At 42.9% G+C, this 144,179-nt stretch overlaps 1 protein-coding gene across 1 annotated transcript; it reads right to left on the reverse strand.

The window, feature by feature from the left end:
- Positions 1 to 11,722: 11,722 nt before the first annotated feature.
- On the reverse strand, positions 11,723 to 113,739 carry BCAR1 (BCAR1 scaffold protein, Cas family member). Its single transcript, XM_069965917.1, has 7 exons — positions 113,128 to 113,739; positions 63,195 to 63,920; positions 28,680 to 28,838; positions 27,265 to 27,387; positions 22,222 to 23,442; positions 14,649 to 14,738; positions 11,723 to 14,031 (listed from the first exon to the last, which is right to left on the reverse strand). Exons 1-7 carry the CDS (start codon positions 113,137 to 113,139, stop codon positions 13,522 to 13,524), a joined length of 2,841 nt encoding a protein of 946 aa, XP_069822018.1. The 5' UTR covers positions 113,140 to 113,739; the 3' UTR covers positions 11,723 to 13,521.
- Between the last annotated feature and the right edge of the window lie 30,440 nt (positions 113,740 to 144,179).

Genomic DNA, 144,179 nt, shown 5'->3' on the forward strand with positions numbered 1-144,179 from the left:
TGCCGCCTGAGGCAAACCTCAGGCCGCCGCCCCCCTCACTGACACTCGACACTGACACGCCCCCTGCAGGACCGCAAAATCTGCCGCCTGAGGCGGAATACTCATTCCGCCTCATGGCAGAAGCGGGCCTGATTGTTGTCTTCTATTACCGTAACTGTACCGTAACTGCCGATATCGGCCAATAATCGCTTCAAGTAATAGGGCCTTTAGTAAGAGGAGAACCCATGGATCACCCAGGGGGAAGAGATATCTCTTGGTACTGAGCCTTCAGCGCATAACAGACCTCATTTGCATTTGTGAATACCAGCAAAAATCATGGGAAGCGGCTGACCGAATAAAAAAAAAAAAGATCAGCTCATTTAGTGCAGCGGTGATGATAAGGTTGTTTGTAAACCTTATTACTGCCATTAAGGTGGTACATTAGCTTTAATATGTTGGGCATGAACTAATGTTTTAAAACTCTTAACCGATGGTGTTTTTTTTAAATAATTATTTTACTGTGTTCATTGTGTTAGATAAATAATAAAATAATTGTACTGTTCAGGTCATTACGGATGAGGCGATACCTAATATGTGTGTTTAATTATGTAGTTAGTTTATGTAGAAAAAGGAAATATAAAGGGACAATTTATTGCTTATTTTTGAAAGTATGGGGGATTTTTTATTATTATATTTTACATTATATACATCATGAGATGACTACTATAATAACCTACACTAGTGCAGTGTATTGAGCCTGTCAGGATTTTGCTGGATCAGGCACTGTACCAGGCCATGCTACAGATGCAGTAGGGTACTCAGGCATTCATAGCAAGACTGGGGGCCTTAACAAGGCTGCCATGGAGAACTATCAGCAACAGAGATTGTGTCACCCTGAAGCTGATGGATAACTACAGCACGCACCATACATGTAGGATTAATCTACTGCATAGCAAACCTGCACTGCCTTATTCTAGCCATGCTGTGAGAAGGCAATGGGCTAGAATACTGTAAGCACCCCTAATGTTCACACTACGTAAAACTACGGCTGCAGTTCTCGCCGCAGAACTACGGCCGTAGTTTTGCGCTGTGGAACATAGCTTATCTTCAATGGGATCCTGGCCGGAGCGTACACACATCGTATACGCTCCGGCCGGGATCCGTGCGGCCCCGCAAATAACTGACAGGACTTCAGTGAATTCCGGCCGCAGAAGGACCTGTCAGTTCACACAGTGAAGCGAGCGGCTTCGGCCGCTTGCTTCACTGTGGGCTATGGGAAGCTCTGATGCGGGTGCGCGCTGATGCGCCCGCATCAGAGCTCCGCAGCCGGAAAGATCATCCGGACGGTACTTAAGTACCGGCCGAGATGATCCGGCCAGAGACCGGCCGTTCCGTGACCCAGACGGGGTCATGGAACGGCCGGTCTCTTACGTAGTGTGAACATAGCCTTAAAAGGCATATCGGCTGTCATTAAGAGGCTAAACTGTCTGTCTGGGCTTTGTTGTTGTGATACTGAAATTTTCCTCGGGGACTATTGTGTATCATAATACCTTAATAAGGGTGCGTTCACACGTACAGGATCTGCAGCAGATTTGAAGTTGCAGATTCAAAGCAATCTGGGCCATCAAATCTGCTGCGGATCTGCGGCAGATCCTGTATGTGTGAACGCACCCTTAAATTGTATTCCGATGTTCATCATGGCCTATGCCATGTTACATGATGCAAATCCTATTGGTATATCAGTGTCATAGCCCCCAAGGATAAATGGAGGTGAACTGGGTGCAGATTCCACAATGAATGTCATGAAAGTAGATGTCTGGTCTTCTAACTTTCCTGAAGAGTAAAGCATCTTGCTGAAAGGTTAGTGTGTGCAGCATTAAACCAGGTAAGACCAGTTGTATGGGTGCAGCTCTAGTAATCTTGATAAACCATTGTTGTGGCCATGACTGTGCAAGCGTTATCATATTCTCCTCTCACATGACACTATATATTGTGCTACATTTAAGTTCAAAGTCCTCCATATGGATGCACAAGGAAGATATCTAAATGAAAGAACATATGCTGTTACAACAACCCACACCTAACACATGTTTCCACAATTATGGACCACTTTTAATAGCAAATTTGCTATCGCTAAGATATTGTTTGTGCACCTGAATATTACATATGGGAGCTTCTCGGGTTTGTTGTAAATTAGTTCAATTCATGGAGGGCACCCAATGGTTTAGGGAGGGTGCCTATTGATGGCACAGTGTTTTGTTACTGCACCCTGGAATGCTTCATACTCTTTATTACATGAGGAGAATGGCTGCCATTCCATGAGGCTAGTCCCAAACAACTAAAGTCCTATTACACGCGGTGACTGTGGGGAGCAAACGAGCGTGCAATAGAGGCGGCAGCGACCGCGTGAAAGCCGGGGGGAAGGGGGTACCTTAGAGAGGTGAGGGGGGGCTGCCCAGGTGATCGCTTGATTGTCCGGGCAGCCCATAGCAGATAGCAGTTGTCTGCTACCGCCGCTCCTATTCCACGACGGTAGCAGATTGTTGCTTTATGAGTCGTTTGTCTTTCTGTTTCAATGATTTTTACTGAAAGAGTTTTTTAGAGGGTTTATAATAGACAAAGTAGGAAATAGTACAATATAGTGAGATGTGTGTCTCAAAACATGTCCAAGTAGCATCATCATAGAAATAACGAAAAGGAGACAATTTGTGTAAAACTGTTTCGTAGCTGGAAAAATAACACAAGAAGGACAAGGTATGCTGAACAAGTAGCATGCAAAGATATATCAGTACAACAGTGTACAAACCACAAGATGAAAAAAAATATAACGAGTCACCCTAAGTCGCTTGTAGGGGGGTGTCAGATTACTGCGAAGAATGCCAGATGTTGTTCACTTCGCAGTTGCTGACTAAAGATAGGAGGGCACTGAGTCCAGTTCAAGCTGAAAGGTGGAATGAAGTAAGGAAGAAGACGATGAATAGGGTCCGCTGAGACAAATCCTTTATGGGCGAAAACCAAACGCCGTGAATGATAAAATTAACACACTAAAGCTCCGTTCCGAGAAGATACGTTAGTGTCCACATCTTGGCGCGAGGGTTGAGGTGTATTCCAAGATTGCAGAAGAAGGGTGTCTGCTTCCACATTGGAGACAGTGACATGTCCCGAGCTATGCATAATAACAAGTCCGGCCGCTCGTCCCCATTTGTATTGAATACCTTTGGCTCTTAAAGAGGAAGTAATAGGAGCGAACTCCCTGCGAATGTTCAATGTAGTCGCTGAGAGATCCGAAAAAACTGCGAGACTTGCATAAGTGGGAGAAGATATGGTGCGGCGTCTTGCGGCTGTCATGAAAGCTTTTTTGACGTGTAAGTTGCGGATGCGCAGGAGAACATCCCTGGGAGTGTCGGGCTGGATGTGTATAGGCTTAGGAAGACAGCGTGCCCAGTCAATAGTAATATCCTCTACTCGGAGGTCCGGAGTCACCTCTGTGATAAAGTTGCGGAGGAACACAGGAAGGTCATGAATGGGGATCGACTCCGGAATACCCCGAACTTTAACATTATGGGCACGCGATCTATCATCCACAGCTGCCAAATTGGCACGTAGGCGACCCACCTCTGATTCTAGGTGCCTATGGGAGTCGAGAAGGATATTGTGTTCATGAATAACTGAGTACATGGAGTCCTCCAAGCGCTGCACTCTATTTGCTATCAAGCCCACAGTCTCTTTAATAGTAGATATTGCATTATCCAGATCTGCCTTGATGGTGTCTTGAAGATTCAGTACCATCTCCTTAATCGGAAGCATAACTGGAGGAAAATCAGTGAGGCTAACATCACCGATGGAGATACCTGTAGAATAGATGAAGGTACAGGATCAGTGTCCATGCAAGTCTGGGTAGCCGTAGATACAAAGTTGCTGTTCGAGGAGTTGATAGCAACAGGAGGAGATGACACAGGACGAGATATCATAGTCGGGTCCTCAGAGAATAAGTCCGGGAGGCACGGGTCGGACAGCGAATAATGTGACAGGCGCTCTGCAGAAGGAGAGGAAGGGGGAACCAGGGAGGAAGATGCAGATGTGGAGAGTTGCTTCCGATCTTCCTTGGTGGTTGACCGAAGCTGATATGAGTTCGTACCTGCAGACCTATGCTTTCGATTCCTTCTTTTTTGAGCTTTAGTGGGGGTCTGATCCCTTTCAAGATTCTTTTGTTGCTGCAAAGCCTTGTCGGGTGTCAAAGGGGTCTGCCATGCCTCCTCCACACTTGCCAAGAGAGAACGCAGGAAGTAATCCGAGATGGAATCGGCGCCATCTTGTCGGGCCCTGGCCGTAGGCTGTGTTAGCTGTATTTTGCTTTTTACAGCTGCCGATGCCCGTCTGGAAGTTGTAGCCATCTCGGTCCGAGTACTAAGGCTTCCAGGTGTATCCCCAGTAGTAAGAAGAAAAGCGGTGGAGCAGATAAATGCTATGAAGTCGCTAAGTAGACAGGAGCTCAGCGGGCATGCGACTGCTTCCTTCAGCGGCAAACCACACCCCGTCGTTTGTTTTTCAACATGTTGAAAGACAAACTACAACGATCAGCCGACATTGTTCATATCGGCTGATCTTTGTGTTCTATTACTCAGGACGATTATTGGCCGTCAGTCTAGCACACAAACACACACATATATATATATATATATATATATATAATATTTCATAGACTTTAAGGGTAGCTACTTGCAATAGGTGGCACTAGAGGGACAGCTTTTGCTATAGAACACTTAAGTGTTTTTTTTTTTAAATAACACAGAGTCTTATATTATTTTTTTTCTCCAAAAACAAAAGAACTACGTCTTTTTTTGGGGTAGGGCTTATTTTTGGAGAAACAGGGTATGTGTGTACGATCAATATGCAACCTAAGGCCATGTTCACACAACGTAATTTCTGCGGTAATCATGGCCGTTTTTGCAATGGCCGTGATTAGTACAGAACTTATGTTGTGCTGCAGGCTGAGGGAATCCCGGGCGGAGCGTATACATGTAGTATACACTCTAGCCAGGAACCCTAGTGGCGCTGCGAGAAACTGTCAGTTTTCTGCAGACGGTATTCATTGAAAACCCTGTCAGTTCACATAATGGAGAGTGGGGCTCCTGCGCCTCAAGCTCCATAGTGTGCAGTGGGGAGCTCTGATGCGAGTGCGCACGCATGTGCCTGCATCAGAACTCAGCAGCGCTAAAGATCATCCAGCCGGTACTGCAGTACCAGCCAGGATGATCTTTTCTACGTGTGAACATAACTTAATGCTGCATTCTCTGCTCTAGGCAGTCAAGTAAAAGACTGTGGGAAAGTGGGAAAGTGGATCCACAATACATCTTGGTTGATTTTCTGAAATTCGCGACACAATACAACACCTTGTACACAGGGCCGTTTTAATACATTGGTGGGCCCAGTGCACAGCCCTCAAGAGTGGCCTCCCCCCCCCCCCCCAACCCAGGGTTATCAGAATCGGAGCTCCACACACAGTATAATGCCCTGAATGCCCCCACACTGTATTAGGAGCCCCAATACATACAGTAGTTACCTTATAACCTTATAAAGATATCACCAATGATACCATTACATAATACCGCCACACCATGACCACTATCACTACAGACCCTATAACAGTTACATTCATTTACTCACAGGGGGCGTCTTCTCTGATCAGAGTCTTTCACCTTTTCTTTCACTCCTTCCAGCCGGGGCCACCTTTAAGTCTTCCCCCGGCTGTGAATCTTCTCTTCAGAATCTGCCAGAGAAACATTTTAGGCTCCAACACATACAGTAGTAAGGTCCCCTGTACCCCTATACAGTAGTCACCCTCCTCTGTGCCCCTATATAGTAGTTACACCCCTCTGTGCCCCTATATAGTAGTTACACCCCTCTGTGCTCCTATATAGTAGTTACACCCCTCTGTGCTCCTATATAATAGTTACACCCCTCTGTACCTCTATATAGTAGTTACCCCCCTCTGTGCCCCTATTTAGTAGTTACACCCCTCTGTGCTCCCACTTAATAATTAGGTATGCTCTGTGCCCCAATATAGTAGTAAGGTCCCTATATAGTATAGGCCCCTCTGTGCAGCCCTAATGTTAGTATAGACCCGTGTGCTGCCCCCAGTAGTATAGAAAGCTGTGTGCTGCCCCCAGTAGTATATAGAGCTGTGTGCTACCCCAGTAGTATATAGACCCCATTGTACTGCCCCCAGTAGTATATAGACCACTAGGTGCTGCCCCCAGTAGTATATAGACCCCTTGTGTGCTGCACCTAGTACTATAGACCACTAGGTGCTGCTCCCACTAGTATATAGTCCCCCTGTGCATCCCACAGTAGTATGTATCCCCTGTGCTCCCCCAAGTAGTATATAGTCCCCCTGTGCACCCCCACAGTAGTATATCCCCTGTGCTCCCCCAAGTAGTATATAGTCCCCCTGTGCACCCCACAGTAGTATTAATATCCCCTGTGCGCCCCTATATAGCCCCCTGTGTGCTCCCTGACTTATATATACCCCCCTGTGCACCCCTCTTTTATATAAACCCTCTGTGCACCCCTGTTATATATATCTCCTGTGTGGCCCCAGTTATATATATACCCCCTGTGTCCCCCCCCAGTTATATATATACCACCTGTGTGCCCCCAGTTATATATATATCCCCTGTGTGCCCCCAGTTATATATATATCCCGTGTGCCCCCAGTTATATATATATATATATATATATATACCCCCTGTGTGCCATCCAAGTTATATATACCCCCCTGTGTGCTCCCCAAGTTATATATACCCCCTTTATATAATCCCCCTGTGCACCCCCGTTATATATATACACCCCCTGTGTGCCCCCAGTTATATATATATATATATATATACACCCCCTATGTACCCCCAGTTATATATATACCCCCTGTGTGCCCCCAGATATATATATACCCCTTGTGTGCCCCCAGATATACATATACCCCCTGTGTGCCCCCAGATATACATATACCCCCTGTGTGCCGCCAGATATATATATACCCCCTGTGCACCCCATCTCCCCCCCCCAGTAGTATATAGGCCCCCCCTGTGTGCTGCCCCCTGTTATATAGCCCCCCCTTTGTGCTCCCCCTCCCATATAGCAAGTAACAAAAAAAACAAACACTTTATACTCACCTGGGTCCGCGCGTTCCTCTTCACCTCACCTCACTCTTATGGCCGCAGGCAGTGCTTTACCTGCGGTCACAAGAGGCCGCTCTCCCCTCTCGCGGTGTCGGCGCTGAGTGACGTCACTCAGCGCCGATACCACTTCGGGAAAGCGGCCTCTTGTGACCGCAGGTAAAGCACTGCCTGCGGTCACAAGGATGACTGACAGGGAGGGAGCCAATGGTTCCCGACCTGTCAGTGCCGCTGCTGCCGCCTGTACCTATGAGCGCTCGTTTGAGCGCTCATAGCTACAGTACAGAGCGCCGCAGGGGGGGCCCTGCAGGGGGCGCCATGGATGGGTAACCTTACCCATCCCGATGGCGCCCTCCTGGCAGGCTGGTGGCCGGAGCCCTGTGCGACCGCAATGGTCACACAGAGCAAAGGCCGGCCTGCTCAGGGTGGGCCCCTTTAACCAGTGGGCCCGGTGCACGTGCACCATGTGCCCTCTGGTTAAAGCGGCCCTGCTTGTACAGTATGTTGAACCACTACGCTTTGTATTTGTACTTATGCCTTATTGATTTACACTGATTTGACCACTTTTTATTCTTTTTTTCATATATATATACATACAACGATTTGTGTAATGAGTTCATTGATCACTTTGTATCTTATCACATATATACTGTGTGTTTTCACTATGTTGTATCACCTGCTAGAGAAAGGCTACAATAGAGCCGAAAGGTCACGCACCGGTGTGCATTAAACCCACTATTTTTCTTCAGTAGTGCTGTCTCCTTGGTTTTTCATTTTGGTTTCAAACAAACTATTGTCTCTTTAGTAATCAGTGAGACATCTCTAATACAGACATGACAGTAGAAACAATCCTGCTGCTGCAACTTGTTATTCAGTGTTGTCAAGCACACAGCAGCAGAAGGCATGCTACTGGCAGACAGGAGAAGCAGCCAAGCACTTACCTCCCCCAACCCCCCAGCCTCTATCTTGCAGGCCTGCAGAACATTGCACCCAAGCACTTAAAAGATCTTCTCCCAGACAGAAAGGACAACCCCAGTAGCAGCATCTCCCATGAGCCTCCTCTTCACAGTCATCCATCTTCCTGCAGTTGGCCAGTGTGCTCCACAGGAAGCAGGTTACTTCTTCTTCAATGTACAGTACTACATTATCTACACAGTATTGTATACCCTCTTGTGGACAAACTGTGGAACTGCAGGCATTTATTACTGATAGGGCAGAAATGCCACTTATCAGGACATGTGGCATGGGGACACTGAACAAAATTTGGGACTGTCCAGAATCCAGAACTGTTAGGAGTTATGAGTTCAGTAAGGGTCCAGAGACTGAGGGGACCACAGCTAGAGCTGAGCCAGAGGAGAGAAATTGACATTCAGCTGTATCCTCACACATATCTTCCTTATATCTGCCCGTTCCCCTTTACTAACACCAAACACATATGCATATGCCGTGGCGCATGGTGCTCTGGCGCTGTGGGCTCCGGTGTTTTCACTGGGGCACTTGTCACGGCATTACCCACCACGGACCCCCCCCCCCTCCCAAATTAACAATTAGTAGTTAAGAAATTTAGGAAACCCACTGTATAAACAGATACGTACATACATTTAGTTAGTTAGTTCAGATATTTCTATAGATATATATAGTCTCTATAGTCTCAGGGTATGTTCACACTATGGAATACGCTCAAAAATTTAAAGTGTAGGCTGTCTGGCGGACTCTGCTTGAGGTTCTATCTGTCCCATTGACTCAATGATATTCTCAGACTCAATCTGTCGTCCCAAAAGAATTCAGCTTGAGAATATCATTGAATCAATGGGACCAAGGGGAACTTCAAGCTGAGTCTGCTGCACTGTCTCCGCATGAAATGTCCAAATGTATTCCATAGTGTGAACATACACTCATACTTATATTTATTCTTGTTTACATTTTTTTATTTGAAAAATAGGGAAAAGTAATTTTTTAATTTTTTTTTTACAGCGGATTCATTTTTTTTACATCTTTTTACAGTACACTGCACTAATAATGTAAGTAAGTGTATCCTAATTCTTATGGTATTATTACAGTGTGCGGCTTTAACTATGGCATCTAGGGATTTTCTATTGGTTCCCCAGCAATGTGAATATGTGTACAGGCGTGCTGTGGGGGCCCTAATAACACAACAAAATGCCAGTCACTGATGACAAATAGCAGCGATCAACCCTGGGTATAGACTGGGCTCAGCTACTGACATCCGTCCATACTACAGGGATACAGGGCACATGTGCTGTACATACAGGGCAGATTAGATACACACACACACACACTAACCTCCTGTGTGTGTCTCCTCTCTAGCAGATGTCACATCCCAGGCCAGCAGTAAAGGGGTCAGGAGATGAGGCTGTATGGGAGGGGATAGGGCACACACAGTTTCCAGTCATACCTGCTGTGTTGGCTCTGCTGTGGTGCTGGGCCTGCCTCCCCCTTCTCTCTGCTCCGACACAGACAGACAGCAGCTAGGAGACAGCCGCCCCCAGTTACAAGGTTGTCGGTCATGGAACTATGGAGAGGGGGGCCTGAGGAGGAGGCAGAGGGGCCTGAGGAGGCAGGGGTGCCTGGTGATGTGCCTGCAGTAAAAGTGAAACTATGGGATTGTGCCGCCCCCTAGTGGAGCAAAGAATCTGCCGCCTGAGGCAGAAAGCTCACTCAGCCTCATGGCAGAAGCGGCCCTGATTGTACATGGAGTTGTGTCTGGGTAATCTACTACAATATAAATACTGTATGCTCTTTATACCTATTCATATTACATCTGAGGAAGTCTCCATATGGGAAGGAACACATGAGGCTCAGTGCACTCCGACATTGACTTTTCTTAGTTACCAGATTTTGGTGATGAATTCCTTATTTATTGTATTTGCTCCTGCCTTTTTTGCACCTGTTCCACATTTTTGGATATTTTTTCAGCATATTCTAAACTTGCACTTGTATTGCAGCTCTGTTAGTACACAATAGGCAGCTAGTGTCTTATCTTGCTCACCTCTAATATTACCTATACTGTAGGTCCTGCATATTATATGTCATGATTTGTCCCAGGACAACTTTTTATTGTAAACGCCCCCCTTTAAAAGTTGTGGTTTTAATCTGGTATTGCAAGATGTACTGTTTATCTGTATTTGCCCAATAAAGTATATGGATTTTGTCAGTAGTTTAGTGTGCCGGTCATTTGTATTTGACATCTCTCTTTATATGATATATAGCTCCCTAACATGTCAATGACTGAGCCCCCTTGTTACTCAGGACAGTGTATGGTCCATGCATTTTTGTTTGACATTAGAACAGCCCCCAACAAGTGACCCCATCTTGAAAACTACCCTATGGGTATAACAAGAGTTTTTAATTCCAAAGTTGAGTCATTGAATTTTTCAGCATTGGGCCATGAAACTACATTTATTTCCAATGTTATGTCAGTGGTGGCAAACTGCTACACCTGCTGTGTACAGGCAGATGTTTTCCCCTGCCACTATGACCATGTGGATGTGTCCATCTAGGTCCATGGTAGCCATGATTGTGGATTGGTCCTGCTGTGACCAGTAGAGATGAGTGCACCTTTTCGGCTACAGGGAAAGTAGGTACCTACAGTAGTTCAACCATTTGTAGGAGTCTCCTGCTTGGTTGGCTTGCCCAGCCTTGGTGTTAACCTGCTCTGCCATACTAAACCTATTGGTGCAGTATGTGAAATCTTCTAGTTGCAGAACATTGTCTGTGTTATTCCTTGGTAAGAGTTGTCATCTATCATTTGATATCTCATCCCTCATGCCCCTTTTATCAAGTGAAAACAATAGTCAGAAAAAAAATAAACCACATTTATAGGCAATGACATTGGCAGATTATTAATGAAAATGTATTTTTTTTTTTCAAAACACAGACAAATGTGTTTTATACAGGCAGATGGCATTTCAAGCTCCCAAAAATTCATGGACTGACACTGAGATTCAATGTGACATAAGACTTCAGTTCCGAATAAAATAAGTGGGATTCTTTTTTTCTCCAGCAAATTCATTAAAACCACACCAATATGTTCTATCCTGACAATATTTTCTTTACATTATATCCGTTTCTCACATACAATATTGCCCTACAAAGAGAAAATCTATAGCATTCACACATCAAAATACACCGATTTCTCCCAAATATAACGACACAAAAATTACATCCTAAGAGAATCAATGTAATGATTGGGCGCCTGGATTAGAGCTTCATTGGATAAATTATCACCTCCTGAAAACGGATTAAGGCATAGTGTCAGGCCGATGTAGGTAATTTACAATGTGATAGCCTATGGGGTAGCATCTAATTATTTACCAATTTATTTTCCACTGAGCGACAGGGCTGACAGCATGTTTGGGATTACGGTCTGGGGGCTTGGTAGACAGACTTGGCGTACATGGATTTTGTAGCATTTTGCATGTGTAGAGGGTTTTGGGTTATGATTTTTTATAGGATTGGCCAAAACTCCCACTCCATGCTGCTTAAAAGATAACCTAAAAAAAATAAAAGTCATATCTGGTTCTGGTAAGAGTCACACATGATCAATTGATCAATGATATCTAATGGGCTGTGTCTGGTTTTGCCATTCAAATAATTTTACTTGAATTAGAATGAGTTGCCATACCAGATACTGTCCATGCACAAGACACATTGTTTTTGGAATGAAATGCAAATTAAAATTTTGGATAATCCCTTGAAATATTTAAACAATTGATTTTCTACAAAGAACTTCTCATTTCTTGGAGTTTTATAAATGACTTGGAATTAACTAAAAAAAGATTTTTTTAGTAAACGTATAGCACAGCTGAATGTTTGTTTAGATAACATTAAAGGGGTATTCCAGCACTTAAAACTTTTGATATTTTGTTGTCCTTGAATAAAACATAATGAACATCTTATTCTTACCTTTCCAGGCTCCCCTGGGTGTCTTCCTGTGACGTCTCTGGGTCCCCCACAGATCACAGCTATCACCACTCCAAATATTAACTCATCTCACCTGCTCAGCCAATCACTGACTGAGACAGGACAGTGCAATGGCCAGTGATTAGCTATGAAAGCTGTCACTGGTGGGACAAGTTAGTCTGGGAAGTGGCGATGGCATCGGTCCAGGGGGACCGGAAGACACCGCAGGAGGACACCAGGGGAGCAAGGAAAGCTAAATATAAGATGTCTATAAAAGCGCAGCACAATATCTAAAGTTTTTAAGTGCCAGGGTACCCCTTCAAGGGCCTATTTACATAGGCCAATCATTAGGCAAATAAGCGTTCCTAGGAATGTTCATTGCCCAACCATTCCCCATTTTTACCCAACCAGGATTGGATTAAAAAAAAAAAGCTAAACTAAAACTGGATCAACATAAAAGACAGCTAAACAACCTCTCTTATCTTCATTCTATATTTTGTGTAAAAAATTTAATTTATGGTTTACAAATGGTAACAATCTTATTTGATCACAGCTTTAAAGAGGGTTTCCAATTGGATCCACATTGCAGGATAAAAGACCAAACGTCTGCTTTTTCCAGCCTTACAAACTATGTTACTATGTTTTTTTCCCCAGAAAATCTAATTGATAACCCAGGCTGATAGGGGAATAACATATCTTGATCACACTGTGTGGCTTCTCAAACCTGTCAAGATTACTTATAACCATAAAAATTAGCTATTTGTTGAGACCGATCATACAGGAGGCCCATAGCAAAGATTAAAATGGTGCTCAATCCAGGAGCCCCATAGCTGCCTCTATAGTATGTTGGGCTTTGGTTGGAAAACTTCTTTAAAAATAGTATAGCCATTTTCATCATCAGAACTAGCAAAAAGTCTGGATCTTCTGGTTACAGTAATTATTGTATTCTCTTATAATTTACGCTCCAGTCATAACTGCTATATGTATTGAAGAACTAACGGCCCGATAATTGTGAGGAACCAATGGGTGCCTCTGGTATTACACATGCTTCCTGAAGCAGTGGAGGCCTTCCAGTGGATAAGCCTTTGTGGTATTGCAGCGTAATACAGAATTCATAATAAGATGCATTACTCGGAATATTTCTGACAATGAGGGACATGGAATGGATTGGACAAGTAATTCCATCTGATATTCAAGAATGGGTCTGAAATATTTACAAGTTTAGCTAAGAGCTAATTGTAGTTCAACATTCCTCCGGAAATGTAGCATAGGCTGTAGTGTAGTTTCATGAAGAAAACTGGATCATAGTTCATTTTTCCTTATATGAGGTGGCATCAAAGTCTCTACAGAGGATTGGTAGCTGGCTCACTGAGCCAACAGCTCCTCACACTGTCTCTTTGTCACGCATGGACTAAGTCTGTAGACAATAAAGTTAGCCGTGCCTTCAGATGGCGACCAGCTGCCCAAGGACCATCCTGAACTGCTGAGTGCTGTTGCTGAGGTCTTTGACTCTATCCACCATATCTTTAGCTGCTGAGGGAGATGGGTACTGAAGTGCTGCTGTTTTGGTAGAAAGAACTATCTCCTTGAGTTTGTCGCACATAAGGTTGCTGTAGTGGGTGACTTTGTTTCGGATTTCCTGAGCTTTGGCTTGGCGTGACAAGGTGTCCCCAATAAATACCAGCTTGTGGGCACTGAGGATAACAAACTTGCTGTGGGCCACAAAAATTTTGGGAGGTTGGTTGCTACTGATGGAGCTATAGAAGGCATCAATGGCATTGGTTAAAGTAGTGACGTTGGCCTCACACTGTTCTTGGTAGAAGAGAAGCAGCTGCCGGTCCGAGTTGCTCAGGGTGCTGCGGACTTGGCTGTAGTGTTGAGGAGGCGTCCAGTTTGACAGATCGTTCTCTATAGGCCGTGCGACTTCTTCTTCCAGACGCTCAAACTGCTTCAACTGAAGAACAAAGAAAAAAAGAGATGAGAAAACATTCTCACTTGTAACCACATCTATATTCTGTTACTTCTACCATTAAAAAAATATGCATTACTTCTTAGATAGCACAGAAGCTATCATAAATAAATCAAGCCATTAGTTAGAAAAAAAGCTAATAGCTAAAGTGAAGGTCTGAAAACTGCTTCATGGGGGCATGACAACATGGCTTTATAATTGTCCCAAGTGGTTTGACATTGGGTAGAGCTTCACTTGGCCCCACAAAAATGTTATCACAGGTGCCAACAATTGCAATGGCAGTGAGTGGCCTAGTAAAGGCCCCCAATCCTTTCCATAGCTGTATGCCTAACGTAAAATAGCACCAATAAAAAAAACTACAACTTACCCCACAAAAAACAAGCAATCATATGCAACACATATATGATATTTTTTCATTAAACATGTTTTTATTTTGCAAAATACAGAAAAAAACTATACAATTTTACAAACACATGGTAAAAAGGAAAAAAGAAGAAGAAGAAAAGAACACTATGGCAGAATTTTACTCCCTCCCCATCCCAATGTACACTGGCAATGTACAACCTGACCATGGTGTGAACATCCATGTGGACATCCATTACCTGCTGCTGCTCTAGATGACCCTTCCCTTGTCTTATAATGTTTCCTTTTTCAAGCAGTTCCTTTTGTGTTTTTTCAAATTCTTCTTTACCCTGTACATAGACACAAATGAAATAATGTGACATTTACGTTAATGTAATTTACCATATAACTATCTATTATTAAACAGTAAACCTGTAATGCATTGTCTTGCCTACATGGAGAGAGAAAGGAGCGCTTCACCTCACACCTATGGCTGACTTTAATGCCTCTCGGCTACGTTTAAAAACCAACACCAGGATATTGGTATATAATTTGATCAGACCATATTGCCCCATGTACCACGTGCAGGTCCCCCGGCCCACATGAGTCCCTACACTAACTCAACACCGTGTCGGTCAGCGACTGCCAACCTCGCAAAGCGAGCGCAAGCAGGGAAGGCAGGCCATGGAATGGCCGTGCAACCCCACTTTCACAGTACCAAACCCCAAGGGCGCCCCCCCCAAACCCCGGCAGAGAAAGCGGCCACCAAGCAACACAAGTGTGAACAAGAGGTTTGGTCCTGTGACAGTGGGGTTGCAGGGCCATTCCATGGCCTCCCTTCCCTGCCTGCACTCACTTTGCGGGGTTGGCGGTTGCTGACCGACACAGTGTTGATTTAATGAAGGGACTCATGTGGGCCAGGGGACCTGCATGTGGTACATGAGGCAATATGGTTTGATCAAATTATATACCAACAAGTTGGTTTTTAAATGTAGCCGAGAAGCATTAGTGTCATCCTTAGGTGTGAGGTGCAGCATCTCCTTTCTCTCTTTGTCCGCATTGTCTTGCATAATACAAGCCAGGGTCTTCTCGCAGAATGCACAGAAAGCACTTGGCCTTCTCACAGAAAAATTAAGAGATGCTCTTATATTCTCTAGCACTAAAGTGTTGTTTTCTATTATAACAAGATCTGGGAAGCATTGCACCTCTAGTCATCTAGAGCTTAATTCCAATTGCCCCCTTAAAGTGTGCCTTTCAAGTAATGAGATACTTATTTACAAGAAAACACAATTTTGTCTTACAGGGATCTAACCTAAGCAATTCATTGCATTTGTAATTTCCTTCTGAAGCTCTTAAGCCGTCTAGTGTTTCCCATTAATTACCCTCAGCTATGGAAGTTATTTGTTTCCTTTTCTTAGCAATCTTTAATTACACACTTGAACTCCAGCAGGAAATAAAGGACTGCAGTGCTGCAAAATACCACTAGGTGGCACTGTTGGACAGTAAACTGCTCTCCTTGTTTAGCACTGAACCTCTTGATCTAAAATCACTAAAACACATGAATATAACAAACTTTGTAATATATTGTACACTGTATCTTGTCACTTCTTCATCTAGCTTCCTGTCTACTGCTAAAAGGGTGTTTTCAAAGAGGAGATGGATTATCAGATCACTGAGGGATCAGATTACATGTACCCCTTGTAACTGATTCCTCAGTAAGCTGACTATCTCATCTCTCAAGGCTGATTTACCAGTGAATTAAGAGAAGATGATCAGTGCTAAGCATGGAGAGAGGAAGAAGTGACATGTGATGCCAGACTAATAAGGGAGTATGTCAGCTGCAGTTTTTAGGTAAATACAATTACACTGTAAACATTATGTAACTTTTTCTTTATTAGTTCCTCATAACAAAATATTTGCTTGCTGACAGTGAATGGGAACATTCTTGGTTACAAAATCAGAGAACCCCTTGAATAAAAAGTTGAAGAGTCCCTTCAGATGCAAAATAACAGCTCAATCCATCACTAACGCCACTTATAGAAATATTATCAGGCCTAGGGCTGTGACTTGTAAAATGATAAGGAAACTGTAATTGCACTTATTTTTCTAGCAGTTTAATCTTTAGGGTCCTTTGAAACGGAATCCATGAGAACAGGAGATGAAGGGAGCCGCCATGAGTACAGATCTGTTCACTCTACTGTTCTCTTTTTACTTTACATACGCATTGTCCTTCTTTCAGACTGAGAAGCTTATTTGAACATATGGATTAAGTCAGGTGAATAGCAGATGCATTTTTCATGGTATTAGGTAGGTGCAAAAACAAAGGCATTAAAACTTCACATGGTAACAGTACGTCACTGTAGGTAAAATGATAGTCACCCAACAACTAAGTCTATCATCTAGCATATGGAAGCTGCAATAATCTCATGACATGCAGCAGGTGGTTGCTGCTAAGCCTGCAAAATAACATGTAATACTGTAAAACTATCTGAACTAGACTGTTCACATTTCTATGTCTCCATCCCAAAGGTTTCCTTTAAACTCAATCAAGACATGAGTGGCTAAAAGCTTACATGTTGCATGGTTTTGTTACATGAAAGTGAATCTAGCGTCATAATTACATACTGTCACTGTAGTATGTGCTATTGTGTTTCTCCAAAAATAAGACAGGGTCTTATACAATTTTTTTCTCTGAAAAACATAAAGAAAAATCCCACATAATGCTGGATTCCTTTCTTTTCACCTTTTTTTTTTAGAGTAAACCCAGCAAAATCAAGCTAAGGCTTATTTTCAGGGTAGGGATTATTTCTTGAGAAAGAGGGTATCAGCAACATGATCTGGACATCCTTATTTAAATCTGATCTTCATATGTTTTGGTGCCCTGGGGGTGGTCCTTATCCCCGATGCATTACTAGAGCCACCTGCTGCACATGCCCCGTAATAAATATTGATGACAGGTTCCAGCCTTTTCAAATCTGAAATTTGGAAAGACCAGGACCTACGTCAGCAGAATCTGTCATGAATATTTTTACCAGGCATGAGCAACGGGTGGCTGTAGTGATGCATAGCTTTGGGTTCTAATTTGTATACTCCCTATACCTTATTATTCCTGAGATAAATCAGTTTTGCTTTTTAACTGACTACTTAAATTTTCAATGAACAGTCAGATGGTGGGAACTTTATTGCATAATAGGGCTAGAATGCTAGGCTGTGTGTAGCAGCTTCATATTCAAACCCTCTTATAAATGATTCATGCCCCCTTAGCCTACTAATCACATCCCTTAGCCTAACTGTGCACAGTGGCCTCTGCACAGGTCACAGAACATGCCTAGAACAATAGTAAATAAATATTTCTATTCTTTCCATATTTTTCTACAGTCCAAATGGCTACTGTAAACCACATTAAAGGGGTACTCCGACAACAATTTTTTCCTTCCAAAGCAACTGGTGCAAAAAGTTATATAGATTTGTAATTTACTTCTATTAAAAAATCTAAGGTCTCAGGTACTTATCAGCTGCTATTTGCCAGACAGACATTGACACAGTGCTCTCTGCTGCCCCATCTGTCTGTGACAAGAACTGTCCAGGGTAGAAGGGATTTAATATGGGGATTTGCTACTACTCTGTCAGACTGGAAAGAAAACCCCAGCTTCTGCAGGACATACAGCAGCTGATAAGTACTGGAAGACTTAAGATTTTTAAATAAAAGTAGATGACAAACCTATATACAGTAACTTTCTGAAACCAGTTGATCTGAAAGAAATTGTTTTTTGTACCCCTTTAACTGCAGTTCAGGAAAGGCTGTCCCCATAATCATTTACAATGGAACTAAAAAAAAACAAACGAAAAACTATATAGTTTTAAATGGTAAAAATAACAATGGTGATACCACACTAAATAAATGCTTTTATCCTTAAAAATAGGCAATTTTTTATGCCAGAAAACTGCAAGCCTTGATAAATTCTCCACATTGGCTTTTTCAGTTTTGTTGTGGTAGCTATTCTGGCAAATAAGTACTAGATATACGCTGTCACCTTTAAATTAACTTCTGTTAACTGACGGTAAACAAGGCAACACTTACGGCCCGTCATCGAGCGCTTCTGCTTCCATAGGTGTCCCCATATCAGTCGGTCTAAAAGGACCCTCACACTACCAGGTACTGAGAAGGAGATTCAAGGGTGACAACCAATATGGCAGCACTCCCTTTTGTCACTTATGCAAATACGTCCAACACAACAAAACTGCAAAATCTGTTGCGCTATATTATATATGGTATGGATTATAAAAAATCTTTATAAAAAGTTAGTAAACTTGTGAGGAGCTAGGCTGTGCCTCCACAGTACAATAACACCCACAGACTTATGTAACTACTGTGTCTAGCAGTGTTGGGAGAGCTCAGTACAAGGATGGCCTAGAGTTTTCCCAGCCTTTCTATTTCCCCTCTTGTATCTCTGTGTCTCAGCTTGTGTGTAATGAGATTATATCTCCTTTTTACCACTTATGTCATTCCCTTTACACTGCAGACATTTGTAGAGTCATATCACATATCAAAGGCAGGGAGCAGTACAAGCAGCTCACTGTGACCAAGTGCGCTCAATGATACAGTTGTTCCCAGGCAGTGACATTTTAGTTCATGGATGTACAACGTAAACTTCAGATGTGGTGGAATGAAAGGGAAGGGGGGCAGCTGCTCTATTGTCATGGCTGGGAGAAATACACCCAGTCTGTTCAGGAAGGAGCTTTATCGGACATAAGTAGGCTGAGGTCACTCCCATGTTAGAGAGAACTCTCATCCTGTCACTTTTGTTTCAACTTGTCTCGAATTTCCTGAATCTTTTATATAAACCTAAATAAGAAGTATTATAAAACGATTATCGGCCTTACTTGCCCGATTACCAATAATCGTATCGTGTAATAGCGCGTGTTGAAAGGCAACAATCACCCGACATACACAATAGTCTTTCAACATGCTGAAAGAGCATGATTTGTGCTAAGGATCATTTGGGCAGCCTCTCCTGCTGCTCCCCACTCACTACCTGTGCCATTACATGCACTGACAATGAGTGGGGAACAAGGGAGAAGCAAGTGATGACCTGACAGGTCGGTGCTCGCTTCCCCCGGATTACTGTGCAGTGTAATACCGTCTTTACTCAAAGAAAGTGTTTACTTCGGTAAATATATTTTACGTTTATTATATTCTTCCTGGAAAAAATCTGACATTGTTCACACATGGAGCTGGACATCCATGTTTGTAAAAGTTATTTTCAGGCCTAACATTCTGTGCTGATTTATTTCTTAAAGGTTACCTATCATTTTTACAAATTCATTCGGTCGGGGTATCCAGGTACAGAGACACCCAACAATCGCTAAAAAAAGAGCAGAAGTGCTCAGCTGAGCAATTAATTCATTTCTGCTCAGCTCCACTCAAAAAGCCAAGCACCTCTGCCCCTTCACCTTAGCAATGGTGAGGGTCTCAGCACAAAGATTACCCTGATCAAAACTTCTGACGTGTTTCTATGACAAGTCAACAGTTTGTAAAAATGATAATAAAAATCCTTAAACATAGGATCCCTCCCTATATATGTACAGGGAAGGGAAAGATCTGTCAATGAAGTTGTATATAAATCCTACTCTGAAATGGCGCAGCTGTTCATAGTGCATCATAGATCACTGTCTTAACTCTGGCCAAATTAAAAAAAAAAAAAAAAAGGTCGGGCAGGGAGTGGTGGCAACATATACCAGCCCCGATGCCCCCACAGCAGCATTGCTCTCAGCCACCCACCAGTCTCTTGTAGCTCCCAGTCCTGTGACGCCACAACCCGCCAGTAAGTGACTGGCTGAGCAGGCAGTTCCTGCCAGATTGGGACGACACAGAGGCTAGAAGAAAACTGGAGACCAGAGACTGACAGTGAGCAATGGCACTGCGCTGTGGGATTTCTGTTTCATGCTGCCTGTGATTTGGGCAGCATGAAACTAGTGAGATGTTCCATTTAAAAACACACTACTGTTTTGTCTTTTTCATGCATTTAAAATGCTTATTCAGCAGTTGACTGGAGGTACATGTCCCCTTTAAGTCATGTTTTGGAACAGCTGTGCACACCTTGTTCAATATGGAGATATTATTCAGTGTTTTCCAGGGACAGACCTTTACCAGCAAAATGTAAATATCATTAAATAAACACCCTCCTTGCCAGCTAAACAGGATACACTGATTCTAGCAGACGCAGCATTTCAAGAACATGTCTGGAGTTCTCGCCAGATGGCACGAAAGCCTCCGCTCCTTTATTGATGTGCCGGAGTTTGCAGAACGATTGAAATAATTAAAGTCTAGATTAATTAAACTTTACTGCCAGGGTAGAGAGAACGTCTCATAGCATTGCTGGAGAAGGATGCCTAGATTTTCTCATATTTTCGTGCACTCATCATCTTTACAGTGTTGGTTCACCTTCGCCTGAACCTGCACTAATATATTAGGGGACTGCATAAATAGCAACTCTCAAACATGGTCCAAGACGATTAAATTCTTTTATTTAAAAAATCTATTCATAGGCTTGTATCGGGATGCTTGAAAATCTTACAGCCTGGCTTAATGCTGCTATTGCATATGGTAGATAGTAGATGATAGAAATGAATCATGTTGTTATCTATAGGGTCCCAGTTACATTCATGGATGCCAATGTGCTATCTTAGCAATAAAGTCCAAAGCCAGCAGATGACCCTTTTATATTACTGACTGATATGTGCCTCCTATACTTCTAGATACTGGTCTTTAGCACTGGAGAGTGTGTATATAGACCAGTAATATGAATATAAATGTTAGGAAATAAAACTGGGACTCTGGTTTGATCTTGAAGACACTTTTGATACATGAGGCCAATTGTCTTGCTGCCCTTTGATCTCAGGTACAAGGGGGAACATTATACTCTATAACTATATAATTCTTGTATATTTTGTGCACTAAACAAAAGAGATTCTGCCCCTTGTTCTGCCATCCTAAGGGTATGTAATTGAAGCAGGTCACCTGAGAGGATCGGGAAAAGAATTATCAGTTTTGAGAAAGGAGGGAGGGGGGGTACACCACTGAAATGCATGGTCTGCATATTGAATGAAGACAATCCAAAAAAATTTATGTGCTAATATATTTTTTTGACTTGAAACATAACACACTGGTATTACACCATAAACCTGCACTATTGTGGTGGTGGAGGGGGGGATATATGTCTGTAATACTGTTAGGGCCTTATTACACAGGACAGTTATAAGAAGAATAGACTGATGTTGTCCTGTGTAATAGGGGTAGCGATCACCCCTTGATCAAATCTTTGTGACCTGCAGAAAGATAACTGGCCATCAGCACCACATCTCTCAGTGAAATAAGGGATGTGTGGCCAGTGGCTGATTTCAGGAAATCTCTGTAAACAACTGCAGATCACAACTGCTTGGCCCATCTTTTATAACCCTTAGGGTCTGTTCACGCTGCGTAAAGCCACGGACTCCGCTTGAAATCCCACCTGCCTAATGTGTCAGGGTGATGCACTGCACGCCTCCGCTCTCCACTGCTCTCAGCTCAAAGAACTGACATTTCTTTAAGTGGAGAGAGGCAGAGGGCATAGGCGCGCAAGGCATCTCATTGACACACTGAGGCAGGCAGAATTCCAAGCGGAGTCCGCAGTAGGGGACACGGAATGTGGATGTTGTATTGTAGCAAGTGCATACAGTCATAACTGTAGGTTCTTATAAAAAGCCACAATGTGGCTTCCAAGCTGTTTAGTGCAGAGACCTACACATGCACATACTAAACTGTATGTAAGATAAATGTTAACTGAGTCTCACCTGTAAATGGACATAGTCATAGTCCTCCATCCAACCGCTCTCGTTGTTTTCATACTGGCCTTCAGGAGATTCTTCTGCTATAAATTTCGGTGGAGATGGCAAAGGCCTTGACTGTATGCTAACCTTTTCTGTATGCCCACTTTGTCCAGTAGACAAATTATTGTTATTATTGGCCAAGTGATTGCTGTTTTCTTGTCCAGACTGAGACTCTCCCATTGAAGTTTGTTGCTTGGTCCTTTTAAATAGCAGAGAGGCATTTCCATGTAGAAATGATGCCAACTGTTTAGTGTCATCTGGTATTCCCCTTGAATACATAACAAAGCGGTCAAGATCATCTGAAGATCCTGGTTTATTGTTTACTACAACACTCAAGGACCAGTTACAGCTGTCCAATGCCTGACTATGCTTCAGCAGTTGTTGGTAAACATCTTCCATCTTCTGGAGTTGTTTGCTTAACTTGGCATGAAGAGTCCGGTCAGATGCTTGTGCGGAATTTACGACCGCTCCTCTAGCAAATTCCAACAATTCCTTAACTGTAGCTTTCACTCCTTCTACTGCAGCCTGGATGCTCTGCACATTGACTTCCATCTGTTCTTGACTTCTCCAAGTGCTGCTTATGAAGGACATAAGGTAGGAGATTGAGCTATTTACGCCATGTTGTAATTTTACCAAAAGCTCCATTGCTGCTTCCAAGTCCAAATTCAGCTCTTTCCCTGGTGTCTTTGGTGACATGACTGCTGACTCTTTTACTGGGATGACATCAAGTGAAGAGGTTGAAATGTTGCTTCTGGTGCTACCAGTGCTTGAAGCAGACAACCTCTTGAAGTTGCCTGACAGTTCATCCACTGCTTTGACTTCTCGGTCTACCTGAGGAGGAACATCATATATGTAATCTGCCTCGGTCTCCAGTGATGCTTTTCCGCTATGGAACTCTCTTGGAACGTCATAAACATCATTGAAATTCTGTCCAGCAGTCTTTCTCAAGCTGGGAGGGACATCATATATTTCTTGGGAGAAATTTGGATCATTGCCCTTAACAGCAGCAGGAGGAATATCATAAATATCTTCAGGAATGTACGGCTCTGGATCATGCATGTGACTGGGAAGCTGAGGTGGAATCTGCATTTTCTGATTTGAAAACGCAGGAGGGAAATCGTAGGTCTCGTCTCTTTGTGGAGCATCTGGCACATCTTTGCTTACCGAGGGCGGTATGTCATAAATCTGCAAATACAAAGGGACAGTGTCACGATAGCTTAAGCTAATGGTTCAGTTTCCAATAATCGCTATGTAGGCAGGACACTGGGCTTTTGTTTTTAACCTTAGTAGAGTTATCCCATCCTCAGGATAGGTCATGAACATTAGAATGATGGGGATCCAACTCATGAACTTATGGCAGGCCCCCTCTTTATTTACATATGCTTGTACTAGCTCACACTGTACCTGTACACAGTGGCATAGCTACCATAGAGGCAGGGTAGGCAGTTGCTATGGGGCCCCTGCAGGAGGGGGCCCTGGGGAGAAGGTAAGAGTGTGTGTCCTTCTGCTTATGTACTGCAGTGTGTAAGTGTTTACTTACATGCTGCAACACAAAAAAGGGTTATCAAGCAGAAGACAGAGATCTCTGCCTTACTGCTCTGATAACCCCTGACCTCTGCTCTCCAGCTGCTGCAATCAAGTAGGAAAGGAAAATGTGCAAAAAGGAAAGGAAACTTTGGGTCACTTACACACTGCAGTACATAGGGGTTAAGCAGAAGGTAATCTGCAGTGCTTTGTGTTGTGCGTAGGGGAGGGTGGCCCCTTAAAATTTCTTGCTAAGGGGCCCCGTGAATCCTAGCTACACCCCTGCCTGTACACACTGGGTTCTTCTACTAGCATACACAGTTGTCTTCTATTCAAATGTATTTTGCTGTAGAGATGTACTGTATGTCATTTACAGTAAACAGGAAGTTCTCTTTCCTAAGACAAATGGCAACTAACATCCCATCTCCTTATGTTTACTGGGTGATGAATGTGATTGATATCAATACCTCAAATGATGAGATGGTAGATAAAATTATTTTGTCTCACTTACTATTATTTCCAATATTGGGTGTCTGATTACAGTGAAGTCAGTGGGATGAGGTACAGTGGTGCCTTGGATTACGAGCATAATTCGTTCTGGGACCGTGCTTGTAATCCAAATTCACTCTTAAACCAAAGCGAATTTTCCCATAAGAAATCACTGATATGCAGACAATATGTTCCACACCACAAAAATAATGATTTATTATTCTGAATAAAATGTAAAACAGATGAAACAAACATTCAGAAACAGCAGAATATGTGATATTATAAGTTACTGTACAGTAATGGAGAGGATGGGAAACACAAGGGCTGACAGAGACTGCAGGGAGCATGAAGGAATGAGCAGGACAGATGTGGGCACATACATGCAGCGCTCTCTGTCCAGGGAGAGAGGGGTTACAGCTATGAAGAGATTACCTCCACAGTCCTGTCCCCTGATGCAAGCCCCAGCCTGAAGTAGATCTGCTATGATTTGGAAGGTAAAGGAGACTTCCTGGGTCAGAGTACAGTGCTGTAGACCCAGCTATGCAGACCATGCCCCTCCACAACTCCCCCTCCCACCCAGTACAGGGAGCTCTTAAACCAAAGCAATGCTCTTAAACCAAGTCACAATTTTGAAAAACTGTGAGCTCTTAAACCAAGTTACTCTTAAACCAAGTTACCACTGTATTGAAACATGTATGCAATAATTGGAAACTTTATATGAATATAGCATTTTATCTGTTAATGCCTTTCAAAAGAGGACAACTAGAAGTATGAGTCTAAAAGTGACCATACACCCTCAATAACTGTGAGAGCTATTCCTTCCACCTTCATCCCCTATGGACTATGAATGTTAATTTTGGCCAGGCTTGCATGAGTTCTCAATGGGGAAAGAAGAATAAGCTGCTGCTAAACCCCTCTGGGATGCCTTATCTCCCTTGAATACAGAAGTTGGCAAAAGCCACCAGGTTTGTGTGCCAATTTTCCCGCAAATATCCTACTCCTATATTCCCAATATAGTTGTCTGGCCCTCCTGAAATGCATGGGTTCTGCTACCTTTGCTCTAATGTGTATAGGCACCTCCTCTTATTCTACAGGATACCTGTATAGATAGATAAATGCGATGTGCCCGTACATACAAGCAGGAGATTCACATGTTCCAGACAATACGTCTGTGAGGTCCAGTGTTTGGTAGCAATGAATAATTACAGTACATTTACTTAATGAAATCAGTAAGCAGATGACACCACTTGTAGACTGACGCACTGAAGTGATTAACCTACGCAACATCATCCTATGAATATAAAGCACTGCCAGTTATACGTAAATCAACTCACACAAGCTCCTTACCAGCAGAGCTTCATCTTCCTAGGCCCGAAGCCTGAACACACAGCAATAAAGCATTATAATTATAATGGGTTGGAGGCAAAATCTCGATAAGATTTATGATGGGAGAATTCCTCTAAATAAGCAGCCTGACTGGCATTATGGCAGATCTGAAGGAAGAGAGAAGCAGGGCCAACTAAATCATGTCTCTCTGGTTACACAAAGGTTTCAGATGAGCGACCTGTACAGTCTCGTGGCTTGCACTGTCCTGCTGAAGAGGGCACAACAGATGGGCTGGCATCATTATAATATTCACTATAAACCAAAGCACCTTTATACATGGTGTGACCTGTGTTCAGGGTTTTACTAGCCCCTACTATACCATTTGCAAAAATAGTTACAAAGTTGGAATGAGTAATGGATAGAGATGAGCAAACCGGGTTCGGGTTCGAGTCGATCCGAACCCGAACGTTTCGTATTTGATTAGCTGGGGCTGCTGAAGTTGGATAAAGCTCTAAGGTTGTCTGGAAAACATGGATTCAGCCAATGACTATATCCATGTTTTCCACATAGCCTTAGGGCTTTATCTAACTTCAGCAGCCACCGCTAATCAAATGCAGAAAGATCGGGTTCGGATCGACTCAAGCATGCTCGAGGTTCGCTCATCTCTAGTAATGGAGTATTGGCTCCCGAAATGGCATCAGGATGGCTAGGACGCATCTTGCCATACTCTGTGGTTGTTATTATATTCACTGTGCGGATGAAACGTGATCAATAAAGAAGCAAACTGCAGTGAGCAATGTTTTTCATTCTGTCTAGCCTTGGTATATTTATTAGATAGGCATTATAGTATACCCTCATACCTGGAGCTGGGATGGGGTAAATGTATGTTGGTATAAATGAGTACTTTAGGATGGCTCTCTATGGCAGGGTTACTCTATGGCAGGCTCTCTGTGGCAGGGTGTATGGTGGTGAGGGCTCAGTATAGCATTGGTATTTAGACAGCTGTATAGAAATATGTAAGGTGCATTTTTGGGGGGCTCTAATCTATATTATGATTATAGCATGGCATTCCATAGTAAATTTGTTTGTACACTTAATGACAGAATAGCATATGGGGGGAAGTGGGTATCACACTGGGCATTATCCAGTGTAGGGCAGCAGCCACATTCCCAGATATTTATAGCATTACTATCATTTCACAAAAGTTCTTTTACAGATTAGTGGGCATCTGAACACATGCTGAGCTATCAAAACGTTTCTTTTGTGAATTAGTAGTAACACTGTAAAGGGGTTATCCTAGAATCTCATGTTTTCCCCCAAAGAACGTGGCCTAATAGGCTACATAAAGCTACCCAAAAATGCCTCAATACCTGCACTGGCTGCTTTCCTCCTATTCTTCCTGGCTCCCAGTCCTGTGTATGCCCCATGGACTCCCAAGCTTAGGGGATGCAAGGGTCCCCATCAGTAACACATTAAATTATTCTAGATGTTTTCCATAAAACTAAGCATCAGTCTACAAACTGGACAGCACATAGTACTGAGAATACTGGAGAGGTTATCAAGTGAATGAGGTAAATGAATTAACCTAAAGAATTCTATTAGAAATAATAATGCTTATTAAACAACAAAGTCAAAATCCTGAGTCCCTGTGAGGGGGAGATTTGTTACCATTAAATGAGACTGCAAATGGTCCGGTAGGTTTTTTTCCACGGAGGGAGGGATGTCATATATCTCTTGGGTTTGCTCTCTGCTGACAGGACCTTTCACTGCCATTGGTGGAATGTCGTACACCTGTGCAAGACCAAAATTAACGTTAACTTAATACAGTAAAAATTTGATATTAACGTGTCCCTGTACTCTCACTGATGGTGGGGCAGAGCTCCGTTCCATAGATGGCGGCTGATGAAGGGGCATGTGACAATACTCTATCACCCTGCCTCCTCCAATGCGTCTGTGATTGTTTCCCAAGCGCAAAGTACTGGTATGGAGGAGGCAGAGTACTGTGTAAGCCACATGCCCTTCCATGAGCCGCAACACGAAACCCCTTTAACTAAGCGCCTCTCTCCTTAAATCGTTGCGATCTCAATATTGCTGCAAGAGATGGGCTCCATAGACATACAAAGGTGCCGTCTCCTGCAGTGAGATGAAAAAGGCAGCTATCCAGGAAGTGAAGAGCTTAGTCAAAAACTTCTCTCTGCTATAACGATGACCCGAACTGATCAAAACTATTTACATGTCTACAACACATGTCAAAAGTTGTTTTTTTTTTTAAGTGACAGTGTGCAATTCAACTTCAACTCGGACCAAGGGACCGAGAGTAAATCTTGCTTTTTCTAAGGGCCCTATTCCACGGGCCGAGCAGGGCCCGATCAACGATGTAAACGAGCGCCGATCAGCTAGATCGCCGCTCGTTTACTGCGTCTATTCCACGGCCCGATGATCATTGAGCGAGGGCTGCAGGGACATCGTTACCCATGTCCTTGCAGCCCTTGCAGCATACATTACCTGTCAGGTCACTCAGCCAATCACAGGCCGCGGCGGTCCCAGCCTGTGATCGGCTGAGTGCTCTGTCAGCTGACAGGCCATTCTGAAGCTAGAGCGCGTGGGACCCGGGGAGGAAGACAGAGCGGAGGAGAAGCCCTGCAGGTAATGCATGCTGCGCTTCTCAGATCGTCGGTTGCCCGCCACGCACGGCTATTCCATAGTGATGCGCGGTGGGGGAATGATGTTTTTAGGTCTGGCCCTAAATGAACGATCAACCAATGACACGATCGGCTGATCGTTCTCTCTATTCCACCGAGCAATAATCGGCCGAATCTGGCCGAATGGGGCTGAATCTGGCCGAATGGGGCCAATTCGCCCGATTATCGTTCCTGTGGAATAGAGCCCTAAATTACCCATGGGAATGGCTCCATGGTTGGTCAAAGGCAGAAAACCTGTAGTTGTGGCTTATCAATGAAACTACAACTATGACTAAATAGCATGTAATGCAGATGTAATTCTATATGTCTACTGAACATTCACAAGCTATCTGATCCCATCACAGCATTAAAAACTTCACGGTTCAGCATAATGTTACAAACCTCTGGGCTGTAGCTGTTCACTAAACACCTGGTGGGAACATCATAGATCTCCTGTGGTCCAGCAGGAAGGAGATGGCGAGGAATGTCGTACTCATCCTGTTGTTCTGGCTTGGGTGAATCATACACATAGACTTGACCTTTTCGGGTAGGGAGAACAACCTGTGCAAAAAAAAAAAAAAAAATTATATAAACTGATAAGTCTCACTATTTCTTTTACTGATAATACGTAGATGAACTATTCACACTATTCACTCAGACAAGAATTCGGGTATGATAAAAGCATCCATACAGCTTTAGCTACATGATATATTTTAACAGGCTATCTAATCACGCACTTCCCCACCCAGATATAGTGCAGCCAGAGGGTTTTCACCTAATAGATTCTTTCAGAGGAAATTACATGCACAATCTTTAAGCAGAATTCCTATGACAATCTGAGAATGTGAAGTTATATCTGGCAGCCAAGCTTATTCTTAATAAGGAATTTACTGACTTGTATGTGTAATATCACACAGCTACCACTGGATGGAGACATATTACAAGACAGAATGCAAATCCCAGCTACATCTAGTCATTTGTTAAAATGTTAAATGGCTGCTCTATGCAGAGGTATATAAATCAGTCTTGCATTTCATTCTCTACTAGGATTTTGCAAAGTTTTCTGCAGCACATATAGCTCAGTCACATTAATGTTTATTCCTTAAAGTGGACCCGTCACTTTTCATATTGCATGGGAAATGGCTTCTGGATGTATTGGAAAATGTTCTGCTATAATGTATAGGGGTAAATCAGATTATTCTAAGCCTAAAACAAAAGATGCAGGACATACTGGAATAACAATTTATATGCTTTGCTGCACTGAAGGTAGATTAAATACAACTACATGGTAATACCTGAAAAAGATAGTGTTTAATGCAATTTTTAGTAAAGGAGGCCATATACTTCAATAACTGTTGGCTCAATAGAGAGCTCTACACCTAAGATAGTCAAATGGTCATGAGGAGGGTTTAGCCAACTTTGCTTATATGTATATGGACACCCTAAATCAAAGCCCCTCAAAGCATATACTAAAACCTGTCTGACCAAGACCTGTCTGACCAAGTTACACAATAGATACAATAAAACAACAATGCTCATGTATGTAACAGATAAACAACACTGTTCTGTTCTGCCAGCTAAACATCAGAGAAAGAGCAGAACCTGTCAGTGTCTGCAGAGAGAGAGAGAGAGAGAGAGAGAGAGAGAGAGAGAGAGAGAGAGAGAGGTGAAGGACCTGAGCACATGACACACAGGTCCTCAATGCTACAGTGTGGAGATCAGCCCAGCAGAGGGGAAGATGGAAAAGACCAAGCTGTAAGTGCTGTGTGTGTGAGCATGTGTGTCAGCAATGTGTGTGTGTCATTAGAAATGTGTGTGTCAGTCAGTATTGTGTGTGTGTGTTTGTGTCAGTCAGTAATGTGTATGTGTGTCAGTCAGTAATGTGTCTGTGTGTGTGTGTGTGTGTGTGTGTGTGTGTGTCTCTAAGTGTGCCAGTCAGTAAGTATCTGTGTCAGTAATGTGACTGTGTCAGTAAGCATCAGTTTTGCTTTTAGGGACTAGTAAACTAGAAAGTTGCTTAGGGCTGGGCCCTCACAGACTGAAATCCCAGCAGCAACCTGAGAGTACAGCATGTGAATCATTCCTGCTTTCCAGGGACTTTACTATTAACCCCGTTAATGCCCTAGAATACCAGACACCTTACCATTCTCTGGGTCACTATTTAGGCATCGCATGGAATTCTTACACAAAGAATGACAGTTTTATTGGTGCACTGAATAGCAGTATTATGTGGTATAATTTATGGCAGTGTTACTTAAAGGGATATGTCCATCTGAAGAAGTTATTCCCTGTCCATGGGATATAGGGGACAACAGGCTGATTGGCAGGAGTCCAACCAATCCTGATACTGTGGGTGAAATTGTCTCCAGAATAAACCGAGTTCTGACATTCTCTGTGGCACCTCTGAGCATTACTGGTTCATCCTATTTATTCTGGGGACAATTTTGTCCTCATTTTCAGGATTGTGTTTCCGTGGATTGGGGAATACCACATTTAATTTTTGGGCAGTATTTATATATAAACATACATGTAAAAAATACTTTTGGCTGGGTTCACACTACGTATATTTCAGTCAGTATTGTGGTACTCATATTGCAACCAAAACCAGGAGTGGATTAAAAACACAGAAAGGCTCTGTTCACACAATGTTGAAATTGAGTGGATGGCCGCCATATAACAGTAAATAACTGCCATTATTTCAATATAACAGCCGTTGTTCTAAAATAACAGCTAATATTTGCCATTAAATGGCGGCCATCCACTCAATTTCAACATTGTGTGAACAGAGCCTTTCTGTGTTTTTAATCCACTCCTGGTTTTGGTTGCAATACTGACTGAAATATACTGACTGAAATATACATATACTGACTGAAATATACGTAGTGTGAACGCAGCTTAATGTGCATCTTTTATGTGTATATATTGATATTATTACAGGAGGAAAAAAATTGTTGAGAAGGCGGCCTACTTACTTGCTGCTCAGGACCTGTTATCTATAGAAAAGACCACAGATAGGACCACAAAGATGGCAATTTAAAACCCACTCTAAGATTCCTGTCACAGGCTACTGGTATAGATTGTAAGATCCACTGGTTTGAGGCAAGATGTCTGACATGTACAGCAGAATACAAGGTTCAATAAACTACTGGGAAATGATTTATACATCTAACTTTCATGATTTCCTTTACAAGGGAAGGGGTCTGCTCAGTCTGCACCATGCAGAATTATATGTTCTTGGTTCAAAGTGAGAAATGCCTTTTATTCCAGCCATGGACTTATTACAGGAGAAAGGCCTAGTGGTCAGATTACCTTAAAAAGGCAGCAAGGCAGCCGCTAGCTCTCTAGCAATTTCAAACAAAGCATTTCCACCCTGTTATTCCAAGGGCATCATAAAATATTAATAGGGGGAGCATAAAAAGGATCATGGGGGAGGGGGATCCACTTGAAGGGCAGTTTTACGGATAACTAGGGTTTGTACGATGTTGTGATGTACACTGCCACTCTCTTGTCCTCAGTATTAGCAGAGGACTTAGGAACCCTGTGAATCGCTTTGTCAGGTGGACATTTCTATTATACAACTTGTCTTTATTAGATTACTGGAACAAAGAAAAGTGCATTGCTAAATGGCCTGTGATTCCCATCAGCCGTCCTCAGGTTACCATAGCAAACACATCTAATTACACTGAAAGCCATAGGAGCTGCTATATGCAAGGCAGTCATTCATAGCGAAGGTTACACAGGCCAGATCATATGGAAGCACATCCATGGCGTGTAGACTACGCAGAGCTATACACACAGACTCATCAAGATGTGTAGGACATATTCTGGAGCTTTAGATGAAATCACTATATGTTGATATATTGTCAAGGAAAAAAATATATAACATAGTAATAGGTAGGATTACTAGAATGAATCAGGGGTGCTGAAATAGCAGTTCCCTTATGTAGTCCTAGTATTAATATTATCATTATTATTATTATTGGAATATGGTCCTTTAGCTGGTAAAATGATAATCTGCAGGGTGCAGGAATTGTGATAATAGACACAGGCTGCTATCATTGACAGGCCTCCATAAATAGCAATCTGTGGTGTACCAATGGATTTGCAGGTAAGTGGTTGGAAATTGGAAATCCACCACTGAAAGTAAATGGGAAGGATAATGAGACGCTCCACTATAATAATAGCTGCTTTATGTATCTGGTTAATAGGGCATAAGGAAAGGGGCTGTCTTAGAAAATGTCCTTCACAAAGGTCTAATGCTTCATTTATTTTGCAGCAGCTCTGTAGGAGAGATCAGCACTAGCCTAGTGCTTCCCTCAATGATAAAATCATGAGTAAAGCTGTCCATACTTTTCAGATAGCTGCCAGTCTTCTGATTGTAAGATATACATGCATGCTTTGCTTAGCTGTGTGTGTATGTGATCTGAATAAGGAAAAAAAGCCACTGCCAGATTCCTCTGGTGGTGGCTTATCTCCAGAAGAACAAAAAGATCAGGCATGTTAAAATTCCACATGTATGACCCTTCTCTTCCCCGACATCTGTCTCAGGGACCACCATCACTGAATAGCTAGTAAGCTGACTTTCATTCAATGTGTATGGCCAGCGGGACTGGCTGTGTGCCCTGTCAGTTCAGAGTCCCGCTGTGAAGCTACATCAGCAGCTCCAGGAAGCGAGCAGAGAGTACAAGAACACCTGGACCATAGACAGGTAGTGTATGTGTGCACTATACTGTATATATTTATTCCCCCATACATAGCCTTGGAGGCCTGCTTACATGACTTTGGTTGGATTATTTCACAGGACTACCAAGATGATTCTTACAGGTAGTAATAATCAAACACTGAACACTTGAGCAACCCCTTCATTGACATTTAATTTGAAGTCATTCTGCAATAAAATTCATGCTGTATCTTGTCCAAACATGAAACATGTTACATATACATTATGTTAATAGAAGATGTCACTAGTATCAGATACATTGCAGTGTACAGCATAGCTCAAACATTCTCTCGTAGGATACTTCTGAATGATTATCCAGTGTATTAGACACCTCGATGCGCTGAGTAGGCAAGCACCGGTCTGGTAAATCGTCACTTGCTTACAGAGCCTATTACATGGCTCAATTATATGGCTCGTGTGTCAAGGGCTGCACAGACATTGTTGACAATATCCTTGCTTTATAAAGTGAATAATAAAGTAATACTTACCTGTCCACTCTCCCCTTTGTCCTGCTGCCTCCTTCACATTTACCGCAGCAGCTTCTAAATCCGCCTCTTAAATGACAGGCCACTCAGACCATCACACAGCCAGTGATTGGCTGGGAGGCCTGTCACTTCACAGACAGTTTCATAAGCATCAGCGACAGCTGTGGTGAGCATGGAAAAGGCAGCCGGACACCAGGAAGCGTGGACAGGTAAGTATACATCTTAAGGCTATGTTAACTCACTTTATAACGACAGCCGTTGCTTAGCCTATTGTTACACTGGCCGAACACCGCCAGTGTTTGTATGTTCCTTCAGCCATCAGAGCTCTGACCTTTGCAGGAACATTTAATTCCAAACTGTCCATTCCGGGTGTGTCTGGAAATAAATTAAGTACTGATGTCCATACACACCATAGATGAACAGAATGCATCTGTGTGTGCAGGTTAATAACGGCCACTGTTCATGTAGCAAGGTGCATGTAGCAATGCGCAATGGTTGTTAAAAATGTTGAAAGAGAACAATGAATTGCTTCTCGGCTGATCAATTTTATTAATTATGTAATTCATTAATTCGGCAGATAATTGCTCCGTGTAATAGGGCCCTCACTCTCCAGAACTTCTTTATGGTCTTATACTGTGAGATGGAGGTGTAAGGCCATGTCCACACTTGCAGAGTCTGTTCGGCACTGACAAATTAAGGCACACAGACTGCTGTCCTATTAAAAAAGAATGCAGCCTGACAAACCCCAATTACTTTTTTGTGTCCTTTTAGAGTCTAACAGGGTGGGAAAAGGCCTGATCTGGATTTCTCATATAAAATAAATAAAAAGATAATTGATAAAAAAGACAGGCAACTTTATTTGTCCTTTAATTTAATTTAAAATGATCAAAAAACAGGTGGCAATTTTATTGTAAATTTTAGAAATAAAATGTATATTAGTAGATCATTCAATGTTGACAGCATACTATGAAAGACATTTCCCTGGAGAGTCCTATCGTGTCCACACCCTCTCCACCCAGCATTGTGTCACATTTCATTCTGGATATGAACAAAGTGCCAGCTGTTTTATACATATACACCCCAGAATTCTTTATGGAAATTGTACTTCTGCCAAGGAGCAAGTGATGAAGCCGTGTTATGTTACTAGAGATGCAACACCTTAAAAGTACGAGTGTGTTAGTGTAGCTGACAAACTAGGTCTATGATAATACTGAAAGTCTGATGTAAAGTCTATGGCGTAAAGACATTGGGAGAGATTTATCAAACATGGTGTAAAGTGAAACTGGCTCAGTTGCCCCTAGCAACCAATCAGATTCCACCTTTCATTTTCCAAAGAGTCTGGGAGGAATGAAAGGTGGCATCTGATTGGTTGCTAGGGGCAACTGAGCCAGTTTCACTTTATACCATAAAACTCCCCCATTAGCTCTATCTGCTTATAGTCAGTATGATATTAATTATTAGGTCTAGAAGATGATATAAGAGTCATGTTTGCTTCTATGAACCTATAGGCACATATAATACATGGAGGAAAATGACATTATTTACAGGGCAGGAAGTTGTTATGTTGCACTTGGCGATGACGCTAATAAAGCAGGAAGTTCCAGAGATTAGAGACATCAATAAAACGGCATCACGGAGCTTGGCTCTGACTCTGTCATACCATGTAATTACATTTCCTGACAAGGCAAACATGTTGATACATTATAGCTACCAAATTTAATCTTATGTTTTAAAGCTAGGCACACATTACCGTTCCTGCCAGGCAAGCCCCTCCTGTTGTCCCCGAATGCCCTGTGTCACAGTCACTCATAGTATCTGACAGTACAAAGTTGCAAATCTGTATAGCAGGAAACTGATATTTTAATGTTTGTATCTGATTTACAGTGCCTTCACACATGACGGATCTGCAGCGGATTTCTCGCTGCGAATCCCCTGCGGATCCTTGCCCTGTAAAGTCTATGGGCAGACATACTCGCAGAGGGATGGACAAGCTTAGGGTTATTTAGAAAAAAGACGTCTTAGGGGCGATCTGATCACAATGTACAAATATATGAATGGACAGTACAGAGATCTTTGTAGTGGTCTTTTTACTCCTAGGTCTGTAACAATGACAAGGGGGCATCCTCTACGTCTAGAGGAAAGAAGATTTCATCATCAGCATCGACGCAGGTTCTTTACTGTACGAGCGGTAAGACTGTGGAACTCTCTGCCACATGAGGTTGTCATGGCCGATTCATTATATAAGTTCAAGGGAGGACTTGATACTTTTCTTGAACAATATAATATAACAAGTTATGGGCATTAGATTTCTGGTGATACGTTGATCCGGGGATTGTTCTGGTTGCCATTGCAGTCGGGGGGGGGGGGGAGGGGGGGGGGGGGAGTTTCTCCATGTGGTGGGGCGGTTGTCTTCTGCCCCATAGGGGTTTTTCGCCTTCCTGGATCGACACAGTAGGATTCTCCTAGGTTGAACCTGATGGACTCTTGTCTTCTTTCAACCTTGTTTACTATGTTACTATGTTACATACCGCTGCCAGTATGTTGGGAGACTGCCCAGTTAACCCCTGGCCGACCAGAGCATATACTTTACCTACTCCAGGATCCGGCTTGCTTCGAGGGTTCCCAGATGCACGTCCCGCTCAGCCAATCACTGTGCTGCGTCGGGGCAGGGACGTGCACCCGGGAACCCCTGAAGAAAGACAGATCGCAAAGCAGGTAATGTATAAGCTCCGGCCAGCCAGGGGTTAACGGGTCGGTCTCCCGACATACTGGCAGCGGGATGTCCATCCCACTGCGAGTATGTCTACCCATAGACTTTAGAGGGCAGGGATCCGCAACAGATCTGTCATGTGTAAAGGCACCCTAAAGAAATATTCACATCTCAACTATTACAGTTATACTTGTAGGGCTCCTCAAGGTAAATATTTTTATTCATTAATTTACCAAACTAGCCTCCTTCTCCTAATATGCTGTTTTTTTCCTCCCATTGTCGACAGCTCATTGTCTAGATTACCGACCAACACTCTGTTCTAAAAGCTATATTTACAGCAATTTTTTTATACAATATATACACTATGGGGGACATTTATGAAAGCCCCTGGCCATATCTCCCGCTCTCCTGATGTGCATGGGGGACTGGGGGATGTCAAGGTGGGGAGGAGACGTGGCCTCCTCCCCCCCAGGTCTTGCTGGATTCGCCTCTTATTGAATCCGGTAGGGCAGTTGGGGACAGGGCCTAATTTAAGACCATTGTACCAGTACACTGGTGTTCTTAAATGTCCCCCCATGTAAAGTTGATCATACACATACAACAGCTAATGAAAGAACACACATTCAGAAATATCTCACCAAATACACCGAACCTTCTCTCTGCAGACGTCATCTGTTCATGTCTTCCTCACCCTTCCCACACACAGGAACATTCAACACACCCAGACCAATTATTTGCTGTATTCGGCTGATACGGCAGATAATCGTCTCATGTAATAGAAAACAACGATCAGCCGACATGAACGATCTCAGCTGATCTCAGTCTGTCCTTGTCTTTCAACATGTTAAAAGACAAACGACTAAGATCGCTGCGATCTGCTGCCGTCGTGTGGCGGAACATGAGCGATGACAGCAGACCGCCGCTACCTTCTATGATCTGTATGGACGATCTAGGCATTACCCGGGCAGCCCTTCCGCAGCTCCCCCTGGACCCCCAGGCTCTTACCCACTCGTTGCCAATGCTTGTAATAGCGCCAGCAGCAAGCGGGGGACAAGGAGCAAGCGAGCACTGACAGCGCTCCTTTGCTCCTCTAAATCGTCCCGTGTAATAGGGGCTTCACTGTATTCTCTATGGAGAGGGGTAAGCTGCAGCCAGAGCTTATCTCTCTAAGAACAAAGGGGTTTTTCATTACGCCCAACCCCTATGACGATCGAAATCATCTGTCAGTGGTTGTTCAAGTGAGCTCCATACACCTTATAACGGCAGCTAAATATGCCTCGAGCAGTGAGTACAGCCAACAAAAGTATAAGGTGTATGAGGACCTTTACATTAAATTCATTGTCTTATCTACAACAACCACATGGATCAGGTAGTCCAATCCTAATGCACAGAAAACACTTTATACGGAAGGAGAGGAGAAGTGTCTTGGCAATGAGACGTTTCCTTCTCTCAAGTTCTTGTTATTAGTACAATTCCAAAGGTCAAGGGGGAAGGGATGACGAAACTTATGCACTGAACTCTGTGGGAATTATAAAATTGTCTGTGTGTGAATAGTAAACTATGGGATTTTCCACACAGGAGTATGTTGAAGGTGCACCACCTGCCAAAGTCCTAACATTTTCCTATTTACCATGGCTGGTTAATCCACCTATTAACGTCTTTATTCCCCTTAGTAAGGGAGGCCTGCCTTATGCATAGCTGCATTCCAGATAACATTTTCAATGAAGAACAAAGAAACAAGACTTTATTAACCGTGAAGAGGGGTTAAGTTGTGTGTTTTAGAACAAGCTTGTGGTTTAAGATCTGCCTGTACAAGCTGAGGCTTTAACGTTTAATGCTGTGCTGGCAATCAACGTTCCAAAAATACAGTCTCAGGGCAAAGACCCAGCGTAACTCCAGAGAGAAGCTGACTGGAAAATTCCTGATGCAAGATCCTGTATCCCAGTCCCAAATGCGGGCTGGATATGTCTGGTGAGATATTGGGTTTCTATACTTAATAATTTCTTTGTAAGATGTAAGACTTACAAAAGTTCCTGTTGAGCTGCATGTGCAGGACTGTAACTGTATGATGTGGCTAATTTCACAGCTTTAAAGGGGCTTTTCATTGTTTTGAAGGGAGGCAATGAGACAAAAAAAAAAAAAAATCACTGTACTTACCCATCTGCTTTCTGCCACTTCAGCACTGCTGCCTATCCAATCCTTGGCCTCAGTAGTCTCTTCCTGCATGGATGATGATTGCAGAGGCCAGTGAATGGCTGCAGTGTGACATGCTCAGTGTTACATTCTCAGTGGTGGCTAGTAGAGGGGTGAGTGCATTTTTTATTATTGTTATTGTAAAAAAATAATAAAAACAGACAGGTAAACCAAATTAAAGGGAACTTGTCAAATATATATATCCCTCTGTTTAGGTGTAAGAAGACATCTATCAGTCATGGTCAGTGAGGTAGGAGGAAGCCACCAGGGACCGTCCTGATGACTCATGGTCCAGGCAGCATGAAAGCATACCAACTGTCCTGGATCCAGCGGGACATTTTCAACTGGTTGGTGCTACCCTGCTGCCCTGCGATGGTCTCCATATGTCCCTCTTTTAAAGAGACATCTCGGCTCAGGGCTGGGCCACAATGGTTAAAGGGACTATCCGGCATAGGGACATTTTTTTATAATGCTTTCCTCTCAATGCTCCCCCAGTGTGTCCTGTTGTATCCTCTCTGGTGTCTGACTGCAGCCAGTGCCACTTGTTGGATAAACTCATCTGTGGAGTAATAATTCACTAGTAATAAAATGGCCCTAGCTTGAATTTTTTAAATAATTTATTCATTTTAATTTCTTATAATTTCTTATTTTTTTTTTTTTTTTATCATTTATAGAAAATTATTTTATTTGTACAATTTAGGAAGAATGTATCATCAGAAGATGATTGTACAAATCAATTTTTTTATGAGCCTATATATTTTTGAAGGTTACAGTGAAAGGTGTAAACAGAATATAGATAAAATACCAACCACAAAAGTTGATGGTCACAGCTCCCCTCCTCCCCCTCATGCCTCGAAAACTTTCTCATAGAAGTCAATAAACACTCTTTTTTCCTGTGGTCGATGAAAGGTGCTCACAGTAGCTAAGGCAATATAGCTGCCCCATCATCATGAACTGATAATATAAAAATAATTCTACACATTATTTACCTAAAACAACTATACCTAACAAATCCTATTTTTATTTTATTTCTACAAATAAGAAAAAAGTGACAATATTAATAAATGTCCATAAATACAGTTGATTCAAATGGAGGCAAGTAACTGGAGAGGTAATGGTAGCATTTATAGTAACAAAACAACAAGTGCTTACCGTAGCATTTTGTATGGTAAAACACTATATGTAGTGTATACCATTTAGCAGACACAAGGCGTCATTGTCCCTACATTGGACAGTCATTGATCCTGCATCACATTTGCAGTCCGATCTATTTACTTTGGGGCAGACAAACAATGGGGCAATGGGAGGCTACAGCAGGCATTGAAATGTGAGTGACAAAGAAAAAGGACGCTTCTACAAACAAAGAGCTAGGAAATAACTGTGACACTCACATCTGTGACCAGGACTTTACATCTGTCCACTCAAAGGTCACACAGCCCCCAGAGCTCACACTTTAATGAGTACAGTGGTATATTAAATACTATAGTAGTAGGTAGTAATCCTGCACAATGTACAATAAAGAGGCATACAGATAATAATATATATATATAATATAAATTGAAAATAAGCTGATTCTTACTATTTACACTGTTATCCACATACCAAAAATCAATATATTTCAGTTAATTCTATAAGGGAAAAAGCAGAAGGAGTCTTATATTTCATTGATATGCTTGTCTCCAATATTACATGTATGCTTGTGCAGACACCATTAAAATCCGCACAGCACCTTCCATTGACTGAGTGGTTCTCTTGGGAGAAAAGCATTACATCATCTTCTATTTATATCACCAATCCCATTCACCGGGGTAAACAAGATGAGCATGTGTGTGAGCGAAGGGGGAGGTAGGCCAGGGACACTGGGGAATGATAAGCAGGGAAGATGTAGAAATGTGAGTGTCCTCCCTCCTGACTGTCATGGAGCAGACTAGCCGGCTCATTAGTAGAAGCCAGATGAGAGATGGAACGAATCCTTACATTAGTCTGCAGCAGAGGCCGTGGAGGAGCTGATGCCTGGCATGTAGAGGGTACAGCAGCAGATACATCAGAGGGCATGAGGAATAATGGACAGTATTTACAGGGTTAACCAAAGAAGACAGCAACCAGAAGGTCTGATTCTGCATTCTGCAAGTAATAAACTCGAGCCTTGCAAATCTTTATTATGGAACGCGGAGGCAAGAGTGTGCTGTAACTAAACTAGATCGAATTAATGATATTTACTCAACAAAATGCAAATTCATTAAAACCAAATACAGAAAAACAATGATGACAACATTTTATAATGATGATAAATAGAAATAATAAAGTATCTTATCTCCATCTACAGGAAACTATCAGCATATCAGATTCAGATATGGCTGTCCGCCCGCTTCTCTAACCATGTCTCCTCATGAATACTGGGGGTGAGATGGGAGAAGGAGATGGGAGAAATGGCCACATTAAAGGTGCTGTAATTCTCAATGTAAAGTTCTTACACGTGCCGACCTTCGGCTGTCGACGGGCGCAAACAAGCAATGTTTGGTGAAATTGGTGCTCGTTTGCAGTAGCTTTCCTCGATAAATCATACAACCAGGCCGCACAAACGACCCCTGCATCATTCGTCCAGTCTTTGAAAAATACTGCTAACTTTTAGTGCTGTGCAAAAAATGTGAGGAGTGGGTGTTTTCCTGTTCAGCTGATCACTGTCACACTTGAAACGTTTGTTGCCAATAATTGACCCAGTAAAAGGGATTTAACAACCCCTATACAATGTACTGTTCATTGTTATCAACCAATTCAGGTTTAAAGGCCCTATTACACCAAGCGATTATCAGCCGTTACGGGCAATAATCGCTTGGACTAATAGCTACTGTTAAAGGGCAACAATCAGCCGACATACACGATGTCGGCTTATCCTTGTCTTTCAACATGCTGAAAAACTCCATAACATAGCTATGTCCTATGGGCTCCCTCCTGCGGCTCTCTGCCCCCCCCCCCCCCCCAATTGTTAATTATAGTTTATAAATTTTTTTTTATAAGAGGACACCAGTCTCTATCCAGCATTATTAACTGGTTCCAAAACTAGACTCAAAATACAGTCTCACAGGTGCATATTAAGGGGTAAATTACACTTTCTTCTCTAAGTGGTTAACATTGGTTCTCCATCCTATGGAGGCACATTGATACCCAAATGAAAAAATGTAAAAGGTAGTGGTATTGTAATATGGCAAGCATAAATTCCTAAAATAACATGCCAATGTAATGGGCTAATAGAGAAATCAGTTGTTATATCACAGATATAACTATAAAGCAATATTATATACATAATAAAGTTGTCCAACTAGAGTTGGAGTGAATGTCCAACTGGAGTGAAAATGACTTCTCAATTGTCATAGTAAAGGCTTTAAATGGGTTGTCTATAAAATAAACAATGAGCATTACTTACCAATCCCCTGCTGCTGTCGTTCTTCTGAGCACCAGCTCCCTGTGGAGCTCCACTTCCTGGTACCATCTGAACATACAGGAAATGCCTGCTGAGCCAATGACTGTCCATAGCACTTACCTGCCTCAGCCAGTGATTGGTCGGAACCTCAGAATAGCAACTGCAGGGGATCAATGAGGTCAACAACTTTTTAAGCCAGGCTGCCATTTTTTTTTATATATTTTTTCTATCAGACAACCACATTGAATTGAATTGTGAGATTAGTTATTGAATATTGATGGGAGTTTAGAACCCATCTTTTTCCTATGGGCTCCATGTACAAGGTTATTTCCCCCTGAAATCTAGGGCAGTTTCTTTCTTGACATGTGACATGGACTGAGCTTTTTTTTTATGAAGTGGCATTGATGTCACATGTGCACAAGCCCATTGAGAACATGTGGCACTGACCATGAATGAAATTCCAAGAATGTCACGAGCTGCGCCCATCAACTACCAAAAAATAAATCCAGTAGACTCACTTTCTCACAGCGCTAACACTTGTCTCAGGCAAAGAAAACAGTCAGGATAGACTTAAAGAACTAAATTTGAGGGAGGGAAGGAGGTGCAAAACCTTTAAATATGTTTAAGACCATGTTCATACACAGTATGAGACTGGCCGCTCAGAAAAGATCATCCCGGCCGGTACTGCAGTACCAGCCGGATGATCTTTAGGGCCGCAGAGTTCTGATGCGAGCGCATCCGTGCGTGCCTGCATCAGAACTCTCCACTGTTCACTATGGAGCTAGTGGCCAGAGCCGCTTGCTCCACAGTGTGTACCGACAGGGTTTTCTGCAGCCACTATTCAATGAATAGCAGCCGCAGAAAACTGACATGTCAGTTGTTTGCGACGTGACTAGGGATCCCGACAGGAGTGTATACCATGTGTATACACTCCGGCCGGGATTCCATAGGTGGCAACGGCATGTATATTTTCGTATTAATCACGGCTGTTGTTGAAATCAGCAACAACGGCCGTAGTTATATGAAAATATACATTGTGTAAACATAGTGTAAGGGTAAATATGGTTTAGGAGGGAAGTGTTTTTAAGAAACTGAACAGAAGAACAAGAGGACACAGTGAGAGGTTATTGTGGAAATTATACTGAAAGAGTAGTGGATGCTTGAAACAAGCTTCCAGCAGAAATGGTTGGTAAAGGATAAACCGATACCTATATCTTAGGAGGAAAATAATACAAGGGCCATCTAGATGGACCAGGTGGTCTTCGCCTGCCATCTCTTGTATGGCCAAATGGGTCTGGCACAATTACTTTTCTATTATCACTCAAGTTATTACCAGGACTTCTAACAATTACTATTGATTACCTAATGTTGACAGCCAATGACTCACTCTGAAGTATCCTCCCGGCCACCTGTTATCCATCACACGTGCTGCTAAACCACTTCTGGCCTTCAGCAAACTACTTGTTTTCTGCTTCTTTATCATCCAAACCATACCAAATTACAACTTTGAACATTAACCAAGTCTCAGCTGCCGCAGTTGTCTCTCTGTCATGAAAACCCATAATGACAAAGACACATTTTTACCGTTCGGGCGCACTGTCTGCCGCATACCACAAACAGAATCCTGCACACACTGAAAAGAACTCCGACATAAAACTATCTGAAGATTTGATATTGAGATGCTTGGACACCTTCTTACATTCTCCTCTAAGTGCATACTCAGTGGACCACTAAATAGTACCTTCACCCTATAAAGAAGAGACAGATTACATTCACCAACACAGACTAGCATCTAAAGTAAAGGCTTACTGTTGGAGTACCACACTGGTTTAAGGGCCTGTGTCTTTTATTGCAGCTACAATACCAGACATAGAATATATTTTGAAGTCACTCTGTCAGAAGACTTGACTTGGCTACCCCTCCTATAGCCCTTCCCTCCACATTTGATGGACTTTGCTTCATCCAACAAAACACAGTAATCACTGAACTCAGAGAGATCAGTGAAAAAAATCCAATGACGTACTCAATCAAGAGTCTCCACTGATGCTCCCAAAAAATTAAATATGCAAAATAAGAGTCCGTGGAGCCTCGGTTGCGAGTCTCAAAACACGGGATAGCCAGATATCTCTAGCCTGTTGCCACGGGGTGCCTCCATGATGGGGAGAGCACCACACCATCCTGATAGATAGCCCCTTAAGTCCCACTCGGTTGCGAGTATTGGAACATAAATAGGGAAACAACAGGGTGGCCCCTTTTTGTCAACATCTAACTCAAGGTGCGAGTATTGCGATCATGACAAGGGCTTGCCAAGGCAGGCATCCATCCACAGACAGCCGTTTAGGGGTATTTGAGACTCGCAACCGAGGCTCCACGGACTCTTGTTTTGCATATTTAAATTTTTGGAGACATCAGTGGAGACTCTTGATTGAGTACTTCATTGGAATTTTTTCACTGATCTCTTTGAGTTCAGTGATTGCTGTGTTTTGTTGGTTGATTTGTCATTGCCCCAACCAGCCAGAATCCTGCTCCATACTGACGAGGGGCAAATACCCTGAAACGGCTGTCTGTGGATGGATGCCTGCCTTGTCATGATCGCAATACTCGCAACCTTAAGTTAGATGTTGACAAAAAGGGGCCACCCTGTTGTTTCCCTATTTATGTTCCAATACTCGCAACCGAGTGGGACTTAAGGCGCTATCTATCAGGGTGGTGTGGTGCTCTCCCCATCATGGAGACACCCCGTGGCAACAGGCTAGATATATCTGGACTTTGCTTCATCCAGCATCTTTTCCATGTCACTAAGGTGCAGCATGGAGAGGTTTGGTTACCGCCGACAGCACAAGACACTTCAGATCTCCTAGAGGACACTTAGTGATTCATTATCATACAATGTGTGACTGCATAAAGACGCTTTTCCCAGGCCTGCTTGGATTACATAGCAAATAAGCGGATGTTTGAACTTGTCTCCCCAGCACCTATTTAGCAGTGTTAACTGTTTAAGGCAGCAGATACAGGAAGAGACTGCTAAGGTCAGTGACTGGATGCAGCATACACGCACAATGTATGGGACATTATGGCAGTACTTTCAATGGGGGACACCAGGGTGGTGGCATGTTTTTTATTATTTCATTTTATGCCAGCCTGCAATGATTTTTTTAATTAACTACTGGAAACCCCCTTTAAGTAATGTACAAATACTTTTCACTGGTAAAACAAGAGAAGCTCAAGAGGCTAATCTTCAAGGTTGTTCTTACTGAGAACAAAATGTTAAATTGGTGACGGACATCTAATTACAGGAAGGAAAGTTGTGACTGAAGCCGTTTGGCTCCAGCAAGGGCTATTGTTTTAATGCAATAACATCAGCGGTTATGACAATAACATGGCAATGCTGATTAATACTCAGAAAATGCAGCTTCTCTGCCCTCTCATTGTTGAGTCATGAGGAATCAGCACTTGTCACCTGTTTTCACTTTTTAGATGTCAAACATTCATCAGCCTTAAATATCATGAGAACAGTAAGGAGATTTTGAGCTTTGACCATAATTCAAGAGACAAAAAACTGATGTATCATTATAGTATAGGCCTTTACATAGTTTGAGATTTAGGCTAAGCTGATGCAGCTATACATGGAGAAACCTGCCTGTAAAATAAGGAGGTCCCAAGCCAGAAGTCAACTGCAACCTCTGAAATGAGGTGTATATACTGAAAAACTGTGATGGACTGTGACATCATATGATATATGACAGAAGAAGTCGTCGGAAAGAACTATAATGTTCTCTTTAATGGTCATAAATAAGGTCTAATGAGTTACTCAATTAATAAAAAAAAAATCGGATTACATTTTCAGATTTTCAGTTATATGTTTTTTCCTGTCATTTCAAAAAACTTTGTACATGTTAAAAGTTTTGATTAGTTGGGGTCTAATAATCCTTGAATATACCTAGGAGTAGTGCATGGCTGGGTGCTTCCCTGTCCAGCAGTCTGGCACATTGAAAAAGAGAGGCTCCATAGACCAGAGAGAGGAATGACAGGGACAAAAATACACAGTAAATCCTATAGATCCAATATATGTGGAGGCGAATCAATTGTGGAGAGATATTTATCTTAAACTATATTACAATTTTATAAAATTAAAAGTACATGAGTTTTATAGGAATAAATATAGACTTATAGATAGATCAACAAACAAATAATTCATTACATAAAATAAAATAAATAATAAAATTTACTAAAAATAAAGCGTCAGCGCAGGGCCCTTGCGCCTGCTGTTCTATCAATAAATATCGCAGTTTGTATATAGATACAATGCCTTTATGGCGTTTAAATTCTCTGGCCTCTTGTCCCCTGCTGATTTAAAGCCAGATAATAATAGATGCAATATCATAATATTTTGCAATGTTTCAATAGGGCTTAGTTTGTATGCCCCTTATAAAATTGTGGGTTACGCTGTGTCAACATATGAATCTCAGTTCAGTCGTACATTATATTGTGTCCCACGTATATGTCTCAGTTCCATGGATCTCACTTTGTATACATAAGGAAGTACGAGTAAATGCGATGCAGTGAGTGTTTGTAGTTATCGTAGCTGATACTGTATACAAACTGTATCGGTGGATAGACCACCTCTCACCCAATATCCAGTAATCAGTAGCCATATGAAGGATGAGTTGGTCGGGCTTTGGAGCTTGTCTCTCCGGTCTCCGCTGTTCTACCTTATCGGCATATGCAGGATACACACAGGATCGGCACTTTTTAAAAAAAGTTATCTATTCTTCACTGAGCAAAGGAGTGAGCATACTCCTGAAACGCGTCTGAAAAGATAACGGAATCGATAAATATATTTGGCACATATTCACCTTTTCTCTCAGCCTCGACCCTGCAACTGCTGGAACCATTGCCAGAGATTCAAACGAGCGCGCGCTCTACACCATGCGGAAACAGTGACAGCCTCCTGTGTATCCTGCATATGCCGATAAGGTAGAACAGCGGAGACCGGAGAGACAAGCTCCAAAGCCCGACCAACTCATCCTTCATACGGCTACTGATTACTAGATATTGGGTGAGAGGTGGTCTATCCACCGATACAGTTTGTATACAGTATCAGCTACGATAACTACAAACACTCACCACATCGCATTTACTCGTACTTCACACATAACAGATCGGCCCTTTTTCCTTATGTATACAAAGTGAGATCCATGGAACTGAGACATATACGTGGGACACAATATAATGTACGACTGAACTGAGACACATATGTGGACACAGCGTAACCCACAATTGGATAAGGGGCATACAAACTAAGCCCTATTGAAACATTGCAACAATATTATGATATTGCATCTATTATTATCTGGCTTTAAATCAGCAGGGGACAAGAGGCCAGAGAATTTAAACGCCATAAAGGCATTGTATCTATATACAAACTGCAATATTTATTGATAGAACAGCCGGCGCAAGGGCCCTGCGCTGACGCTTTATTTTTAGTAAATTTTATTATTTATTTTATTTTATGTAATGAATGATTTGTTTGTTGATCTATCTATAAGTCTATATTTATTCCTATAAAACTCATGTACTTTTAATTTTATAAAATTGTGATATAGTTTAAGATAAATATCTCTCCGCAATTGATTCGCCTCCACATATATTGGATCTATAGGATTCACTCCTAGAGAGCCTACACACGATTTTAAGTTATTATTTGCTCAAATCGGAGTTTATATAAACTGATATATCTACCAGCTATCACCCTGGCTCCCATCCAGTCTATCCTTAACTCTGCTGCCTGACTAATCCACCTCTCCCCTCGCTTTACCTCTGTCTCTCCCCTCTGCCAATCCCATCACTGGCTTCCCATTGCCCAACATATTCATTTTAAATTGTTGACCATGACATACAGTACAAGGCCATTTATAACCTATCCGCCCCGTACATCTCTGCCCTGATATCCTGCTACCGTTCCTCACGCAACCTTCGATCCTCCAATGACCTCCTTTTGTGCTCTCCCCTTGTTTGTACCTCACACAGAACCGCCTCCAAGACTTTGCCCAAGCCTCCCCCATACTCTGGAACTCACTACCCCAAAACATCTGTCCCTCATCTACCATCAAGACCTTCAAAAGTAACCTGAAAATCCATCTCTTTAAACTAAGCTATAACCTATAATATTTCTGTATCACACTTGACTGGCTGCACTTTACCTCCTGTTTCTCTCCCAGTACCTTATAGATTGTAAGCCTCGTGGGCCGTTCCTCTCTCTGATTATTGCTTAAGGCCCTATTCCACCAACAAATCTGACGACAGATTATCTGCCAAAGATTTGAAGCCAAATCCAGGAGTGGATTTGAAAAGAGGAGAAATCCAGTCTTTCCTTTATGACCTGTTCTCTGAATATAGTCTGTTCCTGGGTTTGGCTTCAAATCTTTGGCAGATAATCTGTCGTCAGATCTGTTGGTGGAATAGGGCCTAGGGTGTAAAAGACCCAGAGATCAGCTGATGAATAAGTAATCACTAGTTTGTCAGCAGATTGCTGGGATCATGCAGTTCTAAAAGTCACCAGAGGTAGCAGCACATGGTCCAGTGTAAACAGGGGATGCAAGGGAAGTGCTGCCCAATCAGTAGAGTGTAAAAGGCTCATCTGGTAGATCGGTACTTGTATCGGTAATGGGTCTGACTGTATAAAAGGACCCTAGGGTGTATAGCCACCTTGAATATTGCCAAGGAAATGCTCTCTGGAGTATTGGTATAACACAGGAGATGTCTTTGTGATGTCTTCCTAGTTATCCTGAGCCATTATGCCGTCACCTAGGTTGTATGAAGCTGTCTAATGGACACTCGGGTTACATCATAATCTATCAGATCAAATAACATTGGATTATATGTTAATTCTTCATTATCTACGAACAAATGTGTGGTGTGGAGCCAGACATATTAGCAATACCAGAGGCCACTAAATACATGGTAACAGAGATTACAACAAGAAGACGTTCCCCACCCTCTACATACCTATCAGGCATAGCAAATAACAACAACTGGAGCCACACATGATAAGGAGGAATATAGCTGTATCTGCCTTTATTAATTACACTAAATTCCATCTCATTCTTCACAATTTCATGCAATCCAGCTTCCTAGTAATTCATTACTGAGAAAATAATCTGAAGTAATGGGAGTGATCACTCCCAATGTTTTATGATGTTAGGTGTTATTGCTACTTTTGATCATTGTTTTTCAAATTCGATAACCTAAACTACAAAACTCCAGTCCGAGAGCTACGATTCCCAGTATGCCTTGGAGACTGTGTGCTGAAAGCTGTGACATCTGGAGTACCACAGGTTGCAGATCACTTTGCTGAATGTAAATGTATGCACAGAGGTAATGGTTTTATACTGAATAGTAACAGGGACCCCTTCATACTATCCTTTCTTATACATTACATTTCCTTCCAGAGGTCAAAGATTATGCTACATATTCTTACAACAGATATCTCTTTGTCCCTGAAACCAGTGCAGGTTTGATTTGCTCCCACTATCTTTATCAAGGTTACAATTTCCATGCATACCTGGAAGCAGAGATTAGGGGATTATCCAGCGCTAATGAAATAAACCCTGGTATTAGCCTGACTTCACACGGATCACATTTGTTTGCATTCTATATCATACAGACCACCATGTACAACCAGGCAATGCTGACTTCATATGACGCACTGTATAACTAATAGCATACATTTTACATGTGTGATTACTTATAGACATCACAGCAGCCAAACTATAGGTATTCAATAGATCTTAAAGTTATTTGCTCACAATGAATGTACCAGCAGTTAAATTCCTTTTTTAATTTTTTTTTTAACATTACCAGGTCGGGATCCCAGGGGAGCAGTCCATTTTTCGAAACTCTTGCCGGTCCTCTCTATGCACTAGAGGTGGGCCTGGATATCCCTCCATTAGAATGGAGCCGTGTGACAGAGTAGAACGAATATCATCACACTTGGGGCTCCGGGCCCATCTCCAGTGCATAGAGCTGGGCTGGTGCATGATACGGGAACGAGCATGTGATGTTGCAGCCAGTTGTGTGTGTATATATATATATATATATATATATATAAATTCCAAAAAAATATACATAGAGAGATGTTGCTTGCTGGAACAGATAAAAATTGGGCTATTGGGTCTTAACAAAAGAAAAATATTAAGAATAAAGGAGTAGAGTGAATATGTTCCCTTGCAATAAACCTGGCAATACATACTCGGATAATGATTTTACTAACATTCAGATTTCCCTTTCCATATGTATAAGCTTTGTATTTGTTTCTCATGCTGGGAGGCAGTGACCCTTTCATTTTCATTACAAACCTCACATGTATCATAAAATCTCCTGGGAAAAAGATTAATCTCAGTTAATTCCTGTTGGCAAATCTCTTTCTGTAGAATGGTTTAGTCTACTTCCTTGAGGCAGAAACAGATCTTGCATAACTCGTCTCATTTAAAGCTACAGATATGCATTGTCCATGGCACAAATTCTCTTTCTAGCTCCATTTTTTGAATATAGTTAAATATTTATGTGGGCGGAAATGTATTCACTTACAAATTCTACAACTCCTGGGAAAAACAAGGGCCTGAAAGCAAACCTGTCTTGTCTTGTTCATAGCATCCAATCACAGATTTGCTTTTATTTTGCCAGAGCCCATTAAGATATGAAAGATGAGCTGTGATTGGTTGTAATATATAAAACTAAAAGGGGAGATTTATCAAACATGGTGTAAAGTGAAACTGGCTCAGTTGCCCCTAGCAACCAGTCAGATTCCACTTTTCATTCCTCACAGACTCTTTGGAAAATGGAAGGTGGAATCTGATTGGTTGCTAGGGGCAACTGAGCCAGTTTCACTTTACACAATGCTTGATAAATCCCTTAAGTGTGTATTGTGTTGTGCACAGTCCATTGGATGTATGCCTAAGGGGAATTTCCTGTTTATTGTAAAACCAAACACTAAGGGTACTATTACACGGAACGATATTCGGCCGAATCGGGCCAATTCTGCCGAATATCGCTCCGTGTAATAAATGCAACGAACAGCCGATGACAACGATCATCGGCTGATCGTTGATATAGGTTAGAACCTATTTTTGTTGGGCGCCGACCGCGCACCGCTGTGTGTAATAGCGGTGCGTGGCCGGCTACTAACGATATACATTACCCATCCACGTTCCAGGGCTGCTCCTGCCGGCCGCTTCTCCCGGAGTCCCGCGCGCGCTCTAGCTTCACAGCAGCCTGTCAGCTGATAGGCCGCTCAGCCAATCACAGGCCGCAGCGGTCCCGGCCTGTGATTGGCTGAGCGGCCTATCAGCTGACAGGTCGCTGTGAAGCTAGAGCGTGCGCAGGACCCGGGGAGAAGCGGACGGCAGGAGCAGCCCTGGAACGTGGATGGGTAATGTATGCCAGTTTAGCAAGAGCTGCAAGGACATCGGTAACAATGTCCTTGCAGCTCTTGTTAAACGATTATCGGGCTGTGTAATAGGCCCAGTAAACGAGCAACGATCTATCAGATCGGCGCTCGTTTACAGGTATTATCGGGCCCTGCTCGGCCCATGTAATACCACCCTTAGGGGGACATTTATGATCTGGCATATCTGAAATGTCTTCACACACACTTGTTGTGCAAATAAATTTGTTCTCATTGGGCCCCTCTATGCCAGTCACGCCAGAGGGGCTGAGAGAGGGCAAAACAGTGGCCGCTGCCTCTGCAGAAAAATGTTAAAGAAACCTCCACCAGCTCTAAGCTGGCATAGGTATCACTACGTGTGCACACTTGTGCACAAAGGATTTATGAAGAGGCATTGCGTTCATACGTAAATCTGGTGAGCGTCTGCACTGTGCTAAAACCGCTGGACTTAATAAATGTCCCCCTAAGACTCCATGGGGGAGATTTATCAAACATGGTGTAAAGTGAAACTGTCTCAGTTGCCCCTAGCAACCAATCAGATTCCACCTTTCATTCCCCACAGACTCTTTGGAAAATGAAAGGTGGAATCTGATTGGTTGTTAGGGGCGACTGAGCCAGTTTCCCTTTACTCCATGTTTGATAAATCTCCCCCCATGTGGGTATGGTGTTTCATATTTTCCTATTGACTTCTCAGCTAATCTTTAGCTGCAGTGTTTTGAGCCTAAAATCACATGCACTAATTTTTGGTGGTTTTTTTCCCCCCAAAATGCCTTTGTAATACAGCACTCTTACATGGTCCGATCATGCAATTGATCACTCCTAGAAAGAAAAGCTTGATGCCCATGTCTGTGAAAAAGGCTTAGCAAACAGCCAACAAGCAAGCTATGTCAGCTGATTGGATCCTTTGTGTGGCCTGTAAAATAATTGTTATTGGCTGCACATTGCACAGTAAATTCAAATGCCCACTGGATTGTTTGTGTGTCCCGTCCACACGATTGATTGGGCCTTGTGATGGCTCTGTATACAAGTGCTGATCTCGCTGATCAGTGCTCATTTGTTTCTGCTAGTCATAGTGCAGCTTTTTTCCTTAAAGTGTCGTTTAGAGACATGTCAAAAGTGTTAATCGGTCTGGATAGAGTGGGGAGAGGACTGCTCAGCAGCACGTCCTCTCCCCACGCTGAGTAGGAAAAAAGAATCAGGCTCCATAGACTTGCATTATGAGCATGTCTCTTCTTTTTTTTAACTCAGAGCAGGGAGAGGGGGTGCTGCAGTCCCCGCTCTATCTCCCGCTCGATTGAGTCTGGACACTCAGATCCAGACTGATCAAAACTTTATGACATGTCAAATGCTTTGCAAAGCAGCAGTGACACTTTAAGGTAAGCACTTTTGGCCCACCAAAAATCAAAGAGTCAATAGTATGGGCTACTGTCAGTATCCTGATGTTGTATTCCGATAATCTCAGTATCAGCGAGGCAGTGTTCTGAAACTTTAGGTAATTGTATGCTCTTTTCTTGCATCTCCTAGTATCATTACACTAATATTGTGAAACAAGTAGAGCAAAGACATTAGTACTCGGTTAGTGATTATTTTATGGCACAGCCATATCGTGACTATCGGCTCTCAGTACACTATTCTAATGAACTTCACCTATCTGATACTGAAACCATGAAAGCAGGTTACGAGTCCTCAGTTTTTCCCATATGGGTGCACCTCTATTTTTTTTTACATTCATTCTAGCAACTTTTGTAACGTTTTTTTTTTTATAAAACTGTAAATAATTCCTTTCTAATCTAATTTTATGCCTTGTCTCTGTGTTCTACAAACATGTATTTCCAGTTTAAAGGATTACAAGATCCTAGTATTGTGTTCTGCATAGAAAGGGAAAGGATGATGAGGAACATAATACAGTCAGTTTCTTTATCTTTTTTTAGGGGCATCTGTGAGTTAAGACCATAGACATCCAGTAACTCTATGGGGTGCAGAGGTATATTTAGACTTAGGTCCAGGGGCGTAACTAGAAATGGTTGGGCCCCATAGCAAACTTTTAATTGCCCCCCCCCCCTCAACCGACCACTACGCCGTCAACACACCCAGCTCTACACAGGGTCTGTACTACATATAAATTACAGTGCAAATATATTTAGTGACTCACAGGGGACTTCTCTTCTGATCGGAGTTCTTCCCTTTTCATCTTCTTCTCTATCTGTCCTGGGCCATTATGAGAACTTCTCCGAGCCACGAATCCACAGAATCTGCCAGACAGACATATTAGGCTCCTCACTCTGGCACCATCCTCATCTCTATACACACTGCACATCTGTTTTGGCCCCTTTAAGCCCTCTTTCAGTGGGTAGCCCTGGCTCCTTATAGATAGTCCCTTGTTCAGTCTTCCACATAGATGGCCCTGTGTGCATCTACTAGAGTAGAGAGCCCCCCCTGTGTTTATAGTAGATGACAACCTCTGTGCATCCCCTATACCAGGGGTAGGGAACCTCGGCTCTCCAGCTGTTGCAAAACTACAACTCCCATCATGTGTAGACAGTCAAAGCTAAAGCTGTAGTTTTTAAACAGCTGGAGAGCCAAGATTCCCTATCCCTGCCCTGTAGTATATGGCCCCCTCTGTGTAGTCCCCTTATAGATGACCCCTCTGTTTAGTCCACTAAAATAAATACCCCCCTCTGCGCATGCCCTATTATATACATCCCGCAGTGTAGTTACCCTTATAGATGCCTCCTCTGTGACGTCCTCCTAATAGATTGCCCCCTGTGTTGTTCCCCTTACAAATAGCCCCCAGTGTTTTCCCTCCCCCATATATATAGCCCCAAGTGTTGTCCCTCCCCCATATATATATAGCCCCAAGTGTTGTGCCTCCCCATATATATATAGCCCCCAGTGTTGTGCCTCCCCATATATATATAGCCCCCAGTGTTGTGCCTCCCCCATATATGCAGCCCCCAGTGTTGAGCCTCCCCCATATAGCCCCCAGTGTTGTCCCTCCCCCATATATATAACCCCCAGTGCTGTGCCTCCCCCATATATATAGCCCCCAGTGCTGTGCCTCTCCCATATATATAGCCCCAGTGCTGTGCCTCCCCATATATACAGCCCCCAGTATTGTGTATCCCCCATATATATATATAGCCCGCAGTGCTGTGCCTACCCCATATATATAGCCCCCAGTGCTGTCCCCTATATATACAGCCCCCAGTGCTGTCCCTCCCCCATATATACAGCCCCCAGTGCTGTGCCTCCCCCATATATATAGCCCCCAGTGCTGTCCCTCCCCCCTATATATACAGCCCCCAGTGCTGTGCCTCTCCCATATATATATATACAACCCCCAGTGCTGTGCCTCCCCCATATATATATACAGCCCCCAGTATTGTGCATCCCCCATATATATATATATATATACAGCCCCTAGTGCTGTGCATCCCCCATATATATATACAGCCCCTAGTACTGTGCATCCCCCATATATATATATATATATATATATATATATACATATATATATATATATATATACATATATATATATATATACACACAGCCCCTAGTGCTGTGCATCCCCCATATATATATATATATATATATATATATATATATATACGATCCCCCGTCGGTTGCAGGTCTCTTCTTCTATCTTCATCTGCACCCGACAGATCAGCAGCTTCCAGGCGAAGTCCCGGGCAGCGCCACCACTGAGCTCAGTGTGCGTCGCGGTGGCTGGGACTTCCGGTACAGGGTGCGTGTCACTTCCTGTACCGGAAGTCCCAGTCGCCGCGACGCACACTGACCTCAGTGATGTCGCTGCCCGGGACTTCGCCTGGAAGCTGCTGATCTGTCGGGGGCGGGGGCAACACTCTTGTGATCGCAAGCAAATGCTGCTTGCGGTCACAAGAGTGATTGACAGGGCGGGAAGCCTATGGCTTCTCGCGCTGTCAATCAGAACACTGAACACCCGGGAGGCCCGCTCGGCCACCGGGTGTTGTAGGCAGTAAGCTCCGGGGGCCCAGGCCACGGGCCCCCCGATGCTAGGGGCCCCGTAGCAGCCGCTACGGCTGCTACGGTGGTAGTTCCGCCCCTGCTTAGGTCTCTGTATTTTCGCAATTACGGATCCAAATTATGGTCAAAATATGGTCCTATAGATCTAAATGGCCCTATTCACATGTCTGTAATTTTTCAGATCCGTTATTTAGCCATACCCTGTGCTGCAAAAAAATAAAAAAAAAATACTGGCATGGCAGCCATATAGCCTTAGGGGCATATGTATCATTCTTTTTGCACCATTATTTACCATTTTTAGCCTCCTAGTAAATCTGTCCGGGAAAGGGGGGGCAGACCTTGATCTAAGATTGGTGTACAAGAACGCCAGTCTTGATAAACGTCCCCCAAGGTGTTTGCTAAACTTGTACTATGGCATCATTGTGCTTACTGCTCATGTGTTGTAACATTTGTAATAAGGTTTATAATTCATGTACTGTGACATCACTGTGTTTATTTCCCTGTACTGTGACATCACTGTGTTTATTTTCCAGTACTGTGACATCACTGTGTTGTTACCACTGTACTGTGACATCACTGTGTTTATTTCCCTGTACTGTGACATCACTGTGTTTATTTTTCAGTACTGTGACATCATTGTGTTTATTTCACTGTATTGTGACATCACTGTGCCTACTGCCACTAAATTGCAATATTTCTGTTTAAAATTCAAATACTGTACCTTCACTGTATTTATTATTACCATATTTTAACATATTTTTAAGTTCACACCTACAAAGTAGATTAGAGAAGTGATTAGATAACAGCTCCCTAATATAAAGTTAAAGGAACAGCGCTATGAGCTATGAGGAAATCTAGGTCTTATTATTAAATGCGAAGGCATTGGGCTTCGTGATAATATATATGGCCATTTAAACAAGGGGAATGGCAGGATATTAATATTTCACTGAGCTGATTTGGTATTTCAGGCGCTCACATGTATAATTTGTAACAGCCAGTATTGTAGATGTGTGTGACAACTCATCGATACCAGGCCAAGCTCAATGTGATGGACACCTAAGAAATGGGATCTAAATGGATTTTATGGACATCAGTTAACCTTAGGTCACACAATTTATTCTTTACCATCTTGCAGCAGAATGAATCTTATGTCCAATGTAACATGACCGGTAGATGAACACTGAAGGTATTCAGCCATGCACCATTTCTATTTATGTGAAATGAGATTTTATAGAACACAGAGGCAAGTGTATGAATCTAGAAATGTCAATGTATGTATGTAAAAGGATGATATTTAACCCTACAGTAATGGCTTTTACGTACCGTATTTTATTTTGTAGTTTAAAAGGGGTTATTCCACAAATAAACCTTATCGCCTATACACAGGGTAGGTGGTAAGTATCTGATTGGTTAAGGATCTGGCTGCTGAGACATTCACTAATTACAAGAACAGGGGTCTCTTGTACACCCATGTGAATGAAGCTTCGGTTGGGCATGTGTGCTGCCACCCCATTCACTCACTAGAAAGTGAATGGAGCAGCAGTGCACAATCTCAATCACAGTTTCACTCACATATGTGGACAAGGAACTTAGTGGGGATCCCAGCAGTTAGACTCTCTGGGGGACATTTATTAAGTCTGGCGTTTTCTGCGCCGGGCTTAAAGATGTTCCCACAGTGCCGACACTACGGAGATTTATGTAGAGGCGCATTGCCTCTACATAAATCCCGTGAGCACCAGTGTGTGCACTAGGAAACCTACGCCAGCTCAGAGCTGGCGTAGGTTTTCTGATCCTCTTTCAGCGAAAAAAATGTTAAATGAAGGGGACCCAGAGTCCGCGCCCCCTGTTCACCATTAAGTCAGTGCACGGAGATATAATTACCTTAATGACTTCAGCATCTTTATAAACTCCAGGCAATTAAACTACTAATGGTGCATTTACACAGAGAGATTTATCTGACAGATTTTGGAAGCCAAACCCAGGAATAGATTGGAAAAAAAGGAGAAATCTCAGTCCTTCCATTATGACCTGTTCTCTGTTTATAGTCTGTTCCTGGCTTTGGCTTCAAAAATCTGTCAGATAAATCTCTCTGTGTAAACGCACCATAAGTGAGAAACAGAAGACTATAAAGAAGCTGTCACAAATAGTTTGACAAATGAGCCCGATCTGGTGCAAAACAAAATAATGTATAATATAGCTGTATAGTAAATGTCCTGATAGGAAATATTACATATCAGTGTACCAAACGTTAACAAAATTGGACTGTGTGTGCAAGGGGGTCACTGAAATACAATGGGTGAGTGAAGCCAGGCATGATTGGTGGTATCTACTGATTTTTGTGTGACGGGGTTTAGGTGGACATTGTAGCACTTCAGAATTACTGAAATGGGATTGCGCAATAACACAATATCTTCCATTCTGCAGTCCGCATGTTCCTGCAGTCCGCATTGGGAGGAAACCCCTGCCCCTCTATGATGCGGCTCCACTGACTCTAATGGAGCTCCCTTGTGTTGTACTTTACATTATTTGGTGATTGTTTTTTATACATTTCAGCAGAGTTTTAAGTCATTGGTTTTATAGTGGATCATGTCTTTAAATCAAGTATGAATTAATAGTTAATTCTTAAAGGAGTATGTCCATATTTCTTTGTGTATAAAACATTAACAACGTAAACATAAACTGCTTCACGTAAATGATCTCTTTACAAAAGAAAAATGCATACATATTTATGGTTACGCAAACAAAACAGTAACTGGAAGCCAAAAACGACTAAACATCATTAGAACAGTAATAATTGTCCTGTTTACAGTCTCCTCTTTGACATGGTTTCTAATGTTCACAGGGATAACCTCTTTTTAGAAAACTGAGATTGCCATAGAATAGAAGCGCAGATCTTGCCAGCCCCCCCATAGCCCATCTGTATGGGTTGCATGTAAAATGAGCAGTAATTAGAGTTAATTTGTAATTAGTGGCCTGCCAGCTGCAGCCTTCCTCCAGAAAGCTGAGAAAACACTTGTCTTACGTTGGTATATTTGACTATTTACAGCTAGTGCTAGATGGTGATTTCTGACAAGGGCTTGTGCCTTGCTTCTTTGCTTCAGTCACTTTTCAAACAATGTTAAAGGCACTACAAAAACATGACCACTTTCTTCGAGAGACATCACCACTCTTTTCTCCAGTTTAGGTGTAGGTTTTGTAACTCAGTTCCATTAAAGTAAATGGAGCTTAATTACAAACCTCACCTGAACTGGAGACAAGAGCGCTGGATAACCCCTTTAAATACACCACTGGTTTCTACTGGAATAAGACTGGCATATGACTAATACATTTAGTACATTTATATGTGGGCAAGGAATTTCTCTAATCTGTCTTACATGATGCGGCTGAGATAGAGGGGGTACCTGCTGACTGATCTGTAAGGGGTCATTCACATTTTTCGAGCATGGTCCATATATACGGACAGTGTGCTACACAGCGGTCTTTGGAATTTATGATCATGCCATAAGCTCAAAAAGCGTATAAATCTATGCTATAAAGTACGCTAAAGTTTGCTAGTGTACTGACGTGCTACAGTCACATTCCGGTAGAAATCATTGTTGGTCTTCAATAGCCGTTTACCGAATATTTATTTGCACTAGCTATCTCTTCTGTTCACCCCAACCATATGAACACTCGACTTAAGCCCATATTCCACGGGTCGTTGGAGGAGCAAACGAGCGCTGTCAGCGCTCGTTTGCTCCTCGTTCGCCGCTCGCTGCCGCCGTTATTCACCGCGGCTGCAGCGAGCGGGTGCGTGCGGGAGGGGGCGGCGGGGAGCTGCGGGGGGGCTGCCCGGGGGATCGCTAGATCGTCCGGGCAGCCCATAGGATATAGCAGCATCTGCTGCCGATGCTCCTATTCAACGGAGCGACGGCAGCAGATCGCTGCTATATCAGTCGCTTGTTTTTCAACATGTTCAAAAAAAAGCGACTGCAACGATCAGCCGACATGAACGATGTCGGCTGATCGTTGCACTCTATTCCACGGAACGATTATCGTCCGTAGCGGTCGATATCGTCCGAAAACGAACGATAATCGTTCCGTGGAATAGGGCCATTAATCAGACATTCATGTATTCTGATAGAGGAGGTAAGCCACTACCAGACACCTCTGGCAGCAGTTTATTTCAGGATAGGTGCTAAGTTTTATCCAATGTACCCAGTCCTTTGGGAGATTGCCATACACATGAGACAGTCAGTCAGTCCCACAAAAATAATGTGTATGGGGGCCTAAACTCAGTTTGCTATTGGACACATTAGGGTTCATACACAATAGATGTAATAAAATACTAACAAAGTGTATAAAAATCTCCAATCATGCACACAAAGGGATATTCCACTCAAATATAACTTTTCACATGTTCATGCCCCTGGTCTAACAACCCATACTTGTTATTGTCTATTCAGTCTCATTTACCCAGTTCTGAGCTGCTGCTTGCTCTCTGTCTTTGCCTCCTCCCCCTCCCTTCTGAGACAGCTGATAAGTCCCTGTCAGGCTTTATCTGCAACATTTTAGCTTCTTTGTAATGCTGGGAGGCTCAATCTGAGGTAAAGTTGCTGATGAACTCACTGTGATTAATCCTCCCAGCATTACAAAGAAGCTACAGTGTTGCACATAAAGCCTGGAAGGGACTTGTTTACATTAGCCGTCTCAGAAGGGAGGAGGGGGAGACAGAGAGGAAATCTCACACACAGATTTTTGTGTCTTCAGCAGAAAGGAGCAGCCAAGAACTGGGGAACGGAGACCGAATAGATAATATCAAGTATAAAATGAAGTGTTAGTCTCACCATGGGCAGCAGCATGTGAAAAATTATGTTTGAGTGGACTACCCCTTTAACGCATACACTTAGACACACATCTAAGCATATAGAAATCATTCTCCAGGCTCCAGCATTGTGTGTTTTTCTGGAAGACTGCTGTAATTACAAGCAGAGATCCTGGACATAACATGAAAACCATATAAGAGACTTAAACACATCCAAAACCAGTTTCCATGAAAACTTCTTCAAAACAACTAATTTCTATGTGCTCCTCCCACACCCTGTGCAATTATACAGTAAATTATTACCTTCAGCACTGACCAGCTGCTTCCAGTTACCTCTTATTTTCATGGTAAGAAATATTTAAAGACACAAAAAGAATGACACTTAAAAGAACAACTACATAAAGTGCTTGCCTATAAATACACATTCTTCACTGGTGCTCATCTCTCACAATGGTCATTTGGCTATCCTTCATTTGCAAGTCTACTCATTTGTCTCTTAATCATATTTTCTTTTCCACTAACTAAAGGGTGTCTCTCACTTCAGAAAGTTGCGCAGTTCCAATCGCTGAGTCCTTACGCTCAGCTAAAGTAAGCAGAATAGCACTTTGATGTGAGCAGAGTTTAAATTAAAGGACTCATCCCTTGAAGGCAAGCAACTTTTTGAAATGAGAGGCCCCCTGTAAGCCACAAAGTGATACTCCCTGGGGAAGATTTATCATAGTAAAAGTTGCCTAATGCAACCAATCACAGATCAGCAATGTAAGTTGGCCAAACCCACCAATTTCAATGGGTCTAGTCCACTATTTTAGCTGATGTTCTGCAGTGAAATGAAATAGCTCAATTGTATTTTTATACATGTATCTGATACATAAGGGATTAGTTATATAATACATTCAAGATGGCCCATTTCTGGACTGGGAATGTGATTTACTATGGACATGCATAGTGTGATTCATGTGTCCATGAAAGCATTATTAGTTACTGAGAATATTTTTGTACCTTAGCTAACAATACAGCATTTTGTTCTGTGGACAAACTGTACATCACTATCAGATGTAAGGCCTGTGTAGCTATAGGTAACAGTCTACAAGGCTTTTGTGGCTAACGGAGCCAAAATTCTCTCAGCCACCTAAGAGGACACCAGACACATGGCAAGTGGAGACCCTGTTACAGATTTTGCATCCAAGAGTAAATGTCTGTATCATACATAAATGTTCAGCTATGTCTGTGCTGTATTTCCAGTGGGGAGGGGAGTGGTAAGCCACCACCAGGCAGCTCCGGTGGCGGCTTATTACTCCAATAACAAAAGAGATGGACAGAGAAAATCCATCATGCAATACATCATCCTCTCACGGGGGAGAATAAGAAGACCACCATGCTGTCGGACAGTAGATTGTGCATTGGCCCATCTGAAAGATACCTAAGGATCTTGTCAACCTGTACAAGCCCTTTGAGACTCTACTGCAGACTGAGTATTGCCATTAGAATGGCTCCATGATAGGTGTGGGGTCTATTTACAACCTCTCCTTTTGTTAAATGTTAATACAGAAACAGACTATTAAGGATGCGCTGAGATAAAATAATAATTGGCTGGAAGATGTTTATAATGTGAAGCTTCTAAAGTGCTCAAACATCAACAAAACCTAGAAGTGTAATAATCAAAAATGAAAAATAATGTCAGAAAGCAAGAAAAACATCCCAGCAATGTTCATGGGAGAGGGTTCAGTGTGCCTACAGGTCCAGCAGTTACTTCTTAGCAGTGAGGTACTGTACATGTCACTAAAGGATTGGACTATGGAGTATACATAAGGAGGAGAAGCATTTGGCATTTGGTTAAAGAGTAGAGATGAGCATTCCGCATTTGAATACTGGTGGCTGATGAAGTTGGATACTGCCCGAGGGAGTCCTGAAAAACCTGAATACAGCCATAGGCTGGGTTCACACTACGTATATTTCAGTCAGTATTGTGGTCCTCATATTGCAACCAAAACCAGGAGTGGATTGAATACACAGAAAGGATCTGTTCACACAATGTTGAAATTGAGTGGAAGGCTGTCATTTAATCCTCTCAAAAGAAAAAAAGCATATGGCTGTCATTTAATGGCAAATATTTGCTGTTATTTTAAAAAAACGGCTGTTATATTGAAATGGCAGTTATTTACTGTTATATGGCGGCCATCCACTCAATTTCAACATTGTGTGAGCAGAGCCTTTCTGTGTTTTCAATCCACTCCTGGTTTTGGTTGCAATATGAGGACCACAATACTGACTGAAATATACGTAGTGTGAACCCAGCCTATTAGACTGCATCCAACTTCTTAAGCTATCAGTATTCACATGTCGAATGTCATGCTCATTTGTACTAAATAGCTGTTTTTGGCTTTAAAACGTTGCAGAGGACACATTGATAGGACAAAGGGTGTGTTCCTAAAGATTGGACAAAAAACAAGCCAAAGTAAACAGCAGTTTTAACCAAAACCATGTAGCTATATGTGCCTAATATGTGAGAACGCACCCATATAGTCTTACAAATAATTAGGCTGAAGAAGAAAAGAAGTACTACTAATTAATAATATTGAAAAAAGAAACTTTGAAGCCATGAAGCCTTCTTTCACAGGTTTGCTACAGTTATTAGTATTTAGATACTTTGATTTTCAGTCAGCATTTACAAATTAACTGGAGCTCTCAGCAAGGGCGAGCGCTAACATAGTTTTAGGTCCCATGTGACCTCCCAAAGTGGGCTTATATTTTTTCCCAACAAACATACATTCATCCCCTCCAGGCAGGAGATTATCAGGCTGTAGCTCGATCAAAGCTCATTTTTGGTGGATCGATAGCTAATGGATATCATTCAGTCGTGCCATGTATAACCGTCTAATCTTTAATGCTCATTAGTCTGACACAACATTTACGGGCAGATTGATCCTATTAGAGACATAGACATCGTGGCAGACTGGTATACACAGAGGAACCACTGTCTATATTTTTATATCTGTGGATCTAAAATACATAAAAAATAAACTATGAGGCTCAGGGTAAATTACTGAGAAGACAATATCAGAATTGAAGGATTACAGATCATTCATGGAATAACTTGAAAAAAAAAAAATACAAGATGACGTGTGCTGTACCTTTCCTGGTGGCTTTCTAAGTTCTCCTCCGCGCATATCCATGGATGGTGGCACTTGATAAATTTCTTGGGCTGGGGTCATTGAAGGTGGCACCTGGTAGATATCTTGTCCTGTCCCTGCAGAAGGTGGAATTTGATAAATGTCCTGAGACTGAGGTGGGCTGGTGGATCCTACGGGCACCTGGTAGAGCTCCTGTGATTGAGTCATGGATGGGGGGACCTGATATATGTCTTGACTCGTGAATTGATGAGGGGGGAGCTGGTTTTGATAGGTAGATTGCTTAGAAGGGGTTGTTTGACCAGGGTGTGTTGGCCCTTGAGGGGTCTGGTAATGTGTTTGCTGTCCTTTAGGTGTAGCTGGAACTAAGTAAACACTATCTGCACTCTGGCTCTGGTAAGATGGGTGCATTGGGGTATACTGATTTGTGGAAAGAACATTATAGACACTTTGATTGTTATAAGGCAATGGAGTTTGAGGTGGTTGCTGAGGGGCCTGTTGTTGAGGTTTTTGTGGGCTCTGGTCATTTCCTTTCTTGTCATACATTCCCACCAGGATTTTCAGCCGGTTTCCTGGGACAATTCCTTGCCTTCCATGCAGAGAACAGAGCCACCAGCCTTCTAGACCTTGAGTGTTACGTTCCAGCACCGTCATGATATCCCCTTTCCTAAAGGATAACTCATCGGGTGACTCTGCCACATTGTCATACAGAGCTTTGGCCAATACATTCTGCAAAAAAACACAGACAGAAAAACATTAATGAAAATATTTTGGGGAGAGGGAAAATTATTACATCACACACAGGTTGATCATGTCTACAAAGTAAGGCTAAGTTCACACAACGTAATGTAATTATTTACAACTGACATGTCAGTTGTGTGCGGCAACTGTTCATTGAATAGCAGCCGCACAACCCTCACAGGTCCCAGTTCCGGCAGCACTTTGCATTGTGTGCAATGGTGAATTGAAATGCGAGCGCACATGGATGCGCCCACATCCCGATTCAATAGAAAAGAAGTTTATCCGGCTAATACTGCAGTACTGGCCAGGATAAACTTCACTGACAGTTTCAGAATTTAACATTTTTGCCTAATTCCGGCCAATTCATTATGATATGGTAATACTAAATACCAGGAGCATGCAACCTATGACTGTCCAGCTGTAGTTACACCAGAACTGAGGAGCCACAGCTTCCAGTGTAAACAGAGGTTTATAGGATCGTATTGTGCTATAATAAATAGGACTCTCTAAGTTACAGTGAGCAAAGTAGCCTACAATATATTTATATTTTTTTTTAGATATAGAGAAAAACAAACACTGAAACAGTAATCAACTTTATAATAGAAAAATATATTGCTCTATGTAATGTTATAAGCTGCAGTAAGTTAAATAAGTAGAGGGCGATGTGTGCAGTATTCCCTCTCACATTAATAAATGCATCTGCAAAACAAATAATAAAGTAGCTAAGAAATGCAGAGGAGTAATGTAACATTCTAAAATATTAATAGTTTAGTTGACTCTATTCAAGGAATGTGAAGTATCTTGCAGCAGAGCCATAGAGGTCAAAGTGGTCAAGTTCAAAGCTACTAGTGCTAATCTCTCTGTATGTAGGAGAAGAAATATTCCCACCAACCATACGAGACACTAGTTAACAAACCACCACATTCCACCCAACAATTGTGGTTCTATCTTACAATGATTCTCCCACGGAAAAAAATCCACATGTTGCCAAATACAAAGAAACAAAAAGTTTCCATAGTTCCCTTTCAAACCATTTTCCAGAAATCAAATAAAAAAAATGTACCTGTAATGTTTTAGTAAGGCCTTATGTAAATTGTGTGTTAAACCGGTATTCCGGGAAAAACTATACTTAAGCATGTTGCCGGGGCTGCGGGGGACATGTAAGTAATGTATACTTACCTGTTCCGTTCCCCCACTGCTGCCTGATCCTGGGCCACTTGCTCTGCACTGCTGTCTGTGTTTTTACAACATACATTAACAACACAGCAAATAGTTGCTTAGCATAGAGTCTATGCTGAGTGGCAATTTCCAGTGGGAGTGGGACACCATCCAGTAGCAGATTATAATAGGTCCGTTTCGGGTGGTAGCCCTGGGCCCTGAGCTCCTGGGGGGCCCATGGCCACCAAAAAAGACTTATACATTTAGTGGTGTATTGTTTGCTGGCTACAGTTCTGCTATGATTTACAAAAAAAATGCTGCTTTTTTACCACAGTTTTGCAAAAATCAGGGCATCATGACACTATCTATCCTGTACTCTTAGCACTACGCTAGTGTTACCATAGTTACAGTAGGGTGGGGGGCCCAGGCCTGGTGACCTGCCCAGGGCCTATGGTAAAGTTAATCCACCCCTGACGTCATCTTATGTTGTGAAAACAAACAGTGGTGCAGATTGGGTGGCCCAGGATCAGGCAGCAGTGGAGGAACAGGACAGGTAAGTATACATTACTCACATGTCCCCTTCAGCCTCTTTTACACATCCTTTCATTTTGTCTGCATTTGCAGACCTGCAAATGTGGACAGAATAAGGATCCATTATTATTATTATTATTATTATTATTATTATTATTATTATTAATTTTTGAAGCGCCCTTGATTCATTTCTATAGCTCCATACACACACTTGTACATGCTACTGGTCCATGTTGGGGCCAAGTCCCCTATTCTGAATAAATGGGTCTGTGCTAATGCGGACAGCTACTGGAGCACAACCACAGTTCTGTCCCTATCTGTGGTGCAGGCATGGTGTGAATCAATGTGAATCAGGCCTTAAAGATATTGCTAAGAAACAGATAAATATAATTTCTTAACAATTTTTAACGAAAGAGAACAAGTCATTTGCATTGCTTGACTTATAAAATTCAATTTTATTGTATCAAATACCCTATAAGAGAATTTAGGGAGTCTCTGTTCAGTCCAACTATCAGTGGGATATAGGTGAGTTTTTCATTTTTTTTTCTTCAATAAACAGACATCCTGATTGAGACAGATATTCCATTTTACGCAGCTTTAAAAGTAGATTTATGGTCAAGCATGTGCGTAGAAATAAATGTAACATTGAAAACCCAGGCCCACATATGTTCTGGGTATAGGCCAATGTTTGATACACGGCTGAGTGCTTCTGTAAGTGCCCTCCACACGTTGCTTATGTTGTAAATACAGCTGTTGGTGAACGCACCTGTCTATTGATATGTTAACCATTAACTGTACTGAAATGTCTGCAAATGGTTAGTTTCATTACAGAGAGTATCTGCATTGCATCTGGTTTTCATCTCTATGGTGCAGTAATGGTGACTGAATAACAGGTAGTCTAAAATCCGTCTCAAATGAATATGACCAACATGTGAGAATATAAGCCAAATAATTCAGGTACATTTCCTGCCTGTTTATGTCCCTTCTGCCTGCACCCCATTTATAAGGCAACACATTGCTTATCTGAAGAAACCTGGGAGTAAAGAGAATGCTCAAGGCATGAAGAAGACTCTCTTAATTCCAGATAAACATGTTTGCTCATTGCCTAACAGACTAGAAGCTCTTCAGGGCAGGATTGACAAATGTTTGATGGAAAATTGTCCCTCCCAGCATGAGAATGCAAGCTTTGTAAAGGGTTATTAAACGCACTTATCTAAAACATTGGTTTATAGGTTCTGCAGGTAACATCTATGTGGCTGTGTCTATCTTAGCATTAACTTATCATTGAAGGTTTGTGCTGAACAGATCTGTAATCTTTGGGCCCATGTTGTACCTTCATGTGCTTTCACAGAATCATACAGGCAGCACACATTGGAGAAAAGAAGAATTTGGCATGTTAGCTTTCGACATGCCCGATTCTTTGTTTCCACAAGAGATAAGCCACTGCCAGAGGAATCCAGCAATAGCTTATTATTTTTTTCCCATACATGCACACCTAGTCAAGCAGCCATAAGGGTGAGTCAGGACAAATAGCTATCATCCAGCAAATATCTAAAGAATATGGACTATAGGATATAGTATATGGTCATTTTGTTTAAACAGAAATAATAAACGGTGGGTACCCAAACACATGGCATAGCTACCAGCCAAACAGCTTTCTCTTCCCATCCATCCATAAAACAGCCCAGCATTCATATATTTTAAATGGAGACAAGGGATAAAGCCTCTACCAGAGGACTCTTAGGGTCCTATTCCACAGGCCGAGCAGGGCCCGATCAACGATGTAAACGAGCGCCGATCTGCTAGATCAGCGCTTGTTTACTGGGCCTATTTCACGGCCCGACAATCGTTAGCGAGGGCTGCAGGGACATCAATACCGATGTCCTTACAGCCCTTGTTTCCTACATCACCTGTCCAGGCTGCAGGTCTTCTCCTTCTTTCGATCCCGCACGACAGAATCAGCTTCGGAGCGGCCTGTCTGAACTGACAGACTGCTCAGCCAATCACTGGCCGCGGTGGTCCTTGGCTGAGCGGTCTGTCAGCTCAGACAGGCCGCTCCAAAGCTGATGCTGCCGCGTGGGACCGGGAGAAGCAGAAGACCTGCAGCCTGGACAGGTAAAGTATCATGTTTGTGAAATCGGCGGTTTGAACCCTAATGAACATTAAGCCGATGACACAGTCATCGGCTGATCGTTCTCTCTATTCCACGGAGCGATAATCAGCCAATTCGGCCAATTATCGCTCCGTGGAATAGGCCCCTTATCCTGATGAGAACAAAAGGATCAGTATTTGAAATCCAATATGCCTGATCCTTTTGTTTTGGGGGACCCCCATAGACATTAGTCAATTGTCCAATGCATATGTAGGGCCTGTAGGTCTTTTCTGCTCATTAAATGTTACAGATATCAATATGGAGCCGAGTCAGGGCACAGTCACAGTAAACGTCAATTATGTGCAAAGTAAGCATTTATGGGGATTGGAATGCTTTCTTAGATACTTTTTTCATAATCTCAGCAAATTATATACTGTATCTGTCACATGCTTCACATTAGGTACATATCAAAGCATAACCTAAAGTCTATCTTATCTACATTTTCAGTCTACTGCCTTCTGTACGTGGGCCTATATGCTTTTAATAGCTGTTGATGAACATACATTTGCTATCTCACCTGTTCACCCCATACACACAAACCTCTTGAACCTTCATATGTTCTGAATGGCCAGAGGGGAGGTAAGCTGCTGACAGAAACCTCTGTTGGTGGCTTATCTCTCTAAGGGTCTAATTACACGGACATTGTAATAAAGACACTGATCAGCCAAAAGGTGTCGCTTAAAAATCATCGGTCGACAGCTACACATTGCTGCCTGAGTGGCCTCCAAAGTGACAGGCGGCTCAGCCATTGACTGTCCTGTCTCAACTAGTGATTCGCTGAGCAGCCTGTCACTTTAGAGACCGGCTCAGAAGTGCGAGTGGCGGCTGCGGGTTACGGCTATAGATTAGTATTAGTATATGCAAAAAAGAAAGGCCTGGCCGGCACCACCTCGCGTCTCCACATAGCCTGCTGGTTATGGATCACAGTAAACTTTCAACAGAGGGAAATGTCTAAAACACATAGAAAAAGAACAGCAACGGACCCTTTCTTGTCCTGATTGACACTTCCTCCGGCTGCCATATACATTTGTGTATAGGACTGACATGAGCTATTTTTCCTAGCTCCTTTAGTTATTCTGAAACTGTATAAGTTGCTAAGCTCCCTGTAATTTACAGTAAGACACGCAATACAGTAAACATTCATACAGTTTAACATTAATAAAGCACTACTACGATATAACACTACAACACTATAGTACAAATACGGATTCTATGTTGAGACTGGAAAGTCTGTTCAAATAAATAAATGACTTGATTTTAAATTGCATTCATCTGAAATTATTCAGCGGTTTCTCCCTTTCCTGCCAGAAGTCGTTTAATGTCACATGTGGATGAAGGAGCAGTTACACAATATTTACTTAGTGGCTTAATCACAGGGCAGTCAACCGTTCTCATAGCTCATGTCCAACCTCTTACTACAGCAACATCCCAGGTTTTTTTTCTTGCTAGTCCTACTTTTATCATTTGTTAAAGTGTCACTGTCATTAGAACTTTCAAAATCAACAGTAGATGTGATAAAAAGAAAGTTTGCAATTTACATTCATTATTTTATTTTTTTTAGTTATCATGGAAAACATGGCACTTCCTGTTTTCTGACTTTTTTTCTCAAAAAACAGGAAACAGTCAGAAAAAAGGAAGTCCAGGTAATCTGAGCGCTCACAGAGAGAAGGCAGTCATGTGATTGATGGACACATTGAGCCGTTTTTTTACAACTAGCGCAAGTCAGAATATCTGCCTTCAGGAAAATGGACCTGGATTTCTGGTAAGTATAGCTTTGTTTTACAGCATGTTAACAACAAAAAATAATGAATGTATTTGGCAAACTCTAATGTTGATTTAGATTTTGAAAGTTATAACGAGAGTGACACTTTAAGTGATATCAGTAAAAACAGTTAAAGGGGTTGTCCGGCGATAAAAAATTATTCACAGAATAACACACATTACAAAGTTATACAACTTTGTAATGTATGTTATGTCTGTGAATGGCCCCCTTCCCCGTGTCCCACCACCCCCCATCCGTGTACCCGGAAGTGTGGTGCGCTATACATACCTGTCACGTGCCGACCACGGTCTCCGATCCTCAGCAGTGACGTCTTCTTCGGGCGGCCAGCGGATCTTCCCGAGTGCTGGCCGCCCTCTGCAGCGTCATCCAAAGCTCAGCCGCGATTGGCTGAGCATAACTGGCGGCTGAGCGGCTGATGACGCGGAAGAAGACATCACTGCTGAGGATCGGAGACCGTGGTCGGCACGTGACAGGTATGTATAGCGCACCACACTTCCGGGTACACGGGTGGGGGTGGTGGGACACGGGGAAGGGGGCCATTCACAGACATAACATACATTACAAAGTTGTATAACTTTGTAATGTGTGTTATTCTGTGAATAATTTTTTATCGCCGGACAACCCCTTTAAGGTGCTAATACACAAAATGATTTTCGCCCAAACTTGAGCAATTACCGTCCTTTCCAGCTGATAATTGCTTGATGTAATAGCTCATGCTGAAAGATAGACAACAATCAGCCGACATGCACAATCTCAGCTGATCGCTGTCTTTTAGCATGTTGAATTAAAACGACAATGATCAATAGGAGCAGCGGGCCACAGCTATCTTCTATGGGACACCCGTACGATCTAAAGATTGTCAGGAAAGCCCCTCCCATAGCTTCCCACGATGAACGCCCCCCCTGCTCACTGTCTGTGCGTGTAAGCAAGAAACAAGGAGCAAGCCAGCAATGACCTGAGGTGGTCCTGAGGTGGTCCTTGCTCCTAAATATCGGGCTGTGTAATAAAGCCCAAAAAGAAGGAACATACAACACATGTACAAGAACAACCGGTGGCAGTCAGACACCTTAAATATTATATTTCTCTTAAAGGGGTGCAGGTATTTCAACTCAACTCTTATTCACTGGATTGGAGTTGCACTGTTCAGAGATCAATGGGTACATGTGCAATCAGAGCCTCTCATCCATATGCAGGAGCAATGTGCGGAGAGAGTCAGTACCCACTGTGTTGGGATACCACTTAGCATAGTCTCTGCAGTTAATATCCCTATCCCTAGTTATCTCTAAGATGTTCTTTTGCATTTAGAGGAAGTAACAGTGTTGAGGCTAGAATACAATTGTTAAGTAAATTTGAAATTTCCATGTGATAGGGTCCTTAAATTGAAGAGCAAACTGACTTACAGCTAAGCAATGGCGTATTTTTGAAGCGTGAAGCTACATGCGTTTTTTGCACAGGTTGTTAACAACTGATGCTTTGCTAACAACAAGCTTCACGCTTCAAAAATACGCAATTGCGTATTTTAATGCAGAACAATCGTATAAAGCCAACCTGCGTTTTGCCTGCTTATTTTTAAGACTGATTCACGCAGCAAATACGTCAAGTGGGTTTGTACCCTAAAGGTGATCTCATTAGTAGAATATAACTATGCCACATACTGTCGGAGACCAACAATCTGTTATATACTGTATAGATATATTCATGCATATGAGTTAACTAAAGGATGTGAACAAACGAACATCTGAGACCATGATGTCTACTGGTCTTGTCCTTCCTGTGTATGTTTGTGTGATGTCAGGCAGCTCCGCAGCTGGATCTCTCCAATACTCCATTTCATGAATAGCTCCCACTTCTCTGCATATTGAGCCGGCTCCTACTCTATGCGTGTTTGGAGAAGGAGACAATGGAAGCCTGAGCACTACTTCTTCCTTACACTGTAGCAAGGCCGGAACTAGGAGCATGAATGGGTAATTTATTGAATTAAACAGGCCGTTTCCTCCAAGTGAACACCACAACATTACTTTTTTTGACCAAGAACTTATTGTATGCCTTTAAAAGCATCTCGGCCTGTGAAAAGACCAATTGACTTTGTTGTAATGTGAAAACAAACAACAAGGGGATTATTTAGTATACTCTATAGTGCGCAGCGTAGCTGCTTCATGTTTGCCATATTTATATCGGCTGGAGCGTGCCAGCCTAAAGGGGTATTCCCAGAGATCTGCCAGCCGTATATATAAGGTAAGGGATAACCAGCTGATCAATGGAGTTCTGACCTCTAGAATGCTCACAATCCACAGAAAGGGGACAAAATTATCCCTGGAAATAATGTTGAGCAACAAGCTTGGTAATGTTCCTTAGCCCAAGAAAGATGAATGGAGCACTGGTCGCACAGCATTTATTCCAGGAACAATTTTTTCCTGAATTTTTGTATACTAAGGGGGTTGTACCACAATGCACATTCACCTCCTATGGTGATAAATATCTCACCACAGCTGGGACCACCACCAATCACTCGAGCAGGGTACTGAGCTCCCTCATACATGGAAACGAAAATCTATGTATGGTCTTATATTTGGGAAAATAACATTTTGCTGGTTGAGTGTTTTCTGACAGACATTACCTGTCAGATCAAATGCAGTTAATATTTTCACTTTCCAAATTGCTCCATCCTATCCTGCTATGGAATTTGACATTGACTTTGTCCCCACTGGCTGATCTGATGTAGTCATTTCACAATCCTTGGCTAATATCACACAATATGACAGGTTCATTTATATGGGTTGCTGGAGGTAAACTTCACACATAATTGCTCTGAGAATATTCCACCTATCAGCCACAGGCAATATGTTGATATGTATTGACATTGCACAAGGCAAAGGAACCGATTATTATCAGCTGTATATGCGCAATAAACACATCCTTTGGGCGAGTGCTCTAGGGGAAATCTGCCAGTATAAACAGCTAGGAAAGCTGGCACACTCAGGATGTATGGGTAGTGTTCTAAGATATGTGACAACCTTGAAATTTTGCAATAAGGCAACGTGTTCACCTCTATTTCAGCATGAATAGTCTGTGAAGACTCTTATAGCAAAATGTGGAAGAAAAATTAGTGTAGACTTCTGGCTGATTTATAATCCACATACTGAAACAATGAGCTAGGCCAGACGAGGAGCTAAAGGAGTATGTGGGGGTCCGACCACCCGGGTATACCAGTGTATCATCATAACACAGGCTTGACTAGGTACCTTTAAATGATGGTTTAGACATCTGGTGGTACATGGCCACATACAGTGTCGAACCTGTTCCATGCAGATTTCTTATAACATTATATATTTGTATACAGGTGTTTGTGTACACATTTCGTAAGCCAACATACAAGAAAAAAAATTATGCCATGTATCAAATGCCATGTAACATGGCACCCTGTTTTAAAGGTACGTGTTTTCTAATCTAAATGAACTAGCCATTTTCAACTGAAAGTAGAAACATGTTGAGACCGCAAATAAAAAAAAGAGATCTCTGCACTATTATTGTCCATGGTCTGCATTCACACCACAACTGTGCCTTCTATAGCCGGCATTCTGTCAATGGGTTGCTGATGTATATGAAGGTAGTCAGCTACTGACTATATCCGGGCTATTTTCCAAATGTATAAATGCATACCCTAAAGCTCAGCAAACCACATTTAGCGTCTGAATGGAAACACACATGCACATGGGAAGTGACCTGAATGTAGTCACTAGGTGTCTCGTCTTGGCCAATGACTGGCTAAGAGGGCAGTTCATGCTCCAACTTCCTAACTCAAAATAGGCAGAAGCAAGAGGAACGCACAGAAGTAGGTGATTATTGCTTGTTTGTTAAGTTTACTTCATGCCCAGCAACATTGCCTTTAAAGCCAATGGGGCCCTTGCCTGTCCATGCTTCTGTATGTCGGCATCCCATTTTGACAGGAGGCTGACAATTATGTGCCACAGGAGGCACGTAACCGAGCTTGAACTTCCATTATGGATCTATCACATATTCCATGCATTTACATTTTTTTCTTGGTATTCTAGTTTTGTCCCCTGCTCTAAAACGATGATTTCATCTTATTTGCACCACACAGAGTAAATAAACCCTTTGGTGGTCTTGTAAAACAATGAACCCAGAATATATGTGCATGCACAATAAAACCCAAAGGGTCTAAAGACTGATATGAGTACAGATACTGTCTCCCCCCTTTCACTATGTGCAGTTCTCCGCACCATCCACATGCTTAGATGCTGCACATTTGATATATACCTGTATGAAACTTGTCTGTGTCTTCTTTCTGCTCTAAAATGGAATAATCTTATCAGTAGAAGGATGGCTCAACTTCCATAAAGCCCCACCTAGGTGACACAGTTAACTGATAAAATGAAGCCATTTCACAGCAGAAAGACGTTGAATACAGGTATACATCAAATGTGCAGCATCTAAGCTTGTGGATGGTGCAGAGAACCGCACATAGAGCAAGGGGTGGGGGTGGGGTGATTTTAATATGCTTTAATACGCTGCCAATAAGAACTGGTTGTGAAGCAGGAAATACTTGAACTCATATGGTACCCTTACAGAACACCATATGGAACTCATATGGAAGAACAAAAAGCTCAGATAGTACCTGTAGAGAGCACAATGATAATGAAATATCTGACACTCGTGTACTCTGTATATATGTACAGTGTTCAGGTTTTTCATACTGTCATGTGCTGTCAGCACCTAGGCATGCTATGTGTACAAGTGCTGACCCATATTTCACATGGGAGGGGTCCACTTGTTACATACCCACGTTTAATATTTACAACTGAAAGCCATGCCTCAGTATGATATCCACCATAAGACCTATTGTACTTGTTAGTACTAAGAACCCAACCATCAAACTGGATTATCAATTGATTCTTAATAAATCAGGATTTTTCCTAAATACATTTCAAGTATAATGTTGTTTCATGTGGTGCCAGGACTTTATCTGACTCCAAGAGCAATGAGCCCGAGTGCACTGAGCAGCTGCAAATGTGTTCAAACATTCCAATCTCCCTGACACATATGCAGTGTATATGCTGAAGGCCGCCTGCAAACTAACAGCAGCCTAAATTATCCTTCCAAATATTTTCTGTCGGCAAGATCAATGACTAGTCAACTAGGTCTATAGCTATGCAGTAAAGAGCTTGTTGTTAAAGGGGAATCAACTGGCAGGTTGGTGCATCCTAACCTACTGATAGATCCTTAAAGGGGACATTACACAGTAACACAGGCTGATCCCTAATGTCCCCTTTAAGGACCTATTAACAGGATGCCTTAAAGGGGTTATCTGGTTAGGTAAAATACATATGGAATCATCCCCCCCCCCCATCCGGAGACTAACAATTCATTGCTCCCTTTCGAGACGGCTTATGTAAAGTGTCCCTGGCCAGCTGATTCTGCTCTCTGTAATGCAGAAAAGTTTAATCAGCAACTTGACCTCAGATTACTCCTTCGATCATTACAGAGTGCAGAACCGGATGTCCAGTGTGTTGTTTACATGATCCAACTTAGAAGGGAGAGGGAGATGGAGAAAAAAGCTCATGCACAGTTTTCTATGTCTTCAGCAGCCTCAGAGCTGGGGGAAGGAGATTAAAAGGTAATGACTAGAGATGGGTTCGGGTTCCAGTCCATCCGAACCTGATCGTTCGGCATTTGATTAGTGGGGGCTGCTGAACTTGGATAAAGCTCTAAGGTTGTCTGGAAAACATGGATCCAGCCAATGACTATATCCATGTTTTCCTCATAGCCTTAGGGCTTTATCCAACTTCAGCAGCCACCGCTAATCAAATGCCGAAAGTTCGGGTTTGGATCGACTCGAGCATGCTCGAGGTTTGCTCATCTCTAGTAATGACAAGTAACAAATTGTTAGTCTCCAGGAGGGGGGATGATTTAACATGTATTTTGCCTAACTGGATAAGCCCCTTTAACCTGCTGATAGATTCCTTAAAAATGTTTGTTATATAATAATAATAATAATAATAATAATAATAATAATAATAATAATAAAAAAATTGGTAATTTTTAATCCCCAGGAAGTTAAAGATTAAACAGTGATCTAGAAGAAAATAATTCTGCCAGACTGGCACTGAATCACACACACCAAGAGCCATGTCTTCTAGAATTTACCCATTGTTAAAGTTTGCATGAATCACTTATGAGGAATGTTTATAGACAGAGAAGCCATGCTGCTCTCATCGAGTACACAGGAAATTCTATTTGCCCTATTTAGCTTATGATCTGAAGGTTATGAGCTTTCTGTGTAGAAATTAAATTAAATAAATTGTGTTGATGATACATGGGTAATAGAAGAGGTCCATTCATTATAGCTTAGCCCTAAAGGCTGAATGGTTTCCCTGCTAACAATCCACAAATGCAATGATTGACAAAGCAACAGAAAGTTAGGGTCCTATTACACGGAGCGATTTTTAATGATTAACGACTAACGTTAATCGATCGCAAACGAGATTATCGTTAATCTGAAATCGTTCACCATATTACACAGAACGATGGTCGTTAGTTACGATCGTTACTACGAATGTTATTGCGATCGTTATTATGATCGTTTATTCCTTCCTATCCCAGCAAAATGATGAACAATGTGCAATTATGCTGAACGATTAGTGAAAAAATGTGGGACTTGAGCGAACGAATGTGGAATTACAGCAAACGATTAGCGAAGATTAACGATAACTTAAGGTTCAGATCTAAATCAACGATTAAAGACATAAGAACGATTTTTCAATTGTTGCCTGCAATTCCACAGAACGATTATCGTTTAAATTTGAACGATATAACGATTTTTCGCACGATAATCCTCCCGTGTAATAGGACCCTTAGATATGTCATTTTTGAGCTGGATATTGGCTATGTGCTATTAATTTTTCCCAGTCTGCGCTGCTTGCCTTTTAGCTCATCTACATTAAGATGGTATTAACATATCGACATTTAGAGCATTTGCACCTTTCTCGAAAACAAGAGTCCAGGCAGCTCCATCCTGTCTACACAACTCCTAACAATCCCTATTGTTACATATAAGTTACATACAGTGTATAAAACAGTCCATTCATCTATGTATGACTACCCGACTACCTCTGACTGCCTCATACAGACCAGACAGAACTGGTGACCCTTGTTCTCAAGATAGGAGTGGGTCACAGAGGTAGACTAGATACTTTAGAGGTGACAGAGATTAAGCTTTCAAAGTGATTAAATAAATGATCAGCGTATTGTCAGATGACCCCTCTAAGTTTTCTACTACATGGGGCAATTATCAGCTCAACAGATTTGCAACTAATATGCTTATAAAAAAAAATATGCTATCTAGTTATTACTATGTAATTTTGTAATAAAGCTCAAAGCCACAAAGCAATCCATCATAAACCAAGCCTATTCTGGGATTTCATACCTGTACCTGCCAAACAGCATTGTCAGTCATCGGGTGTGAGCATATAAAAGCGTACAATAAGGGAGTGCTGTAGGCGACTGATTTTGGCAATTGTCTCTTGTGGTCGGTAACAGCCCAGGGCAGCACACTTCTAGAGCCCTATAGCGCTGCCTGTGATATAGGTCTCCTCCATGACGTCTGTCCTATTGTTGAGATATATTGGAATTCCTTTAATGTGCAGTGATGATCAGTACAGGAATGTTGGGACAGCTCAAGCCTGGTCTTGTATTGTCTCCATCTGGCCCTGAGTCAGTGACATAGTGAGTCACTGTGGTTTGGGTCCTCTGCATCCTGCATGGTATAGTAACCCTTTCTTGTCTAGAATCAAAGTGCTTATTGTTTTACGTTTATTGCATAATATGGAAGTGCTCCCAATAGATTATGTCTTACCCTGAGGAAGTGTGGGAGAATCTGGCTATCTTCCCAGTTTCAGTAGCCTCTGACGTATAACAGGCCAGTCATTCCACTAAACTGGGCTCTCATGTTTTGGTGAGGAGCAACTGAAGCAGTTAAATCTGGAGATTTTCTTGTAGCCCAGTCTAGTCTGAAATATAATGCTAGCTATATGTAAGTACATTGCAATACTGACCTTGGCTTACGGCCTGTATTACAGCTCGGTCCTGCATATTAACTGGTTCTCATCAGAAACAGAAGACTGAGTTCACAGTATTTTAGTCATCTTTTAGTCAGTTGGTCCTCATTTTGGTCACCATTTAGCAGGGGTGGGTTCAAAACACAAAAACTGTATGATGATGTAGGGAAACACCTGTAGATTTGTAGTTGAACTCAAATGTTTGACTTTAATATATTACATTATATTACAGGTGGCAGCAGAGAGCACTGTGTCAGACTGGAAAGAATACACTGCTTCCTGCAGGACATACAGCAGCCGATACGTACTGGAAGGCTTGAGAGTTAAAAAATTAGAATTCATTTACAAATCTGCAAAACCATTTATGACGCCATTTGATTAAAAAAATCTCCCGACTACGCCTTTTAGAGTGTCTGATGGGCAAAATCAATCTTATCGATTACCACACTGTAAAGAAACACACTTACTATCACAAACATAAAGCATGTAAGACAGCCATAGTCCTTTAGGTAGCTGTCTTCTGAATGCTTGTTTAACCAACAGCTTTTCGTTATCACCCCCCACCTATACACATGCCCTATTATTCCACACGATTATTGGTCGTACTTGTCCGATTAACATCCGTTCCGGCCGATAATCGCTTGGTGTAATAGGGCATGTTAAAAAAAAGCATGATCAGCCAACATGTACATCGCGTTCTTTCAGCGTGTTGAAACAGCCCAATCATGTCAGCGATGGTCTGCTGTTTGTCGGTTTTCGCAATAAAAGTAGCAAAAGCAGATCACCCCAGACTTCAATGTGCCACCATCTGCGAAGCCCCTCTCCCCGCTCGCTGTCTGTACGTGTAAGAGCACAGGCAGCAAGAGGTGAACGAGGAGGAAGCGAACGCTGACCTGACAGGTCAGCGCTCACTTCCTCCTCAATATTGTGCCGTGTATTACGGCCTTTAGTGTGACCAAGCATGCATTGTGTTTTCAGCTGGGAGGGGAGAGTAAATACATCTCCCAGTGCTTCATTCTCCTTTCATCTGCCAAAAGAAAAGAGTCAGGTCACCATCATATATTTTAGATGGTCAGCTGGTCTTGACAGTACATGCACAGTAGTTGCAAGAAATGTGATTTGTCTACGGTTTTTAGCAGATTTACTTGTTCCATGTTTTATTTTTCTAATGTTCTAATGGCATTACATTAAAAGAACCTTACAGATAGTTAACGGATTAGCACTGCGTGGTATAATGTGCCTAGTCTGAAGCTTGAACGTTACATCTGAAGTGAAGGAAACTTGTCTGTTATCAACGTTAGTATGTAGTGTTCTATGACGTTACTGTAGGGTATACAGTTTTTCAAATATTGCAATAACCACTGTGCATTTGACGTAGCATGTGCAGGATCCTATCAAGACAGAGACCAGGTTATAAAACGTTATGCTTCCCCCTTGACTGGTTTTCTGGTTTGTGTACATACTCACACAGCAGCAGCAGCAGGCGCTGGCATTTCTAGCCAGAATCAGCCCAAATAAGGTTGTTATGTCTACGCTTCCCCTGCTTAAAAATCCCATTGCAAGTAAAGTGGGTCTTGCTGAGGGAGGAGGAGATGCTGAGTTACTCTGAAAATATTAGTCAGGAGAATAAACCACTCATGCTGTACACACCACTGAACCGAGACATGAATGGAAATCACCCAGCCTCATTCTCTAATGATGACTTCTCTTTTACTCAAACATTATCCCTGCAGAAACTAAAACGCAACAGGCCAGCTGGAGAATAAAGATTATGTCATCTTCCACCCCAGTCTGCACTTTTGTTGCTGACTTTAAAGCTTTAAACCTCAGGCGTCATTGCCGAGCCTGTACACTCACTTGCAGGATCATTACATTACTAAAGGTAGCCAGGGATTTAAGATCAGTTGTAGCTATTTCATGGCTATGGGGATTCAATGACTGTCTATAGACATTTCACATAATATCAAATAGGGAATACACCGGTTGGATTGTGACCTGTCAAGACCAAGAGGTCTGGCACCCATTTATCCTCTTTCTTAAGCCCCTATTAAATGGGGCGATTCAGAGGAGCAAACGAGCGCCGACCTGTCTGTGCTCACTTGCTCCTCATTCAACGCTCGCTATTACATGCATCGGCAATGAGTGGGGCTGTCCAGGTGATCGCTAGATCATCCGGGCAGCCCATAGAAGATAGCGGTGGTCTGCTGCCATTGCCCTTTTGCACGGGGCGACGACAGTATATCGCTGCTTTTGGGATCGTTGCCGTTTCAACATGTTGAAAGACAACGATCAGCCGACATTGTGCATATCAGCTGATCATTGTCTTCTAGTAAACTAAGCGATTACGTGCCCTAACGGTCGGTATTGGCGAATAATCGCCTTTTGTAATATGTTCATATTTAAGTATAGGGTAGACTTTAAGGCCCATTCGGATATATTCCTCTCATACCTTTCAGAGTAAAACAGACATTACAGTATTATAATAAAGGAGCCTGTCCCAGTTTCATGCTGTTTCCAGTATTTTGTAATATAATTCCATTGATAATCCCTTCATTCAGCCTTTCCTTACCTTGAATTGGCTGATAACAGGGAACAATAGAGTATATAACACCACATAGAAAGCTTGTATAGCTTTATGTTCTTCATGTTCAGTGTCATTTTATTGTTTTATTAAGGTAAGGATGTGTTATTACACTATAGTTTCAATGAGACAATGACGCACAATAAGGAACATAATGTGCCCTATTAAAGACACAACAGTAAAAAGTAACAGAGATGGCAGAGAACACGGTGATGTTTCAGGCGATGAGCAGGTAACATGTTATCTGTGCATGTTTGCTAAATAGTCCAAGTGGCCGTTCTCTCCAGTTCTGCTCTATTAAGCAGTGTAACTCCCCCAGCCTGGCGCACCTCCCCCATACAGTAGTCACAGATACACTCTCCTCACGTCTCTCATTGTCTTACATAGAAAAGCCTTGTATAGCCATTATATGGCAACAGCGGCGTCCTGGAATATTTAAAAGGATAGCATTGTTGGATTGTATAGAAGCAAATGTCGCACACATCAAAGTGTGTAACAAAAGATGGCTGCTATGTGGGATAACATTATTCTGCTTGTCATAATGACAAAAGGCCTCATGTATAGAAATTAGCTGTAACAAAAAGTGGCGCCGTCGCCCATAGCAACATTATTACAGTTTTGCAGCACAGGTTACAAAACAAAAGCAGTAATGTGATTGGCTGCAGAGCGAAAACACTGCTGCCGGTCATCACTAGGTTTTTATAACGTCCTTCATTCCAGTAAAAGACCCTTCTTGTTGCCTTTGACAACACTGTGGGTGGATGTATACACAACTTTTTGGTCTGTTTTTCACAATATTTTGGACCATGTTTTATGAGACATTTTAATTTAGCCAAAAATGTTGTGGCCAGATGTTTACTGTTAGTAAATAGGAATATATGAAATTCTCAAAAATTGGGGTAGCGATCAAAAGATCCGTGTCAGTTTTCTTGCATATATACTATGACTTTATGAGGCCCTTGTACCACTTTTTTAACAGTGAATGGGGACTCAAGATTAGTGACACCACTTTGACTAGAAGAGGGTCAAAAAACACCAGTTTGTCTACCAGATTCATCAGCCATGTGGGTTTTGTGTACCCCTAATGACAGATTCATCAATAGAGGGCATGTGACTAGTTGATAAGATGGACTACAAAAAGGTAGACGGTTTGAAGCATAAAACACATTATCAAGAACTAAATCTGTATGGTCTGGAGGAAAGAAGGGAAAGGGGGACATGATTGAAACCTTTAAATATGTTAAACTAAATACAAGAACAAGAAGCCACAGTCTGAGGTTAGTGGGGGGAAAGATCAGGAGCAACAAAAGAATATATTACTTAACATAGGGTTAGTAAATATACAATATAGGCTGTATTAGGGTATGTGCACACTACGGAAAAAAAAAGGAAAACCCGTTGCGGATTCCGCAGCTCACACCCGCTCGCGGACTCTGTCGGCCACGCTCATCTCCACCCATTCAATAGAATCCATTTTATGCACGGGCGGATGCTGCCCTCCGTCCAAAGAATCGTTACCTTTGGACATGTGTTATTACACTGAATGATTATCATTCTGAATGGTCATTCAGTGTAGTAGGGCCCTAAGTGAATGTAAACCTGCCTGCAATAAACATACACATTGATCCGCTATCTGGTTCCCATGCACAGTGCTGGTTTACTCTGGAGGTACATCGCTATGGGCTCTCTACATTAACAGACCGGTGCGGGAAAGCAGGTGGTGCAGTCCTTTTTTTGAACCGCCACCAGAGTCCTGCGCATGGCACAGTCTATTCCCAAGCTTCTGACAAGCATGAAACACTGGGGGCCTACATGGGAACTGGACAATAGTTCAAAAAAAGGACCATGCCTCCTTGCTTTGGCAGCGGTCTGTTAATGTAAAAAGCCAATAGCGATGTACCTAGTGGTATATTCTCTTTGAAAATGAAATCTGAAATCTCAAGAATATCTGGGTTTTTTCTAAGTTTCTGAAAAATCAAGGAATAATCAATATGGCTACCATTATAGCACGCACACTACTTTGTATCTGGAAGGTGACCATATTGCTCATCCAGCAGATATAGCTATGAAATAGCAAAGTAGAATTTGTAACAACTCCAGGGAAAATACTTTCTAAGACAGCTGAGAAATATGTGAGTATGATGAGAATCTTATCATACTGAATACGTGGGGCCGTCGTGGCTCGGAAAATTCCCTCTGCCTTATAGCGGAGGATCGTAGATTGTTAAATATTCATAGAATTTTTATTTGACAGACGCTAATTTGATTTTTTTTTTATTACTAGCGTTAATGTGACAGCCGTGTCCACTCTGATGTCTCTAGGTAGGAGCAGGAGAGATCTTGCTTTGACTTCTCTGTCAAAGATTTGTAGCAATAATTCAAGAATAATTTCAAATGGAAGAAGAATCTCTTTATTCATAAGAGGTTCAAATTATTGCAGAATACAGAAGGCTTTGTCATTCCATCTATATCAATGGCGGTAGATTGACTCGTAGATTGTCACGAATGAACATGTTCAATATCCAGCTGAGTTTTTCAATCCTCTCATCTAACAAACAAACTGCTCCGTGCTGTGACCACTGTGTGCAGAGCTCTGACTGCGTCTTTCCACAACAGGATTCTCTTCCTGTCAATTTTCCTATTTATCAGCCACCTGAACTTTGCACAGAAAGCTGGCTTAACCCTTATGCATCATCTTAAAGCTACAGTCACACATGTAATTTGCTTAGTCACCACTCTGATCTTTGATATGCTATTGCATTCACTAAAGGAACCTGTGGCATGTTCCCATTACAAATAATGTGATTCATTAACCATGGGATTCAAAGGTTTAAAGGGGTTGTCCAGCGAAAATCTTTTTCTTTCAAATCAACTGGTGTCAGAAAGTTATATGGATTTGTAATTTACTTCTATAAAAACAATCTCAAGTCTTCCAGTACTTATCAGCTGCTATATGTCATGCAGGAAATGTTGTTTTATTTTCAGTCTGACACAGTGCTCTCTGGTGACATCTCTGGTTTTCTATGAATCCCCATAGAAAACCTCTCCTGCTCTGATCAGTTCCTGTCTCGGCCAGAGATGTCAGCAGAAAGCACTGTGTCAGACTGAAACTTAAACAACATTTCCTGCATGACATACAGCAGCTGATAATTACTTGAAGACTTAAGATTTTTAAATAGAAGTAAATTATAAGTCTATATAACTTTCTGACACCAGTTGATTTGAAAAAAAAAGATTTTCGCTGGACAACCCCTTTTAAAAATGGGATACACTGGTCCATTAATCGTTTAAATCCATTAAAAGATTATGCTTGCCGTTCTCTAATATGTGTTTCTTCTGAAACTTTACAAATTTTATTGAAAATGAAATGCAACACACATCTGCACATGCATCACTAAAAAGTTAAAAACTATGGAATAAAAAAGCCATAAACCAACTCAAGGCTATGTTCCCACTACGTATAAACAACGGTTGTTATTTGGCACTATGAAGTCTATGGACAACGAACGGAAGTAAATCCCATGAACATTATTTTTGACGGCCGTAGTCAAACAAGGGCCATTGTTCAATACATTGTGTTAACTTGCATATCATTGCATTATGAAAACAAAAAATTGAAAACAACGGCTGTTCTTTTCATAAAAAGTACAGTGTTGGAACATAGCCTAAAGCTGTCATTAAAAAAAAAAAACTTTAGCGATGTCACAGAGACATGCCAAATGTTTTGATCAGTCAGGGTCTCAGAGAGTGCTTAGACCCCAGACACTCAGTAGAACAAGCCAGGAGATGTCCATACACAGCATGGTCTGTCCTGACCCTATGTTATGTGACCAGGACGGCTGCATAATGTATGCAGTGTCCCAGTACAGGAAAAGCTCTAGATATATGTATACTATTGCCTATAAGTACTGGAAAGGGTTAATGGCCACTGCAAAGAGTTCGGCTTGTATTGCGCCCCCAGTGTTCAAGTTTGGTATTCTTCATATTCTCCTATGTATATTCATTTGTATGTGTTTCCATGTCACATGGTGTGGTGATGCAACCGGCCTAGTGTCACGTGACTTCCCCGGCTGCCATAGTAACCCCAATAGCCGTCAAGCTTTTGGCTGGGGTCAGTTGGTCACTCCCCTTCTAGTTTGTGGTTCTTCCTCTACCTTCAAGAGGGAAGGACGTGTTCTCTGTTGATCCTCAAGAAAGGCTGTAACCTAGTGTGATTCTCTCCACTATCTCAGACACAGATTCCGGTCCAGTCCTGACCAGTCTCTTCCTCAAGATTCTTCCTTCTGTTTAAAACCTGGGTATATCCTCAAGTCGCTACCCTCAGTTCATCGCTAACAGCAAGTATTCTCTTCAGTATCATTCCACCCAGCATCATTCTCAGGGAACTACTACCCTCATCCTCAGTTAAGATTCCTCTCCCCAAAGTAACGCTATCACACTACGGCCTATTGCAACATCACCCATCTCCTCAGTTGTATCCAAGTCTGGTTGCATCCAGAGACTGTTGTTATTGACAACCACCGTGTTAATAAACGCACAACTCCCGTTGTTTCTCAACCCTGGCATTGGTCTAGTTATTGGTGTCTTGACTAAGGGCAATGAAGAATTGTCCTGGGGTCCCGCTTGCTCAAGTTCCCGTGGTCTAGCCCTGCACCCTCGTGCCAATACTGTGACCATAACATCTGACAGTGGCAGCCCGGGTACCGCTAACATCTATCTCCCCAGCGGATCGGTTCTTCTGATCGGTTTCTGTCTGGACACTCAGGACAGGCATGCTGCACCTAGAGCATGCTGAAAAGCTCATTCAGACGATAATCGGTCCTTGTAAAAGTGACACCCGTTTAATGGCTGATTGCATCTTTTGCACAGCGCTAAAAATTATCGCTATCGATCACACATCTCCGTATGTACACAGATGTGTGTCTGGTAGCAATGTATTTAAATGGCCGCATGAACAATACAGCAATTAAAGGTTGTGTAAAGGATCCTTAGCCTCCCAGAAGGGCAATGGTTTCCACTCAATAAAAAGCTAGACTTTTCTTCAGGACAGCTGTTGTACAGCTTATGGATTTTTAACCATGTTACCCAGTGGATGGGAAATACAGGTGTAAATCTAGGTTACAGATTACATGTGCCCAAGCTCTCTGATAACTCATTACAGAAATGCAGATCTGCCCAATAGAGTGCCTGCCCCAGGATGAGGAGCGATAACTACAGCCTATTAGGATATTTATTCTGAGCAGAGCCTGGAAGCCTATGTATACAAGCCAGGGGCAATAGCCATTTTTAGGACATGCGGCTCTGAGATCCCGATCTCTTTCCTTACACCCCCCCCCCCCCTTCCTGGAAAGCTTCCACTGGGATTAATTTAAACAATGTACAGAGGCAACGTGTCTGTGAGCATTACTCTCAGTGCCAGACTTCATGTGACTTCTTGTTTTATTTGCACAGTAAGGCAGATACAGTGTATAGCGGCATATATTATATGTGGTAAAAAATAATAATGTAACATTGAAAATGCTGTTACATTTTGAGCCTGTAGTCCGAATGTAGTTAGAATTTGGATGCATACTTATATTTATAGTCTTTGTAGTCTCACAGATCTGCCTGGAATGAGGGTGGTGCTTAGTTGGAAGCTTACCATAGATGCAGTCTGTATTATGTAGTGAGGATGGCAGGGCGGCCGCAGAAAGTTTAGAATTCATTAACACATCAAGCGCTAGTACCAAAAAGGAACAGTTCCTGCTTTTAAATAGAACAAATTAGGTTACCATGCTCCATGTCGATTAATAGCCCGGCAATAAGTACTGTGGCATTAGAGGTTTGCCATTATATCTAGATACTGTTTGCCATAGACTGAATATACTGTATGCTAAGTTGCAAAATCCATACTAAAGAAGCGTAGCAGTCATATCTGTTGTCAACGAATGTTTGTCTAGCAGACCCAATCTTAGTGTTTTGATAAATATTTTGCCTTTGCATTGCTGCTACTACAAAGCCCGTCCACTGTCATACCTATGGTACCTTCCCACTGTAATGTCTACAGAGCCTGTCCACTGCCATACCTATGGTACCTGCCCAATGTATTGTCTACAGGGCCTGTCCACTGTCATGCCTATGGTACCTGCCCACTGTATTGTCTACAGAGCCTGTCCACTGTCATGCCTATGGTACCTGCCCACTGTATTGTCTACAGAGCCTGTCCACTGCCATACCTATGGTACCTGCCCACTGTATTGTCTACAGGGCCTGTCCACTGTCATGCCTATGGTACCTGCCCACTGTATTGTTTACAGAGCCTTTCCACTGCCATACCTATGGTACCTGCCCACTGTATTGTCTACAGGGCCTGTCCACTGTCATGCCTATGGTACCTGCCCACTGTATTGTCTACAGAGCCTGTCCACTGCCATACCTATGGTACCTGCCCACTGTATTGTCTACAGAGCCTGTCCACTGCCATACCTATGGTACCTGCCCACTGTATTGTCTACAGAGCCTGTCCACTGTCATGCCTATGGTACCTGCCCACTGTATTGTCTACAGGGCCTGTCCACTGTCATGCCTATGGTACCTGCCCACTGTATTGTCTACAGAGCCTGTCCACTGCCATACCTATGGTACTTGCCCACTCTATTGTCTACAGAGCCTGTCCACTGTCATGCCTATGGTACCTGCCCACTGTAATGTCTACAGAGCCTGTCCACTGCCATACCTATGGTACCTGCCCACTGTATTGTCTACAGGGCCTGTCCACTGTCATGCCTATGGTACCTGCCCACTGTATTGTCTACAGAGCCTGTCCACTGCCATACCTATGGTACCTGCCCACTGTATTGTCTGCAGGGCCTGTCTACTGTCATGCCTATGGTACCTGCCCACTGTATTGTCTACAGGGCCTGTCCACTGCCATGCCTATTGTACCTGCCCACTGTAATGTCTACAGAGTCTGTCCACTGCCATACCTATGGTACCTGCCCACTGTATTGTCTACAGGGCCTGTCTACTGTCATGCCTATGGTACCTGCCAACTGTATTGTCTACACAGCCTGTCCACTGCCATGCCTATTGTACCTGCCCACTGTATTGTCTACAGAGCCTGTCCACTGCCATGCCTATGCCTGAAAGTCATTGTTTACTACCTCCACATCTCCCTGTGTAACAATGAGATGTGTGGCCGATAGCAATTTATATAAATGGCGCCTGCACAAATAATACAAGGATGGTGATCATGGTGATCATGCTGATCGGTGTTCATTGTTTATATATGTATAATATTTGTTCTATCCCCTGCTGCCACAGCTCCTGGGCACATGCCAGCTGCATTCCTGCTGGTGACTACTATATGTAGTAAACATCCTGGCTCAGTGCTAAGCACAGGAGCAGCACAGACAGGGTAAAAATCTCTGATGCTTCTGTAGAAAGCTAGAGAACACATGGGGAGTCCAGGACGTCACCCAAAAGTCAAGAATATCCCAAAGAATTTGGGACAGTTGAGACATATGCTTGCCACTGAGTTGTCTACAGTACCTGCCCACTACAGTACCCTCACACTGTGTTTCAATAATGTCAGTGCCTGTCAGTGGCGGATTAAATGTACTCTGGGCCCCGGGCTGTCCACCCAACCTGCCCCCCCCCCCCCCCCCCCAGTCAATTCACCCACATTATAATCTGCTACTGCGTCCCCCCCCCCCCACTGTCCCCAATAAACACTGCCTGCCTCCCCTCCCTGCTGGCCCCAATAAACATAATGTTTGGTCCCTTGCTGCTACCCCCAGTAAGCATTGCCCACCCCACCTCCACTGCCCCCAATAAACATATCGCCACCTCACCTGGTCCCCTGATGTTGCCCCCCCCCCCAAGGTCACAGCAGCACAGAGGATGTCAGGAGAGGAGGGTGCTGATCTTATAGGAGAGGACCGAGCAGCACAGAGGATGTCAGGAGAGGAGGGTGTTGATCTATAGGGGAGGTCCCAGCAGCACAGAGGATGTCAGGAGAGGAGGGTGCTAATCCTATAGGAGATAGTCCCCCTTTATAGATGGTCTCCCTCTTTCCCCCCTCTTATAGATGGTCCCCCTCTTTCCCCCCTCTTATAGATGGTCCCCCTCTTTCCCCCCTTATAGATGGTCCCCCTCTTTCCCCCCTTATAGATGGTCCCCCTCTTTCCCCCCTTATAGATGGTCCCCCTCTTTCCCTCCTTATAGATGGTCCCCCTCTTCCCCCCTTATAGATGGTCCCCCTCTTTCCCCCTCTATAGATGGTCCCCCTCTTTCCCCCTCTATAGATGGTCCCCCTCTTTCCCCCCTTATAGATGGTCCCCCTCTTCCCCCCTCTATAGATGGTCCCCCTCTTTCCCCCTCTATAGATGGTCCCCCTCTTTCCCCCCTTATAGATGGTCCCCCTCTTTCCCTCTTTATAGCTGGTCCCCCTCTTTCCCCCTCTATAGATGGTCCCCCTCTTTCCCCCTCTATAGATGGTCCCCCTCTTTCCCCCCTTATAGCTGGTCCCCCTCTTCCCTCTCCCCCCTTATAGCTGGTCCCCCTCTTCCCTCTCCCCCCTTATAGCTGGTCCCCCTCTTCCCTCTCCCCCTCTATAGATGGTCCTCCTTTCCCCCTTATAGATGGTCCCCCTCTTTCCCCCCTTATAGATGGTCCCCCTCTTTCCCCCTTTATAGATGGTCCCCCTCTTTCCCCCTTATAGATGGTCCCCCTCTTTCCCCCTTATAGATGGTCCCCCTCTTCCCCCCTTATAGATGGTCCCCCTCTTCCCCCCTTATAGATGGCCCCCCTCTCCCCCCTTATGGATGGTCCCCCTCTCCCCCCTCCCTTTATAGATGGTCCCCCTCTTTCCCCCCCTTTATAGCTGCCCCCCTTTCCCCCCCTTTATAGATGCCCCCCAGTGAGTAAATAACACAAAAATAACGAAATATAACTCACCTACCCTGCGTTCCCCTCTCCGGCTGCCTCCGTCGGATGCGCGGCTGCCGGGGGTGTCCCGTCCTCTCCCCGGCAGCGCGCGCATCACACAGCTCCTAGTGCCGCCTGGGCCCTGACTTCCGGTACGTGCGCTCCCAGTACCGGAAGACAGGGCCCCAGGCGGCACTAGGAGCTATGTGATGCGCGCGCTGCCGGGGAGAGGACGGGACACCCCCGGCAGCCGCGCATCAGCGAAACAATGCTTGCGGTCACAAGAGTGCAGTGGCGAGGGGGCCTCCCGGGCGGCATTATAATGTGGGCGGCAAGGCATGGGCCCCCCCGGAGCCTCGGGCGGCCGCCCAAACCGCCTACATTATAATCCGCCATTGGTGCCTGTACACCACTACTACTGTTCTTACTCACAATCTTCTTTGTTACAAGAACTAAGAACTATATGTCATTGGTTGTATTCCAACATGAAGGTAGACATCACCCACTGTTTCCAATCCTTGCATCTACAGGTATAATACTTTAGAGGTATATAAAAGAAGAAACACACATGCTTTTTTATTTATTTGTGTCAAATTGCCCTTAGCATACATTAAATCTATAGGGTAAAGGTTGGCTTGGCCCTTGTAGTTCTTTGCACAGGAATGAGAAGAAAGCAAGACACAGAGCGGAACAATAGCTGGCCACAAAAGCCACTGTAGAGAAACAAAGGAGGTCTCCTGTCTGTTAGCACAAGTCCTGAGACAATGGGGCATTGTCTGGAGCAGAGGAGTCCTGATTAGACTGCAGCTAACACACAAACAGCCCTGTGTGCCTCTTCTACCCAACTGCTCAGCTCAAGATATATGGGCCCAGTGCCAAGGTTCTCATCGAAGGCTCACACCACGTCACATCCCGACTCATGCTGCACATTAAGCTTTCACTTAGCTCCAAGCTTCCAGTCTTCTTCACCGACAAAATTTCTCTAGAGGCAATATCTCTCTAATCCGACTGTGTACAAGAGTTCATAAGGGTAACTGTGCCGTGTAAATGGTCTAAGAAGCTGTGTAGCACTTACCAAAGAGTTTAATAACCTTCTGCCTATAACATTAATATGAAAAATACGAAGAAGGCTTAGGGCCCATTCACATATTACTGTCTGCCACTGGTATGCATGAGAATACCATCGAAAAGATTGCTGTAGATTGCAGCCTACCTGCAGCATAGTCATATACTGCAACGGACCAAAAGTAATCTGCTTGTATGGTTGGTCTGTTTAAGACTGGTATACACTCTATTTTAGAAGGCCCTTTAATATGCAAACTCTTGTTTGTTGGCTGATTACATCTTGTACGAAGGCCTAAATCACCCTTTTTTTTTTAATATGGCACCAACATATTCTGCAGCACAATCAATCATTGATTGACATAACATATCTCTGCATGTAGACAGGGAATGTGGAGCCAACAATAATGGAAGGAAATAGCCTGAAGAATAATCCACCGATCAGTTGAATGTTGGTTAGGATGAGTACACTTCACTGTCACATTACAATTCACGCTAAAAACAGCTCAAAAACCTAGCAAAAATGTATATTTTATGTCATGCAAACAAAAGTCTAGTTATATTGGGTATATAGGTAATAGTTGCACTTGGGCCCAACGCACATAAGACACCAGTGTTACGGTACATAGGACCTCTTGTAGATTTTGCATTGAATTCTAGTAGTTTAATTGTATGTGTACTGACACTTAATTAGAATACGGTAATATAGTTATTATATCAGTTGTTTCCAGCTCTGGACTTCAGTAGAAAAGCCTCAAGGTGAAACTGGTTAAATCAAATCATGTCCTGCCTGTGCAGTGCAATCCTAACCACTCCAGACTGGTGAATGTCAGAAAGCAACGTGTGCTAATTCTGATCTGTATTCTGCTGCAGGGGCCGCACAGCTGATCTGGTTCAATACACCAAAATTAGCATAGAGCTGCAGGAGACCTTTCACTGCACAGATGACAGTGGGCTGTGAGGACGGGAGGGAAAAAAAGGCCACATGCTGACCAGAACCATTACAGGAGCTGTGTCATGTTTTCTGTGCTACTGTAGGAGGTAAATCTCAGCGGGAGGGCAATGCAAACAGCTAACACAAACAGTCACATACAACCACCAGTATTCACACTTTGTAGGTGAGCCCAGGCCTAGAGTGACATGGATAGCAGTGACCATGTACCCTAAAGAAATCAGTTTATCCACATGTGACACCTTTCCAGTTTACCCAGACATCAATCTATGATAGGGGAGTGACAACCAGCTCTTAAGTCAGAGGAACTGTAAGGGTCCATTTACTGTACACAGAAAGATTATCTGACAGATTATCTGTCAAAGATTTGAAGCCAAAGCCAGGAACAGACTATAAACAGAGATCAGGTCATAAAGGAAAACCTGAGATTTCTCCTCTTTTCAAATCCATTCCTGGCTTTGGCTTCAAATCTTTGGCAGATAATCTGTCAGATAATCTTTCTGTGTAAACGGACCCTAAGGCTATGTTCACTCAACGTATAGATACCGGCCGTTCCTTTTGGCCGCAGGGTTCTGATGTGGCACATCAGTGCCCGCATCAGAACCTCCCGCAGCACACAATGAAGCAAGCGGCCGGAGCCGCTCGCTTCACTGTGTGAACTGATAGGGTTTCCTACGGCCGCAATTCATTGAATTGCGGCCGCATTAAACTAACATGTCAGTTCTTTGCGGCCCTGTGCAGGATCCCGGCCGGAGCGTATACGATGTGTATACGCTCCGGCCGGGATCCCATAGTAACAGAGTCTTGTGCACACACGTGTAAAGTACGGCCGTTGTTTCCGATGGCAACAACGGCCGTACTCTGACGTAGTGTGAACATAGCATAAGGTTACAAGTGGAGCAGTGGATTTCAAGGCAGAAATATTTCTGAAACACCTGTATTTTAGAGACAATTTTTTAATAATTTTTGAATAAAGTGTGTTTCCTTGTCTGCTTATTTTACATGTTACATGTACTAGTCCTCTTATTCATTTCATTTAAGGCATGTGGCAAAAGTATCTCTCAATTCAACCAATGACATGCATCATATATGTAAATCTGACCTAAAGGGTCCTTTTACACACACACACAGGGCCGTATTTACCACTAGGCATCCGTGGTCCGGGGCCTAGGGCAGCACCTTGCGGGGGGGCAGCACCAGGGAGCAGGGGGACAGAAAAAACTATTTTTTTTGTTTTTATTTTTTTAGTTTCCCTCCTCCCGTTCAGACTTGCCAGTAAATCTGGTGTCTTTTCCAGGGGGGTGGGGGGTATGGTGGTATTGGTCAGGTCTGGTATCGCCAATCGGTGCGTGTAGATGGGGCGTCTTCAGGTTTAGTGACTAGGGCAGCAGCAGCTGTTAATACAGCCCTGCACACACACACAGATATCTGATATATTATCTGACAGATTTTTTAAGCCAAAGCCAGGAACAGACTATAGACAGAGAACAGGTCATAAAAGAATGACTGAGATTTCTCTGGCTTCAATAATCTGGGGGATAATCTGGACCTAAGGGTCCAGTTACACAGAAAGATTATCTGACAGATTATCTGCCAAAGATTTGAAGCCAAAGCCAGGAGTGGATTTTAAAAGAGGATACATCTCATTTACTATTATTAGTTGCAATTTTAGCTGTGCAACATTGTAATCCATTTGTCACATGGCCAAAAATCATCATGTAGCCCTATCCTTGACAGTATACAATGGGCTATAATGAGTGGGATCCAAGCTAAGAATTAGGGGATGCTTCAATCCCCCAGTACCCCCAATCACAATAAGTCATCATGTATTATCGCCAATAGTAATTAAATCAGCAGCGAAAACACATATACATGCTGTTTCATCCTATTTACCCAATAAAGTACAATTATAGATTTTGTGCAGTTCAAAATGTCAGATGCTAATGCAATTTCACACAACTCCGAAAGGCTAATAGCACCAGCGATAAGACATAATGTAACAATACAAACTACTGCAATCCAACAATACGGTAATCATTGGCTGAAGTGTCATTGCGTAGCCCATGCCTAAATGGGATAACATTTTTATGAAAATTACATATTTATTACATTGCACAGCTCTGATCCTGAAATAAACCAGTCTTTAGCTGTTGCTAAAAAGCATAGATTGTTAAAAAAAATAATTACATGCTACTGTATTTGGGTTTATTATTCTCGTTTGCTGTTATCAGAGTTTGCTAGATGAGTTAACAATACTAGGTGCCTATATACAGTAGATTTATGACAAGTGAGACCATAGACAGCAGTTTGCATAACAGAAGAGGGAATGGTGAACAGTCTGTGTGAGAGCTAAGCAGTCTATGAGAGGGGTCATGGGAAGAATATTGTGAGAAAGATGGGTGCATGAAGAGCAGTATGTGATAGATGGGGTAAAGGAAAGCATTCTGTGAGAGGTGGGACATGGAGAGCAGACGGTAAGAGATGGGACATGGAGAGCAGTCTGTGAGAGATGGGGCATGGAGAGCAGTCTGTGAGAGATGGGGCATGGAGAGCAGTCTGTGAGAGATGGGGCATGGAGAGCAGTCTGTGAGAGATGGGGCATGGAGAGCAGTCTGTGAGATTGTGACATGAAGAGCAGTCCGCGAGAGGTGGGGCATGGAAAGCAGTCTGTGAGAGGTGGGGTATGGAGAGCAGTGTGTGAGAGGTGGTGTATGGAGAGCAGTGTGTGATATTGGGACATAGAGAACAGTCTGTAAGAGAAATTGGTGCATTGGGTGAAGTTCTAAAGGCCCTATTCCACGGGCTACTGACTCACGGCAGCAGCAAGCGGGTGAGTGCGGGAGTGGCGGCGGGGAGCTGCAGGGGGGCTGCTCGGAGGATCGCTGATCGTCCGGGCAACCCATAGGTTACAGCAGCGTCTTCTGCCAACGCTCCTATTCCATAGAGCGACGGCAGCAGATCGTTGCTGTATCAGTCGTTGGTTTTCAACATGTTAAAAACCAAACGACTGCAGCAATCAGCCGACATGAACGATGTCGGCTGATCGTTGCTGTCAATTCCACGGGACGATTATCGGCAGTAACGGCCAACATCGGCCAAATACAGCCGATAATCGTTCCGTGGAATAGGGCCTGACCTAAGGTGTGACCTGTCAAATCCTTCATTGTAGCCAAAAGAAAAATACAGAATAGTAATAGTCACTGTATTCAACTGAATATATGGCCTACAGAGACTATGTGGGACTGGTATTTGTCACTATATGGTCACTGTATAGAGGTAATATTGTATTTGTATAGTGGTTATAAATATGGGTTTGTCTGAATCCTACTCTCCTCTGTTCACTATTAGTATCAGGGGCGGGCTGGGCCGGGGGGCAGGGGGGAACATGCCCCCCGGGCCGCTCTTCCCCCAGCTGTCAGGGCCGCATGGCTGCTGACAGCTGGCTGGAGTCCTCAGTGCCTCCCCTGCTTACAGCCCCGCCCTCTTCAGTCATATTTACCTGTGGCTGTGGTGGATCCGGTCTGTGCTGGAAGCGGCCGCTAAAGCCCCGCCCCCATGACGGCAAGCCCCGCCCCTTTATGGCCATTATGCTTTCTATAAGCCTATGAGGCTTATGGTAAAAAGCAAACTGCTGTAGGCAGTATCTTCCTCCGGCCACCAGAGGCCGCTCTCTCCTCCCAGCTGGTTCTCCTGTGTCTGGGCTAGAAGAGCCTGAAGACAGAGAAGATGGTGTCTGCAGGAAGCCAGGTACCTACACAGCAGGACATAGGGCAGGGGGAGGGAACCAAGGCCCTCCAGATGTTGCAGAACTACTACTCCCATCATACCTGGGCAGCCATAGGCTGTCCATGCATGATGGGAGTTTTAGTTTTGCAACAGCTGAAGAGCCAAGGTTCCCTATCCCTGACATAGAGGATACATATATACAGGAGACCTACACAGGAGGATACATATATACAGGAGACCTACACAGGAGGATACATATATACAGGAGACCTACACAGGAGGATACATATATACAGGAGGAGACATACAGAGGGGTACATAGAGGATACATATATACAGGAGACCTACACAGAAGGATACATATATACAGGAGACCTACACAGGAGGATACATATATACAGGAGAACTACACAGGAGGATACATATATACAGGAGACCTACACAGGAGGATACATATATACAGGAGACCTACACAGGAGGATACATATATACAGGAGGAGACATACAGAGGAGTATATAGAGGATACATATATACAGGAGGAGACATACAGAGGAGTATATAGAGGATACATATATACAGGAGGATACATATATACAGGAGACCTACACAGGAGGATACATATATACAGGAGACCTACACAGGAGGATACATATATACAGGAGACCTACACAGGAGGATACATATATACAGGAGACCTACACAGGAGGATACATATACACAGGAGGAGACATACAGAGGAGTATATAGAGGATACATATATACAGGAGACATACACAGCAGTACATAGAGGATACATATACACAGGAGGAGACATACAGAGGAGTATATAGAGGATACATATATACAGGAGGATACATATATACAGGAGACCTACACAGGAGGATACATATATACAGGAGACCTACACAGGAGGATACATATATACAGGAGGAGACATACAGAGGAGTATATAGAGGATACATATATACAGGAGGAGACATACTGTATATACAGGGGTACATGGAGGATACATATATACAAGAGGAGACATACAGAGGAATTAGGGCTGGGTGAGTAAACAAATTAATTCGCCCAGAAGGTTAGAATCGATTAGATTTTTTGTGAAAATCTTAAATTAAACTTTCACAAAAAATCATTGCAGGCGGAGCAGCATGGATTGTCGGGTTGGCGGCCGGGCAAGAGGTGCAGGTCAAGCGGGCAGCGCGGAGGTGAGGTGCATGGCGGGCTTATGGCGGTGCGTGGAGTGTCGGTCCGGAGGTGAGGTGCAGGGCGGTCGGGCAGTCCGCCTAACAGAGCTGCGACTGACCTGCCCGAGCTATAAATATCACGTCCTGCTCCCCTCCTGGCCACACGTGCAGGTCCCCGGTCTCTGGAGCAGGCCGCAGGGACTGTAGTGGTGATATCACCACTACAGTCCCTGCGGCCTCCTTCAAAGACTGGGGACCTGCACGTGTGGCCGGGAGGGGAACTTGTGTGCCAGGGTGAGAGGAAGAGGAGGAGGGCTATGTGCACTCCTGCCCCAATCACCCCCAGCTGCCCCAGTCCCCCTAGAGTCACCCCCAGTCTGCCTCAGTGCCCCTCAATCACCCCCAGCTGCCCCAGTCCCCCTAGAGTCACCCCCAGTCTGCCTCAGTGCCCCTCAATCACCCCCAGTCTGCCCCAGTCCCCCTCAGTCATCCCCAGTCTTTCCCATTTCCCCTCCGTCATCCCCAGTGTGCTCCAGTCCCCCTTCAGTCAACTCCAACCATCCCCAGTCCCCCTTCAGTCAACCCCAGTATGACCCATACACCCCCAGCTCTCCCAGTCACCCCCAGCTCCCCCAGTTTGCCCCATACACCCCCAGCTCCCCCAGTTTGCCCCGTACACCCCCAGCTCTCCCAGTCACCCCCAGCTGCCCCAGTTTCCCCCAGTGACCCCTCAGCTATACCCGTATTAACTACTACACCCCTCATCTTTACCTGTACTACTACAGCCCACATCTGTACCTGTACTACTAATCCCCCTCATCTGTACTACTAATACACCCCTCATTTATACCTGTACTACCATACCCCTCATCTTTACCTGTACTACTACTACTAATGCCCCTCATCTGTATTACTAATACCCCCCATATCTATACCTGTACTACCTCACCCCTCATCTTTACCTGTACTACTACACCCCTTATTCACTATACCTCCACTACTACACCCTACCTAGATGGAGGCACCAGTGGTATGGTGGTATAAGTAACTATGTGGTGAAGGAGTGGTGATAATATTTGTTACTTATATAATGGTAATAGATGATGTGGCTATGGGGTCATACAGCGCAGTTATGGGCATGGCTATGTCCCTCTTTCCCCCCAGCAAAAGTTGGGGGGTATGCATATATACAGGAGTACATAGAGAAGACATATATACAGAAGTATATAGATGATACATATATACAGGAGTACATAGAGGATACATCATATATCCTCTATGTACTCCTGTATATATGCATCCTCTATGTACTGCTGTATATATGTCTCCTCTGTACTGCTGTATATATGTCTCCTCTATGTACTGCTGTATATATGTCTCCTCTATTTACTCCTGTATATATGCATCCTCTATGTACTGCTGTGTAGGTCTCCTCCTGTGTGTGTGTATATATATATATATATATATATATATATATATATATGTATGTATGTTTATTTACACTGATCCAAATTTTCCTGCATTGCATATTCCCTCGTGAATATATATATATACACGCACACACAGGAGGAGACCTACACAGCAGTACATAGAGGATAAATATATACAGCAGTACATACAGAGGATACATATATACAGGAGGAGACATACACAGCAGTACATAGAGGATACATATATACAGGAGTAGACATACACAGCAGTACATAGAGGATACATATATACAGGAGTAGACATACACAGCAGTACATAGAGGGGACATATATACAGGAGGAGACATATACAGGAGTACATAGAGGATACATATATACAGGAGTAGACATACACAGCAGTACATAGAGGATACATATATACAGGAGTAGACATACACAGCAGTACATAGAGGGGACATATATACAGGAGGAGACATATACAGGAGTACATAGAGGATACATATAAGTATGTGTGTTTGTTGTTTTGTTTATTATTATTTTTACTAATGGGGGGTGCACACACGAGGGGGGTGTTCTAAAAAGAGGAATGCCTATACCCACAGGACCACAGAAGTGATATAAACTATTGTAAAAAAAAATACAGAAACCCCAGCTTTCCCAGCATCTTGTATTTGTAGTCAGTATAATGGAGGTCACCCAGCTTTTCCACCATCTTATACTCAGTATGATGGAGGTCACCCAGCTTTCCCAGCATCTTATAGTCAGTAGGATGGAGGTCACCCAGCTTTCCAGAATCTTATACTCAGTTTGATGAAGGTCAACCAGCTTTCCAGCATCATATACTCAGTACGATAGAGGTCACCCAGCATTCCTAGCATCTGTCTATGGGTACGTTCCGTGTCATCGCCGAGCCGCCCCATAGACTTATACAGGAAAGTGACTTCTGATCCCTTCACAGGGCACAGTAGGATATTTGGTCACAAATGACGAAGATGTTATAGGTAAGGGCCAGAGTGGTCCTTAAAGGATGGGCCGCCAGCCTGCTACTTATGGGCCAGTGCTGTGTGCTTGCCCCCCGGGCTAAAATTTGCCAGCCAGCCCCTGATTAGTATGGAGGTAATAGTTTTGTATAATTGTAGTATTTGATAACATTATATGTTATCATATGTATATAAATAAATGTATATAAATAACATATGTATTTGTAAGGGGTGGGGCTTATACTTCAAGGTTTGTGCTTCTTGTCTTTTGAGACCCTAGCAATGCCCTTAAAGTTCCAGAGACCAGCAACAAAACTCTCATCATCCCTTCTTCTGTATTGACTATGAGTGTACAATATTTCAGCATCTGGGGCCCCCTTTTAATTCTGCCTAGGATAACATGGTATCTAAAACCTGCACTTTCCAGGACTTTCATGGTAGCAGTGAGCAGAAGAGCAGCAGGGAGTGGTGAAGGGGGGTAGGGCACACACATATATAAAGCTGACATCTCATTGAGACTTGAACAAGGAAAAGGAAACACATTCTATAAAGGTCACCTTAAATAAACCACAGTATCAACCCTTTATCTGCCTGTGCTGTAGACATTCGGGTTCCTGCACTCCATATTAAACCTATGACAATAATAGTAACAAAGTCTATACTTTATTATCATTATGAATAACAATAAAGACAACAGTACAGTTTTATTACTACCTAACCATGCAGGAAGGTGCAAACTACTGAAAGAGAACATGGCACATGGCTTTGCCCTAGGAGATAATGTATATACAATTACAATATACTCTCTGCCCTATAGTAGTAGTACATTTCTGTTGTCGTTTATCGAAGTATTAGATATCATTGCTGTGATTTCACAAAACTGGCTGCTTTTTGCTTAGATTCTTATAACTGAATGATACATTTTCTAAGTGATAAAGAACATTTTGTTCTCTTAATCCGACGTGGTAGTAGTGCAGATAAGGACATCAGGGCTGAGGAAATGTTGCTTGAATTGATTCAACTAAAAAGCGGAGGTATCGGTTGTGGTTTTTATGTCTTCTGGTTAAAGTAAGTATGAAAGAAGACACACCAAGAACAGGGCCGTGTGAAAAAATGCATAGTATTATAGTCTGCTGCCGATGTTTCAAGCACAAATCCTCACGGCAAATCTGTAAAAAATCAATAGCCTCCACATTAACATTAATTCCAAAAAATCCTATTCAATGTATTATATAAATAATTATTATACTAATAGTTTCTCCTGTTATTCACACTCACAACCAAATATGAGTCTGGAAATGTTTTGTCCATTTATAAGTAACACTATTTCAAGCAAATTGTTAATTTTTGGTTGAAAAATGTGTTTCCTGTATCTGTATATGTAGGTTTTATTATAGCTGCATATATATTATAAATGTCAGCTGAGTGACATTTACATTTACTGATATTGCTAACAACAGAGATTAAAAGCCTTAGATGGTCCAAGCTGGTCTTGATAAAGAGCACCAATCTCATTGATTGACACCCAATTAATACATTTTTGCCCGTCTCAGTTATTGCACAGGCTAGGGGCTATCATTCCAGCAATCCTTTGTATGGCACTTTAATTTCATCACTGTTAGCCACATATCCCCCGATTACACAGGGCGTTGTGAGGCTGATAACCATTTTGATGCCTGCGTTAAATAGGTGATCAGCTGACAAACTTCTTATACCGAGAGCCAATTATTGAGAACAAGCTTTTTTACATTTGGCCGATAATTGGCCCATGAAAAGTGTCCTTTTGTCTGCACTAAAGATAGCTATCCACATAAGACAGAAGAAGGTTGATGGATAAGCAACCATTGAATGAGCAGTCATTTGATGAATAATCCTTTTGCCAATGTAGACATACACATATTAGTTCATGTTGGCTTACAGTATAGTGCCCTCAAGAGTAGATAGCGCACCCCCAGTAGGTACAGTGCCCCTCCCAGCAAATAAGGATGCCCTCAGTAGGTACAGAACCCCCAGGCAGATAGGGCTACCTCCCAGAAGGTCCTCTCCACCTATGCCGGGAGTAGGACACACTCAATGATTGACTCAATGACTGCCATCTTGCATGCTCTATTCTGCCTCCAACCTCCAGGAGGGAAGAGAACTGTTGATTTGTCACTGACAGAAAGTCTGAAAGTTCTCCTTCTCACCATTAAGTGAATGCAACGCCACCACTGCTATCGTGTGTTAGTGACTGTTAGTTTTGTGTCACCCAGTCAGTCAGTGGAACTGAGCAAGTGAGGCGGCAGCACGGGAGGCCTCTGTACAACTTCACACTGGTCTGACTGGTTCCCTTTTAGAATTTTCCATCCCCATATTGCTGAACATGAATGTATAATATATATGTAGATCTCTGTAATGTCTGATTTATGTCTATGTATGTACCCCCAGAATTGTAAAGTGCTGTGGAATCAGTTTGCGCTATATAAATAAAAATTATTATTATTATTATTATTATTATTATTATTATTATTATTATTATTATTATTATTATTATTATTATTATATGTCACTTTTATTATAAAAATAATTGTAAAGCTATTATTTTATCGGTTGGTTTAGCTCAATGGTTGTCTCATTTTATGGCTTTGAAATTGCCAATAACAGTTTCTGTATGGTAGTTTGTTAATGGAAAATCCAGTAGGGTCTTTGCATCATAGTCTTAAACACATGTTTACTTTTTATTAAGGAAAAAAATCTGTGAAAATTTTTTGGGGGAAGGTTAAACAGTATCATTACCCACAATCCATCTGCAGCTCACTACTGTCAGGACTAAGAATTTATGAGCTTGCCCTTTAACTGTGTCTGACAATGGCTATTCAGTGCATTATAAAATACAACCTTCTCATACGAATGGCATGTTACACGTAAGAAGTCTGCTAGTTGCTGAAGAGAGGGTATTACATTCCAGCAGATTCTCAGTTGTTGACTACTTAAAGGGGATTTTTTTAATGTTCACTCAAGCCATTCAGTTTGCGAGTACTAAGTAGCCAGGTGAGGATAGATTGCCCTTTAAGCAGTCTGCGCTAAAAACAAGAACACCACTAGAACTTAAGTCATTGGAAAATCATCTGCTTGTAGAAAGGCCTTACTTCCATGGTGTCTTTATACTGTAATTACCATGTGATAAGTTTTGTTGTTAATTTCCAAAGATAAATGACACTGACTCATATTGATTAACCTCCTTTTGCTCGAAACAGCAATCCATCATTTTCTACTGAGTTATAAAAGTTAGCTGTGTCTGCCGTGCTTTTAACCACAGTGGGTAATAGACGTCTGAATTGTTAATGAAATAAAGTCTGATTGGTGGCTTAGCCATAACATTCCAGATCTGAGGTCTCCCAAAAGACCTTCAAGAAACAACATATACTCTCAGTGGTCTGGTGGCTTTAGGAAACTCTGGGAGTTATCTGCTAGTTCTACAGAAATTATACAAACCAATGTTGGTCCTCAGTAAGATTATTAGTTGTATTGATCCTGTCCTAAAATTTATGCCATGCTAAATGCATTGATGGAAAAAGCAGGTTAACCAGTCTTTAAAGTGTTCTTGTCATTATAGAAAATGTTTGACTTGTTGCAGAGACATCAGAGAAGGCCAAAATCCAACAGAATCCACCGACAAAGAATGCCAATGTTTATTCAGCCAAGTGCCATACAACTTTTCGACCAGGGATGGTCTTTTTCAAGTATATCAAGCATATACTTGAAAAAGACCACCACTGGTCAAATGTATGGCACTTGGCTGAATAAACATTGGATTTCTTTCACCATGGATGCTGTTGGACTTTAGAGTTCTTTGATGTCATAGTTCACCCATGAGAACTCCCAACGTGCATCCTCCTGACCTTTTTAAATAGCTAGTAATCTACTGGTGCTGCTGGACTTCTTTCATTTAACTGTTGCAGAGACATGTAAAAAATATTAAATATTTTTTTTTTTATAATGACATGGACACTTAAAAAAATTGATAGTCTATTCTTGAACCATTGCTGACGTAATATCCATGGCCTATATACTATGTAGACAATATATTTTCAAGGCTGGGAAAGCTCTAGATAAGGCTAGGTTCACACTGCGTTTTCAGCATCCGTTTAACGCATCCGTTTTTTGAAAAAAACGCATAAAAAACGGATTGCAAAAAACGGATTCATTTGTGTGCATCCGTTTTTCCATTGACTTCCATTATAAAAAAAAACGGATCCGTTTTTTTTGACGGACCAAAACGGACAAAAAAACGTTGCTGACCCTATTTTTCTGGACGTTAAAAAAAACGGATCCGTTAAACAGATGCTGAAAACGCAGTGTGAACCTAGCCTAAGCAGTATACCTTTGCTGTAGCTAATTTAGATTGTTCTGATCAGTCATGCTTAGTCCTGACATCTGAGGGGGCCCAAAAGCTCCTCTGACACATAAGACTTCACAAATTTTGCATATTCACCTCTCCTTTAAAGCGTATTGTATATTTCACAATAATATATTATACAGTATATGAAAGGCAACCGCATTATAGTAAATAAATTTCGCTTTTAAATTTTCACCCATGAATAGAGTTGGTTCATAGCCAGCATGTCAGCTATGAGCAATAAAACCTAAATGTCACCATCTAATAAGAAGTTTATAGGGAACAAGCTTGTATTTAGATATTATTGCTGAGCATAACAAGATAACATTTGCTTTACTTATAGACGCTTCATTGGTTTAGCAAAGGACTCTGAAGGAAAACTACTGAAGGAAAAACAATGGTAAAAACTCTATGAGTAGGGACTTTTCAAAGCATCTTGTTGGCAGGGAAATGGTTAAAGAAAAAGTCTGTTTCCCGTAAGGCTTCTAGTTGGAAGTCCTATAGCCACTTCCGTGGGTCATAGAGCTCCTGGTGCACCTTCCTTCCTTGCTGCAACGCTGTGCTGTACGTGTATAGAACAAGGTTATACCAATAAAAGAAAATATGCGGCTAAAGAGGAATGCAGGAACAGGGCTTCAGATAGCATCTTGGTTGAGACTTGTCAGAAGACAACACCTGCATGATCATGTCTTCAAAGTACCCTGAGGACATGAAAACCAAACAACAATGTGCGTCTATATAGTCATAGTGTAGTATGCGGTAAGAGTTCTATGAACCCCTAGGCCACTGTTTAAGAAAAAAAAAACACACTGAAGTACTAGAAGGTTATGAATGGTATTTAGAGGAACGAATCAACTCTACAACTTATACATATGTAATTTACCAAAACAGCTGCTAATATGATTCACAGTACACATGATGGAGTGCCATGGATGGATGTGTGGCCTCTTGTCATGCCCAGTGTCGGACTGGCCCACTGCAGGACCGGAGGATCAGCTGACATGAACGATGTCGGCGGCAGCAGACCACTGCTATATGCTATGGCCCAGCTCGCTGCTGTCGCATGTAATAGCGGCGGCAGCGAGCGGGTAACAAGGAGTAAACGAGCGCTGACAGTGCTCGTTTGCTCCTCATAGTCGCCCCGTGGAATAAGGGCTTTACTGTCATTTCTCACTGGTTCTTTATTGGTGGGACCCCAGGATCATTTAGTCTGGTGGGCCCCAGTCCAACACTGGTCATGCCTGAAAGAGCTTTACATGAAGAGAATAAGTGGAGTGGCAAAGATTTTATGGAGAATATATTAGTGTGTTGAAATCTGGAAGGATGTCAACATTATTACATTTTCATTTAAATCAGTCAATGTCAAAAAAGAGACCATGAATTATGGGAACAGTCTGCGAGAGAGATAGTCATGGAGAGCAGTCTGTGTTAGAGGAGGGGGCATGGAGAGCAGTATGTGTGTTAGAGGAGGGGGCATGGATAGCAGTATGTGTGTTAGAGGAGGGGGCATGAATAGCAGTATGTGTGTTAGGGGAGGGGGTATGGATAGCAGTATGTGTGTTAGAGGAGGGGGAATGGAGAGCAGTATGTGTGTTAGAGGAGGGGGCATGGATAGCAGTATGTGTGTTAGAGGAGGTGGCATGGAGAGCAGTCTGTGTTAGAGGAGGGGGCATGGAGAGCAGTATGTGTGTTAGAGGAGGGGGCATGGATAGCAGTATGTGTGTTAGAGGAGGGGGCATGGATAGCAGTATGTGTGTTAGAGGAGGGGGCATGGAGAGCAGTATGTGTGTTAGAGGAGGGGGCATGGATAGCAGTATGTGTGTTAGGGGAGGGGGCATGGATAGCAGTATGTGTGTTAGAGGAGGGGGCATGGAGAGCAGTATGTGTGTTAGAGGAGGGGGCATGGATAGCAGTATGTGTGTTAGAGGAGGGGGCATGGATAGCAGTATGTGTGTTAGAGGAGGGGGCATGGATAGCAGTATGTGTGTTAGGGGAGGGGGCATGGATAGTAGTATGTGTGTTAGAGGAGGGGGAATGGATAGCAGTATGTGTGTTAGAGGAGGGGGCATGGAGAGCAGCACGTGTGTCAGAGGAGGGGGCATGGATAGCAGTATGTGTGTTAGAGGAGGGGGCATGGATAGCAGTATGTGTGTTAGAGGAGGGGGCATGGAGACCAGTCTCTAGCTACACCCGCTCCTTATGCTTTCTGGCTCTCCCAACACTCATTTTCTTCCCATATATTCTGTGTACTTAGCCGTCTGTAGCCAGAATCGCAGCCATTGTTTGGACAGTTTGTGATTTGAGAATTACTGGTGGAAACTGACAGCGCCACTCTGGGAACTTTACCAAATGCAATATTGATATATTTGTATCACATTATTTTTACATGATTCTGGACAAAATGCCAGAAAGAAGAACCCAACTCAGACAAATGTCTCCAAAATAAACGCTCCACATGTTTGCCTTCTATTGTCATTATATTATTCCCACAGGAAAGTGACAATAGATTTATTTGCTTAAATATAGTCCATGCAGATGTTTGTCATATTTTAGGATATTTTTATGCCAAAGCAAGTTTCCTATTTGTCAGTCAACAAGAGCTGCTTATATTATGTTCAAATTAGTATCATAACCTTTCCTGCTGGAAAACCCTGTAAATTTAAAGTGATTTCTTTTCACCCAAGACAATAATAGCTAGCTATGTCCGATCAATGGGAGTCAAACCACTGTGACCTGATGATCACATGAAAGAAGTGGCAGGACATGCGGTCGCTTATTACAATCAATGGCAATGCACTCTTAGGAACATGATGGAGCTGTTCAGTTGAATTGACACACAACTCTCTTGGCATTGTCTCAACTTTATTTTAGCAATCCGCACAGCTGTTGGGGTCCATCCTATAGCCTAGATATATGGCATTAATGTCTCTAGTGAGATAACCCCCTAAAGGGAAACTATCAGCACACGCACATGAAACTGCCTGCAGCGGCATAGCTCATATTTCAAGCACCGGTCTTCTTTTATATGTTTTTAAAAACTTTAATAAAAAAGAAATATATAAATCAGCCCATTAGGAGCACTGGGGGTGTTTCTTTGCCCCCGGTGCACCGTTCGGCCCACTACGGTGCTCGAGGTTTGCTCCTCAAATATCTATAGATCAACCTTTATGGAGGAGAAATGTGTAAAAAGTCAATGACAATGCCGCTTTCCACCCCCAGATTACAATAGACATATATATGCTGTCATGTGCTTTTGACCACGATCCCCATAAATTCCATCAAAATGACTTTGAAAGATGGAAGTTTCTATGACAAAGCTTTCCCATAGCAGAGGAAATTCCAGGCTTACAAGCAGGAAAACATGCAATGTGACTTCATCAAATAAATGTTTGCAGAATGTGAGTAATTGCCCACCAATATAAGTTATTGGCTATATCATGCTGTGAAATACATCATATGGCTGGCTATAAATGTACAATTCTTCCATCCACCCACAGATCCTGTTTGCTTTACAGCTTGTTATCTGTTGGTAAATGATTAATGCTCGGCTTGGTCTATACAGTAATCAGGAGTGGGGCCCACTTGCTGCAAGAGGTTAAGCTGTGCCGACTATTCTATAATACCAAGATCCGGGCCAATTATTCACAGAGATTTGAGCTGGTGCCAAAAGGAAATTGACTCATTTTTAGCCTCAGTCTAGTTCTGCAATGTAGATTTGTAGTATCTGGGTTTTCTAACCACTGTCTATTTTAGTCCGAAAATGTGATTAGTATTAATGAAACCACAGAGATTTGTCCCACAGTGGGGGGGGGGGGTTAAGTAAAAAGGAAAATGCTTGAATTTTACAGCGTTTTTCCTATACCTATGGTACAAAGTGGCAGAATGATCAGAGGGCTGTGGTTTCCTCTCTCTCTCCTGCCCTTCTCTTCTTCACCTCACCTCTTCCTTCCTCCCTCCATTCTTCTGATTGTATTCCCTTTCTTTTAGTATATTGTTATTGTTTGGCTGTCTGTGAGATTATATTTGTATCACCATGCAGTATTATCTCTACAATGTTGACCCCAGTTACTGTTCCATGTTCCAGTTTGTTCCATGTCTTGGGGCTATTTAATCCCCATTATCGTTGACATTCTCATCTATTTGATGTGTTAAAATATTTCATACCTTTCTTAAAACTGGTAAAATAAGAAAATTCAAAATACGCTGAACATGTTTGCTTTTCAAATTACCTACATAATATGTGGTTGACAGCCTAAGGCTCCATTCACATCTATACACCTTCAATAACCAGCCAACAGTTCTCTCTCCCGTGAGGGATAAGGTGCTGACAGACAGTTTTGGTACCTTCTTATCCCTCCAAGGACAAATGGGTTGAGCAGTGAAAATCCATTACACCTGACCCTTGTCTCCACCAAAATCATCTGTTAGGGGAGAGTCAGGTGGTCCCTATACACCTAATACTGTTGGCCAAACCCAGGGTTATCCAGAGTTAGGAAAAACACAGCTACTTTTTTGCAAAAACAGCACCACACTGTTTATAGGTTTTGTGTAGTTTTAAAATTCAGCTCAATTCATTTTAATTGAACTGAGCTAAAAAAAAAAAACACACCCACATTGAGGCCAAGGACAGTACTGTTTCTGGAAGAAAGTAGCCATGTTTTTGTAAGCCTGGATAACCCATTTAATGGTCTGAATGGGAATCTTTCTGGGAATGTTCTGCAATTATTCTTTCCCAACAAGAGTGTATGTGAACACACAATCCTTCTTGAATAATCAATCTTCCATCTGAATATTGCCCATAAATCAGTAAGTTGGACCCCCAACGATCAGCTTGTTATCCCTTATTCTACAGATAGGAGTTAACAAGCTGAAATGGAAAAACCTCTTTAAATCCAAGACAAAGTAGTACAGCATTCAACTCTATTTTGTCCTGTGAAATGCCAGAAACCATGATGGAAACCTAACAAACCCCATTCCAGTCAGTGGGGTCCACTGGGCACCATCAGTGTCCAGCATTCAGGGGATCCTACTTTTATTTTCATTGTTCTGCTTTTATGAGAGTAGAACAAGGGAAAACACGCCAGGTAAGGAGCTCATTTTCTAATACTCTGTTGGTACATTATGAGCTCATAAAGCAGGTCCCATGGTACCATTGGCCATCACTTTGGTGGCACTTTCCATGGTCAGGGGACCCATAGGGATTCTTTTTTTTACACTTGGCAAATAATTATGGATGTAGGGAAAACATTACTGAGTTAAAAAAACGTATGCCAAGTTACTACTGTCAACAGGCTAACAACAATTCTGATCTAGAATTACAAACCCCTAATCCTAATCCTAAATGGGTGGACGACAGCACTTGCTCTGTTTATCTATTGGCTGAGGTCACATAGGAAACCTTCACTTTCATTACTTTCCACAGCCTAGTGTCGACCTCAATGTGCCATTATAGTCACACCGCCATAATAACAAAAGACAGGCAACATTTTGAGTGTACTGTTGAAATTCTTCTTCAGGGACGATATGTTGTCTGCTTCAAGGAGGCAGGAGCCTCCAAACCACAAACATTTATACTGTGATGTTGTTATCTAAGAGATTTCATACAGACATAACACTGTATGTTATTAGAGTAGGCCCGCATATTATGCATACTGTACAAGCCACCATTTCCCGTAATCTTGTATACTGAGGTATGGCTTAGAGATCCTAAAGCTCAATATAAAATGCATACCAGGGTCCCTTCCCCAGCCGTCACATTGTGTGGCATCTTCATGTGTACTGGTTCTCCCCCCATTGACATCCTTGTTTTTTTGTGATGATTCTTGGGAAAGAGATACTGGGCAGCATGGTGGTCCAGTGGTTAGCACTGTAGCCTTGCAGCACTGGGGTCCTGGGTTCAAATCCCACCAAGGGCAAGATCTGCAAAGAGTTTGTGTGGGTTTCCTCCCACACCCAAAAACATACAGATAGGTGAAGCGCTGTGGAATCTGTGTGCGCTATACAAATAAACAATTATTATTATTATTCCCATGGCTGTAATCATCTAAGTGGAAAATAGTTATTATATGTGGAGCTTGTATTAGTTATAGTTTTCTATAAAATAAAAAAAAGAAGAAAAATAAAACTAGGGCAAAATAACTGAACAGACATCAGGGAAAGATTATAATCAGTATGGACTATTGTTTGTAGTATAGACACATACTAAATTCAGCAGAGTAGATAAAAGATTGTGGTGTAAAAGTTCAGCTTGGTCTTCCCCTACCTCCACTACATCCTTCCTCTACATCCTTTCCTCAAGGCAGCTGGGCATGGCCTCTCTATTACTTTCATCTACAATGCTAGGTCTCTGACACATAGATGTAGCCAGGAGCATTGTAAAGGTCCTAAAAGATCAGGGAGACAAGTCCCAAGACATATATTTTGACTCCCTCCAAAATGATCAATCTGTCAGAGGCCACATATTTAGGGCAACTTTAAGCAACAAATAATAGGTTTGACCGGCTTTAGCATAAGGTGCATTGGCACCTTAAGGGCCCTATTAGATGGAGAAATAATCTGCCAAATCAGGCCGATTTGGCAGAATATTGTTCTATGTAATAAAGAAAATGATAAGCCGATTAGCTGATCATCAGCTGGCTCTTGTCTTTCAGCAAATTTTAAAATTATCGGCCGCTGATCCACTGACCATGCGATACGTATAATAGTGATGCATTGCCAAAGGCTGATGACAGTATAAGGAAAATAATAAAGTTTATACTTACGTGTCCAGGCTCCTCTGGTGTCCTGCAGCCTTTACCTAGCGTTTCCTGCTCCCTGCAACCGCCTCTGACACTTCTGGCCCCATATCCGTACTGCTAGGCCACTCAGCCAAACGCTGGCTGCAAGGCTGTCCAGTCTCGGTCAGTGTTTGGCTTAGCGGCCTGTCAATGAAGAGAAGGGGCCAGAAGTGTCAGGGGCGGCGGCAGGGAGCACGAAATGTGGGGGAGTCTGGACACGTAAGTATAAACTTTATTAAAAAGGCTGCAGGACACTGGGGGAGCATGGGTAGGAATAAACTTTATTATTTTCTATGTGAAAGCAAGGGCTGCACATACATCGCTAATGTCCATGCAGCCCTTGCCACGCGATCATCAAACCATCTAATAGGCTCAATAAGCGAACACCAGTCCAAAAGATCGGCGCTCACTTACACTGCACATTGGGCCATGTAATATGACCCTAAGACTTGTCTCTGCTCTGTTTATGGTAGTATACCTCTACAAAGTAATGCAGCCACCTAATAATAGATTACAGTCTTACTGTATTGTCCAGTTAAAGCTAATAAATCAGAGATGACTTCTCTGATTGTAGATGTTCACCTGTTCTTCTCTATCCAGGCCCAGACCATGAATACTCCTTCCGGCCGACTGCTGACAAATGTTGTGCTTCACATTAATACTGCCTTCTTTTTTTGATCACACACAGTAATAATACCCCTTTATTTTACTCAATAGGCAATAGTGCCTCCTTGGTGCTCCCAAAATGTAATATTACCCCATTTGTACCTCAAAGTAATATCCCCCTTTGTGGGACACAAAGTAATAGTTCCACCATTGTACCATTGTGTGCCACCACCACTAAGCAGCTACTTATCACCTATCCACATGCAATTAATTATAATATTGGGATGAACCTTTAGGCTATGTTCACACTACGTAAAACTACGGCTGTTATTTTCAACGGCCGTTATTTTGGGGCCAAAACAACAGCTGTAGAATTCCGACCGTACGAGCTAGTTGTGAAACTACGGCCGTTGCTTAATTTTGATTCCTAGCATGTTTATAAAAGGGATGAAACAGGTCATTTACTTTAAATACTGCGCCCAGCCCGAGAAACCACTCTGAATTTTTTTTTTCACATCAAAATCAAGTTTTACGTTTGCGGTCGCATTGAAATCCACGGCCGTTGTTGCAGTATTACCGGCCGGAAAAAATAGACATGTTCATTTTTCACAGGGCCGTATAAACAACGGCCGTAATCTTATACGTAGTGTGAATTCAACGGCGGTAATTACATTGCATTGCAGTCATTATAGGGAACCTCAAAACAACGGCCGTAGTTTTGCGGCGCGGAACAGTTTTACGTAGTGTGAACATAGCCTTAAGGGGGAGATGAAAAGTTCTTCCAACAGTCTGTTGATGTCAGTAAATACTCCATTACCCTTATTACCCACCATAAAGTGCACATAGAGTAACATGTTTAAGGCCATAAACACAACAATAGTTCAGCTGATCCTACCAATAACTAGAGGGTAGAATCATATAATTGCTACAATCATGGCAGTGTTTCCAAATCAAAGTTTCCTGGAATGATAGGTTACATGTAGGGGGGAACTACAAAAGGAACTTCCAAGTAATGGAAAAATATTTCTTGTGTTGAAAATGGATCAGACCTGAGTTAATAGTATTCACTGTAGCAAGATATCACAATGACATTTGCAGCACTTAACAGCTACCACATGATAATTCAGTAATCCATTACTATTGGAATGATAATTGGGCTTATTAACATTTCTATGATATTGAGAAAATAGATTTGGCCAATCCATGTCTATTGTATAACTATGTCCTTTTAGGCCCTAGCAATTCACGATCTCAAAAGGCTGGACTATTAAGTGCAACCATTCTCTTAAATGAACATTCCTAAAATTCCTCCGACTTCCTTAAAATATGCTGCCCTTTTGTTTCAAAGTGCTAGCGTCTAGTTTAACCCTAGTCAGAGGTTTTCATGGTTTCCCAGGAATTCTCCTCTAAAAACAAATCCTGGAGAGTTGTACAGTTTTAGTTCAGTGTGTCAGAAGGTCAAAAGGGTCTGGATGGGAGATCTGCTTGTGTGACCACAACCATAATGTACATAGAGCTTTATTTCAGTCAACTAGATATAGTGAAAAACTCAGCTGTGTACACTCAGAAGCTGCTAGGTTAACCAAGCAATTTACAGCAATGTCATTTGTTTTGTTCATAAATGACTATAGTGTAGCACTGTGCACAATCTTTTTTGAATTTTGCGCCGGGTCAGGGCATTCCGATCCATCACCATAGCTCCTTAGGATCTTATAATTTTGAACTAATGAAAATGAACCAATGAAATATTTCGACCACTGGCCACATCTGCCATGATAAGATTGCTCTCCATTACTGACGTCAACAGACATGTTAACCAAAATCATCCCAAATGTTTTCACTTGGGTCAATGCAAAAATACAATTTTCCGTAGGGATACTATACAGGCTGAAGCAAAACATCACTGCATATATGGCAGCATCGGATAGGCCATTTGGCATTGAGAGAGTGTTGGGCCATTTAGCTATATGTCTAACCAACATATAAACAGACCTGAATCTATACACATAAGCATATAATGTATAATAGAGTATTATAATACATAGAATCACTGTCGTAATGTTATTTTAGTCCAGTAGGAGTCTCAATTCTGGCTTCCTTCCTGACTGTGGTGTGTTAGTCACTAACATCCAAGTATTTCTTGGCTGTCTTTTATGTATGGTCGCCTGGCAGTCTTTGCTGAATCTTCCAAATTCTTTTCTGGCACACTCACTGTTCTTTATTGCAGGCCTATATTCAGTTCTGTAGACTTATGGCTCTGTCTCATTGTCGTCTCTGCCTGTCTCTCTTGCCAGCCCTATACTTCTTGGCTGTCTCTGTCAGGGTATTGACAGTCTTTTATAGCCCATAGCAGTTCATGGGACATCTTCTAGCCAACATTTAAGAACCCTTTGCTTTTACGACACGCTATAGCTATTCATACATGATATATTTCTGGTAGAATAGCAAAACCTAGATAATGCTTGTATTGTTCTTGTGACGTGTGTGGTGCAGGAACAATCATGTCTTCCGATGATTGTAGTAGTTTCGAGGCTGTGGTGGAACATTGGTTATCATTAAGAACAGAAAATCTGTACACGTATATGGATTTCTATACCAATATAACATAGTGTACACCGACAGCTTGGGAATACAGCAAATCTTGGAACATGGTTGATGTCCTTCTCGTAGAATCCGCAACTATTCTAGCAGTCTGGGTGATTATAATACTCCATTATATAGCTATGGTTGGATGTATTAGCTTTACATACATTTTTTACTTCACTTTAATACTTTTACAGTTCCCTAGTGTTTTGCGACAATCTCAGACCTTCCACATATATCCGGACGCTTAGGGTCTATTCACTTTTACCTTTCGCTTGGTTGCAACAAAGCAAAGACAGAAGATAAAGGGTTAATGTCGGTACTTACCAAATAGTTCATTGTTTCTGTTGTTAGCGGATGCACTTGTAATCCAGCTGTTTAGTACCGATCTGCTATAATCCTGACCCAAGGTGGTTATTAATACCAGATCTGGACCCCACAGACTTTCTCTGCTCCCTCTTACTTTATACCTAGCATCTCACAGCAGAGGGACTGTCAGCCACCTTCTTTATGAATGGTGTATGCAATGTAGCAGGGCTGGATGTGACAGTATGTCCCTGTGTTTCTCTTCTGCTGCTGTCTGCTTGTCTATGGCAGTCGGTCAGTGTATTTGGCCACTGTTGGCGGTCATCTTTACTCTGCTGTATGGGGGGTAGATAGAATCCCAGGACCTTGGTGCTACTCACAGACACCCAGTGTGATCTGCCGGTATCCCTGTGTCCACAGCTGCAGATAGGATATTTCTGGCTTCCTTCCAGGCACTTCTTCTGTATTTCTGTCTGTCCTATTACCCCTGGATGTCTCTTGTTCCTCCAGGCTGTCTCGTTTTATGATTAGGAGGAGCTTCCAGCTCTTTGTGTCTCATGCAGTCTCCCTGTATTCCTGGCTGTCTCTCCAGCAGCCTCTTTCCCTGTCTCTTACACAGACTAAGAGGAGAGAGAGGAGGAGATTCCGGGGGAGAGGTAACATTATCCCATCAATGCCTCAGCCCAGACCCCTCTTTCCAGGAGCCGCTCTCATTGGCTGGCTCTGCTTTCTTATGCTAATGAGCACAAGGGGGAGGGTAGCAGTCTCTCTCCCTGGTAAAGGAGGTGTGAGACTGCCACAGTCTGGAGCTCCAAGGCATGGGATCTCTGACAGGATTATGACAGCATGGATGAATCAATGGAAGGAACATTGTAGGATTTTTGTCTTGGCCCTAAAGCAAAAAAAAATATGCGCTATATTCTTTCCTTATCCAGATGACTTTAAGGAAGGTTCCCATAATCCTCTGGGGGTGGCTCAGTTTTGGCTCTAGGTTTCAATAAAGTGCAGAAGACCAGTATGACTCCGCAGCCTCAAGTCTCCTTAAGTTGTTCCAGAGCCGGAGACAGTCTGCTGGCTTACATCCCACCAGCTTGGAGAAGATGCCAGGTGAGGAATAACTCACTGGCACAGAACCATCAACCATATGGAGAACTCTTTAGCGACGTTCCAGCCACAGGGCAACTTATAGCTAACCATAGACGTAACTTTTTTTTCCTGAAAATCATCCAGTTTTTTTTTGGTTTATCAGCACATTGTTAACCCTTTGAGGACCAGGCCCAAAATGACCCAGTGGACCGCGCAAATTTTGATCTTAGTGTTTCCGTTTTTCCCTCCTCCCCTTCTAAGAGCTCCAGCACTTTCAGTTTTTTATCTACAAGGCCATGTAAGGGCTTATTTGTTACAGGAATAGTTGTACTTTGTAATGGTGTCATTCATTTTACCATAACATGTATGATGGAATTCCAAATATATTATTTATGAAGATATAAATAGGTGAAATCGCAAAAAAGAATGCAATATGGTAACGTTTGGGGGGTTCCTGTGTCTACGTAATGCACTATATGGTAACAGCGACATGACACTATTATTCTATAGGTCAGTCCGAACACAACCATATGCAGGTTACACAGATTCTCTAATGTTATATATTTTTTTTTTTATGAAATCCTTTTTTTTGGCAATTAATTATAAATAAAATGGGCCTATTGTGATGCTTATAACGGTTTTATTTTTTCACCTACGGGCTGTATGGGGTGTCATTTTTTCCGCCATGATCTCTAGTTTTTATTAATACCATATTTGTGAAGATCGGACGTTTTGATCACTTTTTATAAATTTTTTTTTATATATAATGTAACATAAAATCGGTAATCCGCGCACTTTTTTCCCTCTTTTTGTGTACGCCGTTTACCGTTCGCAATGACGCTTGTTATATTTTAATAGATCGGACAATTACGCACGCTACGGTATATTATATGTTTATTTGTTTATTTATTTTTATATGTTTTATTTATATAATGGGAAAGGGGGGTGATTTCAACTTTTATTGGGGGAGGGGTTTTGGGGTTGTGTGTTAGTGTTTTTAACTTTTTTTTTTTTACACATTTGAAGTCCCTTTGGGGGACTTGTACATACACTACTTTGATTTTTACACTGACCATTGCTATGCCATAGGCATAGCATTGATCAGTGTTATCGGCGATCTGCTCATTGAGCCTGCCTGTGCAGGCTTAGTGCAGCAGATCGCCGATCGGACCGCACGGAGGCAGGTGAGAGACCTCCGGCAGTCCGTTTCAACGATCGGGACCCCCGCAGTCACACTGCGGGGGTCCCGATCGGTAAGTGACAGGGGACTCCCCCTGTCACTTACACTTAAACGCCGCGGTCGCGATCGCGGCGTTTAAGGAGTTAATGACACGCGGCAGCGCGATCGCTGCAGCGTGTCATTACCGGTGAGGTCCCGGCTGCTGATTGCAGCCGGCCCCCACCTGCTATGAAGCGCGCTCCGCTCCGGAGCACGCTTCATAGCGGGAGAAACACCCAGGGCGTACAGTTACGCCCTAGGTCGTCTGGGGACAGACTTCCATGGCGTAACTATACGCCCTGGGTTGTCTAAGGGTTAAAACAATGGCTAATAACAATACACAACATATTGGATAGTATTCATTGTATACTGGAAATGTATGGCCTGGCGGGCCAGCTTGTCTGATAATAAATTCTTATTTAATTTAAACATATAGTATGAAAATGATACACTAAATATAAATGACCGATTAATGAAAGGCCAATGGGCTATCTGCACAATAAATTTATGTGCCTGGTCCTCCATAACAAAAGTGGCTATTTAAAGCGTTCTAAAAGCTGAGCAATCCAGGTCATGTAGAGTATCATAAAGGAGTTGTCCAGGATTCGAAAAAACGCAGATACTTTCTTGTGTGTAACGACTGGAGTTGTAGATCCGCTGAACACCCACTAGCGATGACGTAAGACGCACATAGGAGCGGAGTCTAAGGGACCGCTGGTCTTCACCAGTGCCCACCGCAAGGCGTGATGAACCCCTAGGTTGCTACCCCTGGCTTAGCTTGGTAGCAGCGGCCGGCGAAGTGCAGCAGGAGACAGGTAGGTAGGCAGGCTGGAACACAGCAGGACTCACGACTGGAACCAGGATAGCAGTCACAGGAAGGAACCACAGGTAGCTGGAACCAGGAATAGCTGGAACCACGGGCAGGAATCACAGAAGAGTTGGGACCACACACTGATGGGAAGCATGCAGAGGCTCCAACAGGGAATGTCAGCACAGGTGTTTAATTTATAGGGGAGGTGATTGGTGCAACTAACCAATTAGGGACGCACTAGGGGAGGAGTAGATGAGATGCCCTGCTTGTGGGGACCAGTCACTGCCAAGAGGGCAGAGCATGGGATACCACAGCGACTATGGCGCTGTGAAAACAGCACCACCCCTGTTTCAAGGTTGTATGTGATATACCAACTACAGATCCATTCAGACCTTTAGCCTGTGGCTTCCCCAGTTCTGTTGGTTGTATCTGGTTATTTTTTTTTTGCGTCAAATTCATTAATGTGGCACATGCCCTAAGTAAATCTGGAAGATTTTCACATGACAAAACTAAAACCTGACCAATCCAGCACACTAGTAACTTATTTAGAATAGAAAACCCATAAAAAAATGACGGTTGCTTTTCCTGGCTGATGGACTGGTCGCTCAGCCAATCAGCGACTGGAGCAGTGTCCTGCCCCAGTCACTGACTATCTGAACGGTGAGTCCGTCAGTCAGGTTGTGACATGTCAGAGCCAGAGATCCTGGAGCCCAGCGCGTGTCCTGAGGCCGGTCCCACCACTCAACACAGGCATAGGGAGAGGTAACTTAGTACTTGATCTCACTAAACACTAAACCGACAAGGACAATGGACAAAAAACAATTTGCTGCCGGGAACACGTTAGTAAATCAGCCCCAATGTGTCACAAAAAAAATTAACTATTGTTAAACCCAGGTTTTTATGGTAACATTTTTTAAAACTAATGGGCATCTCTGCCTGTCAATCATTCCGCACTGCATGCTGACAGGAAGAGAGCGGTAGTCCCGGGTCCAGATGATAAGTTGCCACCCCTTTCCCGGCCTCGCACAGTTTGATTAAACATCTTTTTCTCCTCGGCAAAGCTACTGCTGCAGCCGGTATGTGCCACGAGCTGCACAGTAGCTCTATACACTGTTGCAGGAAAACCATATCAGTACAATTGTGCTAATTGGTTCCCTTTAAAACAAATATTGCAACATCCTTAGATAAAGCATGTGCACCAACACTGTTAAAGGGGTACTCCAGTGGGAGGGGGGCTATTTTAGGATCTACCCGGGGAGGAGGTGGCTGAGAGAAAAGACGTCCACTCACCTCCCCGGATCCAGCGGTGGGTTCCGTATCGCTGCGCTCTGGTCCCTGATCCCCGGCCGCTTCCTGGTTTCTCACGAGACGTGACGTCTAAAGTCCGCTCAGCCAGTCAGTGACAGAGGCGGGAGCTGAGCGGACTTGAAACGGATCCCGCCTCTGTCACTGACTGGCTGAGCGGACTTGAGACGTTATGTCTCGAGCCCGCATCAGACACCAGGAAGTGGCCGGGAAACAGGGACCGGAGAGGCGCCGTACGGGACCCGCCGCTGGATCCGTGGAGGTGAGTGCACGTCTTTTCTCTCAGCCACCTCTTCCCCGGCCAAATCCCAAAATAGCCCTCCCACTGGAGTACCCCTTTAAGGAGTCAAATACACTCTCCAAATGTTTCGGGCATAGCAGTAAATAATGGCATAAAAGTACAAACCAAATGACAAGTGAAGAAAAAGAGTCATATGTATACAACCTTAGGCTAAGTTCACACAACATTTATTCAATTAATAACAGCCGTTGTTGTAGATTGCAACACCGGCCATTATTAATGGAATAAATACATTGGGGGACATTTATTAAGTTAAAAAAGCGTATTGTTCGGGGGAAAATGGCCAGATGCAAATAAATTTATTCACAAATGGCCGTTTTGCGAATAAAATATTGGCATCTGGCCACTTTCCGCCCGGTACACCAGGGGAGCAGGGAGGGGGTGTGGAGGGGGCGGAACGGGGGGCGCGGACTCATAGTCCGCTCAATTCAGCATTTGTTTCGCAGAAAAATAGTCAGGAAACCTACTCCAGCTCTGAGCTGGCGTAGGTTTCCTGGCAGTACGCCTCTACATAAATCTCCGTAGTCTCAGAGCAGCGGGGACATTTTTAAGTCCGGTGCAGAAAACACCGAACTTAATAAATGTCCCCCATAGTATAGACTCCAGCCAGGATTCCTTGTGGCCGCACAAAAAACTGACATGTCAGTTTTGTGTGGCTGATATTCATTGAACAGCAGCTGCACAACACTGAAAGAGCAGACAATGTAAAGTGTGGCCCCAGCCGCACTTTACATTGTCAGCTATAGTGAATTGGTCACACCCTTATGTGCTCGCATTCTGATTCAAAAGAAATGAAGTTCATCCGGCTGGTACTGCAGTGCCGGCTGGGATGAACTTCACTGACACTAGCCGTTCTGTGACACGGCCAGTGTCATACATTGTGTGAGCCCAGCCATAAAGACCATAGCCCGGTAAAACAGTGGGATAACACACAATATGTATTACGCTGTTACTTTGCAGCTTCATCAGGAGTAAAGTACGGGTGTAGGAAGCAGGTGAATATATATATATATATATATATATATATACAGTATTCGTACTCATGATGGACACGGCATTATGGAGGTAGCAGGCGAAAGTGAAGTCCCCGACTAGCTCTGAGAGTGACATCAACTGGATCAACAAGCTGAGATATGTGCATGAATGGTGTGCCAAGGTCACATAAACGATAGCTGAATTGTTCGTGTGGCAAATGAAATGCATTGTTATGGGCTGCACATACCCTGTTTAGACAGCGAGATGTGCAGTAATAACAATATTTTATATGGTTGCACAAAAAGTTCTATCAGCTGAGGACCCTTAGCCCGAACATGATCGGCTGATGAAGTAGTTGAAGTAGTATTTTCTAATTGTATTTCAATTTCACTCTAAATGTATTCCAATACCAATCTCAACTGGCCCTGCTGTAATACAACATTCTCATTGCCATTCCTTCTGGTTAATTAGCGTATGGCTTGTTTCTATCTCCAATTACACCAGATAGAAGGTGGCCCTGTGAGCCTCTTCATAGCTGAAGGCTATATTCTTCATATAAGGGCACATTTAGTTGTTAATGAGGTTTTGCTTTATACAAATGTTTTCAGTTTACATTGTTCCAAGGCTTGTTTGTATAATCTTTACACGCTGGTATAACTTATGCTCCTTATAATGTAGGACTGTAGAGTAAATATTGATATTCTACTCCCTTTTGGAATATCCAATTTTCTTCTAAAGGGGTTCAATACTATATGCAACTACAAAGCCTGGAATTACAATGGGTATAACTCCGAATACACACACACAGTCCTGAATCTGCCTCTGACTTCAGATATGATGCCAGTGTTTAAGTGTTTGGTAATGAATGTTTATTTGTTTGGTATTCTCCATCCCCATCAGAAAGCTATTGGAAACCCTCTATGCATTCACACGTACAGGATTAGCTGCAGATTTGATGCTGTGTTCAGTTATGTAGATCAAATCTGCTGTGGATCCGCTGCGGATCTTCACTATCAAATCCACTCCGACACGGTACGTGTGAATCTACCCTTTGGGTGCGTTCACACATACAGGATCTGCAGCAGATCTGCAGCAGATTGGATGGCCCAGATTTGATTTGCTTTGAATCAGAAACTTCAAATCTGCGCCAACAATTCTGCTGCAGATGCTGTACGTGTGAAAGCACTCTTAGAGCAAAGAGCTACTGCAGACGTTATTTGCAGTTTCTGCAGAAGATATAGGGCCCTTTTACATGGAAAGCTCATTGTGCAAAATTGTTATATCATTCAAATTTAAGCCATAATCTTTCCGTGTGTATGCAGGCAAAGATCAAAAAATGTGTTCGTATGTCATTGATCGCATCTTTTGAGCTGACCATAAAATCATCCCTAATCGTTTGTAAAATCCTTCGCTATATGTACACATTATTGTAAGTAATTCTGATCCGTAGTTCTAACCTCGAGAAAGGGTTGCTTAAATGGGACACCTTTAAATCCTTCTATGGCACAGAAAAACCTATTGCTATGTCAAAATATATGTTTGGATAGCTTTGGTGTTCCTTTTATGAGGCTATGTTCACACACAGTAAGAGACCGGCAGTGAACGGCCAGTCTCTGAAAAGATCATCCCGGCCAGTACTGCAGTACCAGCCAGCTGATCTTTGCAGCCACAGAGTTCTGATGCGGGCGCATTAGAACTCCCCACAGCACACTATGGAGCGAGCGGTCAGAGCCACTCACTCCATAGTGTGCACTGTCAGGGTTTTCTGCGGCCGCTATTTACTGAATAGTGTGCACTGACAGGGTTTTCTGCGGCCGCTATTTACTGAATAGTGTGCACTGACAGGGTTTTCTGCGGCCTCTATTTACTGAATAGTGTGCACTGACAGGGTTTTCTGCGGCCGCTATTTACTGAATAGTGTGCACTGACAGGGTTTTCTGCGGCCTCTATTTACTGAATAGTGTGCACTGACAGGGTTTTCTGCGGCCGCTATTTACTGAATAGTGTGCACTGACAGGGTTTTCTGCGGCCGCTATTTACTGAATAGTGTGCACTGACAGGGTTTTCTGCGGCCGCTATTTACTGAATAGTGTGCACTGACAGGGTTTTCTGCGGCCGCTATTTACTGAATAGTGTGCACTGACAGGGTTTTCTGCGGCCGCTATTTACTGAATAGTGTGCACTGACAGGGCTTTCTGCGGCCGCTATTTACTGAATAGTGTGCACTGACAGGGCTTTCTGCGGCCGCTATTTACTGAATAGTGTGCACTGACAGGGCTTTCTGCGGCCGCTATTTACTGAATAGTGTGCACTGACAGGGTTTTCTGCGGCCGCTATTTACTGAATAGTGTGCACTGACAGGGTTTTCTGCGGCCGCTATTTACTGAATAGTGTGCACTGACAGGGTTTTCTGCGGCCGCTATTTACTGAATAGTGTGCACTGACAGGGTTTTCTGCGGCCGCTATTTACTGAATAGTGTGCACTGACAGGGTTTTCTGCGGCCGCTATTTACTGAATAGTGTGCACTGACAGGGTTTTCTGCGGCCGCTATTTACTGAATAGTGTGCACTGACAGGGTTTTCTGCGGCCGCTATTTACTGAATAGTGTGCACTGACAGGGCTTTCTGCGGCCGCTATTTACTGAATAGTGTGCACTGACAGGGTTTTCTGCGGCCGCTATTTACTGAATAGTGTGCACTGACAGGGTTTTCTGCGGCCGCTATTTACTGAATAGTGTGCACTGACAGGGCTTTCTGCGGCCGCTATTTACTGAATAGTGTGCACTGACAGGGCTTTCTGCGGCCGCTATTTACTGAATAGTGTGCACTGACAGGGCTTTCTGCGGCCGCTATTTACTGAATAGTGTGCACTGACAGGGTTTTCTGCGGCCGCTATTTACTGAATAGTGTGCACTGACAGGGTTTTCTGCGGCCGCTATTTACTGAATAGTGTGCACTGACAGGGTTTTCTGCGGCCGCTATTTACTGAATAGTGTGCACTGACAGGGTTTTCTGCGGCCGCTATTTACTGAATAGTGTGCACTGACAGGGTTTTCTGCGGCCGCTATTTACTGAATAGTGTGCACTGACAGGGTTTTCTGCGGCCGCTATTTACTGAATAGTGTGCACTGACAGGGCATTCTGCGGCCGCTATTTACTGAATAGTGTGCACTGACAGGGTTTTCTGCGGCCGCTATTTACTGAATAGTGTGCACTGACAGGGTTTTCTGCGGCCGCTATTTACTGAATAGTGTGCACTGACAGGGTTTTCTGCGGCCGCTATTTACTGAATAGTGTGCACTGACAGGGTTTTCTGCGGCCGCTATTTACTGAATAGTGTGCACTGACAGGGTTTTCTGCGGCCGCTATTTACTGAATAGTGTGCACTGACAGGGCTTTCTGCGGCCGCTATTTACTGAATAGTGTGCACTGACAGGGTTTTCTGCGGCCGCTATTTACTGAATAGTGTGCACTGACAGGGCTTTTTGCGGCCGCTATTTACTGAATAGTGTGCACTGACAGGGTTTTCTGCGGCCGCTATTTACTGAATAGTGTGCACTGACAGGGCTTTCTGCGGCCGCTATTTACTGAATAGTGTGCACTGACAGGGCTTTCTGCGGCCGCTATTTACTGAATAGTGTGCACTGACAGGGCTTTCTGCGGCCGCTATTTACTGAATAGTGTGCACTGACAGGGCTTTCTGCGGCCGCTATTTACTGAATAGTGTGCACTGACAGGGTTTTCTGCGGCCGCTATTTACTGAATAGTGTGCACTGACAGGGCTTTCTGCGGCCGCTATTTACTGAATAGTGTGCACTGACAGGGCTTTCTGCGGCCGCTATTTACTGAATAGTGTGCACTGACAGGGCTTTCTGCGGCCGCTATTTACTGAATAGTGTGCACTGACAGGGTTTTCTGCGGCCGCTATTTACTGAATAGTGTGCACTGACAGGGTTTTCTGCGGCCGCTATTTACTGAATAGTGTGCACTGACAGGGCTTTCTGCGGCCGCTATTTACTGAATAGTGTGCACTGACAGGGCTTTCTGCGGCCGCTATTTACTGAATAGTGTGCACTGACAGGGTTTTCTGCGGCCGCTATTTACTGAATAGTGTGCACTGACAGGGCTTTCTGCGGCCGCTATTTACTGAATAGTGTGCACTGACAGGGTTTTCTGCGGCCGCTATTTACTGAATAGTGTGCACTGACAGGGTTTTCTGCGGCCGCTATTTACTGAATAGTGTGCACTGACAGGGTTTTCTGCGGCCGCTATTTACTGAATAGTGTGCACTGACAGGGTTTTCTGCGGCCGCTATTTACTGAATAGTGTGCACTGACAGGGCTTTCTGCGGCCGCTATTTACTGAATAGTGTGCACTGACAGGGTTTTCTGCGGCCGCTATTTACTGAATAGTGTGCACTGACAGGGTTTTCTGCGGCCGCTATTTACTGAATAGTGTGCACTGACAGGGTTTTCTGCGGCCGCTATTTACTGAATAGTGTGCACTGACAGGGTTTTCTGCGGCCGCTATTTACTGAATAGTGTGCACTGACAGGGTTTTCTGCGGCCGCTATTTACTGAATAGTGTGCACTGACAGGGTTTTCTGCGGCCGCTATTTACTGAATAGTGTGCACTGACAGGGTTTTCTGCGGCCGCTATTTACTGAATAGTGTGCACTGACAGGGCTTTCTGCGGCCGCTATTTACTGAATAGTGTGCACTGACAGGGTTTTCTGCGGCCGCTATTTACTGAATAGTGTGCACTGACAGGGCTTTCTGCGGCCGCTATTTACTGAATAGTGTGCACTGACAGGGTTTTCTGCGGCCGCTATTTACTGAATAGTGTGCACTGACAGGGTTTTCTGCGGCCGCTATTTACTGAATAGTGTGCACTGACAGGGCTTTCTGCGGCCGCTATTTACTGAATAGTGTGCACTGACAGGGTTTTCTGCGGCCGCTATTTACTGAATAGTGTGCACTGACAGGGTTTTCTGCGGCCGCTATTTACTGAATAGTGTGCACTGACAGGGTTTTCTGCGGCCGCTATTTACTGAATAGTGTGCACTGACAGGGTTTTCTGCGGCCGCTATTTACTGAATAGTGTGCACTGACAGGGTTTTCTGCGGCCGCTATTTACTGAATAGTGTGCACTGACAGGGTTTTCTGCGGCCGCTATTTACTGAATAGTGTGCACTGACAGGGTTTTCTGCGGCCGCTATTTACTGAATAGTGTGCACTGACAGGGCTTTCTGCGGCCGCTATTTACTGAATAGTGTGCACTGACAGGGTTTTCTGCGGCCGCTATTTACTGAATAGTGTGCACTGACAGGGTTTTCTGCGGCCGCTATTTACTGAATAGTGTGCACTGACAGGGTTTTCTGCGGCCGCTATTTACTGAATAGTGTGCACTGACAGGGCTTTCTGCGGCCGCTATTTACTGAATAGTGTGCACTGACAGGGCTTTCTGCGGCCGCTATTTACTGAATAGTGTGCACTGACAGGGTTTTCTGCGGCCGCTATTTACTGAATAGTGTGCACTGACAGGGCTTTCTGCGGCCTCTATTCACTGAAAAGCAGCCGCAGAAAACTGACATGTCAGTTTTCTACGGTGTCGCGAGAGATCCTGGCTGAAGTGTATGCTATGTGTATACGCTCTGGCCAGAATTCCATAGAAGGCAAGGCAACGTATATTTTCGTAAAAACTATGGCCGTTGTTGCCGAATGCAACAATGGCCGTACTTTTAGAAAAATATACGTTGTGTGAACATTGCCTGAATCTGCAAGCTTCAGGGTCAAAATGGTGGAGCATTTCTTTTAGGCCATATAATTGCACTGAGCTTGCACTGTTGGTTTGTACATCTGACTACAAGCTACAGTAATCTGATTTAGGAAAACTAGAAGCCTTCATACATTTAAAAGGGTTATCCAGGCAGGGTTTTTCTTTCTATAACAAACTGGGACTGCAGTTAAATACTAAAGCAGTATACTTACCCAGCCCACTTTCCCACCACTGCTATATTCGTGAGTACTCAGTCTCTACTGCAGTTCTCTTTTTCCTCCTTCATGTATTGAGCTTTGTGGACAAGAACTGCCTGGTAAGCACACTAACTGGCTGAGTGGACAGTTCTGTGCCATAAGGCATGTCACAGGAAGGAGGAAAAAGAGGACTGAGGCAGAGAATGGAAGTGGTAGTGGAATAGAGGGAAAGCTAAGTAAGTATGCCGCCTTGTTATTTTCACTGCAGCCTTAGGCTATGTTCACACTTATGTAAAATAACGGCCGTTGTTTTCACCGGACGGACTTTTGCGACCAAAACTACGGCCGTAGAATTACGATTGTACGGGCTAGTCGTGAAACTACAGCCGTTGTTTAATTTTGATTCCTAGCATGTTTATAAATGGGATGAAACAGGTCATTTACTTTAAATACTGCGCTTAGCCCGAGAAACCACTCAGAAATTTTTTTACATCAAAATCAAGTTTAATTCGGCAGATATAAGTTTTACGTTCGCGACCGCATTGAAATCCACGGCCGTTGTTGCAGTATTACCAGCCGGAAATAATTGACAGGTTCATTTTTCACGGGGCCGTATAAACAATGGCCGTTATCTGATACGTAGTGTGAATTCAACGACCGTAATTGCATTGCATTGTAGTCAATTCAACGGCTGTAGTTTTGCGGCGCGGACAACGGCCGTTATTTTAAGTAGTGTGAACATAGCCTTAGCCTGTTATGAAAAAATACCTTCCCTGTCCAAACAACCTCTTCAAGATACCTCTTTACTGAGAAGCTATTTCTATGGACTCCTGCCAATTTGGTCCTGCATGCATGTTTTATAGTGCAGAGAGGGAGAGTCTTATCTACTGTGGAAAAAAAATGAATTGCGTATCCAACATGCCCAATCCTTCTTTCCCCAGACATCTGCTGCTGGGAAAAATCTGCTGGCCCTGTACCCATTGCATAATTGGCCAGTTTTGCTGAAACTGAAGATTTTGTGATTTACATTTGAACAGGTTCTTAAATCGTCGTTCGTCGTTCGCAAAAAAATTCGCAGATCGTTCCGTGTAAACAGTCATTCACTGATTTTACCTATGTGCGAGATAGGCTTAAGCGATCGCAAAACGAATTTTCCGTACGATATATCGTTCCATCTAAACGCTGATCGTTATTAAAAAAATCGCTACTTCGAAATCGTTAATCGTACGATCGGGCGAATTATCGTTCCGTGTAAACGCAGCATCAGGCTTAAATGGGCCAAAATGGACCAATAAACTATCCACAGGAGAGCTGATCAATTACACCACTTCCTGCAGGACATACATCAGCTGATAAGTATTGGAAAGCTTAAGTTTTTGTAAATAGAAGTTATTTACAAATCTGTATAATGATTTTTTTCCCTCTGGAGTACCCCTTTAACTGTAAGTGAACTTGCAACAGTCATTCTCTCTATAGGGTAACTTAGTAAAGAAAAAGTCTTAAACTGTGGCCCAGGTCTGTCTACTGTATTCTCCATGCCCCTGTGTAGTCTTAAGTAACATACTGCCTAGCATAATTGTCAATTAATTCTATGATTTAGTTTGCCGTTTACAGTGCATTGAGTCTTATGTGATTCTGCAATCTGGTTTGGATGCTCTTTCTTCCCAAAACAATGTTACACAGGGAGTTGTCACTAATGTTTAATCATTTTCTAACTTCTTTTTCGGCAATGCCTGGAAACTATGTGAAGTCCCGATGCTACTGCACATTGTTCAGTGGCTGACAATAGAATGGGACCATTCTTATCTTTATTGTTTTCACTGGTATCTAGGGTTACAACCTAAAAACAATAATGACATATGTTCCCACAAGTACCAAACCCTGAGAATTTTCAGCCTGTGCCTATATCAAAGTGTCAGCTATCAGCCCATTATTTGTTTATGTGGAATCTGTTTGCCCTGTTGTGATGGCTTGTAAAGCAGTGAATTGAGAATCCCCTCTTATATATCTTATTGCACAGGGCTTGTAAACTGCTCCCGTGACACCAATGACCTTCGCAAGCATTTTGCTTTAATTAATACCAGCTCAGTGACTGTGACCTGAGACGCAGGCCAAGTCTCCCAACTTTTCAGCACAACCCAGACTGTTCTGTGCAGAATTTTCATGCAGTTATTTGTGGAATGTGCTGCAGTTTCACATAGCCCCAGGTCATGGAGGGTTTTTTAAGCAAGATTTCCTCCTAGTAAGTATTGCCCCCCGGGTAAATAATACTCGTACAATGTTTTATAAGTCTGGCACATCTATATATGTTATAAAACAGGAGGCACAAACTTTTTAGTGTAAGGGCTGCATTATGTGATTGTTAGATATAATTTATCTTACACTTTCCATCTACTATTGGAAGTTTTACAATGCCACTGGATTGATTGTGATTATTTCTTTATTTTATTAAACAGAACTTGGGATGAGTGGGTCTGTACTCGAATCGCTTTGTCTCTGGGACCCGAACATGGATTTCAGTCTGGAAATCTGTGTTCATGTCTGGCGTTCGGTTAAAAAAAGCTTGTTGAAATTCCTTTCCACAGCCTTAACCCATTGGAAAGGGGGGGGGGGGGAGGAATTATACTTACCATCCCAGGCTCTAGTCTTCTATCTTCACCAGACCAACACCCAGTGCCCCACCTCAGCTGCTGATTTGCTGTGCGGTAACTGCAGGAGTCTCCTCTCACGCTCAGCCATAGCATAGCAACCCCACTTAACCCACAGTGTTCACTGTTTGCAGGGGGGTTATACTTACCTCCTGGACTCCCAGCATGTGGCATCTTCTATCTTTGCCAGGCTTCATCTACAGTCAATGACTGAGGCTGGACATTTTGCAGTATCGGCTCAGTCAATCAGAGGCTACAGCAGTGTCCTGCCTCAGCCGCTGAGTGTAGATGAAGGAGCCAAAGATAGAAGACATTGCATGCCAGGAGCCCAGGGGCATAAGTATAACCCCCCCCAACAGGGCACAGTCTGGCCCCCAGGGGGTTAAATGGGGATGCTATGTCTCTTTAGATGATGCTTATGCTATCTCCCATAGGAGATAGCAATAGGCTGGGAGGAGGAGGAGCGAGGAGGTAATATACCCTTCAGGAAAGCTTCTTTGATACATTGCATCAGAGAATAAAAGCAGGTTTTACACTATAGAAGCACAGACAGATATATGAAAGGTATAAACAGTGTCAGCAGTTTGGAATGTGAATTGCTGCTGACAGATTCCTTTTAAATTGATGTTATCATGAGTAGCGGGTGTAAATTTAATGTGTCACCTATCTGCTTTGGCTTTAGGCCACAGCTGAGGGTGTTGTCTAAGTGGTCCCCTTGTCTTCTACAGTTATATGGAATTTGCTGCTGGGGGCTATAAGGTTACAATCCTGTTGTTGTCCAGCCTTCTTCTTACTAGGGTTGTTATGTTGACAACAATGAAAAAATTAAAGAGAAACTACAGGTTTTTGAATGTTCTTCTGACATGTTTGTGGTTGAGCTTTTACCAAGCTGTGGATTAATCTTTACAGGGTAGCCTACTAAACTACATATATTCAGGCTAGGTTCTCATCACAATTTTGCAATCTGATTTACTGGATCTGATTTGTAAAACCTCATGAAAAACGTGGTTAAACACGTTTTTGTGTACGTTACGAAATGAAAAAAAAAATGGATCCGTTTTGATTCGTTTTTTTTTTTTTTTTTTTATAATGTAAGACCTTATTCACATGTCCCATAATCTATGAATCTGTATCTCTGTATTCGAGTTAGTGCACATGGTTGTTTATTGGGCTATTCACTTGATCAGTAGATTATGAGGACACAAACCAATGCTGAAAAAAATGACCCTTTTCAATTGATCCTCTCATAGAAATCAATGGGATTAGCTGTTTTTTTACAGATTGTAACCTGTTTGGCATCTGTACTTCTGTAAAAAATATATGGATGAGTTATAATTGACATGTTGAAAAAAAAAGGATTTACATAAATACAGATGCACTACATATGCCAAATCCATAATTTTTAGTGCATTGTACAGGTGGATAGCGAGAAGAATCTACAGACTGAAAAAATACTGAACGTGTGCATAAGGCCTTAGTCCATGGAAAATGGATCAAAACGTATGGCATACAACTGCATCCGTATTTACCATCTGTTTTTTTGTTTTCATAGAATGAATATATTAAACGGATAGCAAAATTGTGATGTGAACCTAGCCTAATTGTTAATAATGCCCTTCCTACTCTGCTCATAAAACATTTCAAACTGAGTCATAGTTCTGGTTGATCTAAAATGGTCCATGGACATAGGATAGCTGGCTGGACACTAAATTCAAGGTTTTGTAAGAGATGCTATCCTGGAGTTTCTTAAAGGGTTACTCCAGCGTGGGGGCACTTTTGAGCTGGGACCGGGGAGGAGATGGCCTAGGGAAAAGACGTCCACTCACCTCCCCGGTTCCAGCGGCGGGTCCCGCATCGCAGCGCTCCGTTGCCCGGTTTCCAGCCGCTTCCGGGTGTCTGACGCAAGCCCGAGACGTGACGTCTCAGGTCCGCTCAGCCACTCAGTGAAGGAGGCGGGATCTGAGCGGACTTGAAACGGATCCCGCCTCCTTCACTGAGTGGCTGAGCGGACCTGAGACGCCACGTCTTGGGCCCTCATCAGACGCCCGGAAGCGGCCAGGAACCGGCCACCGGAGTGCCGCGATGCTGGACCCGCTGCTGGAACCAGGGAGGTGAGTGGACGTCTTTTCCCTAGGCCACCTCCTCCCCTGTCCAAGCACAAAAGTGCCCCCCCACTGGAGTACCCCTTTAAAGTGTTACTGTGGTTGGGAAAACTTTTGACATGTCATACAGACTTGTCAAAAGTTTTGATTGGTCCATGTCTGAGTGTTCAGAGCCATGCTGATTGGGAGAACAAGCGGGTAGAGGACTGCGCTGCAGCAAAAACAGGATTATGACCTTATAGCCCTTATAGCAGCAAATTTCACATTACTATAGAAAACAAGGGGGGCACTTAGACAACACCCTCAGCTGTGGCCTAAAGCCAAAGCAGATAGGTGACAACAGTGAGTTCACAACCGCTACTCATGACATGTCAAAAGTTCCCAAACAATAGTGAAACGTTAATAAAAATAATCTTATAACACAGCACATGGGTTTATGAGGGATCGGTCCTGTCAGACTTATCTGATCAGTTTCTATGACGAGGTCAGTTATAGACTGGACCTGGGGGAGGCTGGAGATGTTGTGGATCTGGACTCTTCAAACACATTAACTGCTTGAGTGATAGAAAACAGAGGGTGGTTACTGATAGAACATACTCAGATTGGGTCACAGTTACAAGTAGGAGGTACGCAGGGCTCAGTATTGGGTCCACTTCTTAATAATGTATTTATTAATGACCTTGTAGGGGAGCTACAGAGTAGAATCCTATTTGCAGATGACACTAGGGTAATCACCACAGAGGAGGATTTGAGGAAGATGGAGGCCGTAGAAATAATAAGTACAGTTATGTGCTAGATAATAAAACACTGAGTAAAACTGCTTCCGAAACAGACTTTAGGATATTGCTGGACAGTAAACTCAACTTTAGTGATCAGTGCCAGGCAGCAGCTGCCAAGGCTAATAAAATAATGGGATGCATCAAAAGAGGCATAGATGCTAAAGATGAGAATATAGTTTTGCCTCTTTATAAATCACTGGTCAGACCACACATGGAATACTGTGTACAGTTTTGGGCACCGGTATATAAGGACACAGCTGAACTGGAGCGGGTGCAGAGGAGGGCAACAAAGGTCATTAAGGGAATGGGTGGGTTACAGTACCAAGACAGGTTATCAAGCTTGGGGTTATTTACGCTAGAAAAAAAACGTCTTAGGGGCGATCTGATCACAATGTACAAATATATGAATGGACAGTACAGAGAACTTTGTAGTGATCTTTTTACTTCTAGGTCTAATCCTCTACATCTAGGAGAAAGAAGGTTTCACAACCAGCACAGATGCAGATTCTCTGCCACATGATGTTGTCGTTGCTGATTCTTTAAATAAGTTCATAGGAGGCCTGGATATGTAATTGTGGTATGCCCCCAAGGTGTTATGTCAGAGGAGCGGCCGGTCACTTGCTAGATGGTGAGGTGTAACGCCAGTTCTATGGTGGTTGACAGAGATACAACCAGGCCTATATGCCAATACATGGTGCATATATAAAAGATAGATTTAATTTACCTTGCTTTTACAATTACTTTCAGTTGTCTTTGAATAAATTAGATAACTGGATTTTGAACATTATGTGTACCCCGCCTTATATCCTGTACTGGCCCTCTACAGGCACAGCCCTCATATGGTGAGGGGAAAACCAACCAACTTGGGATATTATCTTATGGCTTGCAAATGCAAAACACGGCTTCTTTGTAAATGGCGTTCTTTGTAAATGGAAATGACTTGGTATACAATTTGGTAGACATACTACCATGTTTTAGCTCTGTGCAAACTTCTGGTTAAAGGGTTATTTCCACCTGGGACATTTATGGCATTGAACTACAGATTTACTACAGAACTACAACATAGAACTACAGATTTAGTTGTTGCCAACTCTTCTATTTTTGAGAACAAAGGAGTCAGACAGTGAAAATACATCATGCCCCAACCCCTAACTTTAGCAACATTGTCTGTTGGTGCAGACTCAGAAGGTCCCCATTCACTTTATAATGACATCATCAGTATAAAGTGTATGGAACCTTAATAGTTCTCTACCTGTCACCATTGGCAGCAACTTGCTTCAGTGACTGTTTCTTCCTTGGTTAGTAACTTACTACTTGGTTACTTGGTTAGTAACTTTGGGTTAGTAACCCAAATGCTGACAGAAATGAGATGATGATGATGATGATGATGAAGGGAAAGAAGCTCTTTGTCTGAATACCACATGGGACTCTATTATAGTGTCATAATATTTATACAGACATTACACAAGTTACACTCAAGAGAAAATAGAAAAATTGTTAAAAAATTTTTTTTTAAATAAACCCATGATATGCACGGGAAATATTCAAAAGGGAATTTCTTAGAAAATGCAATTTCCATGAGATTGGCATAACAGACAGCTTGTCACACACTATTAAACTGAGGCATGTTTCACATGTAGAGCATAAGGTGTAGATGGAAACATGACTATAATTACAAGGATTAGAAATCTCTATATCAGACACATGCATGACCACTTTAGCTTCAGCGTGCATAACATCGCTTGCTAAATGTGTGGAAAACATTCAGATTAAGTCTATATGCAGGCTTTATATAGCTCACATAAAATCTACAGTGCAAATTTCTACTAACAATGATTATGCTATTTAGGGTATACTTGAACCCTTTGAGGACCAAGCCCAAAATGACCCAGTGGGGGACTTTTACATGCAATCAATAGATTGCATACACTGATCATTGCTATGCCATAGGCATAGCATTGATCAGTGTAATAGGCGATCTGCTGATTAAGCCTGCCTGCGATCGGACCGCACCGAGGAATGTAAGAGACCTCCGTCAGTCCATAAAAATGATCTGCTCCTGTCACTTACACTTAAATGCTTTGATCGCGGCAGCCTATCATTAACGGTGAAGGCCCGCTGCTGATTGCAGCCGGCCCCCACCTGCTATGAAGTGCGCTCCGCTCTTCATAGCTTCTTAAAGACCCAGGATGTACAGTTACATCATGGGTCGTCTGGTTACAGACATCCATGACGTAACTGTATGTCCAGGGTCGTCTAGGGGTTAAATAAATCCATTTGGCAGCATACATTAAAGCGACTTTGTACCCACAATCTGCCCCCCTCCCCCCAAAAAAACGCTTGTACTGTCTCGATAGCTGCTTTTAATTCAAGATCTTTTCTGGGGTCCGTTCGGCAGGTGGGGCAGTTACTGTCCTAAAAAACAACTTGCAGCCCTGTGTCAAATTAGCATGGCCTAGACCTAGAGTGTCTGTGCCCTAGGCCTGCAACGCTCCTTCGGTCCCTCCTCCCCACGTGCCTCATCATTAGGAAGGCCCCTGGGCAGGATTTCTCCTAATCATCACTTCTCTGAACACTGCACATGTGGTTTACTGATCCAACACATGTGCAGTGTTTAGACAAGTGATGAATAGGAGAAACCTTGCCTGGGGCGTTCCTAATGGTGAAGAGGGTGGGGAGGAGGGATGGAGGGGCGTCGCAGCCTAGGGCAAAGACACTCTAGGCCACACCAATTTGACACAGGGCTGCACGTTTAAAAGTAGTTTTTTTGGGGGGACAATAACTGCATTACCTGCTGAACGGACCCCAGGACAGATATTAAGATTAAAAGCAGCTATCTGACAGTACAAGCGGTTTGGGAGGCAGATTGTGGGTACAGTGTCACTTTAGCTTCTTGACCCAATTGCACAACCTATATTTTTTATGTGTCCCATTCCTCTGGTAGGGGCATTAATTGCTGAATAACTCTTTTAGGCTATTTCTAGAACATCCATCACCTAGAACCACCTTAAAAGCCACCATATTGGATCAAGTTTTTCCAGTGGAAAGTTGGTCATGTAGAATATAATAGAATTGTTTCCGAAACCACATTTGCAATATCTGTTGTGGTTCTAAAGTTATTAGCACAGTAAACTGCCTTGTGTTCAGTTTCAGCTCTGTGTTCAGCACCATGGACAACACATTGAACACTTCAAATAGCTGTACATCACAGGGAGCCTTCCTGTTTGTTGTTACAATTTTCTGTGTTGACCGCTTCTGAACCACCAGACATATTGAAAATCTGACAATTCCAGAGCAACTTTCTACCAAACAATATTGTTATTCTAGATACTGTAATTATTACTTATCCTATTCATGTATCGCTCTAAGATTAATATACAGTACATACTGGATGTACAAATAGTGCAGACTTCTGTCCCATGTAGTATACAAATGACATTATACTTTAAGAAAAGAGGGATATGGAAGTTCCGGATATTGCACCACCTGGTGACCACAGTTGGCTCTGGATTTTGTCTCTTTACTATAGACATCGAGGGAATTTTTAAATGCTTTCACCAAAAAAATAGTGGGAAAAAGTTGCAATTTTTTGCGCAACACTGTCATTTTTTCTGCAACTGTCTCACGTTTTGTGCAAAATCCCAAAAGAGAGATTGTTTAAAAAAAAATGCAACAGTAGACAATAGATGACCCCCATATACTTTATACTGACATTATCTGTGGGTGGTGTCTCAGAAGACCCCCATACACTTTTCTACTGATATCATCTGTAGGTGGCATCTCGGGTTATCACCATACTCTTTATACTGACATGGCAGGTTTGGCAAACATCAGTACAAAGAGTACAGGGACCTTCAAATTCGCTTAATGTATCAATGTGGTGCAGGCTGTTTGATAAATCTGTCGGACTGTAGGACTTTGGGATTTATTTCTTTCCTTATGACAGAAGGTCAGCTATACAAATATATGAAGATGTAATCTCAGTCGAATTAAAAAATTAAATGGTTCAGATTTGTCAGCATTCTGGAGGAAACCCAGGAGAGTGATATATGATCGGGGGCTATTAGAGACATAAAAATGGACTTGTAGCAGATCTACTGTAATATTCAGTATATGTTGGGTGACAATTTTGCATGTCTTCAGCGCCTAAGAGAAGCAAACAAGAATGGTTAATGTTGCACTTAGTACAGGACTGGTCCACTGCATGAAGTTAGTGTATTGTGTGGTATTGTGGAGACAATTTGTTCTTCTTAGTAAGCTTGTAGTTTTTCTGACTTCTGAAAATAAATAAAATAAGTTAATAATATAGATTAGACAGACAGAAAATGATGATGGATAGACAGATTTGATTTGATACCACCAATTGCAATAAAATCTCAGAAATAACCTGATAAATTGTGAGCTACAGAAATAATACCATGTTGTTTACAGCCCCAAGACATCCACATTAACTCTATAGCTTCAAAAGGGAATATTCAGCCTCCCTTTCCTATAAATCAAGAGTTACTTAGTACAACCTTGTCTCTTCCAAAGTCACCATGCCAACAATTCTAAGTTAATAAGAAGGTGTCAGAGGCCGTGTAGGGATAAACCAAGAATCTCAGGTTTCTGTAAGACTGAAACCCCTGAAGAGCTCAGTTTAAGAATAGCACAAATTGAACAGAGAGAAAGGCTTAGAATGCTGAGATTATTACCGGCCGCTCAGCTCATCGGCGGAATTGGATATAAGGACAGATAGGACCTTCATGTTTTAAGATTGCTGCAGAAAACTATACATCAAAATAATATGCAGCTTCCAGTGTGGGACTGGGACTTATAATGGCTATGGACTCATGAATTACCTGCCATGACAAGATTTGCCCCAGCCAAGTGCTGTTAGTTACAGTGATCTTTTTGTCGAGCACTGATATTTTAGTGTATTATGCTGTCAATTTCACTGGGAGACAGGTTTCACCTGAGTAGAATTATTCTGGTGGTTTATAGTCAACCTGTAGTAGATTAAACGCAGGAAAAAAATGTGCAGGGATATTATTAGACTTAGTAGTAGAAGAGCATATGTATTATGCAGCCACACACGGCAGCTACAATGTCCATCAAAACAGGGGCAAAAGCTAAGTTTCGTTCATACCACCTCCACCTCTACTCTCCATTCAGTTAAAAAGTACCTCAAACTTCTGTCATGTAGTGTACCATATAACTTTGTGTTAGGCCTTAGAGGAAGTTTTTCCTTTAGTAGTGTTTTTTGCTTACTCAAAGGGGAATTCCCATCTTAACTAATATCATTATATTTGTAGGACTTATCAAGTCAAGCTTCTGCTCCTGAAGGGGGCAGTGTTTGTACTGCCACTAAGTCAGAGACATACACTTTATGCCTTCTGTTTAGTTTGCCAGGAAGAGGTTAAAGGACAACTCTGGCCAAAACATATTTTTAATAAGTTATTACATAAGGAAAGTTAGACAAATTACTAATGTACATTAATTATGGGAAATGCATATATATAGTGCTTTCCCTTAATTTAGTAGATCAAGCATGGTTCAGATTCTATAAAAAAAACTCTGACGTCACAAATCAGTTGTAATTCCTATGGATTGTCCAGCAGGGGGCCCAGTATATGTAGAAGTCTATGGCACTGTTTTGTTTATGCAACTCTATGTAATGTATCACAGGGAGACAGGGCAGAGAGGGACCAGGTTCCCACCGGCAGAGAGGGAGATAGATTCCATGGCTATTTAAGGGTTGAACATTGATTTGAAAGAATGATACCTCAAATAGGTGGCAGCAAGGAGCAAGATTTTTTCCTTCTGAAGGAGAGCTACTTAGGGAACATATGCTAAAAAACACATATTGATGAATGAGAAAGACCAAATGGCCATTTTTTTCCTTTAACCCCTAGAAAACCTAGGACATACCGGGGTGTCCTGGAAGTCTGTGCCCAGACGACCCTGGATGTACCGGTACGTCCTGAGCTATGAAACGTGCTCTGGAGCGGAGCGCGCTTCATAGCAGGTGGGGGCCAGCTGCAATCAGCAACCGGCACCTCACCGTTAAAGACATGCTGCAGCGTGACATTAACTCCTTAAATGCCTCGACCGCCGGAGGTCTCTCACCTGCCTCTGCGCGGTCCGATCGGCGATCTGTTCACTGAGCCTGCACAGGCAGGCTCAATGAGCAGATCGCCGATAACACTGATCAATGCTATGCCTAAGGCAAAACAGTTTTGTCGAGTTCTGCACCCCTCAGCTAGGTAGCTGAGGGGTGCAGAACAGGTGTGTGTGGTGCAGGTGTACCATACTCACCTGATCTGGGCGTCCGGAGCGACGATCTGCGGTCCGCGCCGTCCTCCGTCTTCTTCGCTTCACTTCCGGGTTCGGTCGTCCAGCGGCGGAAATCTTCGGAAACGCTCGGGTCCTCGGGTTCGGCGGGTCTCGGCAATCATCGGCAGCGTCGCTCTACTGCCCCCTAGCGGCTGATCAGTGAATATCATTCACTGATCAGTTGCTTTGGGTTTCAAATTTTTTTATTTTATTTTTTTGCGCCCTAACGCCGCTGAGTGCTGATCAGCATCGCACGTAAGTGCGCCGCTGATCAGCAACTCCGCCTTTTTGGTGTAGGGGCATTTTTCCCCCCTATATCCTACCGCCACTGTCTGCTGATAAGTGCCGCACATAAGTGCGGCATTTATCAGCAGATCCTTTCTTGGCGAAGGGATATTTTTTCTTACTGTTAAAAAAACACGTAAAAAACACTACACTACACTACATGAAATAAAGTTTTACACTACACCACTACACATTTACATACGCCATATACCAATCCCCATATAAAGATTTCGGCGTCAGAGGCATACGTTATTATTGCCTCCGACACCGAAACAGCCAGTAAGAATGAATGGGGGGGATCCTTCTTTCCTCCATTCATCCTCATCATGCTCATCATCCAGTGACGTGTCTGGGGATAGCGTAGCGTACGCTGCCCCCCAGACACGTCTTTTCCGCCAGTACCGTCCCAATAAGAGATCACGGTATGGCGTGAAATTCTACAAACTCTGTGAGCGTACCTCAGGGTACACTTACAGATCCAGGGTACGTGCACACTGCGGAATGGCGAAGGATAACCCTTTGTGCATTCCGCAGCTGGCACCCGCCGGCGGACTGATGGAGGCGCGCGTCTCCACCCGTGTCATAGATTCCATTCTATGCACGGGCAGATTCCGTCGTCCGTCCAAAGAATGAACACGACAATCCATTCCAGTAAAATCCAGCTTGCAAAGGCCAATTGGCGCTTCTTCCCTTTGGAGGCTCGTCCTTCGCCCGCTTGGCACTTTATGTCCACATGTGGGGTATTTCTGTATTCGGGAGAAACTGCGCTACATGTTTGTTGTTTTTTTTTTTCTTTTATCCCCTTGTAAAAATGAAAAATGAATGCTAGAACAACATTTTAGTGTAAAAAATAGAATTTTTCCTTTTTTACACCACATTGTTCTGAAAATCTGCGAAGCACCTGTGGGGTCCAAATGCTCACCGCACCCCTTGTTACATTCCTTGAGGGGTGTAGTTTTCTAAATGGTGTCACTTTAGGGGTGTTTTTTAGGTTTTGGCACCCCAGAGCCTCTGCCAACCTGAAGTGGTACGGTCAAAAATGACCAAATATAACAGAGCCATTGAAATGCACTAGGCGCTCCTTTATATCTGAGGCTTGTGGTTGCGTCAAATAGCGCAATAGGGCCACATATGGGGTATTTCTATAAACTACAGAAACTGAGCATTTCTCTGCTAATAGGTTTATCATTCTGAAAGATATTGGATTACAATAAAATCTCTACACAGAAAATAAAAATTTTCAAATTTCTTACACACTTCGCTTTTATTTCTGTGACTCCCCTAAAGGGTTAAAAACCTTTCTAGATGTGCTTTTGCTGAGTTTGGGGGGTGCAGTTTCTGAAATGGGGTGCTTTGTGGGGCTTTCTAACATACAGGCCCCTCAAATACACTTTGAACCTGAACAGGTCCCTAAAAATATCTGATTTTAAAATTTTACAGAAAATTTGGAAAATTGCTGCTAATGTTTTAAGCTTCCTATTGTCTAAAAAAAATGAAATATAGTTTAATAAATGCCGCCAACATAAAGTAGACATGTTGCTAATGCTATTTAATATATAATTTATGTGGCATAACCATTTTCTGTATAAGCAGAAAGGTTTCAAAGTTTGAAAAATGCATTTTTTCACAATTTTTCACGTTATTTTGGTGTTTTTCATAAAGATTCGTTATGAGTATCGACTCCATTTTACCAGAAATGTAAAGTACAATATGTCACGAGAAAACAATCTCAAAATCGTCCGAATAGGTAAAAGCATCCCAAAGTTATTAATGAATAAAGTGACACTGGTCATATTCATAAAATTTGTCTCTGTCCTTTAGGCCATTTCAGGCTCTGTCCTTAAGGGGTTAAATCACCCCCCTTTCCCATTATATAAATAAAACATATAAAAATAAATAAATAAACATATAATATACCGTAGCATGCGTAATTGCCCGATCTATTAAAATAAAACAAGCGTCATTGCGAACAGTGAACGGCGTAGACGAAAAGAGGGAAAAAATGCGCGGATTATGGATTTTTAATGTTACTTTATATATATATATAAAAAAAAAAAAATTATAAAAAGTGATCAAAACGTCCGATCTTCACAAATATGGAATTAATATCAACTACCTCTTCTACTCTACTTCTTCAAGCTCCTCCTTCTGTCATCCTTCCTACGCACCAGCACCCATACACACTAACTGTACACCTTGGGTTATTTTTCCCTGGACTTTGGGTGGCGGTATCGATAGTCCGGGTGGGTCAATTGCCACTCAGGACTACTGTGACAAGAACCCAAGGGACCCATCACAAACCGGCAGGTCATCGACCATTGGGGAACATAGTCAGCCACATAAACAAAGCAGGTACCAACATCACCTGTGTGCTGGACAAGCAACAATACCACCTTTGGCTGAGCTGGCGCAACAATGCCTATACCTTCACCTCACCACATAAGGACCCATGTCGGTCCATTCCATTTCAACATATGAAAGCTGGTACCCATGCCGGTCCCTTTCAAAATACAATACAGTTAAAAAAAAAAAACATATTCCACATCATGCAGAAAGTCCATCTCAAATGTATAGGTAAATATGCATCCTATTTCACAGGCTGATGGGGGCCCGATCAACGATGTAAACGAGAGCCGATCTGCTAGACTGGCGCTCGTTTACTGGGCCTATTCCACGGCCGGATGATCGTTGAGCAAGGGCTGCAGGGACATCGTTACCGATGTCCTTGCAGCCCTTGCAGCATACATTACCTGGCAGGGCTTCTCCTGCGCTCTGTCTTCCTCCCCGGATCCCGCGCCGCATCAGCAGCTCCAGTACGGCCTGACTGAGCTATCAGACAGCTCAGCCAATCACTGGCCGCGGCGGTCCTGGCCTGTGATTGGCTGAGCGGAGGAAAAGTCCTGCCAGGTAATGTATGCTGTGCTTCTCAAATTGTCGGTCGCCTGCCGCGCACCGCTGTTCCACCGTAGCGATGCGCGTTGGGGGTCCGATGATTTTAGGTCTGGCCCTAAATAAACGATCAGCTGATGACACGATCATCGGCTGATCGTTTTCTGTATTCTACGGGAGCGATAATCGGCCGAATCGGGCCGATTCGGCCAATTATTGCTCCCGTGGAATAGGCCCCTATGTCTGCAGTCTTGTCTGTCTAGTGTTGTCCTATCAACTCACCCAGCGCATTTTGGTCAGCCTATTCCAGTGACCCCATCAGGGGCTATAAGTTACCATGTGTATTAGGTCACAGTATATATTGCAACACAGATATCTGAGCATATTTAAAACAAAATTAGGGGCAATTGTAGCTTTGCTTCTCACTAAACCTGGTTATCTGACCCAGGATACTATAGGTCTAGCATAAGCAGTGGCTGAGGCAGATCTAAGTTCTTGTAAGGTCCCTTCATGTGTAAGTGCTTACTTGTACATCAGTGGGCCAACATGTCCTGTGTCGGAGACATCTGTTCCTGCCCGCCTGCATGGAGATATAGAGTTATGGAGATATCATGTGTTATGTTCAAATTTATTTTACTTTTTTTTTTTTTTTACAATTTTTTTCTTAATTTAATAAAGCGATTTTACTGTGACATGTTTCAGTTACAATATACCTGCATACCACTGGTATGCCCTGGAAAACTTTTACAAAAGACAACCTTGTGGACCCTTATCTGGTCTCAGACTGTCTCCTTAAAGGGCTACTCCGCTGTTGTTGTTGTTGTTGTTTTTTTGTTGTTTTTTTAATGAACTAGTGTTATATAGATTTGTAATTTACTTCTATTTAAAAATTGTAACTCTTCCAATACATATCAGCTGCTGAATGTCCTGTAGGAAGTGGGGTATTCTTTCCAATCTGACACATTGCTCTCTGCTGCCACTTCTGTCCATGAAAGGAAATATCCAGAGCAGGCAAGGTTTTCTATGAGGATTTGCTACTGCTTTGGACAGTTCCTGTCTCAGACAGAGGTGGCAGCAGAGAGCACTGTGTCAGATTGGGAAGAATACACCACTTCCTGCAGGACGTACAGCAGTTCATAAGTACTGAAAGACAAGATTTTTTTTAAACAGAACTAAATTACATATGTATATAACTTTCTGACACCAGTTGGTTTAAAGAAAAACATTTGTCACTGGAATAAAGGGGGTGTCTTGGCTTATACAGGACTGCGATAAGTGACTAAGCAGCTACAGTATGTTCTAAAGGTTTCAGAATAGTGAACCCACAATTTAAATTGGAAATCATTTGGTCTTGAAGTTCCTCTGTCTTGGAAATTAGAAAATTTAGTCAAATCACCACTAATTTTCTCATCAGCAAGTCTATGGTGCTAAGTTTGCAATTAATGCAGGAACTTCAGTAGAAATAAATGGATTTGTTTGATCTTCCTGACGGCAGCGAAGAACAAAGACATTTGTCAATGAGATAAACGAGTCAGAGAGTCGCTGGCTTTATCTGCGCCAGACAGAATGTGTTTAGATCAAACAGAACACTTGAATTGCTACCGATTAGCCGTCCAAGTAAAGATGGCAAGATTCCTGCCGTTTATCGGTTTTCCTTTCTTTCCCCCCTTAATTTTGCAGAAATCCTCATTATTCTCAGTTACCCCTTCTTGGTGAAGATTTTCATGCTGCAACAAACTGGAGGGTTAGCAGAAAGCAGATGGCATATATATTCAATATATTCATTGTGTAATTGCAACTGGAAGAGATGTAAGGCAATTTTTGGTAATCAGGGAATAGTCATAAAACCAAAGCAGTCGACCACACACACATCCAGGATGTTGAAGCGTCATGTTAAAGGGATGCTGACTGAGGCCTAAGTAGCTCAGTATCTTAATTCTTTTAAGCAGAGGGGTACTCCGGTGAAAAGCTTTTTCCCAGTAATTGAAACACATTACAAAGTTATATAACTTTGTAATATGCTTCAACCACCTATCTGCCCCCCCTTCCCTATCTTTTCCCCCCTCAACCCCCCACCAGGAAGTGAAGTAAACTCATTCTTACCTAATGACTGTTGACCCCAGGCTGCTCTGTGGAAGCCATTTTGTGGCAATGACATCATCAAGAGGGAGGCGGGTTTAAGCCCTTTTAAGCAAGCCTCCCTTTGTCAGATGACACAGATTGGTCAGCTCTGATTGGCTGTCCCTGGACCCCTTTGTGCCCCCTATAGCTTCGCTCCTGCTTCAAAGAGTTTTTCAGCAAATAAAACTTGTTGAATGTCTGCTGAAAAGTTATATAAAATTCTAATTTACTTAATACTTTCTGTTTCAGTTCCTTATGATTTCCAAGATTACTGCTTATAGTAATAGAAAAACTTATTGTTCACATAAAGTAAATGACAATATGTCCTGGTCATGTAAGTGGTTGCTTCCATCATTATATTCAGGATGTATGTAAAGCAGCTGCATTTTGCAGAAGCATATTAAGTCTGGCCATTACTTTCTGTCAAGTTACCAGAGGTCAGTTCCCTGTCTCCCTCCACTGACCTGTATAGAAGGTAGTCCCTCACATACAGATGCAGAACTCTCACTTATACTTAGGGCAAAGGGGTTTAATTTTCATGAATTTTCTTCTCCATTGTCCCTCTTTCTATTTTCTCATTTGTCCACAAGATTGTTCATCAGTCCCTGATCAGCAAGGTTCTGAAACCTGACACCCACACTACTGAGCTGTTCCGGACCTGCACTTCATTGTGACTATAGCTTGTCTCTGTTCAGTGTGTAGCGGTGGTGATCTGTAACTGCAGATAAGTGGGATATGAGCTGCAGTTACAGTGCACCACCGATACACAATGAACGGGGACAAACCAGGGCCGGGACAAGGAGTTTTGTTGCCCTAGGCAGAGAAGGTAATTGCCCCCCCCCCCAAGCTGCCCCCACATAGTGTATAGCCTCCACACATCCCCATATAGTGTAGCCCCACAGTGTATAGCCCCCATATACAGTATAGACTCCTGACAGCCCCCACAGTGTAGTCTCCACACAACCCCACAGTGTTTAGCTCCCACACACAGTATAGCCTCCTGGCTGCCCCCACATAGTGTACAGCAAAGGTCCCCAAACTTTTTACACAGGGGGCAAGTTTACTGTCCCTCAGAGTGGTGGAGGGCCAGTCTTTATACTGCTGCTATATCTGGTCCGTGGGGAGCCGTTGCTGCTGGACGATGACACCATCTCTGCTCATGAGGAGGAGGTGGAGTGGAGGATCATACTGCTCATCTGTCTCTGGTCTGGGGGAGGAGCATTGGGGGTGGCTGAGGATGGTGGAGTTGTAGTTCTACCACAGCCACACAGGACTATGCTAGGAGCTGTAGTTCTACCACAGCCACACAGGAGCATGCTGGAAGTTGTAGTTCTACCAAAGACACACAGAAGCATGCTGGGAGTTGCAGTTCTACCTTCGCCATACAAGATCATGCTGGGAGCTGTAGTTTTACCACAGCCACTCATGTGCATGCTGGGAGTTGTAGTTCTACCTTAGCCACTCAGGAGCATACTGGGAGCTGTAGTTCTACCACAGCCACACAGATGCATGCTGGAAGTTGTAGTTCTACCTCAGCCATACAGATGAATGCTGGGAGTTGTAGTTCTACCTCAGCCACACAGGTCATGCTGGGAGTTGTAGTTCTATTTCAGCCACACAGGAGCATGCTGGGAGCAGGAGTGCACCTCGGCCACACAGGAGCATGCTGGGAGCTGTAGTTCTGCCAGAGCCACACAGATGCATGCTGGGAGTTATAGTTCTACCACAGCCACACAGATGCATGCTGGGAGTTGTAGTTCTACCTTAGCCACACAGGCCATGCTGGGAGTTGTAGCTCTACCTCAGCCACACAGGAGCATGCTGGGAGCAGTAGTGCTACCTCAGCCAGACAGGAGCATGCTGGGAGCAGTAGTGCTACCTCAGCCACACAGGAGCATGCTGGAAGCTGTAGTTCTACCACAGCAACACAGATGCATGCTGGGAGTTGTAGTTCTACCTCAGCCACACATAAGCACTAACACACACACTTCATTAGCACATACATTCCACTAACACACACACACACTCACACACTCCATTAGCACACACACACACACACAGATACATACATATACTCACCCACAAAGCAGTAGCAGTGGAGGATGACACTGTCTTTCAGCGGAGGATCAGATTCCTCATCTCTGCACTTCTCCCCTCTCCTAATTGGCTCCGGGCATCATGTGACATTGGTCAGAAGCTTTTCTTCAGCTCTGCATTTTCCCCACCTTTACGCCCCCTTTTTTTCTTTACTACCTGGAAGTC

Source organism: Dendropsophus ebraccatus, chromosome 4, assembly GCF_027789765.1.
Source record: "Dendropsophus ebraccatus isolate aDenEbr1 chromosome 4, aDenEbr1.pat, whole genome shotgun sequence".
NCBI classification, from domain to species: domain Eukaryota; kingdom Metazoa; phylum Chordata; class Amphibia; order Anura; family Hylidae; genus Dendropsophus; species Dendropsophus ebraccatus.

What these genes read in the sequence shown, in the direction of transcription:
- BCAR1 (XM_069965917.1), bottom strand. An exon ending in TTAGAAAGCCACCAGGAAAG is followed by an intron (nt 28,839 to 63,194) that starts GTACAGCACACG and finishes TTTTTTGCACAG; the next exon opens with GTTGTTCTCCCTACCCGAAA. An exon ending in ATTTGCAGTCTCATTTAATG is followed by an intron (nt 23,443 to 27,264) that starts GTAACAAATCTC and finishes TTGTATTTGCAG; the next exon opens with ATTTATGACATACCGCCCTC.